This window comes from Brachycentrus maculatus, unplaced genomic scaffold, assembly GCF_059751285.1.
Source record: "Brachycentrus maculatus isolate JH-2025_06_01 unplaced genomic scaffold, ASM5975128v1 h1tg000203l, whole genome shotgun sequence".
Lineage (NCBI taxonomy): Eukaryota > Metazoa > Arthropoda > Insecta > Trichoptera > Brachycentridae > Brachycentrus > Brachycentrus maculatus.
In genome coordinates, this window is record NW_028280954.1 from 466,840 (window position 1) to 611,018 (window position 144,179).

At 32.7% G+C, this 144,179-nt stretch overlaps 1 protein-coding gene across 2 annotated transcripts; it reads left to right on the plus strand.

Moving 5' to 3' along the window:
* The first annotated feature begins 23,899 nt into the window (after positions 1 to 23,899).
* LOC148307240 (homeotic protein empty spiracles-like) lies at positions 23,900 to 85,820 on the plus strand. 2 transcript variants are annotated; one of them, XM_088263788.1, is made up of 3 exons: positions 23,900 to 24,951; positions 53,279 to 53,469; positions 80,493 to 85,820. In XM_088263788.1, the coding sequence occupies exons 1-3, from the start codon at positions 24,630 to 24,632 to the stop codon at positions 80,721 to 80,723; spliced, it is 744 nt and encodes a 247-aa protein (XP_088119914.1). In that variant the 5' UTR covers positions 23,900 to 24,629; the 3' UTR covers positions 80,724 to 85,820. The 2 variants fall into 2 exon arrangements, with proteins under 2 accessions (XP_088119914.1, XP_088119915.1); XM_088263789.1 differs by having other exon boundaries at positions 53,297 to 53,469.
* The last annotated feature ends 58,359 nt before the right edge of the window (positions 85,821 to 144,179 follow it).

Here is a 144,179-nt window from a genome sequence, read left to right on the forward strand (position 1 = left end):
CGCATCATGCACGCGTTTACATAGAGAGTAATAATCGTCTATTTAAATATGTTTAGCAGTGGTGAAGATATAAGGTTGGTTTGTTCATTAATGATTTTAAAATTAGGATTGTTTACATATTTATTAATTTCTAATTGCTCTAATATATTCATTTTTCTACCTTTGCTTTCAATATGTAATGGAATTGGTTTATTTGAGTCATGAATTTTATGGTTATTTTCATTTAAATGGTTGGCAAATTGAGAGTCTAGTTTTTTTATTTTTGTAAGATCTTACGTGCTCTGAATATCTAGTTAAATTAAGTTTATAAAATAAACTTAATTTTGCTCACTTTGCGATGACCAGCATCGCCATCAAATCAACTCAATACACAAAAATACCGTGGGTGGTAAATTTATCATCGAGAATTTAGAGATTTACGATTTGAGTGATTTTGTACGCGTTTAAGAATGTGTGCGAGTACATTACCGACCCACGCAAATTGATCCAATCGTTAACTGCATATTTTTGTGGCCATAATATAAACTGTCGACAAAACGGCCGGCTTTTAACTAATCTCCATAAACTTCCGATAGGTTTCACGTCTCACAATGCTCTCCGACGGCCATAAACACATCAACACATTGTATCATTCTGGGAATTATTATAGCACCTTTCCTTCTATCAACATCTTCTCTCAACTTATACCCGGTACTGTAGGTACCTTGCTATTTATACAAATTCAATCTATCCAATATGTGCATGTATATTCCCAAACTGTGTTTAAAAGGTCAACAGCATAATGTTGTATCTACAAAATTATTTATCTAGAATATTCTAAGATTAATCACTGTGGTCTCGGTTTGTCTCCACAAAACTGGCAGTACACAACGGAGTCCTGGTTCAAACCCTAATGTATTAAAGTGAAGCATACAGTTGATAAAGGCAGGATGAGTACACTGAATGCAGTTGAAATGCGATCTCTCACACGAATGTGCCGCAAAACGATTTATGATAGATGTTCGAATGGTGAAATAAGAAAGGAATGCAAAGCTGAGATAGGCATAGAATTAAGAAATGTGGGTTGAGATGTTTTGGTAAATAACACATTTCTTAAAAAAAATTGTGGCACATATTACACTTGTATAAAGTGATCACTTAAACCAGCCTATGACGGTAGTAAGCCCTGTAAATTCCCAGACTTGATGTTGAGATGACAATAAATAATATGAAATATATATTAGTGTGAAAAATCACTAATAATTATTTTGACCCTCTTGGGAATCGATATCGGGACCTGCCTAGCTCGCTGACCATCACTGCTAAGGCGGGCAGACATTATTTTAAAGGTGTATTTTAGAATTATTTTTAAAATGTCTTGAAAGTTTAAGCATCACATTTAATCACAAGTTTAATGGGAATCCATTATGCTTGTTTAAGGATGGAGTTGATGCTAACTATCTTGAAAGGGTTTTCGCTAAAATGAAATCAAATCTCCGTAATAATAATATAATGTTTTCCATAAACTTTTAAGTGTTACAGTTTTCTGGGCCCCGAGTACAAAGCGATGAGTTACATGACCATCAGCGCAGTTTACTAATGGCACGTGAATCAGTGCTCATAAATTGTACAAGGTGGGACGAAACTATGAACCTTTAATATATAAAAATATAAAAAATATTTTTTGTAATCTCTACATAGATAATAAAATGTGACATAGTAAAATGTGAGCTTTCTATTACCTTTTCCTTCCATTTGACCAGACTGAGCCGCAGCATTTCCAGGTAAAGCTAGTTGGTATATAATAATAGCAATTATATTATGTTCAAATAGAGCAAGCTATATAAATACTCCACAAATTTCTCAACTGATGGTGTCACAATCGGCCATGCTTTTAAATCTATTGAAAATGCTTCCCGCATGTGGAAGGTAGGTAGGTACCCAAGGCCACTGTATATATACAGGTTTCAGAAATGTATGCAAACTGGAAGCCCAATATTTTTTGACATCTCAACACAGATGAAGAAGAATGTGGAAGTGTTATTATTTACAGGGCTTAAGACCTGTCATAGCCTGGTTAAGTGATCACGTTACACACGTGTAACATTCACCAATTCTACCCATTATTGACAACCACACTACTCATTTTTTTTTAAACTCCTACATATACTTATAATCAATGTTATGACGATGTACGTGTGAGTTCACTAGAGCTAACTATGGTCAGACTATGACAGGTAGTAACCCCTGTATGTAATACTTAAAACGGTATTACGCGTCAAATTTAAATTAATCATCAACTAGTCACGTGATTCTCTCTCGGCCCCACGTTGGGCGCCAGTGTAACGGTACATTTTCAGTGAAACGATACATTTTCTAATTTTAAATTAGTTTGCTTTGACTGCTCAGAAGGTTGAACATTTGCTCTTTGACTCTCAGGGGGTAACAGCGTGGATCTTCAATTGAATATCTGAGGTACTTACTTGGGTATACTATCTCCCATCAAATGATTTTAAGTGTTGTCATTTGATGGGAGATAGTATACCCAAGTAAGTACCTCAGATATTCAATTGAAGATCCACGCTGTTACCCCCTGAGAGTCAAAGAGCAAATGTTCAACCTTCTGAGCAGTCAAAGCAAACTAATTTAAAATTAGAAAATGTATCGTTTCACTGAAAATGTACCGTTACATGTAGAAACACCAAAGTTCCATATTCTTCATGTTTATAATAAGATATTATACTAAAATAACTGGTCAAAAAATAAGCTGCATAATTTTTTAAAAAAAAAATCAGGCTTTTCTCAGTATGTTAAATAATAAAGTAATCCGGATTCAGTTCTTGCATACAAATAAAAGAGTCTCGGCTGAATAAAATCTTTCTAAATCCAATCATAGATGGCTGTTGCGAACTTAATCGTGGAACGTCATAAGATCGATCGTATATTCCAAAAATTTTGTTGTGTGGTTTTAATATCATTAGTTGTTATTGTATAATACTAGCGGGCAAGAGGACGGTCTCCAACAAGATGGACAGACCAAATAAAGGAATTAACCGGATCCTCGCTAAACGCTGCCATCAAGTTGGCCCAGGACCGGGAAGAATGGAGAGGACTTGTGCACCAAGTGCCTGACATTCCAGAAGACCACGACGCTCAGCATTGAGCAAGAAGATGAGGAAGAAATATCATTGGTAGAATGTTTTATCTTACACTTATATTATGTTAAGTTATGCTTATATTAAGTTGTGACTTAAACCAGCCTATGACAGGTTGTAGACCCAGTAAATACTTAATTATATATTCTTCTTCATCTATGTTGAGATGTCAAAAATATAAGTGGAGAAACCCAGATTTGTGAACAAGTATTTGGATACACCCAACATATTGTAAAAAAATAATGGTCAATGATACACGTGTATAAAGGGACCATTTAAGCCAGCCTACGACAGGTTGTAAGCCTTGTTAATACCCAGATTTCCATATTCTTCTTTATCTATGTTGAGATATCAAAATATACTAGTGTCCATGAGTTATGTAACACGGTGTACCTCTAATTCCAATTATGCATCAGCCACCTTTCTTAGAGCTAAAAGCTTTAAAGCACGATGGTGTTAATAATATCCGTAATGAAAGATTACTGGCGTTAGAATATTTAGTAAAAATATCACAGGTTATGATAATAAACAAATCGATACGATTTATGAGAATTAAACTGTGTTGCTGAATTGTTCTAGAAATAAAATATGTATGATATAAACACTTGAAATTTAGTTCGTTCGCTGGATTTCAATAAGGAGGGTGATACATCAAAATATATTTGATGTATCAATGAAATCAATAGGGATAGTGCATTTAAATTTACGGGAAAAAATACTCTTCATTTTTTTTTCCATTTATTCTGCATTCACAGTTCCTTTAATAAATGCTAATAGCCCTACTCCATAAACGGATAAGTTTACGAAAAAAAACTACATTTTTGTCAATTTTGAGATATTTGGTGTACGTTATACACTGACCGTTATCTAATAAATCTAATATCTAAATATAAATGAACAAAAATATTATATAAAAAAAATTACGCCTAGTTTTCAGGCGCATAAAACGCTATCTTCATCGAATTTTCAAAATGAACTGAACTCCAAAAACGCTAACTACTTAATTTTGACAAAGCATAAAGTTTTTAAATGATTTAATACATTATTTTATCGTGTTTTTTAATGTATAATACTAGTTTAGAATTTCAGATAAAACCATTGATTAATTTAAAAAAATACGTTGAAATCTTTCTAAGCTCTCTCCTGTAAAGTAACAAATTTGCAGATAGAGTACTTTACGTAGGGACCGTCGATTTATTGGCGTCAATTAATATGCACTATTCCTATATTTCTGAGTGCATTTTCCAAGATGACTCTGTACCGTGTCACTGAGCAAAAACATTACTTTTACTTTTCTAATACTGTAATTTATGATGTTTAAAAAAATATGTTAAAAAATATAGTCAAAAAACTATTCAAATAGTTTTTTGGTCAAAGAATATAAGAAAATTCATGGATTTCCAGCACTGGATTGGCCCAGAAATAGTCCTGACCTGAACCCTATCGAGAACTTGTGGCATGAAATGGCAATCAAAATAAATAAAATAAAGCCTTCGTCAAAGGAAAACATTGAAAACATCATCGGAAAAGTGTGGTTTGAAATTTCTCCCAAGACTACATCGTAGTCATATAGGAGAAAGTGACCAAGTGCATTTGAAAAAAAAACGTGATTATTTACCATTTGATATCTTACTAGCTTAATATTGCTCTGAAAAAATCCCAAAGGATTTTAAACATAGAAGTATAATATATTGACAGTTTAAAAATGACTAACGCATAGATGTTTATTTTCTTACCAAGCAAAAGTGACTTAAATGGCCCTCCTGAACATTTTACGTTTTGTTAGTTGGTCACTTCCTTCTGTACGACTACGACATATTAAATTTGGTGAAATCCATGCCAAAACGTATTGAAGCAGTAATAAAAAAAGGAGGAATGACAAAGAAAGTAGGTACTGATTTTATTAGTTACTGATAATTGTTAGTACTATGTATCTTTGTAATTTTATTTTAAATAAATATATGGTTTTTAAATTACATGAGCATTTTTCATTTTTGTGCGTAAAAAATGAAAATCTACAAATTCACTATAAAATTAAGAAAAAGAAGTATTGGTCACTAAATTAGCTCTTTTTTGGTAAATGATATTTAAGCAGTGTTGCTTAATAATGATTTGGACTGAAAAACTGTATATATATATATATATATATATATATATATATATATATATATATATATATATATATATATATATATATATATATATATATATATATACAGTTTTTCATATATATATATATATATGTGTGTGTGTGTGTGTGTGTATGTGTGTATATCGGGAATGTAGCCGTGACCTCTACCCTTTATGTGTATACATAAAGGGTAGAGTATAAACTGTATCTGCTTATGTATACTATAAATCAATACACAGAACAGCTCCAAAATATCTAAAAAGCAATGCATCAACTATAATAACTGACATAGGTAAAATGATCGAAAATCAGGCGGGCGTGTCTTTGCTATTTTGGAACCGATGGCATGAAATGCTGGAAGAGCATCATTAGTTCAAACTGTGAGAACGGGATGATCTTTAGAAAAACCAAAAAACCCATCTGTTAACATTATCTTTTGTTTTATCTAAAAACACTTTTTAAAACCCAAAAAATGAAGAAACCATTATCTAGTAATTTTCAACAGATGTGCAAACCAAGATAGATCTTGGAGTCTGCTGATTCATTTGCCTTTTGAGTAAAAAATACACTTTTAAGTGGACTATTTTTTTAAAAGCGAAAATGAGACGTTTTTTAGTCAGTGCGGTTTTTAAAATTCGTGTTGATTTCGACAGTGCAGTGGTGTGGAATATTTGTTTTCGAGAACAATCCTGTTTGCAGTGATAATCTAGTTTTTTTTTTAAATATGTGGTTGCATTACAGCATTTTTTTATTATTTATTTAATAATATAGTTGCATTTTATATACAATTCAATAAAATTTCTGTACATTTCTACTTAATACAATCTTTTAATTTTAGTTGCGCTGAGCCTCTCCAAAAAAGAGATTGACCTCTTGTGTTTGGAGAGGGACTTTTGCTTTCTTTTATTTTTATTTTTTGATAGTGTCATGTTATACATTAAAAAAATACTGAGGATTTTTTGTTATACATTAAAAAAATACTTTATGCGGTACGAGGGAATTATCTTGTTTAGTTTCTTTTGTATAGTCTGTATATGTTTGTAGTGTTCGGTAAGTTTTTTCTTTAGTGTTTATGTCTTTCATATTTTTTATTTCTAAAGGGAGGCTGTTGAAATTTTTTATTCCTAAGTATATGCAATTTTGTTTGTACGGTTTTGTGTTGCATTTAGTAGTAGTTGAAACTTATGACTTGAAATTTCAATTAACGAAAAAAATCTTACATTAACAAACTCAAAAGCAGTATTTTATAAGTGTTTCATTTTTAGATTGAAATCATTGTATTTTTTTTCACAAAGTTAATATCAAATTAATACGTATTTCATTTAAAATAAGAAAAAGGAAGTTGGTAAAGGAAAGATGAAAGTAGACTGAATGCAGTCAGAATGCGATCTCTCAGTGCGGCAAAATCATGTGTGATAGATCTACGCATGGTAAAATAAGGAAAGAAAGCAAGGCTGAGATAAGCATTATCGATAAAATTAAGAAAGGTGTGTTGAGGTGGTTTGGACGTGTGGAAAGAATAAGCGAGGAAGAACGGTAAAACAAATCTGTAAAGCGAGTGTAGCAGGAAATGGAAGGAGAAAAAGACGGAGAAAAACTTGATCTTGAACTTGGCATGATCAACTATGTCAAATACTTGAGTGTTATGTCAGGAGTCGGAATAATTGGCGAGTATGTATGAGGAGATGTATGAACTTGGAAGAGGCGAAGAATATTTATCTAAACAAGTGGTGAGGCGTTCCGTTCTCTCTGCCTACCCCTGCGGAGAAACAGCGTGATGGTTAGTTATAATTGTGCAAAATTTATATTATTTTTGTAATACACATATTAACATTTTTAAGTAGGTACATTTTTTAAATTCATCAATTTAAAAATTGATAAATTTCATTAATTGATTCGGCACTCAGTGGTTATATCTATCCATTTTTTATTTAAATTTTACTTGTTAAATACCACTTTTTGCATCGAAACATGTTTCAGTAGATTTTATGAAATAGTGGTATTTACCAAGTAAAATTTTAATTAAAAATAGATTTATTAAATTGCAGGCAGTCTACGCCACTGATTTCGACACATCTCTTAGTGAAAGTGTTGATTGGTTTAATGAGTGGCAAGGGCGTGTTGTGTCGATGGTGGTCGTTAGGTCTACGTAGGTCCCTCATTTCTACCATACATCACGAATTTATAAATATAGACGCATCGTCGCCATACTGACTAACTGTCTTAACCGACATTTTAATGCCATAGACATAGTAACTATTTTTTTCAGCCAATTTGTGCATTGTAAATATAAAAATGTAATAATGTTGTAGAAAATAATAATCTCTTTAAAGAATATTAGAAAAGGATGAATAAATAACTACACAAAGATGAATATATTAGAATAGGAATTATACACCAGCCTGAAGAGTTGTAATTATTCTTGCCTTATACAGTCAAACTCGGTTATTAAGAGCACGGTTATAGCGAGATCTCGGTTATAATGAGGAAACATACATTGAAATTTTGGTTTCTGATTTTCTCTATACATTTCACGGTTATAACGAGCTACATTTTGGCCAAAATCCGACCGGGCAATCAGCTAGACCGATGCCGCCTGGATCGGATTTCGTTTATGACAATAGTTGAGATACTAAGTACCTACCTAATTGCTGTTTAAAAAAAAAACATATTCTCGGATATATCCAAGAATATTTTTTTTGCTCGTCATAACCGTAACTCGTTATAACGAGTAACGGTTATAACGAGCAAATTCAGCCGGTCCCTTCATCCTCGTAATAATCGAGTTCGACTGTAGTTATTTTGTTTAAATTTTTATTATTATTATAATAATGTACGTCATCGCTGAGTAACATAGCTATATCATTCACTAGTACCTACTACTACTACTACTGCTACCATCACGCCGTTTCGTCGCAGGGGTAGGCAGAGAAGATCGAATGCCACACTCTCCTATCCTGACATACACTCCTCGCTTCCTTCACATATGGATGTTTGGACATCTAGTCGTACATGCCCTCCGATTACGCAGACCTATGACACTACCAGATTTCAGGTTCCGATTGATCTGATCGTGCCAAGTCTTTTTCGGCCGTACACGTTTTGTTCTCCCGCTCACATTCGCCACATATCATAATTTCCTTTAAATGGAAGAACTTTCAATGCCAACGGTCCTACAACAGCAAAGGCACGCTTGCTAAATTTAGTGCGCTGATTGCGAGCTGCAACATCACTCTATCCACGTCAATCGTATAACGTTTTGCTGCACATTCATTTGAGAGAACGCATTCTGACTGCATTCAGTCTACTTTCATCCCTCGTTAGAGTTGGTACTGGGCTCCATTATGGACTGGCAGTTTAGCTTTCAACGAGTGTTTTATTTGTTTTAACGGAATTCACTTTCTTCCTAGTATTCACTCAATTCCTTTCCTTATCATTATCAATCATTCCATCCCTAGAAATCATACTTCTCAAATATACGAGATCATCTAACCCATAGTTTTATAGCTTATTTTGTAAAATTTCGAAATGGAGATATAACAGCTGGCTAGTAGAGTGACGATACTAATAAGCTTCCATATATTCAGTACGGAGGCGCCTCGACGGCACATTTTATTATTTAGGGAAATAATTAGGACTTTTTAAAAACTCTTTTTGAAAATACGAACTTAAACTATTGCTTCAACCATCACTCTGTTTATCCGCAGGGGTAGGCAGAGAGGATGGAACGCCATGCTCATCTGCCCTGACAGTTAGTAGGTACTTATTGTATATCCGAAAAAAATTAAACACCAATACACAAACGTTTGCATGCGTTTCCGATGATCTCATTTTAGTTGCGCACAAGTCGTCGTTCAGGGTGGTTGCGTCGCTGCGCTAGCTGTGGCGGCTACTTAAGATGTATTTGTTCTTCTTTTTTAGGTACTTACAAGAGCGAACAATACAAAATTGATACATTTCATCATCAACTTTAGGAATATTTACATTTTTCCCGTTTTTAAATCACATTTTCATATGGAGTACAAAATACATATCAAGCTTTTAGTACCGTAAGGAAAGGATTAAAGTAGAAATGTCTAGAAAATGAATTAAATTGTATAAAAAAATACTCTGGTTACCATATTTAATAAATGAACAATAATGAAGAAAAAAATGAGTTTAAATAAATAAGACACAGAAAAAATACGTCGGTAGGTACCTAGGAATTATAGTATTAATCAAGAGTCACGGGTAGGTACTGTGTGTCTGCCCATCTCTATAGCTGTACGTAGGTATCTATGGTGGAAGCAATTTGGAATTTAAATAACGTGTTGGCACTCTGTGTCTACATACAATAACCCTTTCACCGGCGCAATTTGTAGTTTGGTCGGGAAAAAAACGTCTCACATTACCGAGGAATTACAAGATGATTGCGCGGCACCCAGAATATTAGTACAAAAAAATACACAACGCACGCGAGCGAGCGGGACAGCGCTCCACGGCCAGAGGAGAGGCGCTACAGTATTCAAACATCACGAGTCGAGCGTTAAAACTAATGACAGTAATTTGTCCATACTTCGATTGGCTGTTAATTTGCAGTTTACTTACAAATTTCGCCTGTAGGGGCGTCATTATCGGTAAATTATGGCGGGAAAGAAAAAATAAACAAAGATGGCGACCGGGCAGTTCGTGTCTTGTTTATTTAAATAACTACCCGACGTTGTGAGCTCGGCTGTGGCGGGATGCTGGATGCTGCCATCGACACTTGAGAGATGTGATTTCTAAATTGTGATGTGTTTATATGCAGATTTTTATCGATGTATCAACATAGATGAGGCATGTGGAGGTCTGGGCCTACAACTTGTCATAGGGTGGTTTAAATTATCACTTAACCTGTCCGGCCGTACATGTACGGCCGAACCAATTTTTTTTCAAAGGAGTATGGCCGTACATGTACGACCGAAACAAAACATGAATTATGACATGATTTATATCAAAACATGTTTAGAACAAAAAAATATTTACTCCTTAATACAGTTTTGTCATGATTGACAACCACACTACCCAAATTTCAAGATTTGTATTGATATCTTAACATAGATGAAGATAATTTCGTGAATTTTATTGATGTCTCAAAATAGGTGGAGGTTTTGGAGGTCTTACAGAGCGTTTACAGAGCTTGTAACCTGTCATAGGCTATTTTAAGAAATCACTAATACGCGTTTAATATTCACCATTCTACGCATGGTTGACAACAAAACTACTAAAATATCAAAGGTATTTATTTACCACATATCAATTTTTTATCGATATCTCCACAAAGATGGAGAGTAGGTCTGAGGATTTACAGGGTTTGCGACCTGTCGTTGACTAGTTTAAGTAAATTCGGCAGTCACTTTGGGCTAATATCTATCCATTTTTAATTTAAGTTTTACTTGGTAAATACCACTTTTTCTTAAAAATCTATTGTGACACGTGTTTCGATGCATTCTGCATCATTTTGTGTTTGAAAATGATGCGGAATGCATCGAAACATGTGTCACTATAGATTTTAAGAAATAGTGGTATTTACCGAGTAGAATTTTTACGCCAAAATATTGTTTAAGACGTCTGAAATATTGTTTTTTTAAAATATAAAATTGGCTGACAGATCATGCCTCAATTTTTATTCAGGGATGCCTAATAACACATTCTGTCTCACTTTCCTTGCATCCTTCTCTTTCTCTCTTCTCTCCCCCCCCCCAAATCTCAGTAACCCTCTTCCCTTAACGTGGCGATTCCACTATATCGTGGTAATTGAAGCCACGAAATTTAGACCATCGTGAGTCGGTATTTAGAGGCGTGTTTTCCTTGCACCACAAGTGTTTGTTTTCTGACCAAGAAATGAGGTACCTACTCGCTTACTTGAAAGGTGCACAGTGGAAAAAGCGCACTTTATTGAAATAAAGCGCACATTATGGAAATAAAGCGCACTTTATGGAAATAATGGGAACTTTATGGAAACAAATAGCACTTTATAGAAATAAAGTGCACTTTATATAAATAATGCGCACTTTATGGAAGTAATACGCACTTTATGGAAATAAAACGCACTTTATGGAAATAAAGCGCACGTTATAGAAATAAAGTGCACTTTATTTCTATCAAATAAGTGCCTACATAAGGATATCTTAAGGGATCGGTTTAAGACTGACTTGGATATTACATTTTTGGCATCTCAAAATCGATGAAGAAGAATATGGAAGTCTGGGCATTTACACGGCTTGCGACCTGTCATAGGCTGATTAGGTGATCACTTTACCAATTCTGTCCATGTTTGACAACCACAGTACCTACTAACATTTTTGGAACTCCTTGATATATTGATCAATCTAGTGACATAGTCGGTGGGTACATTTGAGTTCACAACAGCCATCTATGTTGGAAAATACATCTGTGTTGTGGAAAGCTTTTATTAAGCAGATCCTCTTTTTATTTTTACCTATGGTACATAATCCTGGATTATATTCACATACATGAGAACACAGGTAGAGGCTTCACGTCACTAGATTGATCAACATATGTAGGAGTTCTAAAATTTTGAGTAGTTTGGTTGTCAATCATGAGTAGAATTAGTAAATATTGCACGTGTGTAAAGTGATGCTTATAATTCGACCAGTTACATTATTCGTAACGTTTTGGGGGTGAACCAGGTTTTAGACACACCCAAAATGTTGACCATGTTTATTGTTCACTCTTGGGACCATCAACCCTGAGAGGAAGAGTATTGCATTGGACATGCTGGGATATTTGCGTGTGGTTTACATGTCCAGTAGAGTGATTTCGAGGATGGTAGTATCCAGAAGGAACTGAACGTACGGCTTGGAATGGCAGGAGCCATATTCAACAAAAAGCTGGGACTCACTGCTTTACTCGACAAAAACCAAGTGTCGTCTCTTTAACGCCTGCATCCTAACAGTGCTGCTGTACGCGTGTAAGTCATGGCACCTCACCAAAGCTCAAAGCAAGAAAGTAGTAAGTTTTGAAAATAGGTGCCTGAGGCCAATACTGGGTGTAAAGTGGTATGACTTCGTCAGGATTTAGGACTTGAGAAGATGAACCCAACAGCCCCTCATACTGGAGGTCCTGAAGAGGAGAAGGTGGACATGTCCTTAGAATGCCACCTGAGAGTATTAACCCCTCATGTCTCTTCTTCCAACCCCAAAGATTCCGGCGCCCCGGAAGGCCGCTGACGTCCATTCACCGACTATACTCAGCGGAACTTCGAGACGCTGGACTGACCTGGGAGTAAGCTAAAGAGTTGGCGCGTGGCAGAGTGACTTGGAGACGTCTCGTGTTGGCCATATGTTCCACCTAGGGAGCGAACGTGGGAAAAAGAAAAAAAGAAGAGTGATGATCGTGTGTTGGACAATCCGGTCGGATCGTTCAACCCGCGGACGGATCGGAGTGCGAACGTTCACGACTCCTGCCGGTTCATGAGGCGTTCTCCCACCGGCACCAGCCAGCTCTCTACACCCAGAGCCGGATTTAGAATCCGGCTCTAGGCTAAAATATAAATGCGGCCTTTTTAAAAAGATTTTTTTATTAAAAAATATATACTTACATAAATACAGGTATTCATAAATAGAATACATATTTTTTTAGAATTTTCATTTATTTAGTATTTTTTTTATCAAATAAAAACCTCAACAGATGACTACGAGGTGTGGGCAGAAGGCAGATCTCCTGGCTCCGGAATAAACGAGATTGGACGGGGTTCAGGATCATCGAGGTGCTGTAGGCAGAGAGAATAGAACGCCACACCACTCTGTCTTTGCAAACATTCTACGTTCATGCATCTCTCCATACATACCTGCTGATTATTTCGACTTCTAACCTGACCACTTTCAAGTATTTGACATACCTGATCTTGCCAAATTCTTCTCGGTCTTCCTCTGTTCCTTTTTCCAACTGCATTCGCCTCATAAGTTTATTTTATCGTTCTTTCCTCACCCATTCGTTTCACACGTCCAAACCATCTGAACACATCTTTCTTAATTTTATCGATAGTGCTTATCTCACCTTTGCATTTCTTCCTTATTTCACCATTCGAACATATTGCTCATACCTTTCAACAACATCATATTTCAAAAATCGTCAATTTTCCGTTGTGCATGTTTTCGGAATGCCCCGAAAATGTACTTTTATATCCCAGCAAAAGCGGCATATTTTTAACTTAATATTTACCCGCTACAAGGCAGAAAGTTTTGCATTTTGAAGAAAAGGTATTGTTTAATTATTTTTTTAAATAAACTAAATATTTTTCAAATGGAGAAAAAACCTTCAGGTTTTACCTAAAAAGATCAGTTGCACAGTAAAAAGTTCAATAAGTGGCTTGATATTTATTTTTAATACATTGTATTATACTCTTGAATTTTAAAAATCTCTTGAAAAATCAAGTTTTTGATATATGACGTTGTTGAAAGGAGTGAGTGATATGTCATACATCGTTTTGCCGCACTGAGAGATCCCATATGGACTGCATTCTGTCAACTACAAGCTTCACTTATATACATTAGGGTTAGAACCAGGATTCCGTTGCGTGTTGCCAGCTTAGCGTAGTACCTAACTGGCTGGATGTGAATCCGACACTGCTTGCACCCTATGATTACGCGTTGGATCGTACCCAGATAAAACACATTAGCTCTGCGATTAAACCATCTGATCGCTTATTATTTGCTGGCATCCCATCGCGCATCGCCGGCCTGTTGTGTGAGTGTTGACTCTTCCGGGTCGTGACGACCGGCAAATGATACGTTGGACCTTAATGTGTTAACGAAAATCGTGAATTGGAAACGGTGCTAACAATACACTACAGTAATTGATTCAATATTATGCTACGATTGTTTTTATGCCATAGCACCTACTACTGGCTGAAAGCAGAGTGAACGGAGTGTCGGGTTGTGGTCCCGTGGTTAGTGACGCGGACTCTTGAGTCAGAGTTTCTGGGTTCTGGGTGGGTTTCTAGGTTAGCCAGGCAAAACTGTATTCGATTTAAAAACCCAGTTTATACACTATTTTACGCCTTTGAGGCCTTACTCTCAATAATATAATTCATTAAGTGTCCGGCTGCGATAAAAGCCTGCCGTCAGTTCATCCTCAATATTTTTTTTGGAATATAAATTGGAAAAAAAAACTTTATCTATCAATAATTCTTTTCTTTACAAAACCATGTTTTGATTCCGTAGAAAAACTTATTTTTTAAATAAAAAAAGCTTTAAGAAAAGTAAAATATTACGTTAAACCAGCCTATGACGGTCGTGGGCCCCGTAAATGTCGGATTGTGGTCCCGTGGTTAGTGTCGCGGACTCTTATGTCAGAGTTTCTGGGTTCAAACCCAGTGAACCATAATTTGATGCCTATTTCTAATAATGAGCCGCTCAGGCTCACAGAAATAGTATGATATTGAAGTATTTTTGTAAATAATAGGAAAAAAATACAAATACTTAAGAAAATGCATTTTGCGAACGCATTTTTTTTCGACGGATGTGTTGTAAATTTTTCACAAATTTGTATTTTGTTATAACCTCGCGAATAGTAAGATATTGTAACCTCGCGAATAGTAGGAACACATTGATTTTCAATTTTTATGCTGCTAATTATCTTAATTATTATATTTATCTTGCAATACATACATATATAGGATTAAACGCTTAACCTATGTGAAAATACAATACAGACAACATAGGTACCTACCAACTTTGTCTTTGGTATATCAACTCTAATGGCGTTAGGAATATCCACATATCGCTCACTCCTTTCAAGAACGTCATAAATCAAAAAACTTGATTTTTCAGGAGAACGTTTTTAAAGTTTAAAACTATAATACAATGTATGAAAAATAAATATCAAGCCATTTATTCAAGTTTTTCTGTGCAACAGATCTTTTAAGGTAAAACCTGAACATTTTTTCTCCAATTGAAAAATATTTAGTATATTTTAAAAAAATAATTAAACAATACATTTTCTTCAAAATGCAAAAACAACACTTTCTGCCCTGTAGCGGGTAAATATTAAGTTAAAAATATGCCTCTTTTGCTGGGATATAGTACATTTTCTGGGCATTCCGAAAACACGCACAACTGAAAATTGCCGATTTTTGATTTATGACGTTCTTGAAAGGAGTGAGCGATATGTTTACTTTTTAAAATCCTTTTGAGGCCAATAGCCAATTATTGATTCTTAAACATTAAAAAAATGTATATTAAATTCCTTAAAAAATAAACATAAAATAAATTAACCCTTAATAAGTACACTTCGGCACTAAATCTTCATTGCAAGCTCACTTCCAATTATCCGCCCAGCATAATTGGAAACACATGATCACCCCATCACATTCTCTCTTTCACTCACCCTCTCCGATTTCTCCATACGCGCATCCACCTCACTCCAACATACGAACGAAGAAGACAGTGGTTAATTTTCACCCGTAAATCGTAAAAAGGGACAAATTAGAAGTGAGAGAAATGGTAAAAGCCATGCTGTAGATACAATATTTTTACTTGGTGTCTTATCCCTTCAAATAAAGGTAAGAAAGAGTGTTCCTCCCAAAGTATGACTTCCAAAATTTTTTAAATTTTAAATCCCAAAATTTACTAGTAAAAAATACAATATTACTAACTTCCCCGCAGGGGTAGGCCGAGAAAATAGAATGCCACACCGATCTGTCTTTGGAAACAATCTTTGCCTCTTCCACGTTCATGCATCTCCTCATACGTGCTAAGTCTTCCTTCGCTCATTTTTCCAACTACATTAGCCTCATAAGTTTGTTTTTGTCCCTCATTCGTTCCACATGTCCAAACCTTCTCAACACACCTTGCTGAATTTTATCGATTATCCTTATATCAGCCTTGAATTCTCTCCTTTTTCCGCCATTCGAACATCTATTATACCTCCATCGTTTTGCCGCACATTCGTCTGAGTGACTGCATGTGGACTGCATTCAGTCTACATCTTTCTTTGACAACTCTATGGAAGTTTGGCTGTAACAGACATCAATAGAAAGGCAATTGAGATGGTATGGGCACATAGGACGTAGAGAACTTGATCATATAGTGAACCAGGCAATCGCTATGGATCTTCCTCGAAAGACATCTAGAGGAAGACCAAAGAATTCATGGATGCTGCAGAAAGATAACAGGATTCGAAGGCATGGCCTTGGCGACGTTCTCCATGACAGAGGGACCTACATAATACAACCTGAGGACGAGGAGAGCTTATCCCAACGGTCTACAAAGCCGTTTGAAAGGTTGTTTTATCCGCGATAAAACACACTTTTTCTTCTTCTCCTTCCATCTTGTAGATCCTCAGATTTGTCTATTCCATTATCCGTCTCTTAAGACGTGAACTGGGAGCTGTCACGCCATCGCTTTGGAGGTCTTCCAGCTGGTTTTCATCCGTCTGGGTTCTCTTGAGGAGGGATTCGGGCCAGTCTATTCTTGGATTCTATTGACATGGGCATTCCAGAATCGTCTTCGCTGTCTTTTTCATGTGACTATACCCTTCATACTACATATTCCAAATTTCCGTGTTCTTTATTCGATATCTTACCTTGTTTCCGGTTATGCACCTATATTTCCTCATTTCTGGTGTTCTTATAAGACTTGTGTCACTTTTAATTTAAAAAATAAAGATATTTATTTATTAGCAACATCTCGCTCACACCTTTCAACAACGTATAAGTTTTCAGTTATGCATGTTTTCAGAATGCCCAGAAAATGTACTATATCCCAGCAAAAGCGACATATTTTTAAGTTAATATTTACCGGCTACAGGACAGAAAGTGTTGTTTTTGTATTTTGAAGAAAGGGTATTGTTTAATTATTTTATTAGATAAATATACTAAATATTTTTCAAATGGATAAAAAACATTCTGGTTTTACCTAAAAAGATCTGTTGCACAGTTAAAAGTTCAATAAGTGACTTGATATTTATTTTTAATACATAACGCTCACTCCTTTCAAGAACGTCATAAATCAAAATACTCGATTTTTCAGGAGAGCGTTTTTAATGTTAAATATTATAATACAATGTATGAAAAATAAATATGAAGCCACTTTTTGAACTTTTTACTGTGCAACAGATCTTTTTAGGTAAAAGCTGAAGGTTTTTTCTCCATTTGAAAAATATTTAGTATATTTGAAAAAACGATTGAACAATACCTTTTCTTCAAAATTCAAAAACAACACTTTCTGCCCTGTAGCGGGTAAATATAACGTTAAAAATATGCCGCTTTTGCTGGGATATAGTACATTTTCTGGGCATTCCGAAAACATGCACAACTGAAAATTGACGATTTTTGATTTATAACGTTCTTGAAAGGAGTGAGCGATAAGTATCATTATATTTTTAAACATTAAAAACGATCTCCTGAAAAATCATGTTTTTTAAATATGACGTTGTTGAAAAAAGTGAGCGATAAATCCCCATTAAATGTAGTTTGTGTGGGCCTCACATTGGCTCACACACCCTTGCCAATTAAGGTATAAAGTTTCCTCGCAGTATTTGCGCTGAGGAGCGACCACGATACCAAATTACCGGTAATTTATCGGCCGACTTACGGACACATTCATCGGCCGTGTGATGCGTCCTTCGATATAAAGGATTCTACCTAACATAAGGATGTATAGGGGATGCCTGCCAATGAACCTATCCACACAATATTGTATCAAGACACTATACTGTCTCTTGTTAGAAGCAATCTGGAATAAAACTCCCCAGTATGGTCCCCACATTCTCGAAATATTTTTTCTAACTCCGTATCTTCCTATAAACTGGCATTACGCAATAGATTTCTATAATGACAAATTTGTGTAATGTAAAACATACTTTTTTGTAACATTATGTATGTAGGTATATGAATGTGCTTGTCCGTATACAACTTTATATTTTTTGTAACTTGAATTTTACTTGTAAAATCCCTTCGGGCGTTTGTGTGAAAAAAATAAAAATTAATACAGCAATACGGCTGTCCAAACTCAAAACACAGTAAGAGACATCTTTTGTAGTACGTTTTTTTTGCATTTTTGGACTAAGTAGATTCTACTTAGTCCAAAAATGAAAAAAAAACGTACTACAAAAAAATGTCCCGTACTGTGTTTTAATTTTGGACAGCCGAATACCCGCTTAGCACGGAAAATCCGTGCCAGCAAAATAGCTCGCTGAATGAATCAGCGCTAAGCGGGGTCTATATTGCACACGTATAAATGACAATGGTAAAATAATTTTTGGTGTTTCCTCGCAGGGTTAATCCGAGAGGATAGAACGCCACACCAATCTGTCTTTCCAAACAATCTTCGCTTCTTCCTACATTCATGCATCTCCTCATACATACCCGCCGACTATTCCGACTTCTGACCAGACTACGTTCAAGTATTTGACATACTTGATCATGCCAAGTTTTCCTCGGTCTTCCTCTATTCCTATTTCCAACTACTTCGGCCTCATAAATTTGATCTACTGTTCTTTATTCACTCATTAAAAATGTCTGTATTTACTTAGTAAAATTCGGACTTTAAAAAAATACCTACTTACAACTAAAGGTATGATTTTTTTTTAACAGATGTCGTATCTTGGTTGAAAAATACAATAAATTTCAAAATATTTTGAGAGCTTTGTACTCTATCTTTACAGGTGATGTAAGATTTACATGAAAGCAAAAAAAGGAACTTATCATCAGTACGCAGCCGAAACAACTTCAAGAAAATAGAATTGACGTTTTGACAAAGTGTAAGACTTTGCTATTGCCTCGACCCAGTGCATACAGGGTGTATTACATTAATGAATGACTATAAAACTCTACAAGAGCTAAATTGGTGGGCGTTCCTGTATAAAGTACACATTCTCCATCTCCTTCCTTGTCGCTTAACGCGCGTATGTCCCATCTCCCTCTCGCGCAAGGAAACGATGCGTTACCCACCTCTTTCCTCTTGGCGATCGCGAGTTGGAAATATTGACAAGTACCTATCTGGTATCTGCGAATGCAAAGAAAGGTCGCTTCTCAAAAAGGTATCTATCTGCAAATGCAAAGAAAGGTCAAATCTCAAAAGGTATCTGCAAATACCTACAAAGAAAGGTTATTTCTCTAAAATGGTATCTGCAAATCCCACAAAGAAAGGTTATTTCTCTAAAAAGGTATCTGCAAATGTAAAGAAAGATCATTTCTCCAAAAAAGGTATCTACAAATGCAAAAAGAGGTCATTTCTCCAAAAGGTCTCCAAAAAATCCAATCTGCAAATGCAAAGAAAGGTTATCTCTAAACAAGGTATCTGCAAATGCAAACAGAGGTCATTTCTCCAAAAGGTATATATCTGCAAATGCAAAGAAAGGGTTTTCTTTAAAAAAGGTTTTTGCACAATCAATGAAAAGTGATTTATAAAAAAGGTATCTGAAAATGCAAAGAAAGGTAATTTCACAAAAAAAAGATAACTGCAAATGCAAAGAAAGATCATTTCTCAGAAGAGGTAACTGCAAATACCTACAAAGAAAGGTTATTTCTCTAAAAAGGTATCTGCAAATGAAAGAAGGGTCAAATATCATAAGGTAACTACAAATACCTACAAAGAAAGATATTTTTTCTATAAAGGTCTCTGCAAATGCAAAGAAAGGTCATTTCTCAAAAAAATCTGCGAATGAAAAAAATGGTCATTTTTCAAAAAGATTCAAGATAACAAGCATGAAAATTGTTTTTATTAATAAAATATAATAACATGTTTATACTTTTTCCAATATATATTTTATTTTATCAGTGATCGAGTTTCGTTACCAACATCATCAGACTGGAGGCTAGACTAAATTCTATTTTACTAGGCTGTATACACAATAATGCAGGCTTGTCATTTCAGGCGTTTGTGAAGTTAAAACATGTTGATTTTTTTTCTTAATCCTCTTTACAATTTAATGAGGATTTTTTTCCAGTTTCATTAAATAAACAAAAATATTTTGTCTTACACATAAAACGAGTCAAAAATATTTTGTTTTACACATAAAACGAGTCAAAAATATTTGAGTTTACACATAAAACGAGTCAACAATATTTTGTTTTACACATAAAACGAGTCAAAAATATTTTGATTTACACATAATACAAGTCAAAAATATTTTGTTTTACACATAACACGAGTTAAAAATATTTTGTTTTACACATAAAACAAGTCAAAAATATTTTGTTTTACACATAACACGAGTAAAAAATATTTTGTTTTACACATAAAACAAGTCAAAAACATTTTGTTTTACACATAAAATGAGTTCAAAATATTTGATTTTGCATATAAAATGAGTCAAAAATATATTGTTTTACACATAAAACGAGTTCCACATATTTAATTTTACACATAAAACGAGTCAAAAATATTTTGTTTTACACATAAAACTAGTCAATATTTTGTTTTACACATACGAGTTAAAAATATTTTGTTTTACACATAAAACTGGTCAAAAATATTTTGTTTTTACACACAATACGAGTTAAAAATATTTTAATTTTTACATTTACAAATAAAAGAAGTCAAATTGTTTTACGCACAGAACGAAGTAGCGCCCAGAATATTTATTTTACGGAAATGGCGCTACATAATTTATACTAAATTATTGTCATTATTTAAATTTATGCAGTTATTGATTCAATGATATCCTCATGTACCTATTATATTATTAAAGGTTATATGTGTAATATAACATATTATGTCATTTGGGAATTTATTTTCGCATAACGAATTTACTTAGGCATCTTTAAAAATTAAGATTATCTGTGTTATAGTGTGATTTTTTATTTTCTTAAATGCATATGTAAGGATTGTTTTAGCATATAATTGTTTGACTGTCATAAGTTATAATTTGTTGAATTATTCCTCTGTGGGAGTCCGTCTCGGAACTTAAAGCATACTAATTGACTAACCAACTAACCATCACGCCGCTTCTCCGCAGTGCAGAGAGAACGACACATCAATCTGACATTAGGTACAAACAATATTCGCCTTTTCCACATTCCACTCCTTATACATACCCGCTGATTATTATTCTGCTGCTAATACCAACCACATTCGTCTCAAAAATTTATTTTACTATTCTTTCCTCACTCATTCGTTCCACATGCCCAAACCATCTCAACACACCTTTCTTAATTTTATCGATAATGCTTATCTCATTCGCCTTGCATTCTTACCTTATACCAGCTGTGTCGGGTTGTGGTCCCGTGGTTATTGTCGCGGACTCTTAAGTCAGAGTTTCTCAGTTCGAAGCAACTCTAAAACAATTTGATACTCATTTCAAATAATGAGCCGCTCAGGCTCACAAAAATAGTATGAAATTGAAATATTTTTGTAAATAAAAAAAAAACAAATATTTCTCCTTTAAAATAAACTATTGGAATATATATCGTAAGAGAGATCGCATTTCGACTTCACTTCCATACTTTAGGGTTGGAACCAAGACTCCATTGTGCATTGCCAGTTTAGCTTTCGCTGGTAAGATTTTATTTGCTATAACTGAATTCAGTGCACCGTTCATTCTGTTCCCAGCATTCACCCTCCTTTCATTATCATTATCAATCTTTCCATCCATAGAAAACATACTTCCCAAATAAACGAGGTAAAGTAATATTTTTATATGAGGGATTTACTTTTTTATTTTAATTTATTTATACTTATAATCGTAGGTACCTATATTTAAATAAATTGTAGGAGAGAGTATCTACCTTTTTAATTTTATTTCAAAAAGGTATTAACCCTCTTCTACAATTTATTTAAAAATATAATTATGTCTCCTCATACATACCCGACGATTATTACGACTCCTGACCCGGCCGCATTCAAGCACTTGACATACCTGATTGCGTCAAGTTTTCATCGGTCTTCCTCTGCTTCTTTTTCCAACTACATTCGCCTCATAAATTTGTTTAACCGTTCTTGTTCTTTCCTCACTCATACGTTCCACATGTCCAAACAATCTTAACACACGTCTCTCAATTTTATCGATAATGCTTCTTAGCCTTGCGTTCTTACCTTATTTCATCATTAGAATATCTATCAAACATAGTTTTGCCCCACAAACCATCGCGGCCGTCCAAACTTAAAACACAGTAAGGGACGTTTTTAGTACGTTTTTTTGAATTTTTGGACTAAGTAGAATCTAGTTAGTCCAAAAATGCAAAAAAAAGAAACTATGAAAAAATGTCCCTTACTGTGTTTTGAGTTTGGACAGCCGAGGGATCGCATTTTGACTGCTTTTATCCTTCTTTTTGCCAACTCCATTCTTCGCTTCCATACATGGGGGTATATAAATATATAATATATATATATATATATATATATATATATATATATATATATATATATATATATATATATATATATATATATATATATATATATATATATATATATATATATATATATATATGTGTAATAAAATACCTTACATTTTATTAAGTACTTAAAAATAGTACCTACATAAAACAGTTCTATCACCAGATGTCGCATGCGTCACACTGAATAAAACAAAATCAGATAGAAAAAATATAATATTCTGAACTGTCAGAATCAGATAGATAGAAAAATATTATAAAGATAAATTAAGAATAAACTTTAATTACAAAGCAACACATTGTTTATTTTATTATTATGCACCCAATTTACATATTATTTACACCCAATTCACGAAGGAAAATATTAACACATTATATATATAAGTATATATATATATATATATATATATATATATATATATATATATATATATTTATATATATATATATATATATATATATATATATATATATATATATATATATATATATATATATATATATATATATATATATATATGTATATATATATATATATATATATATATATATATATATATATAAATATTTATATATATATATATATATATATATATATATATATATATATATATATATATATATATATATATATATATATATATATATATATATATATATATATATATATATATATATATATATATATATATATATATATATATATATATATATATATATATATATATATATATATATATATATATATATATATATATATATATATATATATATATATATATATATATATATATATATATATATATATATATATATATATATATATATATATATATATATATATATATATATATATATATATATATATATATATATATATATATATATATATATATATATATATATATATATATATATATATATATATATATATATATGTATATTTATATATTTACTTATAAATAAATATATATTTATAAATAATCATATATTCAAATAAATTGTCGGAGAGAGTACCTACCCAATTGAAATAAAAGCGTATTTTTTTTACTGGCAATTTCCCTCCATAACGCTCCGTGAGCGCGAACAAAAAACGAGAAAGAGCGTTGGCATTCTTATTTCAACATTTCGGTGCACTCGGCGGGGGCGTGGCCGGCGCCCCGCGGCCAATCAGCGCGCTCGCCGGCGTTGCCATAGCTACACGAGCGTGTTAATTGAACACCAATGGGCGTCTGGCCCCGCCCCCCGGAGGAGAGGGGCCCGAGCGAGCTGGCGCGGAGCGTTCAGTTGGCGTCCAGACTCCGCCTGGGCTATTGTCAATGCCAAAATCGCGCCGGCATGGTTTTTGACCGATATTTTGACAGCGCCGTTACAAATTCGATATAATAAGAGGAATAGTGACATTTTTACATGCAAATAAGATTTTTGTGTGAAGGTTTTTGAACGAGTAAAACGGAAAAAAATATTTAAAAAAACTATTAAATGTACGATTTTTAAACAATACATTATTTATTTATTTTGTTTCTTTGTAGTGTAACAAGTGTACGTAAAAAGTGAATTAAGTGCCATTACGACTGATGATTTTTTTGACATATCGCTATTTTTGTGCAATTTGACTTTAATTTAAAATCGTAAAAATTCTATTTTGCACAGAATTAAGTGCGAGTTCTGACTGTTCAATTGATTGAAAGTTGCGACGGTTCAACTGTTGAGGTGTGGAACATAGGCCCAGTTCAATTACATCGATAATTGGGGCTTTAAGATACTTAGTGTTACGACACTTCAACCGAGTTGAGGTGTGGAGGATAGGCCCAATTCAACTTGAGTGACAATTGAGGTTTAAAGATACCCAGTATTACGAAAATTCATCTGGATTTGAAGTGTGGAAGATAGGCCCATTTCAAACAAAGTGACAATTGAGCCTTAAAGATAGTTTGCGTCGCGACTGTTGTAGTGTGGAACATAGGCCCAGTTCAACCGGAGCGACAATTGAGGCTTAAAGATACTTCTGTACGGCGCGGCCTTCGGGCCGCAGAGCAGCATGATGCCGCTGGCGCCGACGCCCATCATGGCGGCCCCCAAGCCCAAGATCGGCTTCAGCATCGAGAGCATCGTGGGCGAGAGCGGCAACAACAACAACGGCGGCAGCCCGGAGCTGGCGCGGCGCGCGCCGCTGCGGCCCAGCGCCGTGCCGGCCGCGCCGTGCCTGCCGGAGCCGCGGCTGCTAGCGCAGCTCCAGGGCGCGGCGCTGGCGGCGCTGGTGCACCGCCCGCTGCCACCGCAGCCGCCCAGGGACTCCTACCCGCTGTACCCGTGGCTCCTCAGCCGCCACGGCCGGATCTTCCCGCACCGCTTCCCCGGAGGTGAGTCTGACCATCCTTTTAGTTCAGTTAAGTTCAGGGGAAAACTCCACGAGCTAGCTTTAACGGAGAATCCAGGCTGTATATGTGGGGCTCCATTTCAGACGGTGGATCATATCCTTCGGAGATGCCCCGTCCTAGACTCCACGTCTGGCGGCGCGACATTTCTCGACTCTCAGCAGTGGTATTAGCTGATGTTAATTCTAAATGATGATGTTTGATCAGCAGTAGGTACCTACTACATCCTAAGGGCATCGTAAGGTGCATTATCTTTGTGTAGGTTCTGAATTGTGTTGTTGTCTTTCAGTGTACTCGTTGTTCTTTATTCTGTCCATCGTTTGTTAGGATTGTGAAGACGTTGTATTTGTTAATCTAAACATGATGTTTGATCAAAAGTGCTGCATCGTAAGGTGCATTATCTTTGTGTAAGGTACTGCGTTGCGTTGTTGTTGTCTTTCTGTGTCGTGGTTAGGACGTGCTAGTAAGGAAGTAGGAAGTTAAATAAAGAAGCATTGTTCACTGTGTCATATTCAAAATTTTTATAATTTTGTCAGTAAGGTCAAAGCTCGGTATTTTATTGGTTGGATGGTTTGAGCAAATAAAAAATGATAAAATGAACACAAGCAATTATCTTGGATGATTTCAGCGAAATTATTTTTGTTTTTAATTCTAGTTCGAAGTCGAAAACATCCAAACCACATGGATTTTTTTCTACGATATTTTCATGTATGTTTGTAAATAATACCTTCGTGAAAAATGCTGAAAGCTCTTAACCCAAACGGATGTTTCTAACATTTTTTTTGTGGGTTAGAAAAATGTTCTCCAATAAACATTGTGTTGATATTTTGAGCTGGGTGTATTCAGCAAATTAAAAAAATACTATCGTTGAAGTAGCGTTCATCAAAAAGTCAAATTTCGGAAATTGTGTGTTGTATGGTGTCTGCATAACACGTGGAACCACCATAGGTATGATAAAAACTAATAGTTCAACGCATTGACCTGTATATTTTGGTTGAGTGATCATCATTCGGTATCCATCAGTAATTCAGTGTTTGCACAATCCTTGTTTGCAGATTGTGCGGTTGATAGTGTAAACCAGTAGCTCTTCACAAGTGCTACTAAAATTGAATGTTGGTTAATTTATTGCGCTATTTGAGTTGCAAATACAATGACTGGATGGCAGCACCCTTGCACAGTGAAGTTGTGTGCGCTCACCTTACAACAGCGGTCAATATATCTTTGATTATACGAGTATAATAATTGAAGTCCTGGTTCCAACTCTAATGTATGGAAGTGAAACATGGAGTTAGCAAACGAAGGATGAAAGTAGACTGAATGCAGTATGATGAATACTATTATTATTATTATTTAAAAAAAAAAACTAACTAACCATCACGCCGCTTCCCCGCAGGGGTAGGCAGAGAGAATAGAGTGCCACACCACTCTGTCCTTGCAAACATTCTTCGCCTCTTCCACTTTCATGCATCTCCTCATACATACCCGCCGATTGTTACGACTCCTAACCTGACCACTTTCAAGTATTTGGTATACCTGATCGTGCCATGTTTTTCTCAGTCTTCCTCTGCTTCTTTTCCCGCTAACATTCGCCTAGTAAATTTGTTTTACCGTTCTTTCCTCACTCATTCGTTCTACATGTCCAAATCATCTCAACACACCTTTCTTAATTTTATCGATAATGCTTATCACAGCTTCGCATTCCTTCCTTATTTCACTATTCGCACATCTATCATACATCGTTTTGTCGCACATTCTTCTGAGAGATCGCATTTCGACTGCATTCAGTGTACTTTCATCCTTCTTTTGCCAACTCAATGTTTCACTTCCATACATTAGAGTTGGAACCAGGACTCCGTTGTGCACTGCCAGTTTAGCTTCCGCTAATCCGCTTTGTATGTTTTTTGGATCAATAGTTTTGGTGTACCGCGAATTTTCCTTATGATCAAAAGTGCTCCCTGACTTCAAAAAGGTTCAGAACCACTGTTGTAAACATATCAAGAGTTGCATCAATGCCTCAAATAATTTTCAAGATATATTTATTCAATTACGAGGCGTGATTAGCATTTACAAGTTAATAAGCGATGCATTTCCCGTTAGAATAGAAGTGAAAATGCTATAAACTAAGGCAGGGCTCCATCTACCACTTTTTAGGAGATGATTTTTTAATCAGTTGTTCGTTTATTTACAGTAAAACCTCCATATAACGGACCCATATTAAAAGAAATTTGGATATAACGGACAAAAAATACGGTCTTGTTAATATACATGCTTAAATTCAAGTGTCACCGCATGTAAACAATTTTTAGCTGCAATGATGTTATCAGTGGTAAGATCACATCTCGACGATCATACAATGATTTTTCCACACATTCGTCTGAGGGAGCGCATTTCAACAGCGTTCATTCTGCTTTCATCCTTCCCCTGCCTTATATCAGTGTCGGTACCAGCACTCCGCTGTGAACCGCCAGTTTGGCCGCCATGGACATATTTTTATTTACAATCACTCTGATCAAAACACAATTTATTGTATTCTATCTATTCAATTCAATTCAATTCGAACCCTAATCCGCACCCCAATGGTGCATAGGGCACTACATTATACAAACGCAGTGTTATCTTGATCGTTAACACACGAAGGAAAGGTGATCAGCCCTCCGCTTTAGGTACCAGTCCAGGGTAATATTGAATAAATATTAGAGTAAAAAGTTCTTCTATATATAGTTTAATAAATTAATTTAAATGCTGATGAAGATATTAGCAGTAGATTTCTACTAACTCAAGTCTACTGCACTAACATGACCCCATTTGGTCCTACCAATGCAATGGATAGCATGTCGTAAATATTCAGTACTAGATTTCCATTTGGTTTTATACAAAAATATTATGTACGTACCTAAGTATGACGAAAGAAGATTGAATGCAGTCGAATTGTGTTCTCTCAGACGAATGTGCGCAAAACGTTGTATGATAGATATTCGAGTAGTGATATAAAATAAATCACGCAAGGCTGAGATAAGCATTATCGATGGAATCTTTCTAAAAGGTGTGTTGAGATGGTTTGGGCATTGGAATCGAATGAGTGAAGAAAGAACAAAAAACAAATTTATAGGGCGGATGTGGCTGGTGATAGAAACAGAGTAAGATCGGACAAAACTTGTCATTATCAAGAATTTTAAATTACTAATACACGGGCGTGGTCAGTTCAGAAGTTAGAATAACCGGTGGGTATGTATGAGGAGATGCACGAACGCGGAAGAGGCGAGATGTTTTGCAAAGACAGATTTGTGTGGCTTTCTATTCTCTTAGCCTACCCCTGCCGTAAAGCGGCGTGATGGTTAGCAACAGTTATTTAATAAGGGAAATGATATTAATAGTTTTGTAGGTAAAGATATTATAAAAGCAATTATAATACATATCGCTCACTCCTTTCAACAACGTCATATATCAAAAATCGTAAATTTTCTGTTGTGCATGTTTTCGGAATGCTCAGAAAATGTACTGTATCCCAGCAAAAGCGGCATATTTAAAACTTAATATTTACCTACCCGCTACAGGGCAGAAAGTGTTGTTTTTGCATTTTGAAGAAAATGCATTGTTTAATATTTTTTTTAAATGTACTAAGTATTTTTTAAATGGAGAAAAAACATTAAGGTTTTACGTAAAAAGATCTATTGCATAGTAAAAAGTTCAATAAGTGGCTTAATATTTATTTTTAATACATTTTATTATATTTTTAAACTTTAAAAACGATCTCCTGAAAAATCAAGTTTTTGATATACTTATGACGTTGTTCAAAGGAGTGAGCGTTATATAGATTTTTTGAGTCTACTAAATTGTATTTTATCGTTAAAAACACATAAAAATAATATCACCATTGTTTCGCCTTGTTTTGGCATTTTCAAACGAATGACTTTTTATCACGAATGTCAAATTTATAAAGTTTATAAAATGTGCCACAAAGTATCCGCGAAAAACAATCAAGAAAAGAAAATCATGCGTTTAAAAATGACACAACAAGACGAAACAGTTGTCACAAATATAATTGTATTGTGTTTTTAACAATAAAATACAATTTATTAGGCTCAACAAAATCAGTGTTTGATTTTAATATTTCATATGTAAATTAAAACGGAGTTCTACAAATTAAACGCCAGATCTATAAAAATATATACCACCCAAACAGTACGCTTTAGAAATAATTTAATAAGCTTAGCAAAAACCGTCGTAAATCAGGTATTTTAGAAACATTACAGTAATGGGCGGCGCCTGTGTCGACCCTAAATATAATAGTATTAGTTGAATGATAAATTCTCTTGAAGTTCAGATGTTAATACTGCTAATCCTTTTGTGACTAACAGCTCAAACAATGCGTCTTCAGTCGACGCTTCTACTCCCTAATTGAGTAGACACAGATAAAAACTACTTAAGATGATGTGTTCCAGCCGTAACCACCTTTCTGAGAAGGATTATAAGGAAAATATAGGTAGGCAAGTACCTAATCACGTGCGTTGATTTGTTGACTCGACAGAACTAGGCTTTAACATATTTGTATATTTACATTATCGACATCTCAACATAGACGAAGGAAGTCTGGACATTTACAGGGTTAAGTGATCGCTTTGCACACGTGTGACATTCACCAAAAGTGATCGCTTTGCACACGTGTGACATTCACCAAAAGTGATCGCTTTGCACACGTGTGACATTCACCAAAAGTGATCGCTTTGCACACGTGTGACATTCACCAAAAGTGATCGCTTTGCACACGTGTGACATTCACCAAAAGTGATCGCTTTGCACACGTGTGACATTCACCAAAAGTGATCACTTAACCGAGCCTATGACGGTTGTAAGCCTTGTAAAATCTGAGCATTCGCATTTCAGCGGGTTCTAGTTGCCTAGAGAAGGTGCTATACATTGTCCAGCATTCGGAGCCATTTTAATATATATAAATTAAAATGGAGTTCTACAAATTGAACGCCAAATGTATAAATAAATGGATATATTTTATATGTAAATAGGCAAATACCGTCCCGTGTTTCATATCAATGCAGTAAGTAGGCGATTCTCGAACAATCCAGCGTAACACGATATGGGATAAAGTGGATTGTTACCATGTTTCATTGTGATTTGTCATATATTCTCTCCCCGGCAGCTTACTTTCTGATGAAACTGATCCCAAAGCTGGTAATACGCCTTTTATCATTGTTATACTGAATAAATTATAAATTATGATATTTTTTAACAACTGAATGGGGCGTCTCCAGTTGCCACCCGTGTGTTGGTGGGACTGTATAGGGGATTGAGGACTAACAAAAGGTTAAATAACGATGCCACTCTAAAGAGGATTACACTCAGAGATTTCAAAATATTCCCGAATAAAATTTCTACACATTTTATTTAAGTTTTACTTGTTAAATACCACTATGTCTTAAAAATCTATTATGACAAGTGTTTCGAAGCATTTCGCGACATTTTCAATGTTTTCGCATCATCATCGGTGTTTTAATATGATCCGGAATGCACTGGAACACGTGTCACAATACATTTTAAGAAATAGCGGTATTCATCAAGTAAAACTTAAATGAAAAATGTATGGATATTACCGCAATGTGGCTTGCAAAGAATCAATTAATGAAATTGTTAGTGAGTTAGTTTGAATATTATAATGTGAAATTCATTATAATATTCAAACTAATTAACTAACTTAACATCACGCCGCTTTACCGCAAGGGTAGGCAGAGAGAATAGAACGCCACACCACTCTGATTTTGCAATTGCGCCTCTTACACATTCATGTATCTTCTCATACACACCCGACGATTATTCTCCAGACCTGGCCACTTTCAAGTATTTGACATACCTGATCGTGCCAAGTTTCTCTCTGTCTTCCTCAGCTTCTTTATCCAACTACATTCAACTCATAAATTTGTTTTACCTACATTTCTCTCCTCACTCATCCCTTCCACATATCCAAAACATTCCAAAAGTTTCACTTGGTAAATACCACTGGGTATTTCTTAAAATATATTGTGGCACCTGTTCTATGCATTCCGCATCGTTTCAAACACCGGTAAAGATGCGAAAACATTTTTAAAAAATGATGCGGAATGTAGCGAAACACGTGTCGCAATAGATTTTTTTTAGAAAAAGTGGTATTTACTTAAAATTAAAACGTGGTATTTACTTAAAAAAAGTGGTATTTACTTAAAGTGGTATTTACTTAAAGTAAAACTTAAAATTAAAAATAGAAAGATATTACCACAAAGCAATTGACGAATCAATTAATGAAATGTATTCCTTTAATTTTTGAAATTTTTATGCATTCCGGATCGTAATTTTAATAAAAGCCGATGGGTATTATACCACAAAGTGACTGTTGAATCAATTAATAATATTTTATGGTTTCTAGTGTTGAGAGCATGGTAGCGTGACATGGTTGTAACGCGTTATCGCGTTTTTTTATTAAGAATATTTTTTAGAAAAAAAAAAGTTAATTTTCTTGTATTCATTTGTACATTTTTTAACATATTCGAAAAGAATTCGCACAAATTAGCAGTGTACAACTTACACATGTTGCTACGACTAGAATTAGGTATTTAACTCCTATCAAATTATTACTCATGTCATTTTCACAACTTATTTTCTATTTTTATTTCCTTTCCATCATTATAACGTCTTAATTTCTTTCATTAATTGATTCAGCAGTCAATTTTGGTAATTATTATTTATCCATTTATAATTTTACTCGGTAAATACCACTAGTTCATAAAATCTTTTGTAAATCGGTGTTTGAAAATGGTGCATAAAGCTTCGAAACGTGTATCCCAATAAATTTTAAGAAAAAGTGGTAAAAATTAAAATCTTAAAACTTCATCTTGAGCTTCTTCACTCACATCATCCGTATCGCATAAAATATATGTATTCCACATCTAAACCCAATAATCTACGGTCATGATCACCTTGCTTGATCCTAGCTTCAATAATTCACAATCAAAGCAAAAAAAATAATCCCAATTATACATGAAAACACAAAAAATAAGATTAAAAATACAGACAGTATTTCTATATTATATCTTTAATTTTGTAAAATTTATAAATATTAAGTGTAAGTCTCTCTCCAAGCACAAGAGTTTAGTCTCTTTTAAGAAGAGGTAGGTACCTACCTACAGTGTAACTAGTGTAAGATATGAAGATTATTTTCAACACTCTCCTTTGCATTCATCGTTCACTTTGTGTAATACCACTTAAAAAAAACTACTTCATGTCTTCCGGTTTCAGAATAACAATTTCATCATCAGGTTAAATGAAGTCTTCATTTGACATGGTGATGGAATGGTTATTTTGAAACCTAAAGTCAAAAAGTTGTGTTTTTATGTGGTATTACACAAAGGGAACGATGAATGATAAGGAGAATGTAATATTACCATATCACAAAGTTAACAATGCTTTTAATATACACACAACTGTTTGAGAATCCTCGTTTTACCATTCGAGTTTATAAGTCATTTGACACTATATAACTAAAAATGGAGTATTTTTATCTTTCGACGACAACAAAAGACGAATTAAAATTGGCTCAAATCATTTAAAAAGGGGCGCTTCACAAATGTCACCCGGCCTAACAATTCTTCACCCTTCCACAAACTCACAGATAATTGGTCGATTGTTGCTTTAGGATACATAATACATGATGGGGTGACTAAATTGCCAGTAATTTCATGCCGTCTCGTTCACTCTCGCCTATCTTCAGATGAGAGAGAATGAAATGCAAGTATCTCTACCTAACGTCTAATGGAAGATGGGTGTTTAGAATTATTAATAGTTGAATTACTTTTAAAATACAGGATATTAAATAATGAAGTTAAATTAAGACAGTTTGTAGTATCTGCACTCATGATTGAAAAATAAGTTGCTTGGTATAGTACATTTATGTTTTGTATTTTAAAAGCATTGTCAACTTCGTGGTGTGTTAACTTTGTAATATAACACTTTTCTTATCATTCACCTTTCATGTTAACATTGTAATGTAACACCATTATTATCATTCATCCTTCATTTAACTTTGTAATATAACACTCTTCTTATCATTCACCTTTCATGTTAACATTGTAATGTAACACTATTATTATCATTCATCCTTCATTTTACTTTGTAATATAACACTCTCCTTATCATTCACCTTTCATGTTAACATTGTAATATAACACTATCATTATTATTCATCCTTCATGTTAACTTTGTAATATAACACTCTCCTTATCATCCCTGTTCATTATTGTTCTCGTTTTGTAATACCTAGCATAAAAAACGCTATTTCATAAATAAGGGTTTCGGAATAACCATTCCATCAGCAGGTCAATAGTTGTCAATGAGTATTTTGAATGTCTTGTGTATCTATGTGTAGTCTATAGCTGACCTGATATAGTTAACTTTTTGGTAGTAATGGCAGCGCTATCTATTGAACGTAAAATCAACACACGCGATACTACGTATTGTTTATGGGGGACTGCGTGCTTCATTTTCTGGGCATTCCGAAAACATGCACAACTGAAAATTAACGATTTTTTATATATGACGTTGTTGAAAGGAGTGAGCGACATCTTAGGATCCGTTTGAAAAACGAACCCTGCCTTTTCTCTGCCAAGAAATTCACGAAATAATTTATTTTTTGCAAAATTATACATTTACCATTAATGTTTAAATGATTCTAATGGCGTATTAATTCTTACCTTTCGTTTTATTAAGATAATTTCCACCTCGAATTAAAATCGAATTAAGGTAATAACTCAATAGTTAGGACCAAGTTTATAATTGTAAGTTTACCACGGAATAACTAACTGTCAGACAAGGTGTGTATGAGGAGATGCATGAGCGTGAAAGAGGCGAAGATAGTTTGCAAATACAGAGTGGTGTGGTATTCTATTCTCTCTGCCTACCCCTGCGGAGAAGCGGAGTTATGATCAGTTAGTTAGTTGAAATGGAATAAGAAAATTAAAATAACAATTAAGGCAGGATATTCGATAGTTCGCAAATGAATTTTATTTAAACACGGATAACATTTAACGAAATCGATATTTTTTGCTTAAATCATCGTTTTTGTATTCAAAAATATTTTTTTTTCCAAATAAATTTATTGGTTTTAATCTAATAAGATATTGAAATAAATATATGGTTTTGATAAAAAAGACTTTTTGAAAGGTAAGGAGTTAAAAAGAATAGAAAAATATTTTTTCAAAATATATTCTAAAAAAAAAAATGTGCGCGGACACGCGTGTGGCTCCTCGCTCATCCGGTCGCGTGTTGAATTTTATATTTGAGAGTATACCCTTCCAAGTCCGAGCATCCCAGGGCTTACGACCTGGCATTTGGCCGGATTAAGTGTTCACCTTATACACTTGTGTAACGTTTACCATTCTGCCCATTTTTGAGTATCCATATTGTATTATTTGAAATAAATGTATATACCTATATATATATATATATATATATATATATATATATATATATATATATATATATATATATGTAATAAAATAACTAGGTACCTACCTATACATTTTATTAAGTACTTACAAAAAGTACCTACATAAAACAGTTCTACCACCATATGCCGCATGCGTCGCTCAGAAGAAAACAAAAGACTTCCGATAATATAATTAACTGTCAGAATCAGATAGATAGATAGATAGATAGATAGATATAAAATTATTATAAAGATAAATTTAGAATAAACTTTAATTACAAAGCAACACATTGTTTATTTTATTATTATACACCCACTTTACATATTATTTACACTTAATTTTCAAAAGGAAAATATTACCACGTTATAAAACGACAATTTTGTTAATTGGAAATGAATTATGAAACATTAGATGTATTAAAACAATTACTACAATATGTTCGGAGTGAGAGAGAAAAATTAGAAGATGATCAAAGAAAACGATTAGAAGATAATCAAAGAAGACGTGGAAATCTAAGAACTAGTGATAAAATTAAAGATAAAAGTCCATGTAAGATTTGTGAAAATTTAAATAAGGGAACTCGATATCACTCTGAAGCAACGTGCTGGTTTAAAACAAAGGAGGATGATAAGATTAATAATAAAAATGAAGACAAACAAATAACACAGAAACAGTGCTTGAAAAATGAAAATAAAAATAAAGTAGAAAAAACTTCTACGAAAGATAAAATAAAATATACTCCAGGAAAGAAGAATTTAGAAGTAGATTGTCTAAGCAGGAATCCAGTATTAAACTCGAATGAAAATGCAGATGAACAATTAAAAGTTGTAAATTTGGTTAAATTAGAAAATATTTTAAAAGATCAGAATAAAAATGAAGATTTACAAATTACACAGAAACAGTGCTTGAAGAATGAAAATAAAAATAATGTGGAAAAAATTTCTACAAAATATAAAATAAAATATACTCCAGAAAAGAAGAATTTCGAAGCAGATTGTATGAGCAGGAATCCAGTATTAAAATCGAATGAAAATGCAGATGAACAATTAAAAGTTGTAAATTTGGTTAAATTAGAAGATATTTTAAAAGATCAGAATAAAAATGAAGACATACAAATAACACAGAAACAGTGCTTGAAAAATGAAAATAAAAATAAAGTAGAAAAAACTATACTCCAGGAAAGAAGAATTTAGAAGTAGATTGTCTAAGCAGGAATCCAGTATTAAATTTGAATGAAAATGCAGATGAACAATTAAAAGTTGTAAATTTGGTTAAATTAGAAGATACTTTAAGAGATCAGAATAAAAATGAAGGAATTCAAAAGAAAAAAACAAATGGATTGAAAAAAAACTGTGTCTACTTTAAAAGGGTCAAGAAGAAAAAAAAAATACAAAAAAAAGAAAGAAAAAAAAGAACGGAAAAAAGAAAAAAAAAAGAAAGAAAGAAAAAAAACAAGAACGAAAAAAAGAAGGAAAAAAAAAAGAAAGAAAGAAAAAAAAAACAAGAAAGAAAAAAAAAGGAAAAAAAAGAAAGAAAGAAAAAAAAAATAAAAAACTTTATCATATCACTAAACTTATACCAGTCCCTTCACTACAAGAAGATGATCCGGAGGACGAGTGAAAATTTTACTATGAATTTTCATCCCCAAGGGGGGAGATGTAATAAAATAACTAGGTACCTACCTATACATTTTATTAAGTACTTACAAAAAGTACCTACATAAAACAGTTCTACCACCATATGCCGCATGCGTCGCTCAGAAGAAAACAAAAGACTTCCGATAATATAATTAACTGTCAGAATCAGATAGATAGATAGATAGATAGATAGATATAAAATTATTATAAAGATAAATTTAGAATAAACTTTAATTACAAAGCAACACATTGTTTATTTTATTATTATACACCCACTTTACATATTATTTACACTTAATTTTCAAAAGGAAAATATTACCACGTTATATATATATATATATATATATATATATATATATATATATATATATATATATATATATATATATATATATATATATATATATATATATATATATATATATATATATATATATATATATATATATATATATATGTATATATATAAATATATATATATATATATATATATATATATATATATATATATATATATATATATATATATATATATATATATATATATATATATATATATATATATATATATATATATATATATATATATATATATATATATATATATATATATGTATATATATATATATTTATATATATATATATATATATATATATATATATATATATATATATATATATATATATATATATATATATATACATATATATATATATATATATATATATTTATATATATATATATATATATATATATATGTATATATATATATATATATATATACATATATATATATATATATATATATATATATATATATATATATTATATATATATATACATATATATATATATATATATATATATATATATATATATATATATATATATATATATATATATATATATATATATATATATATATATATATATATATATATATATATATATATATATATATACTTCCATTAAAATGTTAGTTGATATTTAGACCTCCATTTATTTTCCTATAAAATCTATAGACGTGATAAACATTATAAAAAAAAATATGAAAGGTGTGTTGTGATGGTTTGGGCGTGTGGATCGAATGGATGAATAAAGAACGGTTAAACAAATTTAGTATGCGAATGTGTTTGGTATTAAAAGTTGAGGAATATCGAGGAAAACTTGGCATAATTAAGAATTTCAAGTACTTGAAAGTGGTCACGTCAGGAGTTGGAATAATATATATGATATGATATGACATATGAGGAGATGTCGCTTACTCCTTTCAAGAACGTCGTAAATAAAAAATTGTCAATTTTCAGTTGTGCGTGTTTTCGGAATACCCAGAAAATGTACTTTATCCCAGCAAATGCGGCATATTTTTAACTTGATATTTACCCGCTACAGGGCAGAAAACGTTGTTTTTGCATTTTGAAGAAAAGGTATTGTTTAATTATTTTTTTTAAATATACTTAATATTTTTCAAATGGAGAAAAAACCTTCAGGTTTTACTTAAAAAAGTTGTGTTGCAAAATAAAAAAGTGCAATAAGTGGCTTGATATTTATTTTTAATACATTGTATTATATTCTTAAACTTTAAAAACGTTCTCCTGAAAAATCAAGTTTTTTGATTTATGACGTTCTTGAAAGGAGTAAGCGATGTGTGAATGTGGATAAGGCACAGATTGGTGCGGCGTTTTATTCTCCCTGCTTACGTGCGAAGTGACGCAAGTCGAGTAGGTTGGTGCGTTTTTATAATCGATATAATAACATGTATCCAGTTTATACAAAGTAAATATGACTCGTTTTGTAAATCTTGCTCTTACCTATAATAATCTCCCACTAATCGTGGCAATTTACCACGAACGCAATGCGAGCTACAAGATGGCGCCAATCCGCACGGTATGTCGCGTGCACATTACAGTCCATTCATTACGTAATTACACCACGATGTTTGTACTGAGGCCGAGTTCCTACCTAGGTACTACTCTACCACACTCGACATCAGCAAAGTTTGTCAACTGTCACTATAGGGACGTCACCATAACACCTTCTTCTTCCTTAAGTGTCATGTCGGGTTCCCCCGACGTATCACTTGTGAGAATATGTACCTACCTATTTTGGGCAGTCCGAAACAACACCTTCTTCCGACACCTCTTGGACCCTCGATCTTACCCTTGGTGACCAGTTGCCGTAGCTTGTACTTTTCCCCTCTGAGCACATGTCCCAAATAGGGCACATTAATATTCGAGCGGATGTCAGGACAGAAGAGTGTGGCGTTCCATCCTCTCTGCAACCTCTTTAGAGAAACGGCTGATGGCAGTATTAGTATCAGTATTTTTAGTATTTATAAAATTATATAATACAATAATATTCTAGAAAAATTGGTGACGGATTTACAAACATGTATATTTATTTAGATTGGCAGTGACAGGGATATTGAAAGCTTTTAAATGTAAATTCACAGTAAAATCGGGATACAATTTTATATTGTTTCACATTTTCAATAAATTTCGCAACATAGTTTTTTAAAAAATGCTTTGCAAGAGCAGATCTGTCAGGAAGCCTAGATGCTTCTGTATCAGATCTGGGGATGCGGTGGGACAGCTTTAAAAAAAAACAGTAATATTTGAAAGAAAATTGTTTAAGACATGGAATGAAATATGACATGGCCGAATAATGCAGTCTATTTAAGATCTACCCACTTCCATTATCCATTTATGAATAGCTATTTTATGTTTAGTTTTTATATTTAATGACTTTATAGATAATGGAAGAAAGTTGCACAACTTTATTCCATAATAATCAAAGGTCTTTTGAACAACAGAGGTATGTGTTAGGGTTTTTTTGTGTGTTTCTTTGTTTTGTATCTTTTAATTCTATGTACGTTACCATAAAATGTGTTTATTGTGATTTGTGTGCTTAGCTGTGACGTGCTTTCTTATGTTATGTAAGATTAATTCTCAAACGCATATGCATACAGATGTAAAGATTGTATTAGCATATAGTTGTTTGACTTTTATGAGATGTAATTTGTGGAATATTTCCTCTCGGAACATTTATTTATTATTATCCCAATCAATATAACATTTTATCAATCTCACTGCGCTTCTTCATGCGATATTATATGAAACATCTCATTAAATTGGCTGTTGACTGAACGTTGATTGATTGTTGAATCGCTCGATCAGAGCTGCCATTATGGCCGGGGCAATTTGTTATTAAATGGAGTCAGTAATCTAAGGAAGTAAGTGTCCTAGTAAGTCTTTATTGTTCTTAATAACCCTAGCGGACTTCATAACCGGGACTGCCTGGAGGTAAAGAGTTTATGTGAAAGAACGGTGGAGAAAAACTCAAAGTACCTACCTATTAAAAAAAAACATGTGTAAAATAAAATAATAACTACGAGTAGATTTATAGTTTTTTTCTGATATATGGATTTTATTGAATCAACCGGTTTTATCGTTACCAATACATCAGACTAGATGAAGGCTAGACAAAATGTTATATATACAACAAGGCAGGGTATGAAACACATTCAAAACGTTGTATTTTCAAATATATCGCCCACTCCTTTCAAGAACGTCATAAATCAAAAAATTTGATTTTTCAGGAAAACGTTTTTAAAGTTCAATAATATAATCCAATGTATTAAAAATAAATATCAAGCCACTTATTGAACTTTTTATTGTACAACAGATCTTTTTTGGTAAAACCTGAAGGTTTTTTCTCTATTTGAAAAATATTTAGTAAATAAAAAAAATATAATTAAGCAATATCTTTTCTTCAAAATGCAAAAACAATACTTTCTGCCCTGTAGCGGGTTAATATTAAGTTTAAAATATGTCACTGTTGCTGGAATATATCACATTTTCTGGGCATTCCGAAAACATGCACAACTGAAAATTTACGATTTTTTATTTATGACGTTCTTGAAAGGAGTGAGCGATATGACGATTTATTAACAAATTCATAATTTTTGTAAAATACGTGAAAAACGCCCTCTTTAGGGGTTTTAAAAGAAAAAATATTTGATAAAAAACAACTTTAGAGAACTATTTCTCTTGGACCATTGGATTGTGGCCACCGTATATTATTATTTATCATGTAGAGCGAACAAGAATGTTAGGTAGTCGTATAAGCAGACGAGATCGTATCTCGGAGATGAGTCGCAACAATTAAAATAACAAAACTAAAATGGGCGCAATAAACTTAACACGTATCAATCAAATACTATTTTTTATATGTTCATGAAGACATAATTAATTGAATTGCCATTAAATTTAAATATAAAATAAAACACCTGATGAGACCACTTTTTGAGTTTTTGACTGGTGAAAATACAAACATAAATAAAACAAAAATTTAACCATTTGTATTTTCGTCTGTTCATGAGAACATCCGTAGTTCTCCAAACTAGTGTTGCTTCCATTAATAAACTCAAAAGTGCGATTAGCCAATGAATGTAGTCTTTTTTAGGTTTTTGATAGAGATTTGACGTTTATATGATGCAGTACACTATGCACCATCGGGGTGCGGACGAGGGTTTGAAGAACTTGAAGAAATCGAAAGAAACAGTCTACTTCCGTCTTTCTTTTGCCAACTTTATGCTTCGCTTCCATACGTTAGAGTTGAGACCAGGACTCCGTTGTGTACTGCCAGGATAACATGCGCCCAAAATAAATTTCTTTGATTAAGCGTGAGCAAATCCAATTTGATTTGACACATTTATTACGTGTGTGAATATATGTTGTATTATACGTTTTAATTAACTCAACGCGTATATTTTAGTAAAATAAAGATATAAGGAAGCGTTTACTCGTGTATTATACGTGTGTATAATTTTTATATATATATTTTTTGTTTAAGCCTAACAAGAAGCAATAAATCTAGTAATCATCAGCGAACCTCTATAACGTATGGACTTGTAAAGCCTCAATTAGTTTAGACTTTCTTGCTCTGTATAATATTACAGTTCACTTCATAGGGTGATCAGAAATTAATAATATTTAGTTTAATTTTTTAAAATATAATCAAAAAAACATCTAACCAACACGCCGCTCACTGCAGGGGTAGGCAGAATGAACAGAACGTCACACCGATCTGCCTTTGCAAACAATCTAGCCTCTTTTACAATCATGGGTATCGTTTGATGCACCTCGATTATTTCGACTTCTGTCATAACCACATTCAAGTATTTGAAATACGTTATCATCATTAAGTTTTCCACGGTCTTCGGTTATTTTAAATTATAAATTTGAATCACCCAGTTTTCGGTTACCAATTAATAAGAAATGATTTTTTTTCAAATCACACGTTAATTCTCGCTAGTACGCCTGAACCCCCTTTCAACGCATCGGCCTACCTGCCGCCAAATGTATGTTTTTACATTCGCATAACAGCCGCAGTTTAAGCCACGCCCACATCCGTGGTAGTTCATATTATAAAGATACTTTAGTGTGATATCTACAAATCAGTAAAGAAAGCTTTTTGTACAGCATTATTTCTTATAATTTTCATACAAATTTACTGACGACACTTAACCAAAGATGTCTTTGTGAGGATAGAATTATCCTTTTGATTGTAATATCAACTAAAATCAGTTAGAAATCAAAACTTTGCATCCCAGGTTTAACGTTTTATTGATTTATTTTTTCAAGTTTTCTTGTTAATTTATCACATTTCTGATCTAGACACACGATAAAATACGTGCATAATAGTTATATGTACCATATTTATTGGTAAAACCGTAAAAGTTAGAATTTTATGAGATTTATAGAGTTAGATTTATTTTTTATAACTCGGTTGAATTTGAACTTTTTTCACGCTTCAAACACGCCAGCGTTATGATTGGTCGGACTTATTTGTGGTAACAAAAACCAATCTGCAGTGCGTGGTACCTTTTTCTGCATTTAAAGATTATTTCGATAGATTTATATTATCCACTGACACTTCGTGATGGAATTGCATTTTTAATATATTATTAGATTAAAACCAATATTTTTAGCTTTTCCACTTTATTTTTATTTGACCAGCGACCGGGTTTCGTCGTTACCGACATCATCAGACTGGTCTGATGATGAGTCTGATGATGATGAAACCCGGTCGCTGGTCAAATAAAAATAAAGTGGAAAAGCTAAAAATATTGGTTTTAATCTAATAATAGATTATTTCGATGTTTGTTCTCGTTTTTACAGGTGCAAAATATTAGCGCCTCATTGTTTGATAAACCATATCACCTCCCCTCCGGACGGGGCAACTTTGTTACTTGCGGGGATACATTCAATTAGTGTCTTTGTATACATGTTTTGAAAAAAAAACTGATATGCGGATGGGTTAATTTCTTAAGGGAGGCTGTTGAAATTTTGGGGTTATTTCACAATCACCCTGTAGTCCGTTGTATCGTTGTTAAAGCCTCCTTATAAATATCACTGAGCTTCGTGCTGTGTGTGTTTTAAAACTATTAAAACGTCACAGCCGTAACTAGGGTAGATAATTAACTTAGTTGCTTAGCCTTTCCGCAGCGACTGCAGGCGAGCTAGACGAGCGGCTGCTGAGCCGACACACTCGTCTGCCTGCCAAGCCAAAGGCTGCCATGATTCATAGTCACTTGTCGTGATAAAGCTCAGTTTCGCATGCCATTCATATGATAACTTTTCGAAACGAGAGCACACTTTGGCTGAGAATCGATGAAATGTATCGATGGTTATAACACATAGATATATCTCGTTCACTCCTTTCAAGAACGTCATAAATCAGAAATCGTCAATTTTCAGTTGCGCACGTTTTCGGAATGCCCAGAATAGCAAAAGAGGCATATTTTAAACTTAATATTTACCCGCTACAGGGCAGAAAGTGTTGTTTTTGCATTTTGAAGAAAAAGTATTGTTTAAGTATTTTTTTAAATTTACTAAATATTTTTCAAATGGAGAAAAAACCTTCAGGTTTTACCTAAAAAGATCTGTTGCACAGTAAAAAGTTCAATAAGTAATATTCAATGGCAAATACATTGTATTATATTTTTACACTTTAAAAACGTTCTCCTGAAAAATCAAGATTTTTTATTTATGACGTTCTTGAAAGGAGTGAGCGATATGTGTAGTTCAAATTGGAAAAATAGTGCTTGAATCACTAGAATTTCACTAGAGACATCTATGATGAGATGAAAAAAAATGAAAGAAATAGATGTCTCTAACATATAGATAATCTTAAGGGTGTATTCGCAAATATACAATTCAGTATGCGACCGACTGCACGAGGACCCGCACGTTTTTGAATAAATATTGGAATTTGATTTTTTTAAAGAATTTTGATAAATTTTTTTATTCAACTCCTTATCTTTTAATAACTCTTTTCTTTTCAATACCAAAAATGTGTTTGTATTTTAAATATTTGATCATACCAGGATTTCTTCGGTCTTCCTCTGCTTCTATTACAATTGTTGTAATATGTACATATGTATGTATATTTTTATATACAAATTAAAAAAAAAATACAATAAGGTGAAAAGGCTTACTTTTACAGAATCGCAACAAAAAATAAATCGTGTATCGATAATACCAAGTTTCATGATAAGTTTTCTTCGATCTTCCTCTGCTACTAGTTCCAACTACATTCGCCTAGTAAAATTGTTCTACCGTTCATTCTTCACACATTCGTTCCACACGCAAAAAACATCTAAACACATCTTTCATAATTAAAAAATAAATCTGTTTCTAAAATTTTGTCTGTGATGGTGTTTGACTTTGGGTAGTTTAATATCTACCTACCTTTTATAATTTACAATTATCTACCTGCTAATAAATTTTATATTTCAACTAGACCATTTAGGTTCTTCTGTTTGTCTCGACAAAGGGACGAATTAGGTATTAATTTTATCAAATATTTTAAAAAAAAAATTAGTATTTATTACATTTTTGTTAATATGTAATGTAACTACATTTTATACAATAAAATAACAACTATATAGTTTTTTCCACGTATGTACTTATATTTTATTTGACCAGTGACCGGGTTTCGTCTTTACCGACATCGTAAGACTGGTTGGAGGCTAGACATAATCTTATGTTATATACACAACAAGGCAGAGGTTAAAAACCATGATTTTACAAAAATTTATTATCATTGAACTTAATTTAAATTCATTAGGTTTTTCAGAATTTTTTATGTAAAGTCATGGTTTTCAACTCCTGACTTGTTGTGTATAAACATTTTATCTCTCACCAGGCTGATGATGTCGGTAACGACGAAACCCTGTTGCTGTTGAACTAAAATATGCATTGTGGAAAAAACTAATAACTTAGTTATTTTATAATATAAATACATTTTTTAAAAATATTTTGAGTGTGTTCGAATACTTGTTTACAAATATGGGGTTTTCCACTTAGTTTAGATAAATTATTATACGTTTTTACCATCTGTCACACGTGTAGGTACTTTACACAAGATCACTTGAATGTTACACGCGTGTAAAGTGATCACTGAACCAGTCTACGACAGGTCGTAAGACCCGTATTTACAGGCCCAGACTCCCACTTCAACGAAGTAATAATTTGCCTTTAAGTATGAAATAATAAATATGAAATAAAAAAATGGGTTGCTCCAAAATATTTTTTTTTATTTGATTAGTTTTTAGTTATATCTCATATTATCATAGTTTTGGAATTAAATAACTATTTAACCAAAACTCACATGTAATCAAAGAAACGACAGTCAAAGTTTATTCTATAACATATTATTATTTTATTATTTAATTTAATCTTCCATACTATTTTCTTCAACAAACTCCATAATAGTGTCAAATTATAATATCAGAGTGAGTAAAAATAAAAACACAAATATTTTGTATACATATAGGGCATTGCATCATATAAACTCAGTGTTATCTTGATCGTTAACACACGAAGGAAAGGTGATTAGCCTTCCAATGATTGAAATAATCACTTAAGTATATTTATTAGAACCCCCTCTGGGAATCGAACTCGGGACCTCCAGAACGGTAGCCGAGCGTGCTGACCATTACACTGGCGGACAATTTATAAATAAATATATATATATATATATATATGTATATATATATATATATATATATATATATATATATATATATATATATATATATATATATATAAATATATATATATATATATATATATATATATATATATATATATATATATATATATATATATATACATATATATATAAATATATATATATATATATATATATATATATATATATATATATATATATATATATATATATATATATATATATATATATATATATATATATATATATATATATATATATATATATATATATATATATATATATATATATATATATATATATATATATATATATATATATATATATATAAATTCATATCTATTTAGGACCTGTTTAACGAATAGTTTTTTGTACAATCTCCAGATAGAATAGTAGAGTATTTATCAAATTAAAATAGACACGCCACGGGGCCCAATTATGGATATTTTATGGCCTTTTTATGGGATTATTTAAAGCATGTTTCCTAAACAATATCTTCGGGTTAGCGAGCCAACCTGTATACTGGGATCGTACTGCCATCTAGCCACAGATTATACTTTATGTTATTACACTACATGTATGCCATAATCGTGTTTTACAATAGGTCAATATTTATTTTGGTGCTAGCATATCATCGATTTGAATGACGCTTCATTGAGGCATTACAAATAACGAGATGAAATTACCACGTTTCGAGTGTGTCCAAATACTTGTTCACAAATCTGGATGATCTCCAATTAGGAGTTATATTTTAAATATATATATATTTTTTAAACACCAACATAAATGAAAGAATATGGATGTCTGGGCATTTACAGGGCTGACGACCGTCATAGGCTGTTTAAGTGATCACTTTACACACAATTTTTTTTTAATATATTTTCTAGCGTTTCTCAAGTATGTAAATATAATCCAGGTTTCGAACTTCACCTATGTACAAATGAAAGGGTTTCGGATAAATAAAAAGATTGCTTCATCCCATCATAGATTTCTCTCGTGAAGTCTATTGAATTCAAGGTATATAGAATTTTTAAGAAATTGAGTAGCGTGGTTGTCAATCATGAGTGGAATTGGTTAATATTACACGTGTGTTAAGTGATCACATAAACCAGTCTATGACGGTCGTAAGCCCTGTAAATGCCAATACTTCCATATACTTCTTCGTCTTTGTTGAGATATCAAAAAATAATGTAATGAGATGAAAAACTAAAATTAAAAAAACTATATAAGTACTTAAATTATATTTATTTGCCTAACTCCATAATATTATATTCTAAAAAAAAAGAAAAAAAAAAGTGCGGCTTCTCGCGCATCCGATCGCGTACTGACTTAGTATATTTGAGAGTACACCCTTAATCGTTTTGTAGAAACATTACCTTGTTAGTTAAAAAATCATCCGCTTTATCACGTTGAATGTTAAATAGATTTTTAACCTATCTACATATTTTTAACCCTTTGGCTACCAGGTCTTTTGTGACTTGTGACTATGCTAGAAATACCGCGATTTTTAGATCAATAAATAAAAATTTAAATGTATTCGATAATTTATAAAGACTCTGTGCCATTGTTGAATCAAAACTGTTTATAGATTATATCATAGGCGCCAAGAAAATATCTGTCTGAATTTAGTTAACTACATAAATGTATACAACCTTATGAAAAATCAATTAACATGTAGGTACATGCTGCTCGCTTAGTTTCCACCTCTTTTTTACGTCGTCTTTGTAGACTATTAGGGTTAGCGCTTATCGTCCTCAGGTTGTAGGTCCCTTCTATCATATACAAAGTCACCTGAGTCAGTCATGCCTTCGAATCATGTTACCTTTCTGCAGCATCCATGATTTTTTTGGTCTTCCTCTAGATGTCTTTCGAAGAAGGTCCACGGCGATCGCCTGGTTCATAATATGTTCAGGTTCTGTACGTCCTATGAGCCCATACCATCATAATTGCCTTTACTCTACGTTACTATTGATGTCAGGCTTCCACAAATGCGTGAACTGTTTATTTTGTCTCTAAAGAACACTCCAGCTGACCACTAAGCATTCGCATTTCAGCAGTTTCTAGTTGCCTAGAGTAGGTGTTATACATCATCCAGCATTCGGAGCCATAAAGGAGTGCAGGTCTGACAATCGTTTGGTAGACTTATACCTTACGCTTGGCTGGCATTTTTGGTTTGCATCAAAGTACCTACCAAAAGCCGATGTATCGAGTTTTGGTATCCAAAGGGTTAAAGTACAAAAAAACACATCATTACGTCACTAGGTATTCTCTTATTAAAATAATTGTGTTACTACCTCATCTCGAAATAGCCCAAAGGTGTGTATCGATCAAATTATTGATAATTTAAAGGTAATAATATTTAAATGAAGTTGAATAGTAATTTGTCCGGTATTATGAGCCCGATAGCCGTATGGCGGCGGTAGAATTAGTGTAATAACTATTAAGCACCCAAGAATAATCATTTCAACAATACTTATAAATATTCAATCAATATTTCTTCAAGGTGTAATAAACCATAATCAAAAACAAACAATGTCTCGAACAAAACAGCTGCCGGCCAAGGAATGTCAATCTGCAAGGAAATTGTGGCTTCCCAATTTTGCCAAAGATGAATTAAGCCAAGTGTGTGAAGACCCTGAGGAGCATATCTGGCAAGAGTCTACTAAATAGAATAAGGAACACCGGGATAAGAGAAATTTTCGAGATCCAAGATGTCGTTAGGTGGGGAAGACAACGCAGGAGACAATGGTAAGCGACAAACACGAATTTGGCCAAGTGTCAGAAATGAAGACAGAAAAAAATTAAGACTCTAAGGATCATGTCTGGCAAAGTCCACAAGATAGAATAAGGAACACTAAGGTAAGAGAAATATGCGAGATCTAAGTGTCGTTAGGTGGGGAAGGCAATGCAGGAGACAATGGTAAGCGACAAACACGAATTGGGCTAAGTGTCAGAAATGGAGACTCCAAGGAGCATGTCTGGAAGAGTCTACGAGACAGAATAAGGAACACCAGGATAAGGGAAATATGCGAAACGGAATAAGGGAATAGGGAAATATGTCGTTAGGCGGGAAAGGTAACGAAGGAGACAATGGTATGCGCATGTAAGGAGAATGGAACCATCCAGACTCTCCCACATTGCATTGCACGTCTTACTCCAAGGTAGACGACTCCAGGGCAGACCAGCAAAGAGATGGATGGACAGTTGGGAATCGACATCGCAGAAGGATAATCCCTCTTAAAAATAGGCCACAAGGCCTACACCAAGCAGAAAAGGAAAAAAAAGAAGAAGAGTTGTGGCGTTTGAGAATAATGTAAAGAATTCCCTAAAAGCAAACGAAGATGTGTTAAAACGAATAAAAGAAAAAAATCTACTTAGAAACAGTAGAAAACGGACAAGTTAAGATAAATAAACTATTTCTAACTACAACATTTTGAGTGTGTCCAAATACTTGTTCACAAAATCTGGATTATCTCCAATTACAGGAGTTATTTTCATATTATTTTTTGACATCTCATCAAAGATGAAGAAGAATATGGAAGTCTGGGCATTTACGGGGCTTACGACCGTCATAGGCTGGTTTGAGTGATCACTTTACACACGTGTAACATTCACCAATTCTACCCATTATTGACAACCACACTACTCAAATTCTTGGAAGTTCTATATATATATGAACCAATTTAGAAACCTTGTTCATGAATCACTAAAACTTCACTAGAGACATCTATTGGTGAGATGTAAAGAAGCTTTTTATTAAGCAGAAACTCTTATATTAGTATCTTTCTTTATAATCCGGGATTCGGATCTCACATACTAATATAAGAGTTTCTGCTTAATAAAAAGCTTCTTTACATCTCACCAATAGATGTCTCTAGTGAAGTTTTAGTGATTCATGAACAAGGTTTCTAAATTGGTTCATATATATATAGAACTTCCAAGAATTTGAGTAGTGTGGTTGTCAATAATGGGTAGAATTGGTGAATGTTACACGTGTGTAAAGTGATCACTCAAACCAGCCTATGACGGTCGTAAGCCCCGTAAATGCCCAGACTTCCATATTCTTCTTCATCTTTGATGAGATGTCAAAAAATAATATTTCTAACTAACTAACTAACCACTACACTGCTTCTCCGCAGGGGTAGGCCAGAGAATAGAACGCCAGACTACTCTGTCTTTGGAAACATTCTTCGCCTCTTCCACATACATGCATCTCGTCACATATACCCGCCGATCGTTACATCGTTTTGAAAAATATTACTAGATAATTACGTTTTATTATTTAATTTTGTAATTATTTAATTGTTATTAGTAGGAATAATAGTCAGAAAAGGTCACAGGTTTTAGGTCAATGTGCCTTTCTCGATGTTTTCAATAAAAAGGTGTTTATTTTTTACGATCAGTAATTAATGGATACTACCAATAATTCAATGCTGTACAATTAAAACAGTATTTAAAATAAACTTAAAATAAAGTTATAAAAAAATACATAAAACTTAAAATATACATATAAATGATATGAAGAACGTTATTTTACATATCATTTTTACTTTTTGTATTTTAACATTTTAAGTACCTAGACATGTGTTATTTACTATTAATTAAAAATATTACAATATTATGTAACACGTACATTTTATTATGTTATTAAAATTAATAGGCGCACATAGCTAAGCACATGCCTACAGATTTCAAGGTCTTGTTATTTTTTAAGTGAAACTTCTTAGGCTATTTAGGCTTAGGCTTCTTAGGTTATAATCAATAATTGGACGAAAATTCAGAGTGGAATTTCAAGGACGCATCACGTTTATTTTACTTTCCACATTTCGTTACACGAGAGATAAGATAACGTAGAGAGAAGGAGAAAGAGAGCTAGACACGCCGACACCACGGGAGTGGAGAAAAAGAAAAAGGCGTATGACCAACGATATAATAATAATAATAATAAAACCCTTATCCGCACCCCAATGGTGCATAGGGCACTGCGTCATATAAACGCAGTGTTATCTTGATCGTTTACACATGAAGGAAAGGTGATCAGCCCTCCGCTTCAGGTACCAGTCCAGGATAATATTGAATAAATATGACAGTGAAAAAATCACTATAACGATATAAAGCGATACAATATGATAATAAGATTGTAGGTGTACACGTCTGACGCTATATATGAACAGCTGAAGTCTCATGCGTTCTGTAATTACAAAAGATGCATTTTTTCTCGTTATCTCGAAAAATTGAATCACGCACATATCACTCACTCCTTTCAACAAGGTCAAATATCAAAAAACGTCAATTTTCAATTGTTCTTATTTTCGGAATGACCAGAAAATGTACTATATCCCAGTAAAAGCGGCATATTTTTAGCCTAAAATTTACCCGCCACAGGGCAGAAAGTGTTATTTTTGTATTTTGAAGAAGAGGTATTGCTTAATTATTTTTTAATAATACTAAATATTTTTGAAATGGAGAAAAAACATTCAGGTTTTACCTAAAAAGAACATTTGCACAGTAAAAAGTTCAATAAGTGGCTTGATATTTATTTTTAATACATTTGATTATATTCTTAAACTTTAAAAACGATCTCCTGAAAAATCAAGTTTTTTTTATATATGACGTTGTTAAAAGGGGTGAGCGATATGTACATCTCATATTAAAAAAAAGAGAAGTAATAGTTTATATTTTTTAATTTTTCTCTCTTTTTTGTGTGTATATTAGGTTAAAATTAAAAAAAATTGTATGTAAAAAGAACTCCACCGGCAAGATACACAAGGCGGCTTGGTGGATCTCTGCCGAAAAATATTTTTAATATTTCTTTAATTAAATGTTTACAATTTAAGTAAAAAAAAGAAAGTTAAAACAAACGAAGGCATCGTTTAGGAAGTTACACGCGATGAGTTCGCCAACTTAATATGGACGCTAGGGTTATTTATTCTGTTTTAATGAAGATTGATCTCTGAGAAACACTCCACCATTGAATTGAGGGTAATTAAAATGGGATTCGTGATTCGGAAACGTCTGCCGAGCAGTTGAAGTACACATGTAATTTAGAAGTCGTTATCCATCTTCAAGTATTTACTTTTAAACTCCGAATCAACGTTTGCTAATAACCTAAGCGCGTCATGCGATGTATTCATTACCAAGTAAGCAGCGAGTGTAATTTTAGTTTTACTTGGTCAATACCACTTTTTCAAACCCTTGTCCGCACCCCAATGGTGCACAGGGCACTGCATCATATAAACGCGGTGTTATCTTGATCGCTAACATGTGAAGAAAAAGGTGATTAGCCCTCCGCTTCAGGTACCAGTCCAGGGTGATATTGAATAAATATTTGAGTGAAAATAAATCACTTATATTTATTTGACTCCCCTGGGAATCGATCGCGGGACCTCCAGTGCGGTAGCCGAGCGCGCTGACCATTAAGAACACTATTTCATTAAATCTTTTGTGATACGTGATTCGATTCATTCTGGATCATTTTTTCTTTTTCATTTAACCAGACTAAGCCGAAGCAATACGTGGCCAGTTACAGCTTGTTGTGAATACAACCAAAATTTCATTAATTTATTCGGCAGTCACTTTGTGATAATATCTTAGTATTTTTCAACTAATTAATTTGTATATAATTACTTAATAATTAATTACCGAGTTTTACTCGGTAAATACCACTATTTCTTAAAATCTATTGTGACACGTGTTTCGACGCATTCTGGATCATTTAAAAAAATGAAAATTGTGTTCCGATTTATCGTGTATTAAGCCTTAGTGATACGATTTTTACACAAAGTGAAGGATGAATGATAAGGAGAGTGTTATATTACCATACCACAAAGCTAACGATGCTTTCAAATACAAAATATACTAAATTCTTGTTTTATATGTTGGCTGCCTTTATTTTGGTAATTGTGCGAATACACGGGGTTGGAATTTATCCCGAATTCGTACGGCCTGTTCAAGGTATGCACAAAACAAAGGAATTAAGTTGTTACGAAGGTAAGGGGCCCTAAGAAAGTTCTTTCAGATCCCGAAAAATGCGGACAATTCGCCCCATTAAAGTTTGTCCCAAAACACACTCATTTGAAATAACAAAGTCTTTCTTTAAATCAAGAATGTACCCAAATACCTGTTAAACCATTTTAGTGATGAGATTTTCTCATATTTGTATGCTGAAATTGCTAAAGGCTTTTTTGTAAAATTGGTCTTTTTCAGGTGTGTTCAACAATGTTTTTCTGAAATATTGATTTTAATATTTATTTCTAGTGTTGGGGGAGAAAATGTCAAAATATTTTATTGTAATCATACTTATATATTCACAACATTTTGGGTGCGTTCAAACCTTTGTTCACAAATCTGGGTTTCTCCGCTTTGGGGTTCATTTTTACATTTTTGACATCTCAACATAGATGAAGAAGAATATAATGTGATCAGTTGAACCAGTCTAAGAGTTCTATATTCTTTATCATCTACGTTGAGAGGTCCAAAATGTATTCTTACATATTCAAATTTTAAAAAAAAGTGCAACTCCTCTTCCTGACCTGAAAACTTTCAAAAATTTAAAATACTTGATCGCTCCTATTTCCCTAGGTCTTCCTCAGCTTCAATTTCCAACTACATTTGCTTCGTGAACTGTTCTTTTTTCACTCATACCAAACCGTAAACTCATGTCAGCATTCGAACATCTACCATACATGGTTTTGCTGCACTGAGAGATTGATCGCATTTCGACTAAGTTCAGTCTGTTTTCATCATTATTTTGCCAACTTCATCATCCAGTTCCATACATTAGGATAAGAAGCATTCTGTTGAGTACTGCCAGTGATATATTATATCTTCTTTCTGGCTTTATCCCAACTTATCGTCTTCGTAGACTGTTGGAGTCAGCTCTCTTCGTCCTCAGGTTGTAGGTCCTTCTATCATATACAACGTCACCTAGGTCATGCCTTCGAATCATGTTACCTTTCTGCAGCATCCACTAATTCATTTGGTCTTCCTCTAGATGTCTTTCGAGAAAGATTCATAGCAATCGCTTGGTTCACAATGTGTCCAGTGACCACGGAAAACTTGGCATGGTCAAGTATACTTGACCATGCCAATACAAAGCGCAAGTGTTTTTTATAGTATCTTTTCCACTTCATCTTAACTAAGCGGGTGTTTCTCACCTGAAGTAATAGGTAACTTCCTGTTTCCAGGACCCGACATCCCCGGCTTCCTGCTGCAGCCCTTCCGGAAGCCCAAGAGGATAAGGACCGCCTTCTCACCCTCGCAGCTGCTCAAGCTGGAGCACGCCTTCGAGAAGAACCACTACGTCGTCGGGGCGGAGAGAAAACAGCTGGCCCAGTCCCTCAGTCTGACGGAAACGCAGGTAAATAAAGAAACAACTACAAACTTTGCTTTACGCGTGGCTCTGGCTTCTTTTTAACCCATATGGGTTTTGTCTTATGGGATTAGAGTCTTGACTCCAGTCTCGCCGTCTAGGATCGCCTTATGGATATCCCGAAGGTCACCACCAAACCCTTATGATGCATGGTCAGCAGTCCTGTACCATGCATCTTATGGTCTATATCACTCACCTCCACACTTACAATCAGGGTTGTTCCTTTTCCCCCATATCTAGAGCAAGTAGTTGCAGCAACCCTGCTTCGTTCTTACTCTGTTCTGCTGTACCCACGCCCTTCGAGGCAGATCAAAACCTGCTACTCGAACTGTTGGGTCCACAATTACTTGTTTGTTTGTAACATGTTCAGTGACCCGTCTTTATTTCCACATTCCCCATGTGTTGGTTTGGTGTGCCTCCGCTGTTCAAATTAGTTTACGGGATTAGATCCTCTTTGGAAGTGGGTGAAAAATATTTCCAAACGCCGGCAGATGGGGTAAGAAACATTTAACCTTAATTGATTTGTACAAAGAAATGTATTTCTTTACTAAGCGACGTCAGTATGCAGAGACACTTTATACCTGAAAGTGTCGATTCTTTATTTTTTTCAAAGCAACACAAGTAAATTGAGTCTGATATTATAAAATAATTTTTAATTTTTTTAAATTTGTAACAGTTACTTGTTTATTTATTGAACGGCTAATGCCTTTAACATAATACATATATACAATATCTAATATAAAAATACACTAATGAATACACTAATAGAGAAACAAAAAGTCTTAAACATACATAAAATAAAAAAAAATAACAAATAGTAAGTACTGGTAAATACACGTCTCCTTCACACACTATCAGCGAGCAGAGAAAGAGAGTGAAACACAACGTTTAAATATATCCGTTATAACTTGGAGAAGAAATGCTGAGAAAGTACAAACTTCAAGGTGGGTAACAATATATTAAATAAATCTATGATTTTAAAAGCATTGGCTAACATGTGAAGCCACGGAATCGAAGAGAACATGGCATAGTTTGCATTATGTAAAAATACTGCGAATATAGATTTTTGCCTAGTACCTCTTCGACGCACGCTAAGCTTTATTTGATTTGATTTGTTAATGAATTGAATATAAATGTGTGACTAAGTAGGTATATGAATACGAGGATTACGAAGAGGTATTGTTACTTGATTTGTAACACTCATCCATGGATCTTCAAAAAAAGTGATATTTGCTTTAGATATGTTATTCTAGCTTCGAATAATTCTAAAAACAAAGAGAGAGAGTACATACAAACAAGTCACTCCATTTTCATTTTCCCAAAGGGATGATATCCACGATAAAAGTCTGTAAAGCAAGAAATAATTGTGATATCGGATAATTTAATTTAACAGGGCAAGACTTGTCACTTAGTTGGGGCGATAATCGTCGCTGGTTTCGTAAAACGCTTAATTTTAGGGGAGTGGCCGTGTTAACATCCTCTAGTTCATGTTCCCCTGGGATGGAACGGCTGGGGGAGCCATTATAATAAAGTGCAATAATAATAAAATGGGTTTGTGTTAGTTATAAAGAGCAGTTGCGATAAATACACACAGTTTGATGTTTAATTTAAATTAAGTTGGTAAATAATACAGTTTTTAAAACATAGATCAATTAATTAAATTTAAACTATTGTATTTGAAAATTCAAAAGATTTTGTTGTGTTTCTGTTGTTTAAAAATACATGTTTTCTACGATTTATCATAGGACATATGCCGATTCAAATGTCAATTTCACCACGTTTTCACCAATTCGTCCATTAATTTCACAATCAAGTATTTGAAGTTGGCTGATATAAGTATATAATTTTTAAAAATTGTATTGGTTTAGGGGTAGGTAGAGAGAATAGAACGCATTTCATGCATCTCCTCATACACACCCGCCGATTATTACGACTCCTGACCCGGCCGCTTTCAAGTATTTGACATGACCTGATCGTACCTGGAGTTTTCCTCCGTTTTCCTCTGCTTCTTTTTTCAACTACATTACCGTTCTGTCCTCACTCATACGTTCCACAGGTCCAAACCATCTCAACACACCTTAAGTTTAGCGATAATGTAATTTATATTATTTATAACAAATTTATGTGGCGAATGTAATTGGAAAAAGGAGCAGAGGAAGGCCGAGAAAAACTTGGCACAATCAGGTATGCCAAATATTGAAATATTGAAAGTCAGGTTAGGAGTCGTTATAATCGTCGGGTATGTATGAGGAAATGCATGAACATGGAAGAGGCGAAGAATGTTTGCAAAGATAGAGTGGTGTGGCGTTTTATTCTCTCTGCCTACCCCTGCGGGGAAGCTGCGTGATGTTTAGTTAGTTAGTTAGTTTTTTAATTTATATTTGAAGCAATAACTTTGTGATTTTCCATTCCATAATTAAAATATAACTTTGTTTGAAAATCACTTTAATTATTTTATTATAAGTTAATTATAATGTCTACCGGTTTCGAAGGTAACTTATTTTAACTTATTTTTCAAGACTGATTAATACTAAAACACTATCTACGATAAATGCTTATTATTAGCCTTCTATTCTTTCCTTACTGTTGGTTTTCTTATGAATAAATGCATAAATATGAGTCTGCACTGATTTCACATAATTCATACATCTATATCTAGTTAGTGGTGCGGGTCTATCGCAAGGGTGTTTTCTCTCCACGGGGTAGTTTACACCATGACGATCAATAATCGTCGATCATCCCCTAAAGCCCCAGAGCACCAAGCCATTTAGGGTTGAGAGATTTGTTCACCAAGTGTAACGGAAAATGCAGTCAGAGGGTGAGAGTGAGGAAAAAATATTAATAGCACTATTGTGTATGAAATAGAAAACAGTTTTAAGCTTTTATTATTATTTTAATGTTTTATATTTGAAAATAATGAATTCAATCGAACAAGTATCTGTTGTGACGCGTGATTCGGTTTTCATATTCAAACACCGTATATACAATACGGTGATTTATTATTAGATTAAAACCAATATTTTTAGCTTTTCCACTTTTTTATTTGACCAGCGACCGGGTTTCGTCGTTACCGACATCATCAGACTGGTGATGTCGTTAACGACGAAACCCGGTCGCTGGTCAAATAAAAAAGTGGAAAAGCTAAAAATATTGGTTTTAATCTAATAATAAATTAAAAATGCAATTCCATCACGAAGTGTCAGTGGATAATATAAATCTATTACAATACGGTGTTTGAAAATGATGCGGAATGCATCGAAACACGCGTCACAATAGATTTTAAGAAAAAGTGGTATTTACCAAGTAATACTTGAATTAATATGGATAGATATTACCACAAAGTGACTGCCGAATATACGTTTTGTCCAATTTTCACAACACTAGGTAAATTACGTACATTATTTTTTGTTTTTGTAAATTATGGGTACTAAATATGTAACTTAATATTTCAAATTGCATGTAATTATTTTCCATGTGAAATTACACCTTAAAAACGGCGGTAAAATATCACTAAAACCGTTGCGAGGGAAAATAATTTGCTGATAAAACTTTTCGCCTAATAAATAAACAATAACGAGTCGAGGGCAGTCATTAAGGAAAGGATTACATCATGTTTATGGGCGAATTTTGAATTTTAAAACAACTTTATTACATTTTTATAGTACGGCCGAATCTGCAATGACCTTTACTATGATTTGGTCCGATAAGACCCGCTCACGTGATTAGGACCTCCACGCACGATACGTTTCGTTCGAGCGACCGATATTTTAATTATTTTATTAAACTTCATGTACAGAAATGATAAAGTACATTGGCGGGCTTATTGCTTAAAAGGCATATCTTTCAACAAACCAAAAACACACTAGTGATATTGGTCAAAACGTTTTATAACATATATAGCTGTTTGAAATCAGAGGGTAGATAGTACTTGAACTTTTAAAAAAAATTACAAATTGATGATATTAAGGAAGGCAAAGGAAAACGGGAGTTTAGGGAAGGAGGTAGAGAGAAAAACTTAGAGAGGAGGTTTGATGGACAGTTAGGATACTAATGATAGATAGTAATGTCTCAGACGTTTCTTAAAAGTTTTTAGCGAAGGTGCATTTTTTATAGCTTTTAGTAGTGTTTAGTTAATGACATGATCTTTTATTTTTTTAAACTCTTTACCTTTCAATAACTCTTTTCTTTTCAAAACCATATATTTATTACGAAGAAAAACTTTTTTTATTGTAAAAACGGTGTTTAAATGAAAAACATCGATAACGTAAAATGTAACCTGTATTTTCAGAAAATTAAGTTGCGACATAACGAATACTTGGCCTTAATGGTATTCTAATCTATCTTTAGTGCAAATATATGCATTTATTAAATTGAAATCTCCAATGATTTCATTCATTGCAGCGAAATAATAATTAAATTGTTAATTAAAACTGTTCGTGAAATGCGCCCTTAATTTGAGATATTTCATGAAAATTACAATAAAAATTATACATAAGCAGGTAGTTGTATGCCAACTAATGTCTAACGTAAACAAGCTGGCAATTGCCATAAAGATTACAGCGAGAGTGTAATACCCTATTACCGTCCCATTTTAAAGAAGTTAAGCCTATTCTATTACGCTTAAATCATTAAGATTTAAAGGCTCGATAAATTATTTTGACACTTCTTTAAAAAAAATTCTACATGTTTTTTCAGCCTCCGTAGTATAGTGATAAGCGCGTTGCTAACGTGCTTAGAACATGTGTATATATGTATATACACATGTTCTAAAACCAATGTCATGTGTATATATATGTATATGCACATGACGATTATTCCGACTTTAAATCCGAGAACTTTCAAGTATTTTAAATACATCTTTAAAAAAATTAAGTAATTTAAATTGCAAAGTTGAACTGCGTGAATAAGTACAGCGATAACACTCTCCTTATCAATCATTGTTAACCGTTTACTTTGTGTAATACTCGTACCTCTTAAAAACTTTTTAAAATGTGGTACTACACAAAGTGAACGATTAATGATAAAGGGAGTGTTATATTACCATACCTCAAAGTTTACAATACTTTTAATATGCAAAATACAGCGAGAGATATCTATGTGAAATATATATATATATATATATATACACACAGAATACAGACTATATCTACAAAGGAAACATTGCTACAATAGCATAAGTGGATAAATGATCGTTAATAGAAACAGAGGACGGTAATAGGGTACCTAGCCCTGCGTTACAAGTAAATTATATACAGGAACCTATTTGAATATTAAAATAATAATTTGCTCGGTAATCACAATGTGTTTAAGTGTAATTTAGTTCCTCAGCTAAAAATAAGCATAAATTAGTGCTAGTTTCCTTGCCAGTTATATTGCCTTGGGTAATTTCATGTATTGTGGATGGAAGGGGTGAGCGTAATTAATTTATAAGTTATGATTAATTTTTATACGACGTGGAGAGGGTTAGGTGTATGTATGGTTATATGTTAGATTGTATATAAATATATACATTTTATTACTGTATTATGAGGTACTTTTATGTAATTTGGGTCACTAAAAAAGTTGATATATGGAATAGAGAAAATATGTACCTATGTATGTTTACGTATTTATCATCAAAAAATTATGAATGTATGTATATATATATATATATATATATATATATATATATATATATATATATATATATATATATATATATATATATATATATATATATATATATATATATATATATATATATATATATATATATATATATATATATAATAATAATAATAATAATAATAAAACCCTTATCCGCACCCCAATGGTGCATAGGGCACTGCGTCATATAAACGCAGTGTCATCTTGATGGTTTACACATGAAGGAAAGGTGATCAGCCCTCCGCTTCAGGTACCAGTCCAGGGTAATATTGAATAAATATGACAGTGAAAAAATCACTTATATTTATTTTACCCCCCTTGGGAATCGAACCCGGGACCTCCAGAACGGTAGCCGAGCATGCTGACCATTACACTACGGAGGCGGATATATATATATATATATATATATATATATAAGAAAGAAATGAAAACAATTGTCGTTTTCGAAACTAGTTGTAAATAAAAATAAAACTCAATTATGTGGATTATTCAAGTGTTTAATTTTTTAATAAAATCCTCAATAGATATTTTCTTTTCAAAACCATATACATTTATTTCTAAGAAAAACTTATTTAAAAAAAAAAAAAAAAAACTTAAAACTTTATTCTAAATAAAAACGGTGTTTCATGAAAAAATCAATTATGTCGAATGTTTCCTGGTTTAAAGAAAATTAAGTGACGATTTATCGAATATTGGCCCCATAATATCATAAAAACGATATCGGATATTTTTTTTATAATTTCCTTTGAATTTTAAACAAGTCGTTGAAATTTATTGAAGACTATTTGGAGGGTATTAAAAATATTCGCCTAAAATAATAATAAAATAATTAAGTCATCATTACTTTGTATGTATAGGTGCCTCATTATAATTTGACTACATAATCATAGCTATTCCGGAAGTGTGTGAAACGGCATATGCCGTAGAAATTTGTAGGTACGCATTTGCTCAGCGGGTGTCTGTAGTTAAATATACTGCTGTACTTAGAGCAAAAGGGGTATCTAAACCCGTGTAATTTAATACATCGCTCACTGCTTTCCACAACGTCATATATCAAATCGTCAATTTTTTTTGGAATGCCCAGAAAATGTACTATATCCCAGCAAAAGCGGCATACTTTTCCTTAATATTTACCCGCTACAGGACAGAAAGTGTTGTTTTTGCATTTTGAAGAAAAGGTATTGTTTTATAATTTTTTTAAATAAACTAAATATTTTTTAAATGAAGAAAAAACATTCAGGTTCTACCTAAAAAGATCTGTTGCACGGTTATTTTTTAAACATTTAATTATATTTTTGAATTTTAAAAACGAACTCCTGAAAAATCTAGTTTTTTAAATTTATTATTTAACTAACTAACTAACCATCGCGCCGCTTCCCCACAGGGATAGGTAGAGAGAATCGAACGCTACACCATTGTCTTTGCAAACATTCTTCGCCTCTTCCACATTCATGCATCTCCTCATACATACCCGACGATTATTACGACTCCTGACCCGGCCGCTTTCAAGTATTTGACATACCTGATTGATGTTATTTTGCTAGTTTTGATTGATGCTAGTTGTTATTTCATTCTATAAAATGCAGTTCCACCAAGAAATTTCAGTGCAAAACGTGAATATTACTATAATTTCATATTGAATCGGAAAACTGGCAAGAAATCGCGTGCTGGCGCCATCTATGGGCGAGGCCCGAAACATCTGACGCGCAAACATGGCCGCCGATCTTTCAGCGCTACGCAAACACACTGTCATTACTCGTTATTAAAAATAACTGCCTCCTGTAAAAACGAAACGAATTATTTCGATGTAATGGCAGGAATCCATCAAGGTCCATTTAGCTCGGTAATAACGGATTATTTACGGCGTTATTAACTACCAAAAGTGGTTTTATTGTTTGTTTATTCGTAATTTCGTAGTCATTTCGCGAGACGTTAATTCGTTTCATTGAAATTTTGGAACCTGTCGGTTCAAAAAAACCTCCCACATCACGAACGCTCGACTCTTGGTAAATTTTAAAATACATAATGGTTCAAAAAGTTTGCAACATTGTGCGATTGAACGCCCCCAATTTCAATATTATTGTACCTACTACTCTCTTTGTATTTTAAAATCAAGTTTTACTTTTTTATTTATTGTTTCGGCATTCACTTTGTGGAAATACCTGATGAAATTGTAAAAAAAAAACGCTTTTTTACCACATGTGATTATTTTATTTACAACATTTTGAGTGTGTCCAAATAATTGTCTGGTCAAATTATAAGCTTAAATAATAAAAATGAAAATGGTATTTTCTGGCGTTTCTCATGTGTGTGATTATAATCCAGGATTCGGACCTCACATAGTAATATAAGAGTTTCTGCTTAGTAAAAAGCTTCTTTATATCTCACCAATAGATGTCTCTAGTGAAGTTGTAGTGATTCAAGAACAAGGTTTCTAAATTAATTTATATCTATATATATATAGCTCCTAAGAATTTGAGTAGTGTGGTTGTCAATAATAGTTAAAATTGGTGAATGTTACACGTGTGTAAAGTGATCACTTAAACCAGCCTATGACGGTCGTCAGCCCCGTAAATGCCCAGACTTCCATATTCTTCTTCATCTTTGATGAGATGTTGAAAAAAATATATACCTACACATATGATTTGTACCTACCTACTTTTAAGTAACGGTGAAAACATTGAAGCTGTTTTTATTCTTGGTTCCTCTACCTCTACCTCCTTAACTCCTTTCCTAATCCTACTCCCTTCCCTGTTTTCATTGATTATTTGATACTGCAAAGTGTTGTACTCTATATTTTTTGTCTTCAATTATACAACAGCTGCATAAGGTAGGGTTTTGTATGCTGTATTTTGTATGTGTGGTTTTTGGAAGATATTGTTTCTCAGCTAAAAACCCACAAATGTGCGTACATTACTTAAAGTTTAATAAATAACACTAAAACTGAAGCACAAGCAAAATTTAAATTACTTTTAATCTCCGTCTAAATCTATATTAACGATATCCTTAATTATAAAACTCTTATTCAAAATAAATTCAATTGGTTTTTTTCCATTTCCTCTTCATATTTTTATAGAATTCCTCGGATATTAATTAACCAACGTCCGGATAACACATCACCTCCGATTCATTCATGACATTGCCTTTTTTACATTGGCATTCGACTTTAAATAATTCAACATATTCAGTCCCTAATAATTTTACCAAAGAAATTTTTAATTTCAACTTTTATTACTCATTTATTCGGCTAATATGTTACTCCATTATCTTTTTTTTTTTTGGAATCTGAGCCCACCATCCACCCCCAGCAGTTATAGAGTCCTGAGGGACTCTCTGTCGGCTGCACATAGAGGAAAATCTTCAAAATATTTCTGATGAAATAAATATTGCTCTATTCAATTAATGAGGGGGGAGGAGGATGTACGGACAGAGGCCGACACTTCGTCCCCACCCCTCGAGATCCCCTCATTACCTTTTTTAATTTTAATAAAATAAAAACAATAAGAACACAACAAAAAAAATAAAATAACAATGTTTCCAAAAATAAAACAAAAAACAAAATACAATTTAAGACGAACACAAACAATGACTTAAAGACTAAAGTAATAGAGAACTAGTAACTAATATTTAAAAACAAAAAAAAACACCGTTATATACATTAAGAGAAGCAAAAAAAACCATTAATAAAGAAGGACTTCCTGGGTTAACAAAGGCAGAGGATCCAAATACCACCCCCGTAAGGGGAGGACAAAACACTACTCCATTATCTATAAATTTTAATGTTGTGTTAATAAATACAACTGATTATTATACTTATTATCACGCAGCATCTTTTCAGGCAGAGAGAATAGAACGCCACACCAATTAATTGCAAATAATCTTCGCCTCTTCCACGTTCATGTGTCTCCTCATACAATCTCGCCGATTATGTAGACTGGTACCTGAATACGCCCAAGTGTTTGAAATACTTGATCGTGTCAAGTTTTCCTTGGTCTTCCTCTGATTCTATTACCTACCAACCACATTCGACTTATATTATTTGTTTTACTGTACTTTCTTCTCTTTTTTTATTAATGTATAAATTGTCACCATAATGCATTTTTAAGTAGTCTTAAGTATTATTTTTCTAATTGTCATCCCCTATATGAATGTCTAAAATTTATTTTTCCATTTGCTTTTTTACTAAGGTATAAAATACTTGTTTCTCAATTGTTAAATTATCACATTTTTATTCAGATCTGTAATACCACGTTTTTTCCAATTATCATCATTTTTATTTAGGCGAAAACTACTAATTTTCCAAAAGTCAATTTTTTTTATTGATTTCATTATTTGATTCGGCAGTTACAATTTGGTATTTTTCAATATTATTTTTCCAACTGTCATCTTTTTTACCAAGGATTATTTTTCCATTGTCAGTATTGTGATAAAATTAAAATGATAATATAATTAAATTAACACTCGGTTTCAATGGGTTAGCCTGTAAAGTTATTTAACACGTCGCTCGAGCTAAAAACATCGGTTGAATCATTTTAACACATGTGTCGTTTTGATATAACGTGCTTTAATTGAAAAAGCTCGAATAATAATGAATTAAGTGTCAAAATTCTAAGAGAATGGTGTGGGAACGAAGTTAGTATATTTATTTTTTACACGTATCGCGTGGAATAAAATTGAAGCTAATTTTTTAATATAACTTTATATATCCAGTCAAAATTCGATCACTCAGGCGAATGTGCGGTAAAATATTGTATGATAGGTGTTCGAATGATGATATTTGGAGTGAATGCAAGGCTGAGATTAGTATTATTTATTAAATTAAGAAAGGGGTGTTGAGATGGTTTGGGCATGTGAATCGAATGAGTGAAGTAAATGTATGAAGTCAATGTGTTTGGTATTAGAAGTAGAAGAAAACAGGGGAAAACTTGGCATATTCGAGTATTTCAAATACTTGAAAGCGGTCAGGTCAGGAGTCGAAATAATCGGCGGGTAGGTATGTGTGAAGAAATGCATGAATGTAAAAGGGGCGAAGATTGTTGAAAAGACATACTTTATTGGTGTAGCGTTCTATTCTTCATATATTTTTAGAAAATGAATTAAAAAATACTTTCACATTTTTTTTAAACCTTCTTTTCTTTCAACGACTTATTTTTTCAAAACCTTCGAAAAAAACGTATTTTTTAAAATATAAATACAATGTTTAAGGAAAAAATTCAATAACGTTTAATGTTTCTTCGGTTTGAAGAAAATTATGTTGCGATTTATCGTAGATTTGGTCTTAAAATACATTATACTTAGATAAATATTAGAATTATAATAAACAATTATTAAATTATTACAATATCATTATGGAGAAATAACCGTATATTAATTTTAATTAAGTTAATATGAATTCCGCCTACAAGAAGAGATCTGCTAACTCTTGACATACTTTAATATATTACATTTGTGTAATGACGTGATGTAATGTGCCTTGTAATTAGCCTGACATTTGATGTTAATTGAATAAGTGAAAACCTACAATATATAGCCTACGCTATTTTAATGATTTGACTCGAAAACATAATGACCTATGTCGAAAATGACACATTTGGAAAAATATCCACAAACAAAACATTTTGAGCGTGTTCAAATCCTTGTTCACAAATCTGAGTTTTCTCCATTCGGAGTTATTTTTACATGTTGTTATCTCAACATAGATGTAGAAGAATGTGGAGGCTGGGTATTTATAGAGTTTATGCCCTGTTTTTGGATGTGTATTTATAATTAACCTTGCTTACAAAGTCTATAGATCAATTAGTGGATTTTTGTTTCATCTAATTAAAACCACGTTTTAAGTCATAGGTTGGTTAGTGATCACTTTATCGACGTGCAACATTCACCATTCTTCCCATGATTGACCAAACTACTTATGTTTAAATACTCTAGATTAAATATTAAAAAAAAAAAACTTTCCTACTAACCTAACTAATTTTATTTATTGTTTCGGCATTAACTTTGTGGTAAGACATGTTATAATAATTAAAGAAAACACTTTGTTTTTTACCACTTGAGTCAACATGTAGTCTTTAATAAAAACTCAAGTGGTAAAAAACAAAGTGTTTTCTTTAATTATTATAACCTAACTAATTAACCATCACGCCGCTTCACCGCAGGGGTAGACAGAGAGAATAGAACGCCACGCTTGTCTATGCAAACAGTCTCCTCCAATCAAATCTTCTACACTCACCCAAATCTTCATACATACTTCTCAAATTATATATATGTATATATATATATATATATATATATATATATATATATATATATATATATATATATATATATATAACGTGGTAATATTTTCCTTTTGAAAATTAAGTGTAAATAATATGTAAAGTGGGTGTATAATAATAAAATAAACAATGTGTTGCTTTGTAATTAAAGTTTATTCTTAATTTATCTTTATAATAATTTTTATATCTATCTATCTATCTATCGGATTCTGACAGTTCATAATATTATCGGAAGTCTTTTGTTTTATTCTGAGCGACGCATGCGGCATCTGGTGGTAGAACTGTTTTATGTAGGTACTTTTTGTAAGTACTTAATAAAATGTATAGGTAGGTACCTAGTTATTTTATTACATCTCCCCCCTTGGGGAAGAAAATTCATAGTAAAATTTTCACTCGTCCTCCGGATCATCTCCTTGTAGTGAAGGGACTGGTATAAGTTTAGTGATGTGATAAAAGTTTTTTTTTTTTTTTTTTTCTTTCTTTCTTTTTTCCTTCTTTTTTTTTCTTGTTTTTTTTTTCCTTTCTATCTTTTTTTTTCTTTTTTCCGTTCTTTTTTTTCTTTCTTTTTTTTGTATTTTTTTTTTCTTGACCCTTTTAAAGTAGACACAGTTTTTTTCAATCCATTTGTTTTTTTCTTTTGAATTCCTTCATTTTTATTCAGATCTCTTAAAGTATCTTCTAATATAACCAAATGTACAACTTTTAATTGTTCATCTGCATTTTCATTCGATTCTAAAACTGGATTCCTGCTTAGACAATCTACTTCTAAATTCTTCTTTCCTGGAGTATATTTTGTGTTATCTTTCGTAGAAGTTTTTTCTACTTTATTTTTATTTTCAATTTTCAAGCACTGTTTCTGTGTTATTTGTATATCTTCATTTTTATTCTGATCTTTTAAAATATCTTCTAATTTAACCAAATTTACAACTTTTAATTGTTCATCTGCATTTTCATTCGATTTTAATACTGGATTCCTGCTTAGACAATCTACTTCTAAATTCTTCTTTCCTGGAGTATATTTTGTTTTATCTTTCGTAGAAGTTTTTTCTACTTTATTTTTATTTTCATTTTTCAAGCACTGTTTCTGTGTTATTTGTATGTCTTCATTTTTATTCTGATCTTTTAAAATATCTTCTAATTTAACCAAATTTACAACTTTTAATTGTTCATTTGCATTTTCCTTCGATTCTAATACTGGATTCCTGCTCATACAATCTGCTTCGAAATTCTTCTTTTCAGGAGTATATTTTATTTTACATTTTGTAGAAATTTTTTCCACATTATTTTTATTTTCATTCTTCAAGCATTGTTTCTGTGTAATTTGTAAATCTTCATTTTTATTATTAATCTTATCATCCTCTTTTGTTTTAAACCAGCACGTTGCTTCAGAGTGATATCGAGTTCCCTTATTTAAATTTTCACAAATCTTACATGGACTTTTATCTTTAATTTTATCACTAGTTTTTCTATTTCCACGTCTTCTTTGTTTATCTTCTAATCGTTTTCTTTGATCATCTTCTAATTTTTCTCTCTCACTCCGAACATATTGTAGTAATTGTTTTAATACATCTAATGTTTCATAATCCATTTCCAATTAACAAAATTGTCGTTTTATAACGTGGTAATATTTTCCTTTTGAAAATTAAGTGTAAATAATATGTAAAGTGGGTGTATAATAATAAAATAAACAATGTGTTGCTTTGTAATTAAAGTTTATTCTTAATTTATCTTTGTAATAATTTTTATATCTATCTATCTATCTATCGGATTCTGACAGTTCATAATATTATCGGAAGTCTTTTGTTTTATTCTGAGCGACGCATGCGGCATCTGGTGGTAGAACTGTTTTATGTAGGTACTTTTTGTAAGTACTTAATAAAATGTATAGGTAGGTACCTAGTTATTTTATTACATATATATATATACATATACATATACATATACACATACACACGGGAGCCATCTTTGAGAAAACTTTCATTTAAGAGAGACCGTTTTTAGACCCCGGATTATTTTACATACTGTCAGACGCCTGAAAACATATTTTTCAATTTGTATGCAATCTATAGTCATTATTTATTAGCTACAGTCAAATGTCCATTCGGCAAAGTGTCCGTCTACAGAAAAGCTTTGAGTTATGCCTTCTGGGTATGGTTTCTCTAAACGCAAGAAACGATTTTGGACTTGGACCATTGCAATTACGAACCGCTGAAATGGAAAACCGATAAAGGTGATTTATGACGACTCGACGCATTGATAGATCTCCACTTACAACAATACTGAAATATTGCATTGTGTAATTGCGGTTGTGTAGGAATTATGTCCAATTTCCATTCATTTCAATTAATGTTCCATACAAACACATCAATAATTCATATACAATGTTATTCGCGTGCCAACGCATCAATCAGGGATTACCTGAAATGTTTTTTTTTAATTACCTTACGTCCAAGTGACTCTGAAATCTAGCTACGGCTTATGCAACACCGTTTATCATATCCCTACTCAGGCTTCAACTTTATAAGTTTCATAGCCTATGCCTACTTATGAGTGGTTTTAGTCTTTATGATTAAAGTTACTATAATTTCATGTCATTCATGAGTGAAAATTCTAGGCAAAGTCGATCCAATATAATATACCTACCGAAGTAACTTATCCATATATTCCATAGGGGCTGAGCGTCATAGGCTTGTATCCTTTTGCCCTTTTAAAATATATGGTTTTGATGAGAAAAGAGTTATTGAAAGGTCATTTCGAACCCCCTTATCCGCACCCCATGGTGCATAGGGCACTGCAGCATATAAACCCAGTGTTATCTTGATCGTTAACACACGATGGAAAGGTGATCAGCCCTCCGCTTCAAGTACCAGTCCAGGGTAATATTGAATAAATATTACAGTGAAAAAAAATCACTTTTATTTATTGGACCCCCTCTTGGAATCGAACCCGAGACCTCCGTAACGGTAGCCGAGCGCGCTGACCATTACTCAACGGAGATGAACCAACATTACCTATTGAAAGGTAAGGAGTCAAAAATGATAAAAATATATTTTTGCAATATACGAGTATATTTTCAACAAAAACATAAATTACAATATAGGATATTCTAAAAAAATGTTCGCGGAACACACGTGTAGCTTCTCGCGCAGCCAGTTGTGTACTGAATTGTATATTTGAATGTACACCCTTAGGGCGTTTGTCCACTTCACGGGATTTCACCGTCCGGCAGTCCGGTTTGGAAAATGAAAGCGACTACGACAGTTTAGCGTGATCGAATTTACGCGCAACGTGTTCACGCACCGATCAAGAGCATCGATCAGAAGAAATATGGACAAAAGCACAAGCCAATCCAAGCCAATCATCATTTTAAAACGCTAACTGACGTGCCGGACAGTAAAATTCCGTGTGATTCCGGGTAGTGGCTAAGCGCCCATAAGTAAATACCCGTATTTAGCAATTGTTGGTAATAGAGAGTATATATATTTTTTAACGTTCAACGTCCATGTGTGAATATATGTACAGATGTGAGCATTACTTACTGCTGATTCTATAGAGTAATAAAGACGAAATCCCAACGATAAAATCATAATTCCATGCAATTAATCCTATGGGGTAATCGGTGATGGTATTTGGCATGATATCCCCAAGGGTGGCACCCCACGATCACACTGAAGGGTGACTCGTGTCATGGTTTCCAAAACGATTTTAAATACCATCCCATTACACTTTTAACTATGGACCACGGGACTTGTTTCAATGTACCTTAATACGGAACTATCGTAAAATGTACGACGGTAAAAAAACTCACATATTACCAAGAAGACTTACTTAAAACATTTGAAAAATTAATGCAACATGTTTTTTGAGAACTTTATATAAAATTCGAACATCAAATATATGTAGGTAAGAAATTAAGGACATGAATTATTATATCTTATTTTGAGTGTGTCCAAATACTTGTTCATAAATTTCAGTTTTCTAAACTTAGGAGTTAATTCTTCATCTCAACAAAGATGAAGAAGAATATGAAAGTCTGGGTATTTACAGGGGTCGTGATAAACTGGTTAATTGATCACTTTACACACGTGTAACATTAACTAATCTACCCATGCAAATATAATAAATTTCATGACACCTTATGTGTGAGTTCACTGGAGCCATATATGGTCGGATCGAGAATGCTTTTAACAGAAACCCATTTAAAAAAAAATGAAACCCTTATCCGCACCCCAATGGTGCATAGGGCACTGCGTCATATAAACGCAGTGTTATCTTGATCGTTAACACATGACGGAAAGGTGATCAGTCCTCCCCTTCAGTTATCAGTCCAGGGTAAGATTGAATAAATATTTGAGTGAAAAAATCACTTTTATTTATTTGACGCCCCCTTGGGAATCGAACCTGGGACCTCCAGAATGGTAGCCGAGTGTGCTGAACATTACACTACGGAGGCGGACAAATGTTATTTTTGTTCTTTTTCTAGATACACTCAAATTGTTGTAAATGAAATAATTAATTAAGCTTCATTTATTCAATGTAAATACTACAATAATTCTTTGATTCAACCATTAAATTTACTTACTATTAAGTTAAATTATATCTTTAGTTTCTCTTTTTGTTAAAACAACGAACCGCCACTGCTTATTAGGGGATATTTGAAATTATTTTATTAAGTGTATAATCTACCCTGTAGTATATATACATCACCCTTCAAAATTCATACTATTATTCTAGCATCCCCATTGTTGGAATATTGAGTGCAGAACTCAATTTATTATTGGCTGTCATCTATACTCACCCTTACACAGAATAGGGGTCGAAAAACCCCCTAACTTTTAAAGAGCATCCATCAACGCAGCGATCGGCATCGTAGGCTAGAATTAGTATTTTTAAATCGTTATTGGTTATTCTTTAAAGCCTTGAATGCAATGAAATGCCAAAAATTAAAATGAAATGAAATTAATATGTGAAGAATGATGAATATTAAAATTATTGCTAAAATTTTAACATACATATTTTCTTCTTACCCTTATCCGCACCCGATGGTGTATAGGGCACTGCATCGTATAAACGTAGTGTTATTTATATTGATCGTTAACACACGAAGGAAAGGTGATCAGCCCTCCGTCCAGGGTATTATTGAATGAATATTAGTGTAAAATCATCAATTATTTATTTGACACACCAACTGGGAATCAAACCCGGGACCTACAGTACAGTAGCCGAGCGTACTGACCATTACACTACCGAGAAGGACAAAAATCGTTTTTTTATAGTTTCATAATTTTATTTGTTATTTCAAAAATGTACAGTCCTGAAAATACAGAGACTTCAGTTTTTTTCATCTAAAAGTAGAATTCAAACACACACAAAATGTTGTAGAAAAAATAGTTGTTGGGTAATATATCCAAGATTAACACGATTATTGGATTGAATTCTACTTTTATTTACAAAATATGTGATGCGTTTCGTCTTATTAAGACATTATCAAACACTCGATGTTTTAATTTGTCTTAATAAGACGAAACGCGTCCATGTTATCATATAAATATGAATAAAAGTAGAATTCAATCCAATAACCGTATTTAATTCTGGATACATTATCCATGAATTCAAAATGGAATTCTACCAACTGTCTGCATTTACAATAAACAAGATAAAACAGTTGTTTTAAATTCTATTTTTGAAAAGGTTTGCTACCCCTCTTCCTTAGCAAAGCAAATAGCCATTTTCGCGGGAAAACATACCAAGTGGAAACGCTCCCTACCCACTTACTTAGGAAAATACAGCCGTCCCCCTCGCACTAATGGAGATAATAGTCCCCATGGCCTCGCGTGCGAGCGAGAGGGCGGCTGGGAGTAGACTTCGTTTAGTGGGGCTTTTCGCGCCACTTAAACAGAATAAATTTGCTGGTCCAATTTATTATATTTGTTGCTCTTTGCAGGGGAGACGAACCATTGCTCGACGTAATAAAAATAGAATATATATATATATATATATATATATATATATATATATATATATATATATATATATATATATATATATATATAATATATATATATATATATATATATATATATATATATATATATATATATATATATATATATATATATATATATATATTTATATATATATATATATATATATATATATATATATATATATATATATATATATATATATATATATATATATATATATATATATATATAATTTTTTTATTTTTATAAAGTAAGGTTATTACTACCTACCTATATAACCACTCACCGTTATTTTATCAATTATTATAACAATATTTCGACTGTGTCCAAATACTTGTTCTCTAATATGGATTATCTCCATTTGGAGTAACTTTTTACGTTCTTTTATTTCATATCAACATAGATGAAGAAGAATATGGAAGTCTGGGCATTTTTTGTCAAAAATGAATGGTATAATTATTAGGTATTTATTATATGACATAATATGATTGATTTAAATATGGGAAACTTAAATTGCATTATTTATTTGATATTAACTAAAATTAGTGTATAAATGAATGATAAAAACACTTAGTATGCTTTTTGGCATTTATGTATTTTTTTTGTTTTTATGATAAATATGTAAGTCGTATGTATAATGCGATCTTTTTTTTTTCGATTTAAATTTATTTAAATTTTTCAATATTTTTGAGTGAGTCCAAAATCTTATTCTCAAATCTGGATTATCTCCTCTGATCGTTGTTTTTGTTTTACATCTTAAAAAAAAAATAAAGAATATGAAATTCTGGGCATGTACAGGGCTTACGACCGTCATAGGCTGGTTCAGTGATCACTTTACACACGTGCAATATTCACCATTCAACCCATGATTGACAACCACACTACTCAAATTTTCTAGCCCTAGATATTTTGATCAATCTCATGACACAGTACATATGAGTTCACAACAGCGATCTATATTAGATTGAGAAAGCTTTTATTTAGCAGAGACCTTTTTTATTTGTATACGAAATCCAAACCCCGGATTTTTTTCACATACTGCATTTATATATATATATATATATATATTAATACCCTGACTTCCATATTCTTCTTTGTCTATACTGATATCGCTCACTCCTTTCAACAACGTCATGCATCAAAAAAAATATTTTTCAGGAGATCGTTTTTTAAGTTTAAGAATATATTGATATGTATTAAAAATAAATATCAAGCCACTTATTGAATTTACAGTGCAACAGATCTTTTTAGTCAAAACCTGAATGTTTTTTCTCCATTTGAAAAATATTTAGTTTATTTAAAAAAATAATTAAACAATACCTTTTCTTTAAAATGTAAGAACAACACTTTCTTCCCTGTAGCGGGTAAATATTAAGTTAAAAATATGCTGCTTTTGCTGGGATATAGTACATTTTCTGGGCATTCCGAAAACACGCACAACTGAAAAATGACGATTTTTGATTTATGAAAGGAGTAAGCGAGTAATTATTATCCATTTTTCATGAAGATTTATTATGTTTTAACTAAATTAATAAAACAAAATCATGTTTATTTAACGGAGAAGTAATTATTACCTTTGATCGTACATTATATCGACGTGAATTATCATTAATCAAGTAAAATAATTATTTTAATCGTTTCCACTTGTATAGAAGCCATATAATTATATATGTATTACTAGAAAACATTGAAAATAATAATTTATACATTAGGTATAAGTTAGCTAATGATTTGAAATGTCATTTAAAAATTTATTAGTATGTTATTTCGTTTGGATAAATAAGATAATTATAGGAACAAAGGAAATTTAATATAGTTAGTAAAATATTTGAATTATTTATTTAAATGGCTAACTAAGAATCGGGCCGCTTCCCCGCAGGTGTAGGCAGAGAGAGAATACAACGCCACACCACTCTATTTTTGTAAACATTCTTTGCCTCTTCCACTTTGATGTATCTCCTCATATGTACCTGCCGATTATTTCGACTCCTAACCTGACCGCTTTCAAGTATTTGGCATACCTGATCGTGCCAAGTTATTTTCGGTCTTCCTCTGCTCCTTTTTCCAACTACATTCGCCTCACAATTTTGTTTTACCGTTCTTTCCTCACTCATTCGTTCCATCTCAACACACATTTCCTAATTGTGTCGATAATGCTTATCTCAGCTTTGTATTCCGTCCTTATTTCACTGTTCGAACATCTATCATGCACCGTTTTGTCGCACATTCTTCTGAAACATCCCATTTTGACTGCATTCAGTGTACTGTGATCCTTATTTTGCCAACTCAACGCTTCACCTCCATACATTAGGGTTGAAACCATGACTCCGTTGTGTACTGCCAGTTTATACTTGAAAAGCAAGAAACAACATTTAAATTTTAATTATTGTTTTGGCATTCACTTTGTGGTTAGACATGATAAAATTGTAAAAGAAAATTAATTGTTTTTTACCAAGTTGAGTTTATTTCATTAAAACCACTAGTTTCGGAAGCTATGCTTCTATCTTCAGGTATAAATATACACTGATGATGGAAGCATAACTTCCGAAACTAGTCATTATAAAAAAATAATCTCAAGTGGTATAAAAAGTGTTTTTCTCTTACAATTTTAAACTTGATATATACACAAAAGAAATTAACATGGATACAAAATTGAGTGATTTATATATTGTGTTATCTTGTCCATCTTTTTTTGTAGAAATGCAGGAAAAACAGCGGTTGGTGTGTTGGTTTAAAATTAACATATAGACCAACTAACTACCGGACAATAAAACAACCCTAACCATCCATCATAGGCTTGTTACCCAATTAACATACTTGATGACGTCATAATAGTTAACAATCGCTCTATTCATACTACCTAATTAAAAATTGGATCTCTTAACAAACAACTCAATTAAAAAAACATTCTCAAATTTGTAAAAAAAAAAATATCCCCAATACACGCGTTTTAAGTGTGTCCATATACTAGTCCGCCTCCCTAGCGTAATGGTCAGCACGCTCGTCTACCGTTCCGGAGGTCCCGGGTTCGATTCCCGAGGGGGGTAAAATAAATATTAGTAATTTTTTCACTGTAATATTTATTCAAAATTACCCTGGACTGGTACCTGAAGCGGAGGGCTGATCACCTTTCCTTCATGTATAAACGATCAAGATAACACTGCATTTATATGACAAAGTGCCCTTTGCACTATTTGGGTGCGGATAAGGGTTATATATATATATATATATATATATATATATATATATATATATATATATATATATATATATATATATATATATATATATATATATACATATATGTATTCCACATAGAAGTTATATTACAACGTAAATATTATATTACTATATTAGTATAAGAAAACATAAGTGACTAACTAACCATCACACCGCTTATCAGCAGGGGTAGGCAGATATAATAGACCGTCACACCACTCTCTCTTTGCAAACATTCTTCGCCTCTTACACATTCATCACTTTTGTCAAAAAATAGTATGTATGAGGAGATCCTCGTGCATACCACTTTTTGACAAAATTATTTGACATGGGACCTGATCATGACAAGTTTTCCTCGGTCTTCGTCTGCTCCTTTCCAACTATATTCGCTTCATAAATTTGTTTTACCGTTATTTGCACACTCATTCATTCCACATGTCCAAACCATCCCAACAAACTTTTCTTAATTTTATCTATAATGCATGTAATTTGAACATCTACCATACATCGTTTATAGAATAGAACGCCTCTTTAATCTGTGTATGCAAATAATCTTCGCCTCTTCCACATTCATGCATCTCTCCATATATTAGTGAGACGAATGTGCTTGGCAATAGATGCAGAGGAAGACAGAGGATAGATAACCTTTTATGATCAAATATTTTAAATACTTGGAAATGGTCACGTCAGGAGTCTGAATAAATATTGGGTATATTTGAGGAGATGCATGAACGTGGAAGAGTCGAAGATTTTTGTAAAGACAGAGTGGTGTGTGGCGTTTTGTTCTCACTGCTTACCCCTACTGGGATAATGATTAGTTAGTTAGTTTTCTAAAATGTTACAATTCTTTAAAAGCGGGTAATATAATGCACATGTAAATTATTCACACCTCTTATTAAGAAATATGACGTCTATTATATCCTTGAATATATTAAAGGAATTCATTAAAAAATATAATGCTTCATTTTTAATTCATTGTCTTTAAGTCTAAATTATAATATTCGATGTTGACTTAAGATATTAATTTACCTACATTAATAAAATTAAATTTTTTCATGAATTATGACATTATCTCTTAAAAAAATGTTGAAATGTAAAAAAATAATTTAAACAAATATACAACATTTTGAGTGTGTCCAAATATATTTTCTGGCGTTTCTCATGTGTGTGATTATAATCCAGGATTCGGATCTCACATACTAATATAAGAGTTTCTGCTTAATAAAAAAGCTTCTTTACATCTCACCAATAGATGTCTCTAGTGAAGTTCTAGTGATTCAAGAACAAAGTTTCTAAATTGGTTCATATATATAGAACTTCCAAGAATTTGAGTAGTGTGGTTGTCAATAATGGGTAGAATTGGTGAATGTTACACGTGTGTAAAGTGATCACTTAAACCAGCCTATGACGGTCGTAAGCCCCGTAAATGCCCAAACTTCCATATTCTTCTTCATCTTTGATGAGATGTCAAAAAATAATATTAAACAAATGTTACTAATTAACTAACCAACTAACTAACCATCCCGCCACTTCTCCACGGGGGTAGGTAGTGAGAATAGACCGCCACACCAATCTGTCTTAGCAAAAAATCATCACCTCTTCTTAATTCGTGAATCTTCTTACACATACGGCCTGACAACGGCTAAAATTTAATATGTAAGTTTTCCTCGGTCGTTCTCTGCTTCTATTACCAACTACATTTGCCTCATAAATTTATTTCACAGTTTTATCACTCAAACGTTCCCCATGCTCAAACCATCTCAACGCAATTTTCTTAAGTTATTTTTCATATTATAATATGAAAAATAACTCCTGTAATTGTAGATAATCCAGATTTGTGAACTAGTATTTGGACACACTCAAAATGTTGTAAAGATTCAGGATTCGGACCTAACATACTAATATAAGAGTTTCTGCTTAATAAAAAGCTTCTTTACATCTCATCAATAGATGTCTCTAGTGAAGTTCTAGTGATTCAAGAACAAGGTTTCTAAATTGGTTCATATATATATATAGAACTTCCAAGAATTTGAGTAGTGTGGTTGTCAATAATGGGTAGAATCAGTGAATGTTACACGTGTGTAAAGTGATCACTTAAAGCAGCCCATGACAGTCGTCAGCCCCGTAAATGTCCAGACTTCCATATTTTTCTTCATCTTTGATGAGATGTCAAAAAATAAAATTATTCAGAGAGTGTTTGATTTGTGAAAATATTTTAAATTTAAATAAAATGTTTTTCAGCCCTGGTAGATGTAGGATGTCGATGTTATTGTTGCGGATACACACCATTGGATCAAATCCCAACACGGGGAGGAGGAATAATACATAATAGGGTTGGTTTCGGGAGGGGATAATCTCGCAGGGGTGGAAATCCGAAACCGGTTACACCACCCTTCTGTGAACCGGCGCACATTAAATTATTGTCACCCTATTGGGGACACAGCTAGACATCCTCGTGTGTAATTTATAGCCCGACTTATTCCCGAATTACCCGCTCAAATGAGCGTCGAATTTACTGTCGCATCTGTAGGTATAATGATCGATCATTCGTGTGATTATTGTAATTTAGTTTTATTGTGATGCTAATTCGAGGTGGATTCGTTGGTAGGTAGGGTGTAAATGGGTGGACTATATGTGTTATGTGCCTATTGAAAGGAAGTTGAATTGTGAGTTGGTCATATCACTCCTTTCAACAACGTCAAATATCAAAAATCGACAATTTTCAGTTGTGCATATTTTCGGAATTTCCAGAAAATGTACTATATCCTAGCAAAAGCGGCATATTTTTTACATAATATTTACCCGCTACAGGGCAGAAAGTTGTTTTATTTTTTTTTAAATATACTACCTAATTATTTTTCACGTGGAGAAAAAAACCCCAGGTTTTACATAAAAAGATCTGATGCACAGTAAAAAGTTCAATAAGTGGCTTGATATTTATTTTGAATACATTTCATTATATTCTTAAACTTTACAAACGATCTCTTAAAAATCAAGTTTTTTTTATATATGACGTGTTGAAAGGAGTGAGCGATATATGTACCTACTGAAAGAAATTTAATAATAAGCGGAGTTTATATAAACTTACTGAATGTAAGTTACATGATGAGTGGACTCCTACAGAAAGCCAGTAAAATAATGACGAAATCAAATATTTACTTACTGAAAGAAAATTAAATAATGAGTGGACTTTGTATGAACGTACTGAAAACAAATATAATAATAATAATAATAAAACCCTTACCGCACACCAATGGTGCACATGGCACTGTTTCATATTAACGCAGTGTTATCTCGATCGATTACACATGAAGGAAAGGTGATCAGCTCTCCGCTTCAGGTACCAGTCCAGTGTAATATTGAATAAATATTAGAGTGAAAAAATCACTTAATATTAAACCCCCCCTGGGAATCGAACCCGGGACCTCCAAAACGGTAGGCGAGCATGCTGACCATTACACTACGGAGGCGGACAAAAAAGAAATATAAGGAAGTTAAATATGTAGTGATTATTTCTACCTCCTGAAAGCATGTTGAATGATGAGTGGACTATGTGTGTATCTACTGAAAGAAAATTTAATAATGAGTGGACTTTGTGTGTACCTACTAAAAACAAATTAAATGATAAGTAAACATATACCTATACAAAGGAAGTTAAATATGTAGTGATTATTTGTACCTACTGAAAGCAAGTTGAATGATGAGTGGACTATGTGTGTATCTACTGAAAGAAAATTCAATAATGAGTGGACTTTGTGTGTAATTTCAATATTTCTGTAATTCAATGTACCTACGTTACCATAAAGGTAAGTATGTACCTATAATACGGTGCAATTTTGTTGACGTTGAAATATTGCAGATTTCGTACCATAAGCATATATATTGTAACACTTTTTTTGTTCGCGCGTTATACGAGTATGTTTTGAGAATATGTTAATATTGATATGGCGAGTTAGTCACACGTTCGGATTTATATTCAGTTATTGCGATCCAATGGACATTTTGCTGCACAATAAAAACATAACATTGCGCATTTCACATGCCATTTGGCTCCTGATAAATTGCACCCGCCGCGATGCCAAACTAGTCCTTATCCCGCGGCCCCACGGGTTATATTCGCTCGCCCGATCCTCTTTTTGCCGCGGTTTTGTTTTATTCTGGCGGGAAAACTGGATTCAAAATGGCGACCGGGGAATGCATCTCAGCGGTCCTCAAACAGTTATTTGAAAATTTAAAAAAAAGTAACCATTTTCTATATGAAAAATCTTATGACCTTACAAACACTATTACTAATACCATATATCTGCCTCTGTGGTAAAATGGTTGGCGTGTTTAGCTACCGTGCTAAAGGTCCCGGGTTCTATTCCCAGGAGAGGGAGTGAAAATAATTCATAGTGATTTTACACTTTAATACCCTGACTGATCCCTGAAGCGCAGGAGTGATCACCTTGTATTCATGCAAATAACGATTAAGATAACACTGCGTCAATACGATGTAGTGCCCTATGCACACTGGGTGCGCATAACGATTAAAAGAATAAGAAGACTACTACCATACGCCGTTTCTCCTCAGCGGTAGGCAGAGAGGATGGAACGCCACGCTCTTCTGTTCTTACCCTTACACTCCTCGCTTTCTTCACATCCATGCATCTATCAAACTTGCCTTCCGATTACGCAGACTTTTAACACCTCCAGATTTTATGTTTTGATTGATCTGATCGCGCCAAGTCTTTTTCGGCCGTCCTCGTTCTATTTCCCCTCTCAAATTTGCCCCATATACTTTCTTAGCCATTCTTGTGTTATCCATTCGTTTTTTTCAAGGTTTTATATTAGGAATGTATATACATATTACGGAAATATTTAATTGAATTTTCTATACTTTTAATTTGTAATAATCATGTTTAATAATTAAAATATATCTAATTATGTGTAATAACGTTTACCATTCTACCCATCACTGAACATATTGCTTTTTTTAAAACAATATGAATGTTTAACTTGTATTTTTTTTCCCTATTTCAAAAGAAAACAGTTTTAGAACCACAGAATTTATGTTTAACAAAGTGTTAGTAATATCAACGCAGTTACAGCAGTACGCATATGAATTTCAAATTGGAGCCATAAAAATATTGTAATAATACAGAAATAATACTAAACAATTTAAAACGAGGCCATTCAGCTATTTTAAGGAAAATTAATTCATTATCAATTAATTTCAGTGAATTTCAACGGGGAAAAGTAGTTCAAAAAAAGAAATCGCTTTAAAATTGGCAAGACCAAATAAACTTTTACCAATTTATTAAGTATTGTTAATATTTTACTTTTTAGTGGGTACTCGCAAACACACAATTCAGTAAGCGGTCGGCTTAGTGAGAAGCCAAACGTGTCTCCACGCATAATTAAAAAAAAATTGAATCAATATTTATTAAATAAACTGACAACCTTATAGTTTTTTCCACAAAAATTTTATTTTACCATCAAAGGATAAAACAAAAGATGTTCATTTCCCCATCAAATGATAATTAATTTCTGAAACCAACTAACTAACCATTAGCTGCTTCCCCGCAGGGGTAGGCAGAGAGAATAGAATGCCACACTGATCGGTCTTTGCAAACAATCTTCGCATCTTTCACATTTATGCGTGAGGACACACATACCTACCTGACTGCACCCTGTATTTGTAATAGGCACTGGCCATCATATGGCAATATCGTGCCAAGTTTTTTTCGGTCTTGCTCTAGTTCTATTCCCAACTTTAAGACCCCGTTGATAAAATGCTCCATTAGTAGTTTATCGGGACTTTTTGTATATTTTTATTTTATTTTATATGTAAATAAAAAAGAAGAAAAAAATCTAAAAAGATTTGTTTTCCACTTGTCCACAGGTCAAAGTTTGGTTCCAAAACAGACGAACGAAGCACAAACGGATGCAGCAAGAGGAGGAGGCCAAGTCGTCGCAGTCAGGGCAGTCCAAGGGCGGCTCGGGAGCCAAATCCAGCACCGACGACGACCAGGGCCAGAGGTACGACAGCCAGGGGTACGACGAGGAAGAAGAGGAACTCATCGACATGGAGATGGACGACGAGTGTCTCACGGAAAGTGAAAACGAAGGGTGAACTAAAGTTGTGAATATCAAACTGTGGGTCCTGCTATAAAAAAAACATCAAAAACGTTCCTCTTTTGACTATGGTATGACCTCGATATCAACCTAAATTTACGCATGATTTAATGAACATACTTAAAATTATGTTTAAAAAAAAATTAAAACTGATTTATTTCATTATAATTCATCATTCATTTTGTGTAATAGCATCTACTTCTACCGGTTTTGAAATAACCATTCCATCATCAGTTCAACTGTTGACGTGTGTTTTGAAGTAGTCTTACACAGAGTGAAAGATGACTGATAGGTGAGTTTTCTTCATTTTTTTCGCAGACACCTTGTGGCACATTTTAAAAACTTTGTAAAATAAGGAAAGTGTTATATTACCACACCACAAAGTTATCAATGCTATTAATATACAAAATATAAAACTACTAGCATTGACATCAAAATATATGAAGAATAATATGGATGTATTAGTATTTACAGATTTTGGACCTCTCATGGGCTGTTATATAATTGAACACTCTATTCAAATGTAATATTAACCATTTTACCCATGATTGACAACCAAACTACTCAAATTTGTGGAACTTCTAGATGTAAAAGTAGAATGGTGAATGTTACATACATACGTATGTAAAGTGATCATTTCACCAGCCTGTGACAGGTTATAAGCCCTTTAAATACCCAGACTTCCGTAGTTTTCTACATCTATGTTGAGATGTTAAAATGTAGAAATAACTCCAAATGGAGAGAACCCAGATTTCGCTCACTCCTTTCAATAACGTCATAAATCAAAAATCGTCAATTTTCAGTTGTGCATGTTTTCGAAATGCCCAGATGTGTACTATATCACAGCAAAAGCGACATATTTTTAACTTAATATTTACCCACTACAGGGCAGAAAGTGTTGTTTTCGCATTTTGAAGAAAAGGTATTGATTAATTATTTTTTAAATATACTTGATATTTTTCAAATGGAGAAAAAACCTTCAGGTATTACCTAAAAAGATCTGTTGCACACTAAAAAGTTCAATAAGTGGCTTGATATTGATTTTTAAAACATTGTATTATATTTTTAAACTTTAAAAACGTTCTCCTGAAAAATCATGTTTTTTTTTATTTATGACGTTCTTGAAAGGAGTGAGCGATTTGTCAATTAGACACGCTCAAAATGTTGTAAGTTCAAATTTAGTTTATAAAATAGTTTTGTGATTTGATTATAATAACGCTAAGTCAACGAGGTTACAAATGATGTTTTTTTACGTGGCAAGATTGGGAACCAGTGATTTTATGTATGGAAAAACAATTATGGATTTTAAACATAATATAAGTGATTTTTATGATTAATTCACATTCGTTTTGGAATGTCGATTAATTATATAAGTAAATAATTTATTTAAAATGTATTATAAAATTACGATTAAATTAAAAATGAGTCTTGTAAGTGTGTACCCAAAAGAAATGTTTTCTTTTCCTGTATATATTTAGACATCCTCAAATGTACCCATCAGTAAAAAAAGAATTAATCCACACGCTTATGATGTCGGTAACGACGAAACCCGGTCACTGGTCAAATGAAATTAAAGTGAAAAAAGCATACAATTGTTGGTTATTATATAACAAATTTTAATGCCAATATTCTGGTACAACAAGGATAATTTGTTTATATAGTAAAACCTCGATATAACAGACTAATTGGGGAAAAGGGGTGTCCGTTAAAGTCCCTTATATAAAAATGTTTTAAAAAAAACTCTGTATTTGGATAAACTAATAATATGCAAGCACAAACAAAATTCTATTTTATTTTCTTCGGAAGTGACGTTGTTGTTTGATGTCGACGCGCTTGCTTTCGGTAATCCTGCTTTGAACATAAATCAATTTTATGTGCACTTTTGAAGTTTTGAGACATAATTTGTGAAAATCATGACCGCTAAAAAATGTTAACATGTGGCGATACTTGAATTTAAACATGTATAATATAAACTTATTCTTCTTCAAACCCTTATCCGCAGCCTAATGGTGCATAGGGCACTGCATCATATAAACGCAATGTTATCTTAATCCTCAACACACGAATGATGGAGCATAGTGCCCTGTATCAAATTGGTGCAATGTTAAATTGATTGCATGAAGGAAAACCAGCCCTCCGCTTTAGGTACCAGTCCAGGGTAATATTGAATAAATATTACAGTGAAAAAATCACTTGTATTTATTTGACCACCCCCCCCCTGGGAATCGAATCCGGGACCTCCAGAACGGTAGCCGAGCGTGCTGACCGTTACACTACGGAGGTGGATAAAAATAATATTAACATGACTTTTTTTTCATATTTAACCGGATTTTTTGTCCGTTATATCCGAAGCCCGTTAAATAGAGGTCCGTTATATCGAAGTTTTACTGTAATTGATTATTACCTGGTTTTTTTAAGTACATAAATATTGATTTATAATTTGTTTGTAAATTTGACTAGTGTATGCTCCGCGTAAAACATGTAACTTTAAATTGAAATTGTGATAAATTATGTCATTTTTGACACCATCTATAAATCACCATATATATGCAACATATATATATATATAGTTAATAACATCTCAATACGAAAATTCTAATTTCCTGTTTAAAAAAAAAAGATTAAACTTTTTCTATACAGTTGCAATTCTGTATGTCTCAATAATAAAACAATAAATTAAATTTTTTTATCAATCAAATAAAATTAAAAAACGATTTATTACATTTGTGTTTAAATGCGAAACAAGCTGTGAGGAAATTGGTTACGAATTAGACACATCTGTTAACAGGAAATTTTGAATATAAATAAAAATATCAGTATTCATTTGCTCAAAATCTTAATTTTCGTAAAATTTTTCACCGACTTCTTAGAAATTTTAAACATGAGGCAGGTAAAAGTAAGCTTTTTTGAAAAAAAAAACATTTTTTTTTTGCTGTAATGGCAGCGCCATCTGTTGAACATGATAGCAACTCACGCAATACTAAATAATGCCCATGGCTGTCACTTTGCCTTTTTTGATGTTTTTATACCATTATCGTTTCGTGGATTATTTTATATGCTTTTATTGCTGTTATTTCTTTTCCATTTAACCATAATGAGCCATAGATGTGCGTGGCTATTTACAGCTAGTAAGAAATTAATAACAAAAAATCCTTTTTTTATTGCATTGTTTAAAAGGTTTTCTATATTTTCATTGTGAAATTAAACATGTAATAAATTTTATATCCTTTTCATTTAGCCAGACTGAGCCACAGAAAAACTTGTGTACAGCTTGTCTTGTTCAATAACAATTTAATATAAATTCTATCTGATTTTGTGACAGTTTAATTTTATATTTTGTATTTTTCGAATTGAATCGTTAAATTTCAAAGCTATTTCAATTATTAATAAAATTACATCTTTACAGGACAAATGAGTATGGCGTTTTATCCTCTCTGCTTACCCCTTCAGGGAAACAACGTGTTAGTAAAAGCAATAGTCCTAGTATACCTACATTTCAGTTTACTTAATCTTTTTATATTTATGAAAATGGGATGTTATTTTTTTATATATATTTCTATTTGGTTTTATTTGAAGACTCATTAACTATAGAAAATAAAACAGTGCCAAATAATATTAAGAAATTTCTGTAAATATTAAACAATACTATTAATTTGTAATATATTAATTTTAAAAATATGTGTACTTACTAGATTTATAAAATATGTATAGTGAGATTTATATACTCCCAGTGATTTTAATTTTATAAACTGATCTGAAAATACATTTTTCCCCATTTCAAATTACGCTTTTGTACAAATTTCTTCTTCGAACCCTTATCCGCACCCAATGGTGCATAGGGCACTGCATCATATAAAAGCAGTGTTATCTTGATCGTTAATACAAGAAGGATAGGTGATCAGCCCTCCGCTTCAGGTACTAGTCCAGGGTAGTGTTGAATAAATATCAGAGCAAAAAAATCACTTATATTTATTTGACCATCCCATTGGGAATCGAAACCGGGACCTCCAGTACGGTAGCTGAGCGTGCTGACCATTTCACCGCGGAAGCTGACTATTATCCAAAATTTAATAGTTTCAAACCGAAATATACTCTATTTATTTATTGACTTTTAGTTTTTTATGTTATACACATATTAATGTTTTAAAATTTTAAAATTTTTCTTCTTGAACATTTTTTTTCTGTGATATGAAAATATCAAAATCAATTGTCATTAAATAACACTGGCCAACAATATACAATTTTTATTTTGTAACTGGCATGAAAATACCTGATCTTTATGCACTTTGCATAGCTGAATTAAAAAACGAATTAGATCTTTTAGTTGGGTATTTTTAATTCTGATATTGACTAAAAGTTATCTTATTATTTACGTAAAAATATGTGTAAACATATTATGCTATCGTATTCAAAAGTAATAAGTTAATATATTTCCACTGTTAATCCATAATTATCAATACCTTTTTTGAATCCCTTAGACCTTAGACTAAAGCATGTCTAGATACCAACCACTATAACGGTTTCAACGTATGGGGTCCAAACAAACAATAATGACTGTAACATCAAAATTTGACGTGATACAAGCTTGTCACCTTAGACTTTGAATAAGAAAATCAGTCATCAAAATTTCAGTTACAAAATCATTATTGGCCAGTGTAATTTTCAAAACACTTTATATTCATCATCAGAATTCATGTATTTGTAAATGTCATACATCATTTTTATTTTTTTTTTAAATGTATTTAATTTAGATAATTAAATGTGTAAATAAATATACGTATTGTAAAACATAATTTATAAAGTGAGTTGTAAATAGATCGGACATGAATTTGAATCATCCTGTACCTAATTATGTGAATTACTTGTATATTAAAATTTTCGATGAAGCGTCGATAGTCAATATTGTTGTATCAATTTGTATAACTGCAAAATTAATGGATTTAATTTATGTGTACTTATTTATAAATTTTCAATTCAATAAATTCAGGTATTGCCAAATGTAAAAATCTGTAAATCAATTTGTATTTTGAAATCGTAGTTCTGGACGATGATAAAAAGAACTGTTAATTACAAATAAAACAAGTCTTTTGAAAAATATTACAGTTTTTTATTATTATTAATTCATTATCCCTTTAAAACCATATTCCTCTATTCCAAAAATTATATAAAAGTACATATATTTTTTATTATTTTTTATTTTGGTTTACAACAGCAACATATGTAAAATAAAACAATTAAAAAATATACATTAAACAAGCCAATTATGGATGACCACAAAAACATTTGTAAGTACAAAATGTTTAGTGTAGATCTAGAAAATGAATGAATGTGTGTGTGTGTGTGTGTGTGTGTGTGTGTGTGTGTGTGATTCTAGCAGGGACATACACACAATGCAGAGAAGCATAGTTTTTAAAGATCCTGAGAGGACAATATGCTCACCATTCGACTTTTCAACACACATTTTCCGCATTCGAAAATGTCAACTTGGCTAAAACATGAGTTGTACTCACTAGCCATTGGAAACATAGGCAAACTCCGTGCATAATTAGTTGGAAGGACAGGTACTCTGAATAAAGATTGCGATGTGTGACGGGTACGGTGGCCGGATACATAATACGTTATTTCGGAAGTCAAAACCGGACTATCGATCGATCTTCTTTTTGTGGCTTGTTGTTAAGAGGGATTTAGCCTCCTGTGACGTCGATTCCCAGCTGTCAATCGATCTCTTTGGTGGTCTGCCCGGGAGTCGTCTCTACGTTGGGGTTGGCCGTGCATTGCAATGTGGGGGAGTCAAGATGGATCCATTCTCCTCACATGCGCATACCACTGTCTCCTTCGTTGCCTTCCCCACCTAACAATATCTTCGCATATTTTTCTTATACTCCAAAAATTATGAAGGTATAAAAGATATTAAGGCAAAAGCTTGAAATAGTTTTTTTTTTAAATTTGGAAGATTTTTATTAAAGATTTTTTTTTGCATTTCGACATCTCAACATAGATGAACGATACATGCGTGTATAAAGTTATCACTTAACCAGCCTATGAGAGGTCATTAGACCTGTAAATACCCAGACTTCTATATTCTTCTACTACCCAACTACGCCACGGCGCCTGTCTACATTTGACCTGATGATGGAATGATTATTCTGAAACCAATAGTCACGAAGTAGTGTTTTTAAAAAAAAAATGGTATTACACAATGTAAACGATGAATGAGAGTGTTTCATATTCTTCTTCATCTATGTTGAGATGTCAAAATGGAAATATATTATTTTTATTATTATTTTAAAAGAGAAATATTTGTGTTTTTAAAAAAAAAATATTATCCACACAAATATTGTGATTTTATACTATTTCAGTGAGCCTCAGCGGCGCGTTATTAGAAATTGGTATCAAATTGTGGTTGAGTGGATTCGAACCGAGAAACTCTGACATAAGAGTCCGCGACACTAACCACGGGACCACAGCCCGACACAGTTCTATAATTATCTATAATTACATTCCAATCTTATAAAGATTTTTTACGACATGCTTCTTTAACAATCAATAATTTGGTCACCTCGTGTGTGTGTGTGTGTTATTAAAACGGGAAGCCAGAAAAGGATATTTAAAGAATTCTTACTTACAGATCGTTTATTTATATAAGTTCTTACACTTTAATTACTATTGATATTAACTATTATAATTTCATCTAATTAATTAATGAAACTTTGAATTAAAATGTGAAGCTAGTTACACGTCCTTTAGAACCAAACGATGCAGGCGAATCTCGGCCTCCTCTCTTCGGTTGGTCGCTTTTGTTGAATTCGTTCGGGAATCTCCGTGGCGAATTTGTATTTTCAGTGTTGCCAACTTGGCAGTGTAGCTACACGCCTACAATAATAATGAAGTGTTACAAATTTAATGGCAATCGATTAGTGAAAAGTTCGGAATAATTTAATGGGTTTTGTTATTTTATTAAACATTGTTAGCAGTATCCACACGGACGAACGTGACTTTATTAACAAGGTAACGACTGTTTAACGCTAGAACACATAATTAATTACTGCGGAATGGCGTATAGTTACTCATATCGGCTATTTAATTATGGTCCGCGCGATGGGATTCATGGTTCTTTATTAATGGAAAATGTAACCCAAAAAACCAGTTCAATTATAAGCATTATTACATTAAACGGGTCGATTATGTTTTTTATTACTTTCCGCGGCCAATCACGACTTCGCCCTATCATGTGGATTGGGAAATTTAATTTTACGAAAAAATGGGCAAACGCCTCTTAAAAGGCAATACTGAGAACAAGTGTGTTTAAAAAAAATAGATGATATTTGCATTTGTTATTTACTTTGCAAGTTATGTAAAAAGTTTACAGATCATGAAGTTAATTATTATTATTGTCCGTTCCCCAATGGTGCGTAGGGCACTGCATCATATAAAAGCAGTGTTATCTTGATCTTTAACACATGAAGGAAAAGTGATCAGCCCTCCGTATTAAACCCTCAATGTTGAATACTATTCGAGTGAAAAAATCAATTATATTTATTTGAATTCTCCCCTGGAAATCAAACCCGGGACCTCCTGAACGGAGGCCGAGCGTGCTGACCATTACACTATGGAGGCGGACTAATAAACAATAGGTAAACTACTTAAATTCATTTTGTAAGAAAATAATAAAATCATGGTTTTCAACCCTTGCCTTGTTGAGCATATAAAATTTTGTCTTGCCTCCCACCACATGATGATGTCGATAACGACGAAACCCAGTTACTAGTTAAATAATAAAATAAAAGCGGAAAAAACTAAAAAGACAGTTATTTTTTACATGGCAGTTGCATTTATTAATTACCGTGCTTGTTATGTATGTACAAGGTTTATAGATTTATTACGTGCATTTTTTTTCTTCTTCACAACATTTTGAGAATTTGAGTAGTGTGGTTGTCAATCATGGACAGAATTGGTGAATGTTACACGTGTATAAAGTGATCACTCAAACCAGCATATGACGGTCGTCAGCCCCGTAAATGCACAGACTCCCATATTCTTCTTCATCTTTGATGAGATGCCAAAAAATAATTTGCTTCTTCTAGCTAATTTTTTTTTATTTGAATATGTGTTGGGAACGGGAAGGATAATCTAGTGTGGGCCAATCAGAAACTTGTCAACATTTGCTCATTGCTGGGAGGAAACCATGTAAAACTCCTCAGGAGAAGCCGGACTGCTGACTGACCTTCCACAGACAGACCTTCCATTCCACTAGAAGAGGGTTCTGCATTTTGTGTTATAGCTTGGTTTATGGTTCCAATATCCTTCACTAGTTTTATCATGTATTATACTACGTCTCGTGAGAGTTCCTTATGAACTATCACGGATCCGAATGTCGGATAGGTCTTCACCCAGGCTCCTACAATGCGCCTCCAGCTGTTGTCTTTGGAAGCTGAAATGGGGGGGACAAGTGTTTATCTAAGTACATAAATGAAAAATAATATAAAAGTCTAGGTATATACATAGATTATGACCTGACTAGGCTGGTTCAGACCATTCTACCCAAAACTGACAGCCACACTGTAAAATTTTGAAACTCGAAATCAGCGTGATTACGCTGATTAGAGGGTGATATAACTAGACGTATAGATGTGAAGAAAGTTGGATGTATGTAAGGACAGACGAGTGTGGCGTTCCATTCTCTCTGGCCACCCCTGCAGATAAACGGCGTGATGGTAGAGAGAAAGATGTAACAGAATACAAGATGTATTACTAGACGTAACAGAATACAAGATGTATTACTGACCGAGAAAAACATGGCACGATCAGGTATGCCAAATACTTGAAAGTAGTCAGGTTAGGAGTCGTAACAATTGGCGGGTATGTATGAGGAGATGCATGAACGTGGAAGAGGTGAAGAATGTTTGCAAAGACATAGTGGTAGGGCATTCTATTCTCTCTGCCTAGCACTGCATGAAACGACGTGATGGTATTAATAGCAGTAGTAAGAAAAATAATGATTTAAACAACTAGCAGACGTTCCTACCTCGGGTCGGTCGCAGGTACACGCTGCCTCGTAAATAACTGAACAGAACCCCAAACCAAAGAGTTGAAAAGGAGTTTGCTTAACCCGAGATTAGGGGGATCTGATAATTACATGTAATAACCATATTGGGGGCTCTTTCGCTGCCGAGAGGGCTCAAGAACCTCCGAATCCTTGGCTCGTAAGGTTTTCTGGTCTCGAGGCGTTTATAGACAGGCTTTAGCTCAAAAAACCTGTCCGAAAATGTAATTAATAACACAGCGCGATGGTTTGGCGCTGGACGATCCGCTGGTGCACGGTGCTTCGTAAGGCGTTTTATTTGTTGTTAGGGGATAATTTAAGAGGCAAGTGCGAGAAGGATGAGTTGGCGTCGAGATGGTAGAAAAAAGTATGTTTAACTTACTTAAATATTACATAAAGAATATTGGAAATTAGCAAAATTGGCATCAAGACGGTAAAAAAAGTTATATTTCAGTTACTTAAATATTGCATTTTGTCCGCCTCTGTAGTGGTCGGTCAGCACGCTCGGCTACCGTTCTGGAGGTCCCGGGTTCGATTCCCAGGGGGATCAAATAAATAAAAGTGATTTTTTCACTGTAATATTTATTCAATATTATCCTGGACTGGTAGCTGAAGCGGAGGGCTGATCACCTTTCCTTCGTGTGTAAACGATCAAGATAACACTGTGTTCATATGAAGCAGTGCCCTATGCACCATTGGGGTGCGGATAAGGGTTTTATTATTAAATATTGCATAAATAATGCAAACCAACAAAATTGACTTCAAGACTGTAGAAAAAGTATATTTTACTTACAACAAAATTGTCATTAAAATATAGTATAGTATATTGTATACTTCGTATATACACCACGACTTTATTGTATAAACAATGAAAAAGGTCAAAATTGGCATAAAAGCTTTACTTGAATATTATTTAAACGCACATCGGCAAAATGTGCATTAAAGTGATAGAAATATATCTTTTACTCGCTTAAATTTTGTATAAAGAATTCAATGCGGCAAAATTGGCATAGATGCGATATAAAAAATATGTTTTACTTACAAATCAAAACATATTAAATACTTTCCCAATTATACAAGAAAACATAAAAAGAAATACAAAGAAAAAAGACTGTATTATATCCTATAGTACCTGCAATAAATTAATATTGAGTGTAAGTCCTTCTCCGAGCACAAAAGCTTTGTCTCTTTTTTGGATAGGCACAGTGTTACTAGTATAAAATATTTTACCAGTAGATATATGTAGCTAATGAATTAAATTGTAATATTTTTGTAACTATAGTTAAACAAATAATAATTTAAAATCAAAACCCATCACAACTTTCTTCAAATAAATTTGGAAAAAGCTGTATGTTGTTTTTTTGTTATACAAATTTATTGCTAATCAACAGTATTACGACGTCTAAAAGTTTCACATAAATGCCTTATTATTTTCCAGTATAATTAAAGGCGCGTTTACATCGGATCAGTTACTGACTCGATGTAAACCCGCCTTTAGTTACTCGTAGTCATCTTCTCTTCTGTGTGTATCATGTGAGGTCCTCCTGATGTCGACTATCACTTGAGAGTAATTGTCCTTATCTCGGGCAGCTCTGAACAGCGCCTCGACGGTCCTGATCCCCGTCCAATCTCGTATATTCCGGAGCCAGGAGATCTGTCTTCTGCCCACACCTCATAGTCATCAGTCGTGGTTTTTATTTCGCGGTGACCATACCCTATTGAAATCAGCGAGGAAAAATGAATTCTCGAGTTTGATACGAGTAAATTATTTGTTGAATTTTTTTCCCATCTTAAGAGAATTCACGGATATGTTAAAAAAGAGACATCTTTATCTAATCATCATCCTCATGGATTTCATTCTTCGAAAGTCATTATCTCCCCCACCCGGAAACTCTGCGACCTAGAGTATGCAGATGATGCTGTTATAATTGATGACTCCGTCGAGGATCTTCAATTAATCGTCGACAGGGTAAATAGGTACTCTACGCACATGAGGCTTGAGCTATACTGACGTGAAATCAATTTTTACGATAGTGAGACAGCATTGACTTATGTTTGAAGCCAGTTACTGACCCAATGTAAACCTGGCCTAACAGAAAAACTCCGCACGCACAGCCGATAATTTTACGTTTCGAGGGTAATAACGATGCTTCCTTTTTAAATGACCACCGATAGTACCTACGCCACTGGTTTAATTCTATACTTAAGTAACGAGGTGCCCGGGGCGTCTCGCGAGATTTTTGGGAAAATGACCAGTGGCGTCTGGGTTCAATAACCAAAAGGGTATGCACACATCGAGGGTAGCTTATTATCATTAATTGTGAAGAAATTTGGAAGCCTTGTTCGTTTAAACAGCTGTAAAAAGTTGACGTCGCCCACCTTTTTCAAGCTGATATACCTTGGGAATATTGATGGAAGGGTAGGGAGATGAAAGAAAATTCTGCACAAAAAATATACTTAAATTAATTTAATTAAAAATAAAATAATTATACGAAAGCGACTTTAACTTAAACTAATCTTGAATTGCTATCTTAAATTAGCTTAAAATTAATTAACCCTATCTTAAATTAAACTTATTCTAACCTTTGGTGGAAAAGATGCGCCATGATGCTGGTGTGGCCGTGATCCTTTGTGAAAAAGCTGCGCCGTTGGATGCTGGGATGAGGTTCTTCTTATGACGGGCCGCCGTGCGATGATTCTTGCTTCTTATCTTCTTCTTCTCCTAGTAGAGCTTCAGCTCTTAATTTGAGGCTTATGACCCGGCGTGGGTCTGCTTTTGATACTCCGGATGAGTAAATCCCTTTTTTCTATCTTCTCTCTCCCTGCGTAGAGCTCCCGCTCTTCTCCTCACTTAAGTCTTAAAACCTGGTGTAGGTATGCTTCTTCGTCTGATTTCTCCCGACTGCTCGATCCCCCTGATCTCTCCCGACTGCTGCTTACAACTCCTCGATCCCACTGATTTCCCGGATGCGGATTCCGACCAACTCCTCCTTCCAACTAATTATTCCGACCAGTCCGACTGGTCGGTCTTTCCTTTTACGACTGATTCCTCCCAACTGATCCTTCCAACTGTTGGCTTCTAAGAGATCTATTCCGACCAACTGCCGGCTTCCAAGAGCTCGATCCCACTGATTTCTTCCCGTTATATTCAGTTTCTCTTCTTGAAGATCACGCCCTCGAAACCATTTTTCATTGGCTGACGGTGCGCTTGTATCCACCCCCAAAATTTTCAACGTCTAGACATCAATTAGCAATAATTTTATTTGCGCTATATCGTAAACAAATGATTTTACTATAATCATAAAAACCGCCGGCAAATAATCCCTTTACAGGCCAGCGGGTTGGCGACAGTTTTTTTTATGATTCAAACCTTTTAAATACATTTTAGTTTTACGACAGGTAAATTATAAAAGGTCGGAGCCACAAAAAAATATTTGAGCGCACAGATTTTTTTTTTTTTTTCTAAGACTAATTAAATTAAACGATTGATAATTGATTATTTTTGCCAGGCTAGAGGAGAAACGTGGTTTCACCACGTCAATCCACCCCGCCTTGTAATGGCAAAAAAATCAATCTTCAATTAAATTATTAATATTTGTCTATTTCCTAACTTATTTACTACTTCTGTTCGTACATGGTTATACTAGTGGGTAAATATAATATTTAAACTAATTATCCCTAGATTCGGGTGGTTCAGTAACTCCCGGCGCTACGCGTAAGTCGTATACAGATTTATTTCCTCTGTCTACCAAAAATGTTCCTTGCGTTCCGATTTGCATTTGGACTTTAAATCCTATTCCTAATAAATGTATCCGGAGATCTTTCTTTATCTCATTTTCCCAAGCATCTATTTCTCTCTCTTCGTTCTCCCCTTGCTCACGCAACGTGCCGTTTCTAGTTAGAGGCATATTTTTGTTTGTTTACGGTCACGTTAATCGATCAATAAAAAAAAATCGAATTACCTAACACCACACCTGTATTGTATTAAAACAAGAGAGAGCAAAAAAATATATGTAAATGTGCATTTAAAATTAATTTGACAAAAAAAACATATGCATAAAATGTGTAAATATTTACTTTCTTTATCTTCTACAATCTCCTACCCCTTTCTCAAGGTAATCAGCTTAAAATGGGACTGTCAATAAAAAAAAAAATATGTATTCCTATACATATAAATTTTTTTGTAAGTTTTCTCAGGGTCGCGAACCTCGAAATTTACAATATTTCGATGGCCGACACGTTTTGGGCGCCAATTGACGTCGCCCACCTTTTTCAAGCTGATATACCTTGGGAATATTGATGGAAGGGTAGGGAGATGAAAGAAAATTCTGCACAAAAAATATACTTAAATTAATTTAATTAAAAATAAAATAATTATACGAAAGCGACTTTAACTTAAACTAATCTTGAATTGCTATCTTAAATTAGCTTAAAATTAATTAACCCTATCTTAAATTAAACTTATTCTAACCTTTGGTGGAAAAGATGCGCCATGATGCTGGTGTGGCCGTGATCCTTTGTGAAAAAGCTGCGCCGTTGGATGCTGGGATGAGGTTCTTCTTATGACGGGCCGCCGTGCGATGATTCTTGCTTCTTATCTTCTTCTTCTCCTAGTAGAGCTTCAGCTCTTAATTTGAGGCTTATGACCCGGCGTGGGTCTGCTTTTGATACTCCGGATGAGTAAATCCCTTTTTTCTATCTTCTCTCTCCCTGCGTAGAGCTCCCGCTCTTCTCCTCACTTAAGTCTTAAAACCTGGTGTAGGTATGCTTCTTCGTCTGATTTCTCCCGACTGCTCGATCCCCCTGATCTCTCCCGACTGCTGCTTACAACTCCTCGATCCCACTGATTTCCCGGATGCGGATTCCGACCAACTCCTCCTTCCAACTAATTATTCCGACCAGTCCGACTGGTCGGTCTTTCCTTTTACGACTGATTCCTCCCAACTGATCCTTCCAACTGTTGGCTTCTAAGAGATCTATTCCGACCAACTGCCGGCTTCCAATCGATCCCACTGATTTCTTCCCGTTATATTCAGTTTCTCTTCTTGAAGATCACGCCCTCGAAACCATTTTTCATTGGCTGACGGTGCGCTTGTATCCACCCCCAAAATTTTCAACGTCTAGACATCAATTAGCAATAATTTTATTTGCGCTATATCGTAAACAAATGATTTTACTATAATCATAAAAACCGCCGGCAAATAATCCCTTTACAGGCCAGCGGGTTGGCGACAGTTTTTTTTATGATTCAAACCTTTTAAATACATTTTAGTTTTACGACAGGTAAATTATAAAAGGTCGGAGCCACAAAAAAATATTTGAGCGCACAGATTTTTTTTTTTTTTTCTAAGACTAATTAAATTAAACGATTGATAATTGATTATTTTTGCCAGGCTAGAGGAGAAACGTGGTTTCACCACGTCAAAGTGATTAGTAAGAATCTAGGAAAATACAGTAATGCCTCGCAAAACGAATGTTCTGTTCGTCCATTACACGACTGGACACAGACTTGGACTTACTGGACACAGAGAGATCATCATCGTGGTGGACATTAAGTTAGAACTTAATATTTTTAGTGTGTCCAAATACCTGTTCAGAAATCTGGATTATCTCCCATTATAGGAGCTATTTTTCATAATATTTTTTGACAACTCATCAAAGATGCAAAAGAATATGGAAGTCTGGGCATTTACGGGGCTGATGACCGTCACAGGCCGTCACCACCACCATACTACTACCACACTAGGACGTCATAGACCATCGTAGTATGGTTCTCCAAAATATATTTATTTAAGTATATACAACTTTTGAGTGTGTCCAAATACAATTGGACCATATGTATAGAACTAATAAGAATATACGAATAAAAGATTTTCTGCTCAATAAAAAAGCTTTCTCCATCTCACCATTGTGATGATGATGAAACTAGCGAAAATTCTAGTGATTCAAGTATCAGATTGGATCATATATATAGACCTTCCAAGAATTTGAGTTTTGTGGATGTCAATCATGGGTAGAATTGGTGAATGTCACACGTGAGTAAAGTGATCACTTAAACCAGCCTTAGTATGCCCCGTAAATGCCCAGACTTCCATATTCTTTTTCCTCTTTGATGAAATGTCAAAAAATAAGTTGGTATTGGAGGTAGAAGAGGAGGTTGTGCTAAGAAGGGCTCAGACGTCGGACAAAGTTTGTCAATGTAGCAAACCGTGTTGACAAACTAAAGTGGGAATGGGCGGGTCATGTTGGGAGACAAGGAACGGACAGATGGGCATCCAGAGTTCTGCAGTGGAGACCATGGGACACGAAGAGGAGAAAAGGCCAGCCTCAAAAAATATAGGTCGATGACATTGTCCCCGTCGCGGGTAATAATTGGGTCAAAAAAGGCCAAAACTGTAGTAGTATGGACGTCTTTAGAAGAGGCCTATATCCAGCAGTGAAGAGATGGCCGGTAAAAAAGAAGAAGAGCTGACAGCTTCAAGAACTTCTAGTCCAGCAACATGATGAAGCTCAAAGGGAAGCTTCAACTAACAAAGAAGAGGACCAATCAAATAAACCAATCTTCTCTCTTTTGCTCTCTTTTGCACGAGGGATCGTGGCGTCGGAATGTATACCTCTCTTTCTCCTCATCTCTGCGTTATATCTTCATTCTCTCTCATGTCACATAATGTGCCCGATAAACGTGACGCGTCCTTGAAATCTCACTCTTTCTTATTCATTCTTGTCCAATTATAACTATTATCGATTATCGATTACCGCCAGCGAATATTTCCCTTCAAAATCACATTAGTCGAACCATTCCTTCACTTGAAATCTATGTGGGTTTAATTCACTTCCCTCGAATCATAATTGAATTAACTAAAGGTTCATGTACCGATGCATGTATAAGTATGTATTTCAATTCTTCCTTAGGCGTTGCGAGGTTCGCTGTCGATTGGGATTGGCAAACAAAATGTCGGGTTCGAGTCCTATCTGTGATCGCGAAACTGTAAATAAATAATATAAATCAAGATGTGTATCATTTAATTGCCGAGGCGAGGGCTTTCACGGCTTCAAAGTTGAACAACCACTGCATTTCCAGGGGTACTAAACCTTTCAATCTACAAAATAAATTTTAATTAATTATTATCAACTAGCTACACACATATATATATATATATATATATATATTTATATATATATATATATATATATATATATATATATATATATATATATATATATATTTATATATATATATATATATATATATATATATATATATATATATATATACATATATATATATATATATATATATATATAAATATATATATATATATATATATATATATATATATATATATATATATATATATATATATATTATATATATATATATATTATATATATATATATATATATATATAAATATATATATATATATATATATATATATATATATATATATATATATATATATATATATATATATATATATATATATATATATATATATATATATATATATATATATATATAAATAAAAACATATTTATAAAACAGTTACTTAATATATATATATATATATATATATATATATATATATATATATATATATATATATAAGTATTATTATACACTTCCTTAATATTTAAAAAAAAAAAAATATAACAAAAGCATGTGTTAAAATTGATAATCGTGTTTTTAGGCATTTCCCAGAATGTAAAATAATCCGGTTAGGATCTTGACACATCTAAATAAAAGGGTCTCTGCTTAATAAAAGCTTTCACAAATCAACCATAGATAGCTCCAGAGGTCTCACACACAAAGCGTCATGAAATTTATGATATATGTAGGAGTTTTGGTAGTGTGATCCCAAAAATTAGAGTCGTGTGGTTGTCAGTCTTGGGGAGAATGGTGAATGTTTCAAGTGTGTAAAGTGGTCACTTAACTAGCCTATAACAGGTCATAAGCCCTGATTTCCAAATTTTTCTTCATCTATGTTGAGATGTAAAAAAAGAATTGTAGGATTTGGTTCAAAGTCCCTCAGTTGAGTACCCCAGTTATGATGTACGTATTGAAAGATACTTTGGTCCGTTAGTGAAGCAAATATTTCTTTAGCCAAACTAAAATGTCTGTTTAAGAAATCAATGGGCGCTTCTCGTATCAATTTATTTGTTTAATTGCCGCACCGAGAAATTGTATCACGAGTGTATTATTATGGACGTATTTTATCGCATTCGTATCTATCTACACGTCTGTAATAATACCTCATATCACGTACGATTTTTTTAATCACAAATTAATTATTTAATCGTTCAATTATTTATCATTTTGCTCATTCCTTTCAACGTCATATATCAAAAACCTTGGTTTTTTAGAAGATCGTTTTTAAAGTTTAAAAATATAATACAATGTATTAAAAATAAATATCAAGCCACTTATTGAACTTTTTACTGTGCAACAGATCTTTTTAGGTAATACCTGAAGGCTTTTTCTCCATTTGAATAATATTTAGTATATTTAAAAAAAAAAAACAATACCTTTTCTTCAAAATGCAAAAACAACACTCTCTGCCCTGTAGAGGGTAAATATTAAGTTAAAAATATGACAGAAGGAATATGTAAATTACAGAAGGAATAAAATGTGCTGAAACTCACCTAGGGAACTTGTTGGTTGCCATATATTTGAATTTATAAATATGTTTATACAGGGCTTTATTTGACCAGCCTGTGATAGATAGGTCATAATCTCTGTAAATACATTTCCATATTCTTCTTCTCATCTATGTTGATTTGTCGAAAATGTAAAAATAATGTCTGAATGTCTGCACATCCTAAAAGAATTACTATTTTTTAGTATATAAGGACATTTTGTAAATAATTTTAGTCAGTGTTTGATAATGTCCTAAGAAGACGAAAGACGAAGACTAAATGGAGAATTCAATCCAAAAAACCGTGTTTAAAATTTTGGATATATTACCCAACAATTCAATATGGATTTCTACAAACTGTATGCAGTTACAATAAATAAATTAGATAACCTGCCTCTAGCTGATTTGTTTGTAGGTGGCTGAGATGATTACCGTTTAGTTTCAACAATGGTCACCCATACAATGGAGGGTTTAGTAATTTCATCACTGTTTTGTTACATTAGCTCTCCACTTATTAGTACCTCTGTCAAACAATGCTCGGCTACTCTCCTTTATTCTTCTTTGCCCTTTCTTCTTGCTCATGCCCATCTTCACTGATCTTTTTTCATCTTATACTAAGATGCTTTATCTCTACAAATCATGTTAAATGTTGCAGGATTATCCGCTATGGATTACTAGGAAATGGGATTAAAATTATGGACACTTGAAAATTTTGCAATAAAGGCATTTTAAGACCGTAGAAGAACAGATTTTTAAAAATGTAAAAAGGAGTATAATAATGAAATTTTACAAGGTTCTTCTAACTAACTAATTGACTTCTTCCTTCTCCGCCAAGGGTTCAATGTTCTCTGCCTGTATGTAGATAATGTAGACTACAACTACAAATGTAGACTACAACAACTAATGTAGACTACAGCATTAAATGAAGACTACAATCACAAATGTAGGCGATAACTACAAATGTAGACTACAACATTAAATGTAGACTACAACAACAAATGTAGACTACAATTTTAAATGTAGACTACAATAACAAATATAGACTACAACTACAAATGTAGACTACAACAACTTATGTAGACTACAGCATTAAATGAAGACTACAATCACAAATGTAGACAATAACTACAAATGTAGACTACAACATTAAATGTAGACTACAACAACATATGTAGACTATAACTACAAATGTAGACTACAACATTAAATATACACTACAATTTTAAATGTAGACTACAATAACAAATGTAGACTACAACTACAAATGTAGATTACAACATTAAATGTAGACTACAATAACAAATGAAGACTACAACTACAAATGTACTAAACAACTAATGTAGACTTCAATAACAAATGTAGACTACAACATTAAATGAAGACTACAATAACAAATATAGACTACAGCTACAAATGTAGACTACAATAATAAATTTTTACTACAATTACAAATGTAGACTACAACAACTTATATAGACTACATCTACAAATGAAGACTACAATAACGAATGTAGACTACAACTACGAATGTAGAAAACAACAACTTATGTAGACTACAACATTAATGTAGACTACAATCACAAAGGTAGACTACAACCACAAATGTAGAATACAACAACAAATGTAGATTACAATAACAAATGTAGACTACAACTACAAATGTAGACTACAACAACAAATGTAAACCACAACAACAAATGTAGACTACAACTTTAAATGTAGACTACAACAACAAATGTAGATTACACAATAACCAATGTAGATTACTAATGTAGGCATAAATAAATGTAGACTACAACAACCAATGTAGATTGCAAATGTAGACAACAATAATTAATGTAGATTACAGCAAAAAAATGTAGAATACATTTGACGTGATGATGGAATGATTATTCCGAAACCGGGAGTCTCGAAGTAGCGTTTTTAAGTGGTAAATTGATAATTACATAAAGTGAACGATAAACGATAAGAAGAGTGTTGTATTACCATACCATCAAGTTAATAATGCCTTTAATATACAAAAGATTATAATATGTAACTAAATTTTAATTTCTGTGGGGAGGTTATTGATATAGTATTGTGATTTTAAAAAAACGCCATTCATACTTTGGGAGCACCGTATGACGATAATAATAAACATATTAATCAAGCTGTCAATTAATATTAGGGCTCTCGCTGCTTCGACTAGTTTATCGGGAGTGTCCATCTGTTGAACAGGCATTTTATGTATGTCAACATTTTTACATAAAATAACTGGTCAAATTATAAGCTTAAATAATATAAATGAAAATGATATTTTCTGGCGTTTCTCATGTATGTGATTATAATCCAGGATTCTGATCTCACATACTAATAAAAGAGTTTCTGCTTAGTAAAAAGCTTCTTTTCATCTCACCAATAGATGTCTCTAGTGTAGTTCTAGTGATTCAAGAACAAAGTTTCAAAAGTGGTTCATATATATAGAACTTCCAAAAAAATTAATAGTGAGGTTGTCAATAATGGGTAGAATTGATGAATGTAAAGTTATCACTTTAACCAGCCTATGACGGTTGTCAGCCCCGGAAATGCCCAGACTTCCATATTCTTCTTCATCTTTGATGAGATGTAAAAAAATAAAATAAAAATATCTTACCTACTAATTCCTTGTTGCCAACATTTGGGTGGATAAATTCCTTGATTTTGTTATTTTTTTGACATTTCAACAAAGATGAAGAAGAATATGCAGGTTTGGGTATTTACGGGGCTTACGACCGTCATAGGCTGGTTAAAGTGATAAGTGATGAACATTGACCAATACTACCAATGATTGACAAACACACTACTCAAATTCTTGGAACTTCTATATATATTATGTTTTGTTCGAATTATATTGCTTGAATTGACTAGAATTTCACTGGAGACATCTCGGCTGTCCAAACTTAAAACACAGTAAGGGACATTTCTTTAGTAGCACTTTTTTTTGCATTTTTGGATTAAGTAGAATCTACCAAGTCCAAAAATGCAAAAAAAACTACCACAAAAAAATGTCCCTTACTGTGTTTCGAGTTTGGACAGCCGATCTATGGTGGCATGAAATCCAGATTTGTGAACAAGTATTTGGACACATTAAAAATGTTGTCTATAATATATAGTACATAAAGATATAAAGTATTGCTATTTGTATTGTCCGCCTCCGTAGTGTAATGGTCAGCACGCTCGGCTACCGTTCTGGAGGTCCCGGGTTCGATTCCCAAGGGGGGTAAAATAAATATTAGTGATTTTTTCACTGTCATATTTATTCAATATTACCCTGGACTGGTACCTGAAGCGGAGGGCTGATCACCTTTCCTTCATGTGTAAGCGATCAAGATAACACTGCGTTTATATGACGCAGTGCCCTATGCACCATTGGGGTGTGGATAAGGGTTTAAAAAAAAAAAAAAATAAATTTGTATTTAAAAATCTTGAGTGTAATAATCATTGATTTTTTCAAATGTAAATCTTGGTGGTAAGGGTTCCATTCCGCGAAGGCGTAAACGCAGTGACGCATTAAATCCTCGTTAGGCTAGCTCAGGATAAAATAAACCCTCAGCTGTGTTGGTGACAGGTGTATAATTGGTTTTCAGATTAGCTTCACGATAATATCATCTCGTTCCGAGGATCCGAACTGCGGTCTCTCTTTGGTCCTTTATCCTTCTGACTATTTGTTTATTGTTTAACAAATAGTGGTTAAGTCGCAAGGATTACCGGTAATCGTTATCCTTCCTGAACAAGGATACAGTATGTCTTTAGATACGATGAGACTGATACAATTAAAAATATATTAATGCCCACTTTTTGTGAATTATTTATTATTGAACACCCTCGAAAGTTAGTTTAGATACTGGTTTTAACCTAACGAAGGGGTTATTATCAATTATTTATTAAAGATATTTTAAAAGAGATTAAGAAAGCATCAAATTTGGTAAAAAGAGGTCTGGATATTGATAAACGTAAGTGGAACCTCTCATAGCGAGTATAATTCGTTCCAGAATCTTACTCGTTAAGCGAAACGTTTTTAAAATACGATAATGCGTTCCATGCTGAAAGAATATACATTTTTTAAATAACGTTAATTCAAATATTTAAAAAAAATTGTTAAGGAGTGCAACAACTTGGAATAAAATTTAGATTTGAAAATAAAAATATGAATTTACGACAAATAAATATAATCTATTTAGCTAGAAAACAGTATAAAGACATTTGTTTTTGCCGGCGTTTCAAAAACTTGCGAAAATGTGTAGCACATTATTAACATAGAATAAATTTGTAGAACGAATTATTCGGTGATGCTTATGAGATGATGCTTTTAAATGCACGATGCAACAGTTTCCCATGCTTTCAGCATTTTTCTTATTGTGCTAGAAGATTGTTGCTCTGCTACTTCCTTCTTTATTAACAAGCTTCTTCTTCAACTTCAAACCCCTTATCCGCACCCCGATGGTGCATAGGGCACTGCATTATATAAAGGCAGTGTTATCTTGATCGTTAACACACGAAGGAAAGGTGATCAGCCCTTCGCTTAAGGTACCAGTCCAGGGTAATATAGAATAAATATTAGAGTAAAAAAATAACTTATATTTATTTGACCCCCCCCCCTGGGAATCGAACCCGGCACCTCCAGAATGGTAGCCGAGCGTGCTGACCATTACACTACAGACAGCAGACAGGCAGACACGGCTACGGCAGACAGCTCTATTAACAAGCTCACCTCCATAATTTCTTGCTGTAAAACACGTTGCAACTCCATAAACTCTTCGGTGGTCAGCTCTTGACTTTGTTCTTTCAAAAGCTCTTCAAAATCGCTGTTATTTACCTTGAGTGACAAGGTGAATAACAACGATGTTGTGACATCTCATAAGTGAAAGTCGTGAAAAAGGGACTTGCCCTCTCTCTGTAACTCGTTATGCGAAAAATCGCTCGTTAAGGGAGCACCTTTTATACGTTTTTTATTCGTTATGCGAATTACTCGTTATGAGAGGTTCCACCGTAGTTGCAATGTTATCGTTGTATGAAAAATCTGATAACTCTGGCCAACAATTTACAACTTTTATTTTGTAACTGGCATGAAAATACCTGATCTTTATGCACTTTGCATAGCTGAATTCAAAAACGAAAGCAAAAAAATGTAGCACGTCAGATTTTTTAGTTATGGATATTTTTAATTCTGATGTTGACTAAAGTTTATCTTATTATTTATGTTTAAATATATAAACATATAATATTATCGTATTCAATATCAATAAGTTAATATATTTCCACTGTTACTCCATAATTATAATCACTTTTTTTTAATCCCTTAGACCTTGGACATGTCATAAAGCATGTCTAGATAGCAACCACTATTACGGTTTCGACGTATGGGGTCCATACAAACAATAATATGACTGTAACATCAAAACTTAAAACCGCCTCCGTAGTGTAATGGTCAGCACGCTCGGCTACCGTTCTGGAGGCCCCGGGTTCGATTCCCAGGGGGTTTAATAAATATAAGTGATTTTTACACTGCAATATTTATTCAATATTACACTGGACTGGTACCTGAAGCGGAGGGGTGATCACCTTTCCTTCATGTGTAAACGATCAAGATAACACTGCGTTTATATGAAGCAGTGCCCTATGCACCATTGGGGTGCGGATAAGGGTTTTATTAACATCAAAACTTGACGTGATACAAGCTTGTCACCATTTAGACATTGAATAAGAACGATTAACATAGTCCAAATCAGTCATCAAAATTTCAGTTACAAAATCATTATGGCCAGTGTAATCAATGCCGTTTTAAAACAGGATACTTATTTGGTAATATCGTTATAAAATTCGTGTATTCATTATACAGGGTGTAGCACAGTCGTCCATATGCTATCGTGATAATATGTTTATAATAAAAAACAAAGAAAAAAAGTAGAGGCTAGCTCTCATGATATGGTATAATGACGGGAGGGCATATAATTTAGTGGCCGACAAGTATGTGAACCCGAGCCTCGGGTGAGTGCATCTACTTCACTAAACGATTAGGCCACAAATGACGCGGCGCTAAGGATCCTAAACGGTCCTGGAATAATAAGAGAGTGACCATTTTTTCAGTTTTAAAAAAGTTTTAAAAAAAATTATGGTCACCGTCGATTACATTCAATAACTCATATCGTTCATGAAAAATGCATTATTTCGGTAAACTAAATGTTTGCAAATTAGTTGTGGTTGTCCTGACGAAGAAACGGTTGAGTCTAAAAGTCGGTAGGTACAGAATGTGAAGTTCAACATACATATACAATTTATTAAACTATATTTAAAATGTGCTAAAAACATGCATGCAAAAAAATTGCATTTAACCATCTTAGGGATTATTATAAAATGATTACATATGATTGAAACCTAAACAGAGACGAAGATGTTTTTTTTACATGTAAACATATATATACGTATCTTTAAAATTATCGTACTTATCAGACCAGTTATATTATTACAAATATTTTTGTTCAAATCATAATTAATTCCAGTCCATATTCTCGTCTTATCTTCGTCTCTTTATAGAAATAAACAAAAACACAAAAAGTTGTAACCCTGTATTTGGGTATCCAATAGATTATAAGTTATTTCAAATCGAGTGTTTCAAATACTCGGACGTGGTCAGGTCAGGAGTCGGAATAATCGACGGGTATGTATGAGCTGATGCACGAATGTGGAAGAGGCGGATAATGTTTGGAAATAAAGATAGATTGGTGTGGCGTTACATCCTCTCTACCTGTCCCTGCTGACAAGCGGCGTGATGGTTAGTACGTATATTTAGTTGATGTGCTGGTGTTAGTGAGCTGTATAAGTATCGATTCCGTTCTGTTAGAGTAATGTGTGCACCCTACGAAAGTGGGAGGGGTCGTAGTAATTTAAATTCTTTAGTGGAAGTGGATCCATTTAATTTTCGGGTTTAACAGTAATGACTTATAAATAGCCCGTATGTTTGGTAACGCCCCTTCTGTTAAGGACCCCTCAGGGCCGCATCGGGCAAAGCTGTGACACCGATTTTAAAAATAAAAGAAATAACATTAAAGAAAAGTTTTTGTTTGAAAATACGGTGTTTGAAAATGATGCGAAATGCATCGAAACACGTCGGCTGTCCAAACTCAAAACACAGTAAGGGACATTTTTTTGTAGTACGTTTTTTTTTGCATTTTTGGACTAAGTAAATTCTACTTAGTCCAAAAATGCAAAAATAACGTACTACAAAAAAATGTCCCTTACTGTGTTTTGAGTTTGGAGAGCCGACGTGTCACAGTAGATTTTAAGAAATAATGGTATTTACTTAGTAAAACATTAATTAAAAATGGATAGATTTTATCACAAAGTGACTGCCGAATCGAATCAATTAATGAAAAGTTTTAAAAAAAATTTTTAAGGTACTTTGTGGCACATTTTACAAAGCATTATATTTTTTTATTGAATTACCTAACGTCCAAGTGACTCTGAAATCTAGCTACGGCTTATGCAGCACTGTTTATCATGGCTCTACTAAAGCTTCAATTTTATAAGTTTTAAACCCTATCTACTCGTGAGTGGATTCGCACTTTATGTTTAAAGTTGCTATAATATAATGTAATTTATGAGTGTATCTTCCGTAGTGTAATGGGCAGCACGCTCGGTTACCGTACCATACCGTGGAGGCTGCTGGGGGTCAAATAAATAAAAGATTTTTTTTTCAACATTAATTTATTGAATATTATTAGTTAAGAATATCCGTATTTTTCCGATTTGAAATCGCTAATTTTTTATTGTGAAGTGACTATCCAACACCGGACGCGTGTTTTTATTTCAGCACCGACTTAAGGGAAAGGATAAGACATTTTCAAACTCTCAAAAGTGTTTGATAATGTCTTAATAAGACAAAGCGCGTCACTGCAATGTAAATTTTAAGGTAATATATACCAAATTGAACACGGTTATTGAATTGAATTCTCCTTTATTTACATACATGTCGCTCACTCCTTTCAAGAACGTCATAAATCAAAAATCGTCAATTTTGAGTTGTGCATGTTTTCGTAATGCCCAGAAAATGTACTATATCCCAGCAAAAGAGGCATATTTTTAATTTAATATTTACCCGCTACAGGGTAGAAAGTGTTATTTTTTCATTTTGAAGAAAAGGTATTGTTTAATTATTTTATTTAATATACTAAATATTTTTCAAATGGAGAAAAAATATTCAGGTTTTACTTAAAAAGATCTGTTGCACAGTAAAAAGTTAAGTAAGTGGCTTGATATTTATTTTTAATACATTGTATTTTATGTTTGAACTTTAAAAACGTTCTCCTGAAAAATCAAGTTTTTTGATTTATGACGTTCTTGAAAGGAGTGAGCGATATGTATGTAAATAAAGGAGAATTCAATCCAATAACCGTGTTTAATTTGGGATAAATTTCCTTAAAATTTACATTGCAGTTACAATAAAGAACATCGTTTCATTTTATTTTGTATATTTTTCGTCATCACGAGTTCGGTTCTGCGTTCTCTCTGATATCGTGGCAGACATATTCCTGTCAAAATAATACAGTCGGACGTTATTTAATTTCAAAACGGTTGTTAATTATCATTGTACATTAATCTCACGAGATAATTGCTACCATCTTCTGTACAAAAGGTGTACGTTATAGGCAATTCTTAACTTCATAAAAATTGGGAATTACGTATTCAAAACAATAATAATTAATATTTCTTAGACGTCTGACCATGGATGAAGAAGAAAATGAAAGTCTGGGCATTTACGGGGCTTACGACCGTCATAGGCTGGCCAATTCCACCCATGATTGACAACCACACTACTCAAATTCTTGGAATTTATAGATATATTGATCAAACTCGAAACACAGTGTTTGTCTTCACTTCACTAGAGACATGTATATTTTATAGCCTTTTTTCAAGTATGTGAATATAACCCAAGATTCGGACCTCACATAGAAATAAACATTTTTCTGCGTAATAAAAAGCTTTCCTCATCCCACCATAGAAGCTATGTTTATTCATAGCGTTTTTAATTGTGTTCAAATAACAAACAAATCTAGTACGTTTTTTCCACTTATTTTAACATTTTTTTGACAAAAATAACTTAAATAATAAAAATGAAAATGATATTTTCTGGCGTTTCTCATGTGTGTGATTATAATCCAGGATTCGGACCTCACATACTAATAAAAGAGTTTCTGCTCGATAAAAAGCTTCTTTTCATCTCACCAATAGATGTCTCTAGTGAAGTTCTAGTGATTCATGAATAATGTTTCAAAATTGGTTCATATATATATAGAACATCCAAGAATTTGAGAAGTGTGGTTGTCAATACTGGTAGAATTGGTGAATGTTAGAGTGTGTAAAGTGATTTTAACCAGCCGATGACGGTCGACAGCCCCGTAAATGCCCAGACTTCCATATTCTTCTTCATCTTTGATGAGATGTAAATTTTTTTTTTTTTGACATCTCAACATATGAAGATGTGGAAGAATATGGAAGTCTGGGTATTTACAGAGCTTATGACCCGTCATAGGCTGGTTAAGTGATCATATTACATACATATAACATTCATCGTTATTGGCAATGTTACAACGCAATTCATATTTGTGGAATTCTTCTCCAACCATGTTGAGATGTTTAAAAAAATATTATTTTTGATCAAACGATTTTATCATCAAAGATGAAGAAGAATATGGAAGTCTGGGCATTTACGGGGCTGACGACCGTCATTTCATATTATTTTTCATCTTTGATGATATTTCAAAAATAATATGAAAATAACTCCTATAGTTGGAGATATTCAGATTTTGTGAACAAGTATTTGGACACACTAAAAATGTTGTTTAAAAAAATCTTAAAACAAATGGAGAATACCCAAAAGTATTTAGACACACTCAAAAAAACTTATCCTAAAACGAATTTAACCCTCTCGAAACAGATTAGAATTGGACCGTAAAATGGTTTGAAAACCCATAAAATAAAATGGGTTCATTATGATATATTAGGTTTTCAGTAGGAGGTAGTGTGGAACATGTTGATAAACTACACCTATCGCTTTGGTTAACTAAACGCTGGACCTGTGAGGCGTTGCCGGAGATCTCTACAAACAGTTTAACTGACGGTCGATCTAACCCTTAATGAGCCATCGGCATTTAGGGATAAAAACAAAAAGGGGCATTAATCATACCTGGGCGAAGGTTAAATTTATTAAATGAGTTCCTGTAAGAACACCTTTTAAAATGTTTAATCTAATATTGTTTTTATGCGTGTAAATAAATTCAGCCTGTAGTAAAATGCACTCCAAACTCGAATCGTATATTACACATTAAAAATATAAGCATTATTTTCCTTGAATAATATATTTATAATTAAGAATGTGAATATATTTATAACATTTTAGGTGTGTTTGTTCCTTGTTCCTTCGTTTACCAATCTGGGTTTCTCCACTTTTCAGCATTTTTTACACTTTTAACATCTCAACATAGATGAAGAAGAATATGTATTTCTGAGTATTCACAAGATAGTCCAGTTCATCTAAAAATTTGAGTAAAGTGGTTGTCAATCATGGGTAAAATAGTGAATTTTACACGTGTATAAAGTGATCACTTAAACCAACAACTTCTTCATCTATGTTGAGATGCTCAAAATAAATTAATTTATTACAGATACATACATACCTACATATGTATATTACGTAAATACATCTAATAAATACTTTTAAAATCGTGGGTAGAATGGTGAATTTCATAAAGAATATTAAGTGATCACTCAACATGCAAATACTATGCCTCAATCTCTCTATTTACCCAGATATCTATTTTCTCTCCTCAAATGGACTTGTTTATCTATATTATTTACTGATTCGGCATTAACTTTGCGAATAGCACGATGATTTAAATATTTTTAAAATAAATGACTGCTATAAGACCTCTTTTGATTTTATTGATATAAACACTACTAGTTTCGAGAACTACAGATGTTTCATCAACAGGTGAAAATGGTTTCACGCATATGGGTTTGAATTGCATGTTGTAAATTGCAAGCTTTGTTATGTCTGTAAGGACCTACTTTATTACAATATATAACTTATTTTATAGGTTTTGAACGTCATGCTTGTTTCGGGGATTTTTACGATAGTTTCTATATTTTGTATGTTCTATGCTTAAGTATAACATAGGACATTGTATAATAAACATTACGGAGGTGGGGAATGTCAGATCATTTCTAGAACAGGTCAGTAAAAACAAACCCTCGAATTATCAACATATCTACTTATAATAAAGTGTCTCAATTTGTGAAAAGGTTGAAATTATTCGTGAAACATGTAGAACATGGCGCGAAAAATATCAAATGAATAAGTAGCGAAAGTGTGTAAAAAGTTTTCATCATTCTCAGTGTCAATATTGTATTTTTTCTGCATTTCAAAAGAACATCACGGACTCGAAAACAAAATAAAATACACGTCTAAAATAGAAATTGCAATCGTAAAAATTTTGATGAAACTGTTATAATGTTATTTCTCGAAATAATATATGTTACAATGGTTTTGTACTCAAGCAGCACAGGATTTTCCAATTTTTATAGGAAAACTGGATTGACAGAAAAAGTATGACATGTGTGTAATGGGTGAATTGTATGAATTTTGTTTCAATTGCGATATATTATGTTATGTGACCATTCCAGATAACATACTTCATATGAAAGGTATGTTTAAAAAAATTCTCTCGGATATAACGAGGAATGGTTTTAACGAGCAAATTCAGTCGGTCCCTTCATCCTCGTTATAATTGAGTTCGACCGTATATGTGTGAGTCCACTCTTTAGTTTACTTATGTAAACACAACTAGCTTCTAGAACTAGAGATGATCAATATGTGAAAATATCAACTTAATGATTTTATTTTTATTTTCACCTGTCAATAGAACTTTTGTAATTTTCCAAACTCACCGTGTTGGCATTAATAAACTCAAAAGTAATCTAATATAATATTAATTTTTAGTATATTGAATTCAAATCTTGATGTGGGTATTTAGAAATAATATCTTATTTAGTGTAAGACCGGATCTTCGTTATACTCATGTGTATATGAACATTATTATTACGCATTGTTTTGTGTTCTCGTTACATGATACATCCTAGGACGTGCGTAAAATTAATTCCTTCAATTGTGCCACAAATTGTGTCTACTTAGGACAAACTATCGTCGCCAGGACACGCCTTCACACATCGTCGTGTTGGGGAAACAAGGTTCTATCTAACACATTTAGGTATTTTCACATTTAACTCTAACTCTATTCAGATTTAAATTTCGGTTCGATCTGTATAAAAATTACAACAAAAAACCAATTCAATCGTCAGAAATTCAAAGGGAAACAAAGTTCTATCTGTTATTATGAAATATCATTCAGAGAAACAAGGTTCTATCTCGACTAATTTCATACTAAATAGTATTCAAGATGGCGGAATAGCTGAGTTTTGTAAACCGCCAAATTCGAGTTTTGTGTGATACAACTAGTGAATTTATTAATATTATTTTTCCAACTTTGCTAAAAAATGTTGCATTAAATTTGCTTTCCGGTTTGATTTAATCATATTATTAAAATAATAAACATGTATTTAAATAGAATATTAGAGAAAACATTATCTAAATTTTCAACTTCTCATATCTCAAAACTATAAGGAATCCACATAGAACCTTGTTTCTCCAACACGACGACATGCTTCACAAATCACTAGTCTCTCATCCTAGTTATCCTTCGGAGATAGTGTGGGAGGGCAGATCTGGGGGTAATTTTAATGTGCGTGATAAAACTTACGAATTTTTATCGATTTAAACGACGGAAAGGCGCCATCTTGATGTCCGTTTTCACACGGTAATATGGTATTTCAGTCAAACAAGTAATATATGCCAAAATAATATATATTCTAAAATAGTATGTATATAATATATGCTAAAATAATGACCCGAGTTTAAGAATATTTAATACTTTCATCAATATACCCTATATATTGTATGATGATTCCCAACTACATTTTCTTCGAATCCAGATAACGTCAAAGTAATTGAAAGTTGGCTTAAAACATTGTTTTAGTATTTTTTTTTGACATCTCTTCAGAGATGAAGAAGAATATGGAAGTCTGGGCATTTACGGGGCTCACGGACGTCATAGGCTGGTTTAAGCGATCACTTTACACACGTGTAACATTCACCAATTCTACCCATTATTGACAACCACACTACTCAAATTCTTGGAAGTTCTATATATGTGAACCAATTTTGAAACATTGTTCTTGAATCACTAGAACTTCACTAGAGACATCTATTGGTGAGATGAAAAGAAGTTTTTTATTGAACAGAAACTCTTTTATTAGTATGTGAGGTCTGAATCCTGGATTATAATCACACACATGAGAAACGTCAGAAAATGTCATTTTCATTTTTATTATTTAAGCATATAATTTGACCAGATAATTTAATCACAAAATTTTGAATGTGTCCAAATACTTGTTCACAAAATCTGGATTATCTCCAATTACAGCAGTTATTTTCATATTAAAATTTTCTTCATTTTTATGTCTTTTAAAAAATCTTCGAATTAAATATATGGTTTCGAAAAGAAAATAATTATTAAAAGGTAAGGGGTTAAAAAAGTGATTAAGCCAGCCTAATGCCAGGTCGTAATCCCTGGGATGCTCAGACTATCATCTTCTTTCATATAAAAAGACTATAGATGTTTAATATAATATGTTGAGACACCTATTATATAAACAGATCATCCGTACAACATCGCTAGTGTATGAAAATAGTTTAATTTTCAAAATTGTCACGTCCATTTCGCGAGCAGGATGTATCAGTTGTTGCTGATTGCGAAAAATCTCAAGGTAGGTATTTATTTTATCTTGCAACCATTGTTTTATGACAGCTAATTCAAAACGTGAAGATTTTTTTGGTCATCCATTATCCATGTAAACAAGACATTAGCAATTGGAACACATGTGTTGTTACTGATCATTTCAATGTAGGTACAAGGTGTGTGCGAAAAACGTTCTTTGACATATCGCTCACTCCTTTCAACGACGTCATATATCAAAAAACTTGATTTTTCAGGAGATCGTTTTTAAAGTTAAAAATATAATCAGATGTATTAAACATAAATATCAATCCACTTACTGAACTTTTTACTGTGCAATAGATCTTTTTAGGTAAAACCTGATTGTTTTTACTCCATTTGAAAAATATTTATTATATTTAAAAAATATATTTATATAACACTACCTTTTCTTCAAAATGCAAAAACAACACTTTCTGCCCTGCAACGGGTAAATATTTAGTTAAAATGTGCCACTTTTGCTGGGATATAGTACATTTTCTGGGCATTCCGAAAACAAAACACAACTGGAAATTGACGATTTTTTATATATGACGTTGTTGAAAGGAGTGAGCGATATATTTAAGTTAAAATATATTGAATCCCATCCCGTTTTTGGTTTAGGAAAATTTCGATGAACAAGGAAGATACATCCACCATTTTGTCGAATGAGGATGGGACATTGCTGTACGAGAGAGCACCTTGCAAAGGTTGGCGTCTTTGACTCCCCCATTTGCGAATGTCGAAGAAGAGGACCCTAACCATATATTCTTTGTTTGCCCAATAAATAACCAAATGCTAACATTTTTTAAAACTGTAGCCTCGCACATTCCCCTCCCTACAAATATCCAACTCATCCTAGCGAGCAGGAACCCAATTATCTACAATCTTTTATATACTTTTTTTTTCTCAATTAACGGAATCAATTAATAGTTTAATAATAAGTTTAACGTAATTTGTAATTTACTAATATTATTTAATTAACCTTACATTGGCAAAAGCAATAGGATCTATGTGCAACGCCATTCTATATATTTAAAAAAAATGAGCAGTTATTTTATTCCCAACATTTTAAGTGGATTGAAATTCTTGTTCACAAATATGTATTTCGTGTTGTGAACATACTCAAAATACATATGTAGGCGTGTAGCTACAAGCTAATGCTACTGCCAAGTTGGCAACACTGAAATATACGAATTCGCCACGGAGATTCCCGAACGAATTCAACAAAAGCGGCCAGCCGAAGCGAGGAGACCGAGATTCGCCTGCATCGCTTGGTTCTAGAGGACGTGTAACTAACTTCCCATTTTAATTCAAAGTTTCATTAATCAATTAGATGAAATTATAATAGTTAATATCAATAGTAATTAAAGTGTAGTATGTCAATAAACGATCTGTAAGTAAGAATTCTTTAAACATCCTTTTCTGGCTTCCCGTCAATAACACACACACGAGGTGACTCAAATTGGTTGACCCCACCGTAACACCTTTATATATACCTATTGATGAATCTGGAAATTGGTGACAGCAAAGAAGGCAAGGAAATGATTATATTATATATCTGAAAACCGTACTTCATTATGGGCAGACCTAAAATACTTCAAGAACTTGTAAACGCAAAATGTACCATAGTTAATTGATGGAAATAAATTCAGAAATTAATATTGATTATTATTTTAGTAACAACATATGTTATTTTAAGGTGACGAGAGCCGCGGGGGTATTTTTATACATAAAGAAATAACCCGAAAAACAACTCGAGCTATTTTTATCACTCGCCTGCCAATATGAAATTTTACATTCAGGGTATTTGAATAGTCAAAATTTATGTTACACATGTTTTTTTTTACTTAACATTTTTTAGGAAAGCGATTTAATGATGAATGTTGGTAAATCCAATGTCATGTTTTTGAGAGAGATGAATGAGACCTCTCATGAAAGAGACTGAGAACAGATTCGGATGTAAAAATGTACCTTAATGAGAAAATTTGGGAACAGACCGTCCTATATTTGGGAAAAAATAATCTAGGGATGGTAAGATTTATAATGATATACGAGTAGAAAGGAGAGTGAATGCTGGGAGCAGAGTAAATGGTGCACTGAAATCAGTTATGGCTAATAAAAACCTATCAGCGAAAGCTAAACTGGCAGTATACAACTGAGTCTTTATAGATTTATTTGATATTTTTATTTGTATAACTCTAATTTTTGTAATAAAAGCATGGAATTGGCTAAGGAAATATGAAAGTAGATTGAATGCAGTCGAAATGCGTTCTCTCAGATGAATGTGCCGCAAAGCGATGTATGGGAAGTTAGAATGATGATTTGAGGAAATAACCTAAGGTTGTCGATAAGCATTATCGATAAAATTAAGAGAGATATGTTGAGGTTTGGATATGTAGAACAAATGAGTGATGAAAGAACGGGAAAAAATTATTTAAGATGAATGTAATAAGATAGAAGCAGAAGAAGACCGAGCTTACTTAGCATAATTAATTATAAGTATCAAATACATACTTGAATATAGTTGTTAGGTCAAGAGTCGGAGTAATTGGCGGTCATGTATTAGGAGATGCATTAATATGAAAGAGGCGAAGATTTTTTGCAATTTGGGCAGTGTTGTGGGGTTCTATTCTCTCTGCCTACCTGTGCGGCGAAGCGGCGAGATGGTTAGCTAGTGAGTTTATTCATTTATTTATTTTGTGTGTATGATTTGACTACGAAATTGACGATAGTACATGACAGGTTTACAAGTCACCATTTGTCCAGTAAATTAATGTAAATTACATCGGCCTGTTCGCATTTTAAGTGTGTATTTATCAAATTCTCCCCCACGTATCAATTTTGTTTTATATGTGTTTGTTTTTACTCATATAAACCTAAAAATATACGTGTCGCCTACTTTCAAAACCCGCCAGATCCAATTTTTGTAAGATTTTAAAATAAATACTCTATCGGAAGGCCAATTGAGGGTTTTATTGTTTAAAATATTTACATACTTTAAAACCCTGCTAAAAAACACTTAAAAACAGCGTTGTATTTCAAATTCTGCTATATTCATGGAACTTGCCTTCTGACCCATATCGGCCAATCAGAGAACGGGGACATCTCAAAAATTAAGATGACGTCATTATCGGTTTTTGTCTCGTATTTTTTTTAATACTGAAAAAAAAACTAAAAAATGTGAGAATTCCCTATTTCATAATATTTTATCTAAATATCGATAAATCTTTGAAACATAAATGTTACCCGGAGAATTTTTAATTTTTTGTAAAATCGGATCTGGCGGATTTTGAAAGTAGGGGACACATTTGTGAAATATTTAAGTAAAAAATCAAAACACTTGTGTAAGACCAAATTTTTGAATTTAATAATGTATTATTTTTTGACATCTCTTCAAAGATGAAGAATACGGAAGTCTGGGCATTTACAGGGCTGACGACCGTCATAGGCTGGTTTAAGTGATCACTTTACACACGTGTAACATTCACCAATTCTACCCACTACACCACTCAAATTCTTGGAAGTTTTATAAATATATATATGAACCAATTTAGAAACCTTGTTCTTGAATCACCAGAACTTCACTAGAGACATCTATTAGTGAGATGAAAAGAAGCTATTTATTCAATATTACCCTGGACTTGTACCTGAAGCGGAGGGCTGATTACTTTTCCTTCATGTGTTAACGATCAAGATTATATGCGTTTATATGATGCAGTACCCTATGCACCACTGGGGTGCGAAAAAGGGTTTGAAGAAGAAGAAATGTTAGATGCATAAGTACAAATTGTTTTCGCATATACATTAGTTCTTTTGACGTAGGTAAGCCCTGTAAATACCCAGACTTCCATTTTCTTCTTCATCTATGTTGAGACGTAAAAATGTATTAAATTTTCGTGCATAGTGATTATTCTGCAGTGACCCTAATACCTAACACCACATTTTTGAAGGTAGACTTAAATTTATGTTAATGCTTGATTATGTTATCTATTTTAGGAGGTCGCATGTTACATTAAATTTTTCTAGGCAATAGAAGATACATGTTACATAAATTTGTAACACGTCACACGTGTCACGACGTGTTACAGCCGTGTACCATATCCAAGATCTGTATCCTATCGTGTCGATGGGTAAGCGAAACAAATCGATCAACCCCATTATCAGAAACACCCTATAAATAAAACACCCTTGTTAAATTATCACCTGCAAGATGCGATGAAAATCATCCCAAGCAAGGGATGAAACAGTAAAAAATATAACATTTGGATGTAAATAAACCAATGATCATTCAAATTTGAAATTATAAAGAAATAAAACAAAAAAATATATACTTTGTCAATATAAATTTTAAACAACAATATTTTTTTTTGTGTTTAAAATAGTTTATGTACCTATTAAATTTTAAATCAAGCGCAGATTTTTTGAGTGAACTAATCTGTCTTTCATGAACCGTCAGTCCATTGAATCTTTATATTCGTTTAAAAATGCCATAACTAGGCGAAATAATGGTCGCAATATTGATTTTTACGGATTTTTAAAAAATAAAATATAACTTAGAAGACTCAAAAAATCTGTGTTTGATTTTAAAATTAATAAATAAATTAAAATGGAGTTCTACAAATTAAACACGAAATCAATGAATAAATTATTTAAAATAGGGACATAAAAAAAATGTTTTTCGCAGATACTTTGTGGCACATTTTATAAACTTTATAAAATAAACCTAGAACTTTGTTTTTTATTTTTTTATTATTGTTTGTATTTTCTCCAACGGGTTTTGACAAGAACCTTGTCATCATCAGGGATAAACACGTACTAAATCTAAAACTTTGAAACCATAGATTTTCGAATAGGAAATAAACCAATTAAGAAAAATGTGTGAGATGGTTTAGGTATAGAAATCAAATGACTGAAGAAAATATTAAAACAAAGTTACAACGTGAATGTGGTTGGTAATTAATAGAAGAACAGTAAGACCGAGGAAAACTTGGCATGCTCAAGTATTTCAAATACTTGGGCGTGGCAAGGTCATGAGGAGATGCATGAATGTGTAAAAGGCGAAGAATGTTTGTGTAGACAAAGTGTTAAGGCGTTCTATTCTCTTTGCCTACCCCTGCGGTGAAAAGGCGTGATGATTAGTCAATTGGTTAGTTTTATAAGGATTTATGAGGATTTTTTAAGTTCATGAAGACATTAGGAGAATGTTAGAAAAAAAAACATTAATTGATTCAGCAGTCACTTTGTGGTAGTCTGAAACCATTTTTATTTTAAGTTTTACTTGGTAAATACCAGTGGTGGGATTCAGACGGTTCGCACCGGTTCGCTAGAACCGGAGCCTATTTTTTTTAGAGTTCGCCGAACCGGTACTTAACACTCTGTTGTCACATAATATTCCGATTAAGATCATGTATCGGAGCACGCTCGGCTTACTTGGTCAGCCATGTTGTAAAAATATTTGAATCTCACGAAGAGAAAAAAAAAAAATTCGATTAAAAATGTTATAGCATCTAGTAAAAATAATATCGTGAGAGATAAACGCTTTAGCATTTGGAGCATTTTTTTTGTTATGTGAATGCTCTGTTTTTGTGCAGAATAAAAAAAAAAAATAAATGTAAAAACTATTTTTAATAGGGGGGCGGGTAGAGGTAGTACCTAAAGGGCGAACCGGTTCTTGAAAATTTTAAATCCCATTACTTTTAAATACGAATATTTCTTTGAATCTATTGGTAAATGGTGCCGAATGGATCGAAACACGTGTCCCAATAGATTTTAAGATATAGTGGTATTTACCAAGTAAAACTTAAATAAAAAACGGCCAAAAAAACCTCTATGCCGAACTATAGTTTTTAAAAACATGTTGGAAATCGCTGATGTATTTATTAAGCTACGATTTTCTATAATAGGAAGGCTGTTTGGGTTCCGGGAATTCACCCCCTCATAGCAATTTGAATCGCGTTAGGGATGAATTTATAGAGGTGGAAGTTTCAACATGCCTTTAAAACAGGCCACATAAAAACCTTCTAATTTCATTATGTAAAATTAATAACAGGTTGCCTAATTTTGCGTTTACAGGTTAAAAAAATACCGAAATAAATATAAAATTAAAAAAAATAAAGAGAAATAATTTGTATGTTTTATTTTTATTTTTAAATTTGTTTAATATATACTAAAAAATTCAATTTAGCGTATTAGCAACATTAATGAAATAAGACTGAATGTAGTCGAAATGCGATCCCTTAGACGAATGTGCGGCAAAACGAAGTGGGAAAGATGTTCAAGTGATAAAATAAGGAAATAATGCAAGGCTGTGTGTTAAGATGGTTTGGACTTGTGAAACAAATGAGTAAGGAAAGGTCAGTAAAACTAATTTATGAGGCGAATGTAGTTAGAAAAAGCGGAAGAGGAAGACCGAGAAAAATTTGTCATGATCCATACCTACTGGAAAGCGGCCGAGTCAAATGTCAAAATAATCGACGGGTATTTTTTTGAATTACCTAACGTCCAAGTGACTCTGAAATCTATCTACGGCTTATGCAACACCGCTTATCATGACCCTACTCGGGCTTCAACTTTTTAAGTTTCATAGCCTATGCCTACTCGTGAGTGGATTTACTGTGTATGTTTAAAGTAACTATAATTTCATGTAATTCATGAGTGAAAATTCTAGGCAAAAACACTCGCTATAATCAACGAATATGCATGAGGCGATGCATAAATGTGGAAGAGGTGAAGTATATTTGCAAAGACAAAGTGGAATGGCGTTCTTTTCATTCTGCCTATCCCTACGGAGAAGCGGCGTGATAGTTAGTTAGTTAACTTAAATTAAAAATTGATATTTACTACCACAAAGTGACTGCCGAATCAATTAATGAAATTCCATATTCTCCATCCATGTTGACATTCGTTTAAAATATGACTTGTAGCGTTTCAAAAATGCAGAGTCAGAATATAAATACTGAATAAATAAATAATAAAAAAGTGATCACTTTCGGCCAATTTATTTTGAGTTATGTCGAAGGCATACATAACGCAGTACCTACCTTGGCTGGAGATGACGTGTATGACACTCGAACAAATAAATAAATAAACCAAAAAACACGTTTCGGATTTATGAGGCACCAGCTCGTAATTTCTGATTTCATCGTATTTAATAAATATTAATCCTTATAAGCGGTAATAAAGCCAATTAAAATAATATTATGCCTTAAAATATTGATTTATTATTTTAAAATGACAAATTATACATTAAAAAAAACATAAATACGTTTATACAACTAAAATATGAAGGTATTTAATTTAAATTGATTATAAATGCTTCTAAAACATGCTAATTTTTATTATATTTATTAAATTGTCTGTCATTTTTGTTCCAAGATATTCGTATATAAATACATGTCGCTCACTCCTTTCAATAACGTCATATATAAAAAATCGTCAATTTTCAGTTGTGCATGTTTTCGGAATGTCCATAAAATGTTCTATATCCCAGCAAAAGCGGCATATTTTTAACTTAATATTTACCCGCTACAGGGCAGAAAGTGTTGTTTTTGCATTTTGAAGAAAATGTATTGTTTAATTATTTAAAAAAATATTCTATACGTTTTTTTCAAATGGAGAATAAACATTCAGGTTTTACCTCAAAAGTTTTGTTGCACAGTAAAAAGTTCAATAAGTGGCTTGATATTTATTTTTAACACATTTTATTGTATTTTTAAACTTTAAAAACGATCTCCTGAAAAATCAAGTTTTTTGATATATGACGTTGTTGAAAGGAGTGAGCGATGTATGTATTTTTTTTAAGAATTGTATTTATTTGGTAAAAAATATATAAGTACATAATGACTAACATGACATTAACTAACTTACCTGAAGGGTGCGGCAGAGAGAATAGAACGCCACACCAACCTGTCTTGCAAACAATCTTCGTTTCTTCCACATTCGACATGCCCGCCAATTTTTCTGACTCCTGACCTCACTATTTTCTAGTATTTGAAGTACTTGATCATGCCAAGTTTTCCTCGGTCTTCCTCTGCTTCTATTACCAACCACATTATGCTTTATCAAATAGTAAAATATGTTTATGAATAATGAAAAGAAGACATCGGTAAAAACGACGAGTCGGGCTACGGTCCCGTGGTTAATGTTGCGGACTCTCGAGTCAGATTTTCTGGGATCGAACCCACCCAACCATGATTTGATACCTTGTTTTAATAATGAGCCGCTTAGGCTCACAGAAATAAGTTTAATAAGTAAACACAAATATTTCTCTTTTTAATTAAAAAAATAAATCTTTTGTTACTAAAAATAAAAATAAAAACATATTCGTATCTCAGGGGTGTACACTTGTCAGAACAAATTGATTGCCGGTAAACGAATTGCTTGAGATTACCATAAGTGCGAGAGGGATGGCCATCTGCGAGCTTTCCGATTACCGCAGCGCGTTAGAGAGAGACGGACCGATGTGTGCACGTTTAGCGTAAGTGGTAATATAACGAGGTGGAAAAAAGCTCTATCAAGCTTCGACGTACAGTCAGTAGAATGGGTAATAATAATGACTATATTATTTATTTTCAAATTATTTTTTGACATCTCAACAAAGATGAATAAGAATATGGAATACTTGGCATTACTCAATTTCGTGGAACTTCTATATTTATTGTTCAAATTCGAAACGTGCTTGAATTCACTAGAATTTCACTAGAGACATCTATGGTGAGATGAAATAAGCATTAAGCACTAAGCAGAAACTATTTAATTAGTATGTGGGGTCCGAATCCTGAATTATATTCACATGTTTAAACAACGTAAAAAATATCTTTTTCATTTTATTTTTATTTTTAGCCTATAATTTGACCAAGTTAATTATTTATAACTATTTGAGTGTGTCCAAATACTTGTTCACAAATTTGGATTATTTCCAATTATAGGAGCTATTTTTCATATTATTTTTAGACATCTCATCGAAGATGAAGAAGAATATGGAGGTCTGGGCATTTACGGGCCTGTCGACCGCCATAGGCTGGTTTAAGTCATCACTTTACACACGTGTAACATTCACCAATTGTACTTGTATTGACTTTTTTATATTTATTTATTAATATTTACGAACATGTGACCATTTATATATATATATATATATATATATATATATATATATATATATATATATATATATATATATATATATATATATATATATATATATATATATATATATTTATATAAAAATAACTCCCAATTTGAGATAATCCAGATTTGTGAGCAAGTATTTAGACACACTCAAAATGATGTAAATGATTTATTTTTCATCAAAATCTACTGGTTAAAAGCGATGTGGATAGTTATAGTATAAAACTAAGCACTTTTTTATGTCTATCCTTGTTAGAATCAAATGGAATTACTCATAAAGTATATTTGGCAAATGTGAACGAGAGAACAGAACGAGGACGGCCAAAAAAGACTTAGAACTTCAGTTTAGAAACCTTGTTCCTGAATCACTAGAACTTCACTAGATACATCTATTGGTGAGATGAAAAGAAGCTATTTATTCAATATTACCATCCAGGACTGGTACCCGAAGCGGAGGGCTGATCACCTCTACTTCATGTGTTAATGATCAATATAACACTGCGTTTATATGATGCAGTGCCCTATGCACCATCGGGTTCGGATGAGGGTTTGAAGAATTAAATGAAATATTATACAAAAAAGGATGATTGTGAATAAATTTAATTAAAGTAACGAATTTTTATAGGCAAATTTATATAATATATCTTCAAACCCTTATCCGCACCTCAATGGTGCATAGGGTACTGCATCAGATAAACGCAGTGTTTCTTGATCGTTAACACGTTAAGGAAAGGTGATCAGTCCTCCGCTTCAGATACCAGTCCAAGGTACCTAATATTGAATAAATGTGAAAAAATCACGTATATTTATTTGACCCCCCCCCCCTGGGAATCGAACCCGGGACCTCTAGAACGGTAGCCTAGCGTGCTGACCATAACACTACGGAGGCGGACAAAATATTATATATATGTGAACGATATATAGGTAACGAAACAACAAGTGTTTTTCCCTAGAATTTTCACTCATGAATTAGTGAACTTATAGTAACTTTTAACATAAAGAGTAAACTCACTCCATGTACCTAGGTATAGGATATAAAACGTATAATAGTGGAGTGGGTAAAACGTATATAAGGGCATGATGAGCTGTGTTGCATAAGCCGTAGCTAGATTTCAAAGTCAGGAAGTTTGGTAATTATAGTCTGTTTAGAGACCTCCAAACATTCCAGACCCCGTCATAATGCAATACATAGTAGTTGTGAACAAAATGTACCTACACATTTTTTTTATTAATAAATAACATCCTTCAACAAGTCAGCACGGATATAATAAATAAATATTTATTAAAATACCTAACATTAATCGATTTTGATTAAATTTACATACCATTTTCGAGTTTATTAATGCATAGCCAACACAAGAGAAAGAAAAACACTTTTATTGAATACAAAACGATTCAAATAGGCCATTAAAGTCAGGCATTTGAGTTTTATTAAGTTTTATCCGGTTTTATGTGTTTATTATTTTCCCCAAAACTTGATAACGCGTATTTTTAAGCATTCTACTGAAATAGTGCAAGACTTAACGTTTTATGACTAAATTTTATACTAAATACGCCAAAAAAATGCGAATTGTTGAATAATTTTTAATGTTTATACAAGATTTCGTGGAGCTACTGAAAAGTTCTACTAAATATACTTATTTAATTACTTTTTTCTCAAATAAAGTAATAAGTGAGTAGAGTTGAGCATACACTGTATAAAGCGATCACTTAAACCCGCCATTGACAGGTCGGAAGAATGAGAATAAAAAAATACTTTGTTCAAAAACTTACTACTAAAACCACCGATACTAATTCACCGATCATAGAATAACTCGAAGAGTTTGAGATTTTGAACAAACTGACTTTGATGTTTTTATTTATTTAGATAATAGTTAAAATTTAATATAATTCCGTGAATAATTTAAGTAATGAGATTTTTGAACAAACTATCATACTTTAATTTTTATTTGTTTTTTCGTTTTTTAATTTTTTTTATATATTTCTCTATAGGGATAATTGAATATTACAATAATGTGCCGTCGTAGAGTTTTCCAGTGCCGAGGGCACATTTTACAATACATATTTGTAAATATAGTCCGCCTCCGTAGTGAAATGGTCAGCATGCTTGGCTACCGCACTAGAGGTTCCGGGTTTAATTCCAAGGGGGGGGAGGTCAAATAAATATGATTTTTTCACTCTAATATTTATTCAATATCACCCTATACTATTCAATACTACCTGAAGCGGAAGATTGATCCCGTTGCCTTCATGAAAGTAACGATCAAAATGACACTGCGTCAATATGCAACAGTGCCCTATGCACCATTGGATGCGGATAATGTTAAGAAGTAGAAAAATGATATTTACAGGGTTTATGACCTGTCGCAGGCTGGTTTAGTGATCACTTTATACACGTGTAACATTTACCATTCTAAGCGTGACTGACACTATACCACTCAAATCACATGTACTGTGTCATGGGAATGATCAATATATCTAGGAGTTCCGAAAATTTAAATAGAGTGGTTGTCAATCATGCGTAGTATGGTAAATTATGCGCGTGTGTAACACTGCGTAAATGATGCAGTGTCCTATGCACAAGTTGGTGCGAATAAGGGTTAGAAGAAGAGTTTAAAATGAATAATAGATTTAAAAAATACAATAACTTGTCGAACGACCCTCCCAGAATTTAAATACTAAACATAATACCCGAGACTTGGAATACAAATATTTAATTAAGACATCATTTGTATGAAAAATGGCGTCCATTTGTCAAACGTCTTCCACTCTCAAGGCAACGTTAATTTCTAATTAATTTTTATCTCCGAACACAATCTCTCCGACGCTGTATTTGGAGGAGCAAATTACCGACTGGAAAAAATCATAGCCGACGAAATGCTCGATAATTCTTAACGGCAATTTTACATAGGCGTAAAAATACATCTCTAATTTTTCTACCCACACACTTTTCAATGGCATATTTTGATTGCTATATTTGTATACTAAATCAGGGTTGGTGAACATTTTGAGAGGGATATAAGGGTTAGAAAAAAGAGAAAAAAATTACACTGGGTTTAAATTACATCTTTAATTTTCCTACCTACACACTTTTTCAAAGGCATATTTTGATTGCTATATTTGTATACTAAATCAGGGTTGGTGAACATTTTGAGAGGGAGATAAGGGTTAGAAAAAAGAGAAATAATCACACTGGGTTTAAAATACATCTTTAATTTTCCTACCTACGCACTTTTTCAAAGGCATATTTTGATTGCTATATTTGTATACCAAATCAGGGTTGGTGAACATTTTAAGAGGAAATTCTAGTGACAATTAGCGTGTGATGTAAACAATATGTATTTCTTATAAATTGATTACCGAAAACTGGGTGCTTTTAATTTAGAATTGTTATTAAAAATATACGTTAATGTTTATTTATGAATATTATGTATATTTTAAAATATACGCACTTGAGGTAGTATTTTAAAAATTGGCGCTATATGATTTTTTTTACCTTCGACATTTTTTTTATGTTGACATTTGTTTGAAATTGCCATAACTAGGCAAAAAATTGTCACAAAATTGATTTTTGTGTCTTAATTTTTTAACAATAAAATACAAATTAGTAGACTCAAAGAATTTTTTTTAAAGACCCTTATCCGCACCCCAATGGTGCATAGGGCACTGCGTCATATAAACGCAGTGTTATCTTAATTTTTTATACATGAAGGAAAGGTGATCAGCCCTCCGCTTCAAGTACCAGTCCAGGGTAATATTGAATAAATATTACAGTGAAAAAATCACTCATTTTTACTCTTACCCCCCCTGGGAATCGAACCCGGGTCTTCCAGTACGGTAGCCGAGCGTGCTGACCACTACACTACGGAGGCGGACAAAGTATTAGTGTTTGATTTAACATTTAATACAAAAATTAAAATGGAGTTCGACAAATTAACGTCATGAAATGTCAATTTATAAATACCTCTTAAAATAGCGGACACCCACCCACTTTTGTGGACAAGGATTTGAACACGCTCAAAATTTTGTGCATAAAATAACTGTTAAATTATAAGCCTAATTAAAATCGTGTTTTTGGCGTCTCCTATAATGTAAAATGATTCGGGAAGAATCTTGTATACATTTAAAATTAGGACTACATAACTGACTAACCAGAGTAAGCAGAGAGAACAGAACGCTACCCTTATCTGTTTTATGGTATTATTTATATATATGTATAAATATATATATTATATATATATATATATATATATATATATATATATATATATTATATATATATATATATATATATATATATATTTATATATATATATATATATATATATATATATATATATATATATATATATATATATATATATATATATATATATATATATATATATATATTTATATATATATATATATATATATATATATATATATATATATATATATATATATATATATATATATATTATATATATATATATATATATATATATATATATATATATATATATATATATATATATATATATATATATATATATATATATATATATAATATATATTTATATATATATATATACACATATACCTGAACATATATATGAATCACACGCCCCTGAATCATATATTGAACAAAATCAATACACTATTTTTAAAAAAATATTTAAAAATATGTATTTATGTCTTTAAGGCATTGAGTTTTATGTTACAGCATTTTAATGACATCTCGACTAATTTTAATTCTTCCACTGATGCCTCTCCAATTAATAAAATTTTAATAAGATAAATGAAAATTATGTATGCGAAAACGATAATATCATTTTAGAATCGTATTTCAATTATGTTTAAAAACATAAAATTAAATATCCTTGCGGTGTATTGTATATCCATGTTTCACGAGGAATTCAGGAATTTAAATAACATCTTCATAAATTTACATAAAATATTTCAATTTCCCGGGAATCGAACCCGGGTCTTCCAGTACGGTAGCCGAGCGTGCTGACCACTACACTACGGAGGCGGACAAAGTATTAGTGTTTGATTTAACATTTAATACAAAAATTAAAATGGAGTTCGACAAATTAACGTCATGAAATGTCAATTTATAAATACCTCTTAAAATAGCGGACACCCACCCACTTTTGTGGACAAGGATTTGAACACGCTCAAAATTTTGTGCATAAAATAACTGTTAAATTATAAGCCTAATTAAAATCGTGTTTTTGGCGTCTCCTATAATGTAAAATGATTCGGGAAGAATCTTGTATACATTTAAAATTAGGACTACATAACTGACTAACCAGAGTAAGCAGAGAGAACAGAACGCTACCCTTATCTGTTTTATGGTATTATTTATATATATGTATAAATATATATATTTATATATATTATTATATATATATATATATATATATATATATATATATATATATATATATATATATATATATATATATATATATATATATATATATATATATATATATATATATATTATATATATATATATATATATATATATATATATATATATATATATATATATATTTATATATATATATATATATATATATATATATATATATATATATATATATATATATATATATATATTTATATATATATATATATATATATATATATATATATATATATATATATATATATATATATATATATATATATATATATATATATATATATATATATATTTATATATATATATATATATATATATATATATATATATATATATATATATATATATATATATATATATATATATATATATATATATATATATATATATATATTATATATATATATATATACACATATACCTGAACATATGAATCACACGCCCCTGAATCATATATTGAACAAAATCAATACACTATTTTTAAAAAAAATATTTAAAAATATGTATTTATGTCTTTAAGGCATTGAGTTTTATGTTACAGCATTTTAATGACATCTCGACTAATTTTAATTCTTCCACTGATGCCTCTCCAATTAATAAAATTTTAATAAGATAAATGAAAATTATGTATGCGAAAACGATAATATCATTTTAGAATCGTATTTCAATTATGTTTAAAAACATAAAATTAAATATCCTTGCGGTGTATTGTATATCCATGTTTCACGAGGAATTCAGGAATTTAAATAACATCTTCATAAATTTACATAAAATATTTCAATTTCCCTCTGACCATACTACGAATTCCGAACCAAGTCTTTAACATTTCAATTAAAAATCCAAATTATGTCTTGTAAAAATAGCTCTTAATAAAAGGACGCGTTAAGGTTGTAATTGCATCTAGATTCGAATGGACATACGTCCTTTGTCGTGATTTGTAACGTGTCAATATGGAGAGATTCAATACAGTTTATCTTTAATCAAATTGATAGGATTACATTTGAAATTCAATGATACGCATCACAGAAATTTAGGCTTTATAGTGTCTTATAATAGAGGTTTAATTTGTTTGAGGAAGTGATGAATTTATTGTTCGGACGAGGGTATTTCTTGAAACGCTTGCTCGCAGTGTGATTAAAGAAAATTTATTGAATAATAATAATAAATAAGGTAATATAATAGATTTTAAATACAGATTGTGTCAATAACGAGATTATTCGTTTTATTTTATTTTTTGCTTTGGTTTCTATGTTATTTTGAAATATAATGATATTTTTGACATCTCAACGTAGATGAAGAAGAAAATGGTAATCTAGGTATTTACAAGGCTTATGACCTGTCATAGGCTTGTGAAAAGAACACTTTACATACTTTTAACATTCTCCATTACACCCATGATTGAAACCACACCACAATGACATTTTTGACATCTTGAGAAGGATAAATACAATTATGGTAGTCTAGGTATTTACAGAGCATATGATCTGTCATATGCTGGTTAAGTGATCACTTTACCAACGTGCAATATTCACCATTCCACCCATGATTGACAATTACATCATAATGACATTTTTTATTCCACTCTACCATAATTTGGAAGTTACTTATTTTTAATATTTTCCGCCTCCGTAGTGTAATGGCCAGCACCGTACTGGAGGTCCCGGGTTCGATTCCCAGGGGGGGTGAAATACAAAAAAGTTATATTTTACTCTAATATTTATTCAATATTACCCTGGACTGGTATCTAAGCAGAGGGCTGATCACCATTTTTGATATTTTTCCATTTTCTGTTCCTAGAAAAAAAAATCTACACAGTAGGTTTTTTGGTGTGTGTGCTCCACTTTACGTATACGAGCGCGGCTTCATACTGTTTTTTGGGTGATTCCATTAGTTGTTATTTGGAGTGCTACGCAATGCACAATAACATTTAAGATTTAATTTTTGGTAACGGATTGTAATTAATTATGAGTATTTTAATGTTTTAGAATTTAATAAACCCTGATGATGACAAGGTTGTTGTCGAAACCGGTAGGTTAAAGTGTACTTAATAATAAAAAAAGTGGTTAAAACAAAGTTGTTTCATTTTATAAAGTTCATAAAATGTGCCAGAAAGTATCTGCGAAAAACATTGAAGAAATGATCACCTTTCCTTCATAATATGTTAACGATCAAGATAACACTGCGTTTCAGTGCCTTATGCACCATCGGGTGCGGATGAGAGTTTGATGATAAAAAATGAGAAAAATACATGATTTGGTCGGTCCATCCTCGTGTCTTGCACTGTACGTACCATAATAAAAAGGGTAATGTCAGCCATTGTGTATATTAAATTGTTCAACGGTAAATAATAAATATTGTACACTTGATCGTTTATACATTGTGACAGAGGATCGTGCTGGCTTCTCGAGCCTGTGACGTCTTTATAATAATTTGCTGGCAGTGCGATCCCAACACGATTACTGCCACAGCGTAAAAATATACTCTTACTGTTACTTGTAAATATATACATATATATATATATATATATATATATATATATATATATATATATACATATATATATATATATATATATATATATATATATATATATATATAGATATATATATATATATATATATATATATATATATATATATATATATATATATATATATATATATATATATATATACACCAGCAAAAGTGGTATATTTTTAACTTAATATTTACCAGCCACATGGCAGAAATTGTTGTTTTTGCATTTTGAAGAAAAGGTTTTGTTTAATAATTTTTTTAAATATACTAAATATTTTTCAAATGATGAAAAAACATTCAGATTTAACCTAAAAATATCTGTTATAAAAATATCCTATAATAGTAAAAAGTTCAATAAGTGGCTTGATATTTAGTTTTAATGCGTTTTTTTTTTAATTAATGTTTTACTTAGTAAATACCACTATTTCTTAAAATCTACTGTGACACGTGTTTCGATGCATTCCGCATCATTTTCAAACACGGTATGATGCGGAATGCATCGAAACACGTGTCACAGTAGATTTTAAGAAATAGTGGTATTTACTAAGTAAAACATTAATTAAAAGTGGATAGATTTTACCACAAAGTGACTGCCGAATCAATTAATGAAATTAATACATTTTATTATAATCTTAAACTTTAAAAACCATATCCTGAAAAATCAAGTTTTTTTTATGTATGACGTTGTTGAAAGGAGTGAGCGATATATATATAATTAAAATGTTATTTTGTTTGAAAATCACTATAAATATTTTAACTTAATTAAAATGTTTCTGCCTAAACTACCGGTTTCGAAGCTAACCGCTTCTTTATCAATACTGATTAATACTAAAACACTATCTACTAACAATATTCTAAATGTTTTGACGGTTAGGCAAAGGAGCTTGGGTAGATTTCAAGTGGCTTTATTTTTTTGTATTGATTAGCAGTCACACTCAAAAGGGATGAGGAATGTTGAGTGATTGGAAACATATTTAATAACGTACTTTTCGAAAAATCGTTTACTTGAGTATTTATTGTTTGTAAATTATTATGAATAGCCTTTTTAATTTCTAATATTTCTAAGTAATCGAATTGAAGTCCACTGTTGCATGTGTGTAATATATTTAGACCTTAATTTTTATCAAATGAGTGTATATTTTCTATTAGATCATTGGCAATTTACACCGTTTACAAGTTACAACCGTCCTCGAGGTTCCGGATTCAATTCCCAATGGGTGGGGGGGGGGGGGGGGGGTAAAAATAAATATGAGTGATTTTACACCCAAATATTTATTTCATATAACGTTGGTCTGGTCCCTGAAGCGCAGGAGTGATCCTCTTGTCTTCACGTAAGTAACGGTCAAGATAACACTATATAAATTAGATGCAGTGCTCTGTGCACCATTGGTAGCGGATAAGTGTTAAAAGAAAAAAGATTTATTCAATAATAATAATAAAAATCAGGATAATAAAATCAGGCTATGATAACACCATGCCATAGGTGCATTCACACGAGATCTGATACAGTCGGGACAGGGGTGCAGCAGGGAACGGGGCAATTTAAAAACAAATAAAGGTGCCGGATCAGGCTCACAATGCCTCCGCGGGGGGCGCAGATCATTTATTTACTTATTTATATTGTACGAGTATACACCGTATTATATTCTTCTTCTGCGTGTCTTTCCATTGTGAATGCATCCACTGAACTTCCCACTATCCTCTGAATAATCGTCTCATATTATGTTATGACTTTTGTACATATCTATTGTAATATTCTCATTTTATTCGTTTTGAATTTACGTGAGCGATTTAAATTATAATGAACATAAAGTAAAAATTTACTTAAAAATAAATTAAATTATAATTAAATAGTTGTTTATGTATATTTAATTCATAAATCAATTTTTTAGTCAATTTACAGTTGGGCAGGTTTTCGGAATGCCCAGAAAATGTACCTACTATATCTCAGCAAAAGCGGCATATTTTTAACTTAATATTTACCCGCTACAGGGCAGAAAGTGTTGTTTTTGCATTTTGAAGAAAAGCTATTGTTTAATTCTTTTTCTAAATAAATTTCTTACTTTTGAAATGGAGAAAAAACCTTCAGGTTTTACCTAAAAAAATCTGTTGCACAGTAAAAAGTTCAATAAGTGGCTTGATATTTATTTTTAATACATTGTATTATATTTTTAAACTTTAAAAACGTTCTCCTAAAAAACCAAGGTTTTTATTAATGACGTTCTTGAAAGGAGTGTGCGATATATCAAACAAATATTAGCGTAAAATTGGTATTAAAACATGTTATTCATTTCTTTTTTTTTAAAGAAAGGAGAAATATTTGTGTTTTTATTCTTTCACAAATATTTCAATTTCATACTATTTCTGTGAGCTTAAGCGGCTCTTTATTAGAAATAGGTATCAAATTGTGGTACAGTGGTTTAAGTGATCACTTTACACACGTGTAACATTCACCAATTCTATCCATTATTGACAACCACACTACTCAAATTCTTGGAAGTTCTATATATGTGAACCAATTTCGAAACATTGTTCTTGAATCACTACAACTTCACTAGAGACATCTATAGATTTTTTGAGTCTAAGTTGTAGTTTAATAAAAATACATAAAAATCGATTATGTGGCAATTGTTTCGCGTAGTTGTAGCATTTTAATTCGTTTGAAAATTACATAACTAGGCGTAACAATTGTCTCAGAATTGATTTTCAAACAATAAAATACGTTTATTGAATGATTTTCGCAGATACTTTGTGGCATATTTAATGAACTTTATAAAATCAAACAACTTATTTATTTTTTTACTAAAATGTTAATAAAATTAGTATATAACCACTCACCGAACCTAATACTAATTTCATTAACATTTTTGTAAAAAAATAAATAAGTAAAAATGACTAACCACGAAGTAAATGCTTTAAATATTAATAATATTGAGAATAAAATCAAACAACTTTGTTTTAACCACTTTTTTAATATAATTTTTTATTTTATTAAGTGATTCCATTAGTTGTTATTTGGAGTTCCTACGCAATGCAGAATAACATCTAGGATTTAGTTTTTGGTAAGGGAATGTAATTAATTAAGAGTATTTTAATGTTTTTAATGTTTTAGAATTTAATAAACCCTGATGATGACAAGGTTCTTGTCGAAACCGGTAGGTTAAAGTGTACTAATAAAAAAAAATTGTCCGCCTCCGTAGTGTAATGGTCAGCACGCTCGGCTACCGTTCTGGAGGTCCCGGAGGTTCGATTCCCAGGGGGGTCAAATAAATATCAAGTGATTTTTTCACTCTAATATTTACTTTTTTTTTTCACTCAATATTACCCTAGACTGGTTAATATTGAAGGACTGGTTAATAGTTTGTAATATGTATGATAATTATTATTAGTCCACCCCCGTAGTTTAATGGTCAGCACGCTTGGCTATCGTTCTGGAGGTCCCGGGTTCGATTCCCAGGGGGGTCAAATAAATTTCAAGTGATTTTTTCACTCTAATATTTATTCAATATTACCCTGGACTGGTACCTGAAGTGGATGGCTGATCACCTTTCCTTCATGTGTTTACGATCAAGATAAAACTGCTTTTATATGATGCAGTACACTATGCACCACTAAGGTGCGGATAAGGGTTTGATTAATAAAATACAGCTTAGCAGACTCAAAAAATCAATGTTTTTTTTTAAACATTTAATACATAAATATATTTATTTTTCCTCTGTATTGCCTGTTGATTCAACGATGGTTGTGTTTCTTTCCGCGTCACTGAAATACAGTTTCAAAATGAAATTTTAGGTCATAATTCAATACGGAAATTCCGGACTAGACGTGTGTGATCTCAATGCATGTCTAAACATCTGTTGGCAAATATATAATTACATATTCTAGTTAGCATGTAAAGTACTGCAAATAAAAGCGATCTGTTCCGGCTAATGGCCGTGCCGAAGACAGCGGACGAAATTATACACTCGACATTGATTTAATACATGATTCTGTTGAAACTGAAATTATTGCTCGCTCTTATAAGGCCCAACATACGATAAATCGCGACTTAATTTTCTTGAAATCCAGGTAACGTATGGCATAATTATTTTTTTCCCTAAAACACCGTTTTTGTATTGAAAAAACAAGTTTTTTTCGGAAATTAATAAAAAGTTTTGAAAAGAACAGAGTTATTGAAAGGTAAAGAATCAAAAAAATCTGCTAAACAAAAACCAAATATAAAATCAGGCGTAAACTGCCGTCCGACTCGAAGCGCAGCCGGACGCTTAATGAATTCTATTATTGCGAGCGAGGCCTTAAAGAAAATGGTAATGTAGTTTCATTTCTGAAAAATATTAATCTTTTTGATAAATAAAAATGTACATGCGTAAAAATCTAAAGCGCTCAGGTAAGGAGTCAAAATAATCGGCGGGTGTGTATGGGGATCTCATGCATCTGCATGAATGTGGAAGAGGCGAATAATGTTTGCAAAGACATAGTGGTGTGGCGTTCTATTTCCTATGCATACCCCTGAGTGGAAGCGGCGTGATGTTAAAAATGTAAATATCAGTTTGTTCAATATCGCAATTTTTTGCATCACCTGATGATGAAGACATTTGTAGTTTTCGAAACTATTCGTGCGTAATGAAATAAAACTCAAACTAAAATTAATTTTGAAAATACAACAAACGATTTTTCTACTCCAAAATGCAACACCAAGCAATTTCAGCAAAATTTCAAATATTTGGCAATCAAACATTTCAATAAACTCCCTAAAGAAATAAAAAAAAATAGATGATATAAAAATACTTACGAAAAAAAAATTAAAGCTCATTACATTTAAATATTGAAAAAAAAATTTGTATCTTTTATTAAATAACATTAAACCACGAGTGTGAGTCCCTCTCCAAGCACAAGAGCACAGTCTCTTTTATGGAGAGGCACAGCGAATCGAAATACAAAAGTTTTTCATATGTATAAATGATTCAAATGTATTATGTTATAAATAAAAATGTAAACATATTTAAAAAATAAACAAAATTTTTAAAAATGTCCTCGAATCTATAAAAACATTAAAACCCACATCGTTTTGAGTGTGTCCAAATACTTGTTCACAAATATGGACCATCTCCAATTATAGGAGTTATTTTTCATATTGTTTTTTGACATCTCACCAAAGATGCAGAAGAATATGGAAGTCTGGGCATTTACGGGGCTGATGACCGTCACCACCACCACACTACAAACACACTACGACGTCATGGACCATCGTAGACTTATAAAATCAATAGATTTCTCTAGTGAAGTTCTAGTGATTGTTTCAAAATTGGTTCATATATATGTATATACTTCCTAGAATATGAGCAGTATTGTTGTCAATAATGGGTAGAATTGGTGAATGTTACACGTGTGTAAAGCGATCACTTAAACCAGCCTATGACGGTCGTCAGCCCCGTAAATGCCAAGAATCCCATATTCTTCTGCATCTTTGATGAGATGTCAAAAAATTACAATAAAATCTAAATCTATTGGAACATTGCACCATTTAAAGCATTAAATACAATCTCACTAAAAAGAAACATAAAAGTTTATATAATAATGTATAATAATAATAATAAAACCCTTATCCGCACCCCAATGGTGCATAGGGCACTGCGTCATATAAACGTAGTGTTATCTTGATCGTTTACACATGAATTAAAGGTGATCAGCCCTCCGCTTCAGGTACCAGTCCAGGATAATATTGAAAAAATATGACAGTGAAAAAATCACTGATATTTATTTTACCCCCCTTGGGAATCGAACCCGGGACCTCCAGAACGGTAGCCGAGCGTGCTGACCATTACACTACGGAGGTGGACAATAATGTATAATGCCTATTAATGGTTGGACATTAAATTTTCCTTTGTTAAATGTCAATTTGAATGTCTTCATTTTATTAAACCCGATGTAACTTGATACGCATATCTCCGCGAGTGTTTTAAATCGCATTCTTATATTGGCTTTTGTATAATATTTATTGTAGTTATTATCCTCTCAGTAATTTAGAGAAAATAAATTGATAACCGTTTCGATTTATCTTTATTAAATACTGATTAAATGCGGAATTCATAAAATTAAATAAAACAACTCAATAAATGAAATATTTAGTGTCATAATATTATTAATATTATTGTCTCTAGTATGTTCAGTATGTTATCTCCGATCCTGACATATGGCACGGAAACAAGAGCCGACACCGCGAGACCAAAAAGCCTTCTTAGGACATCCGAAATGAAGACTCTACGACTCATTGCAGGCCTAACACTTCGCGACAGAGTAAGAAACTCAGATATAAGAAAAATCTGCGATGTTGAAGATGTTGTGCGATGGGGAAGAGAAAGAAGACGTTTCTCGAGAGATCATGTGAGAAGAGCGAGTTGTGATCGAGTGGTGAGGGTGGCAGCGGACAGCAGCATAGGCGGGATCAGACCCCCAGGAAGACCACCTAAACGATGGAAGGATAGCTGGTCTTCCACCTTTGGAGAATGACAGGACCTAGTCCTAAAAGAAGAAGAAGAAGAAGAAGAAGTCTCCAGTATGTAAAAAAATCTTTATTCTACGATTTTTATAATTTATTATTTAGTCATTTGTATGTTTTTACATATTATATGTTATGTCCGCAGTGTAATGGTCAGCACGCTAGGCTACCGTTCTTGAGGTCCCGGGTTCGATTCCCAGGGGGGGTCAAATAAATATAAGCGATTTTTTCACTGTAATATTTATTCAATATTACCATGGACTGGTACCTGAAGCGGAGGGCTGATCACCTTTCCTTCATGTGTAAACGATCAAGATAACACTGCTTTTATATAACACAGTTCCCTATGCACCATTGGGGTGCGGATAAGAGTTTTATTATTATTATTATTATTGTTTTTTAAATCTCTTTAAAATTTTTAACTTAATTATAATGTCTACCGGTTTCGAAGCTAACCGTTTCTTTATCAAGTATTAATCAGTCTTGATAAAGAAGCGGTTAGCTTCGAAACCGGTAGACAATATAATTAAGTTATAATAATATATTTATAGTGATTTTAAAACGAAGTTACATTTTAATTATATACTAAATTTTAGAGTTGTGTCCTTGGGACGTTGAATGTTGAAGAGGGGGTAAGAGCTGTTTTTTATTTTAATTAATTAATTTTGATTTTGATTTTTAATCAGTTCAGGAATATAGATTTTTTTCACTATAGGCTGATTTAAATTTTTAAAGAATAAGTATGGATTTGATGCACTCTACGCATAAAATGACTTTAAAGATTGTCTTTTATTAAAATACATATCAATCACGCCGCTTCACCGGAAAGGTAGGCAGAGAGAATAAAAGGAGAAAAAATGATTAAAACCCCTGAGCTGACTTTCAAGTATTTGAAGTTTTTGAAGTTCTTCTTCGGTCTCCCTCTGCAACTATTTCCAACTGCGGTTGCTTCATGATTTTGTTTTTTCTTAACTTATGTGAATCACATGCCCAAACCATCTGACCACCTTTCCTATTTTTATCGATATTTTTATCACTTTTCGAACGTCTATCATTCGTCGCTTATCCGCACACTCATTTGAGAGATTGCGTTTCGACTCTCCTTTCTATATCAATCTTATTTATTTATCAGTCTAAATTTTATCGATTATGCTTATTGCCTTGCATTCATTCTTACAATCACCATCTCAACATCTATCATACATCGTTTTGCCGCAAACTCGTCTGAGAACTCGTCTAAATACATTTCTCCACGCGAGTTCATTAACTGGCATTATTCGATTATCATGACCGGTTATTCGTAGTGATGTACCTTTAAGTAGTTGTGACTGTGATTTCGTGGCGTTATCCAGCTTGCTGAATCAATTAAGAAGATAAATACTCTGAGAAACTTAATTAAACATCGAATTACTTCGTCGATTAATTTCAGAAACCTTTTGGTTCTACTCCGTGGTGCCAACACTATTTTATTGAGACATTTAAACATTTCAATGGGCCTATTCTCAATCACAAAATAATACCGTATTTGAATTTTTTTATTATTTTTAAATATCAATCTTTTTTAACCTTTATCCGCACCCAATGGTGGCTCTGAATAAAATAAACGTAGTGTTATCTTTATCGTTAACACATGAAGGGAAGGTGATCAGCCCTCCTCTTCAGGTACCAGTGCAGGGTAATATTGAATAAATATTATTCGTGCCCTTATCCTCACCCCAAAGATGCATAAGGCGCTGCATCATATAAACGCAGTGTTATCTTTATCGTTAACACATGAAGGAAAGGTGATCAGCCCTCCGCTTCAGGTACCAGTGTAGGGTAATATTGAATAAATATTAGAGTGAAAAAATCACTTGTTTATTTGACCTCCCCTGGGAATCGAATCCGGGACTTCCAGAACGGTTACACTACAGTACACCATTACACTACGGAGGCGGACAATAACGTAGAAATACTAAAAATAATAAATACGAAAAGCCATAAACTGCAACATTTTGAAACAATGGAAATTCGTAAAAATATAAATAACAATAAACCCATAATTAACAATATGACAATGACTAAAGCCTCCCCCCTATTGTCTATATTCCCACTGATAAGAAATATAAATAAAAAATTAAAATTAAAATTAAATAATTAAATAAAAATAAGAAACAGCTCCTACCCCTCTTCAACCTTCAACTTCCCAAAAACACAACTCTAAAATAAACTTCACATACGATGTTTGAAAATGATGCGGAATGCATCGAAATACGTGTCACAATAGTTAAACATTAATTAAAAAAAAATAAAAAATAAAAAATTAGACGCCTTACAATACAAATTTGACGCCTTACAATACAAATTGGATGCCTTACGAAAGATATTTGGAAATTTAATAAACCAAATTGGATGTCCTACGAAACAAATAAGTTTTACAAACGAAATTGGACGTTTTAATATATTTTATATAAAATTGCAATTCATGGTTGTAAGTAGTACTAAAAATCTTGTCTCCAAACATGAGTCTTATTTGGAGGTGCAAACAAGAGTTTTATTTTCATATTTCAATAATTATCTTATTCAACATTTCATTATTTGTAATAATAGCGATTTGTCTATTTTTTATGTTTTTGGCATATGTTGCCGTGTTTAGTGATCACGTGAAGGGATCACGTTTTTAGTATTATGAGGGTATGCCAGAATAATTTAAAGAATGTTTTTACTCACAGTTAGTTGTTTAATTTCTATAAGTGCGTACACTGAAATCACGATAATTACAAAAATACTTAATATTATAAATTTAGGAATTAAAGAAGCAAAAATGAAAATCTAAATAAAAACGTCAGCTGCTGTCAACGGTGTAGGTAGCACTCGCCGCCTTTGCCATCGGCTCGCTAGAATTTGTCTTGTTTCGTATCCGTCGGTGCTGCCAACTCGCTAAATAATCAATGCTTCAAAACATTTTTTTTAATTAAAGGTCCTAATAAATTTATTTATTGATTTGGCGTTTAATTTGTAGAACTCCATTTTAATTAATGTATTAATTTAAAATCAAACACAGATTTTGAGTCAACTAAGTTGTATTTGCCTAAAAAGGCGAAACAATTGTCACAATTTAATTTTTTCATATGTTTTTGTTAATAAAATACAACTTAGTAGACTCGAAAAATCTGTGTTTGATTTCAAATTAATACATTAAATAAAAGTCATAATAAATTATATATTTTGAGAATAGCAGCGCACATGGTCCCAGCCGAAGTTTAATAACGTGAATGGGCGAACCGAGAATCGACCATCAGGATATATTTATTAGGAGGTATCTCCAGCATCTATCGGACACCAATCGGTCGTGTAGCGTGTAGTATTAAACAACGGAAAGAAAACGGATGTATCGGGTTACGTTCCAGGAATGTGGGATATGTCCTCTCGTTCTCTCGCTCTCGCAGTGAGACATTCAAATCTTGCTTTGGTGGACAAAAAGTACCAGATTTTGATATCTTTATTATTGGTTTCAAAATTAATGTTGGGTACATTCAAATTCTTCTTCTTCATCTTCCTGGCTACATCCCAGCTCATTGTCTTTGTAGACTGCTGAGGTCAGCTCTCGTCCTCAGGTTATTAATGAATAATAATCTTGGATGATTTATATAGCGCCATTTTCGTAAAAAAAACTACCTCGAGGGCGCTTATACAGGTATGGATTATGATATGAAAATGATAATGAGAGAAAATTAAAAAAATACATTAATGAAAAACGTCGTCAATTGGCTGAGTCCGAAGACAGGAAAGTAGAGCCGCCATATTGTTGCGCTTTCTTCTCGGTCTTCTTGGGCTGGAGCATGACCAAGATGTTGGACAGGACGCCTCACTGTGTAATGGTACTGCCGGAGAGCAGCTTGTTAAGGTCCCGTCATTGTGGATATTCAACTGCAGATGGTGGAGGTAATGCTGGTCTTCTTGTTGTCACTGGAGGCATTGATGGGCATTTCCAACACCTTGGCAGCTCGGTACTCCATGAGGACGGCAAGGTACGCGGGCGCACAAGCCCCAACTTTCTCAACGTAGTAGATGCGAGCTAGCGTGTTTTGGGGTTTTAAAATTACCCCTTTACTCCATAAAGTTTATAATGTTATGTGTTTTTAGGTTATATGTTCTTCTGTCCTGGACAACGTCACCTAGGCCATGCCTTCGAATCATGTTATCTTTCTCCTCTAGATAACTTTCGAGGAAGATCCATTTCTATTGCCTGGTTAACTACATGTTCGGATTCTCAGCGTCCATTCAAATTCATTGAATTTAAATCCATTTTGTCAGAAAAATTACATAAAAATCATGGTTTCCAACCCTTGCCTTGTTATGTTTGTGTACATAATTTTTTTAGAATAATTTTGTCTTGCTTCCATACCAGTGTGATGATATCGGTAACGACGAAACTCGATCACTGGTCAAATAAAATAAATGTGTAAAAAACAATATAGATACTGAGTTTTTAATTACATAATAAAAACAATAATAAGCTTCTTCTAACCCTTATCATCAATGGTGCATAGGGCACTGCATCGTATTGACGCAGTGTTATCTTGATCATTAACACATGAAGGAAAGGTGATCAGCCCTCCGCTTCAGGTACCAGTCCAGGGTAATATTGAATACATATAAAATCACTTATATTTATTTGACACCCCCTAGGAATCGAACCTGGACCTTCAGTGCGGTAGACGAGCGTGCTGACAATTACACGAAGGAGGTGAACAATAAAAATAATTATATATTAATAATATTAATACATCAAATATATAATAAATTTGGATAATTTAATGAAATTAAGTTCCATCAAGAAATATCAGTACAAAACTTGAATTTAATTGAATCCACGAATTTCTATAATTGATTCGGCAGTCACTTTGTGGTGATATCTAACCATTATAAATTAAAATTTTATTTGGTTAATACCGCTGTATAATAAAATCTATTGTGACACGTGTTTTGATGCAGTCCGCATCATTTTCCGTATCACCATCCAGCGTTTGAAAATGATGAAAAAGACGAGGAAAAAAAAGAAAACAATAATAATTAATGAAAATTATGGAAAATACAAAATAAATTATTCAAAATACATTAATTTAAAATCGCATTAAAATGTAGTCAATAAAAATTTAACTAAGTAACTAACTAACTATCACGATACTCACCACAGGAGTAGGCAGAGAGAATTGAACGCCACACCACTCTGTCTTTGCAAACATTCTTTGCCTCTTCTACATTCATGCATCTCCGCATACATACCCGACGATTATTACGACTCCTGACCCGGCCGCTTTCAAGTATTTAACATACCTGATTGTGGTAAGTTTTCCTTTACCTACCTTAAATGTAAGTATGTAAAAGTCTGTGTAATCGGAGGACATGTATGACTAGATGTATGGATGTGAAGGAGGCGAGTAGTGTATGTCAGGACAGAAGAGTGTGGCGTTCCATCCTTTCTTCCCACCCCTTCGGGGAAACGACGTGATGGCAGTAATAGTAGTAGTGGCAGTAAATTTATTTTTTATAAATTTATACTTTAAAGAGAAAGATTTGTGTTTTTATTATTTACAAAAATATTTCTATTTCTGTAAGTCTAAGTAGATCATTATTGAAAATATGTCGCTCACTCCTTTCAAGAACGTCATAAATCAAAAAGCTTGATTTTTCAGGAGAACGTTTTTAAAGTTTGAAAATAAAACACAATGTATTAAAAAGAAATATCAAGCCACTTATTAAACCTTTTACTGTACAACAGATCTTTTTAGGTAAAACCTGAAGGTTTTTTCTCCATTTGAAAAATATTTAGTATTTTTTAAAAATAATTAAAAAATATTATTTCTTCAAAATGCAAAAAAAAATCATTTTCTGCCCTATAGCGGGTAAATATTAAGTTTAAAATATGCCTGTTTTGCTGGGATACAATACATTATCTGGGCATTCCGAAAACATGCACAACCGAAAATTGGCAATTTTTGATTTATGACGTTCTTGAAAGGAGTGAGCCATGTATGAAATTGTTGTAGAGTGGGTTCGAACCAAGAAACTCTGTCTCAAAAGTCCGCGATACTAATCACAGGACACAATTTGATCGAAAAAAATGTGCTTCAATATTTCTGTATAGATAAATCAAACGCAACAAAGGAAAATGAAAAAAATAAACAAAATTTGGACAAATATCCTTTTAAATGAATATAAATATGCACCTTCCAGTCGGCCATGGCGATGGGATTCATTTAGGTCCGTTTTCCCTTTGTGCCACGATTTACGAGCGCTCCTCCGGGACTCTTCCGAGAAACGCTATTTTGTTTAGTATTTTTTAGTCGCTAAACACCCGCCATCGCCCGATAATGATGCGTCCCAACAAGCCACATAAATTAGGCGCTAAAATATATATATTCCCGTGTCGCCCCAAACACCTTTATGAAAATATGGTCACCCGCGGTGAGCTGTTCCTCGCACCCCCCTTCCTCCCCACAGGGAACAACTGGTCCCTTAATAACTAAATTATGGACACGAATTGACGCCTTCGGATTTTTAATGAATTATTCCCATGTCTGTCCACACGCAATGGTGCACAGGGCACTTTATTTATTTAAAGATGGGAGTTATTATTTACGTTGATCATTATGTAGAATTTACTAATCGAATTTTACGAAATGCGTGGCGAAATCCCTCAGACGATTGTGTGGCAAAACTATGTTTGATAGATGTACGAATGATGAAATAAGGAAAGAATGCAAGGCTGAGATAAGCATTATCGATTAAATTAAGAACGATGTATTGAGATGGTTTGGATTTTAAGAAAAAGTGGTATTTACTAAGTAATCAATTTAAAAAAAATCCTTTAACCTAACTTAACCTTACCCAACCTAACAAGATTATTTTAGGTACTTCAATTTTATGCTGTTTATAATTTGATCAGTTATTTATTCCCAGCATTTTGAGTGTGTCCAAACTCTCGTTCACAAATTTTAGAAGTTATTTTTACACGTAAAAATAACTCCTGAGATTTGTCAACAAGTGTTTTGATACACCAAAATGTTGGAAATATTTAAATAATAAATATAATTTAGTGAAAACGGTTTTATATGAAACATCATCTTTCATCCTTTGTGTGAAACGATATCCATCAATATTTGTTGTTTGAAATGGTAAAATGAATTCATCAGACACCTCGGACGCTGGAGTTAACCCCTTGCGCTCCGTGACGCACAGAAGGGTGGGTTCCACCATCCACTACCTGCTGGGAGGAACGTAATGTCTTTATTTACAGATCGGCCGATAGCGCGGCGGCAGGGGGTTGACAGGACCGAAATCGGGACAATATTGGTGAAGCGTTAATAAAATTATTCATTTACCATGTACCCTTCCACCTGTAGCTGTAACTCAGTCTACTTTGAAGGAAATAAAAGGAAGTAAAAATACAAATTTTTAAAAACTTTCTAACTACATAAGTACTACATGTCGCTCACTCCTTTCAACAACGTCATGTTTAAAAAAACTTGATTTTTCAGGGGATCGTTTTTAAAGTTTAAAAATATAATAAAATATATTAAAAATAAATATCAAGCCACTTATGTTAACTTTTTACTGTGCAACAGATCTTTTTAGGTAATATTTTTTCTCCATTTGAAAAGTATGAACTATATTAAAAAAAAAACAATACCTTTTCTTAAAAATGCAAAAACAACACTTTCTGACCTGTAGCAAGTAAATATTAAGTTAAAAATATGGCGCGTTTGCTGGGATATAGTACATTTTCTGGGCATTCCGAAAACATGCACAACTGAAAATTGTCAATTTTTTATTTATTTATAATTTTTGTTGAAAGGAGTGAGCTATATTTTTGGAATATCGCTTACTCCTATAGCAAAATTTACAAGAATCGTTTTGATTATTTTTTAAAAAATAAAACACTTGTAATAAACCACTAAATAAGTTTTATTTTTATTATGATATTATCGTCTACGGGTCAAAATTAAAAGAAAAATAATTAAAAACAAACTTAATTAATTGTAGATGAAAACATTTGTATGTTTTCGAAACTAGTCGTGTATAAAAAAAAAACAAAACTAATTAAGTGGTTTATTACAAATGTCTAATTTAAAAATAAATCAACATGTCATTCCACAAAGTTAATGCCGAATCAATGAATAATATTCAAAGAATTTACACACCTACAATATTGTGAACCAAATTTGAGTTTCATTTTACAAAGTTTATAAAATGTGCCACAAAGTATCATCAAAAAAACTTCGAGAAATTAAAATAATTGTTTAAAAATTGTCAAAAAGTTCAGTCCTGTTCCGACACCTCAGAAAAG

What these genes read in the sequence shown, in the direction of transcription:
- LOC148307240 (XM_088263788.1), top strand. Translation starts at nt 24,630, where the DNA reads ATGATGCCGCTGGCGCCGACGCCCATCATGGCGGCCCCCAAGCCCAAG. An exon ending in CCCGCACCGCTTCCCCGGAG is followed by an intron (nt 24,952 to 53,278) that starts GTGAGTCTGACC and finishes CTGAAGTAATAG; the next exon opens with GTAACTTCCTGTTTCCAGGA. An exon ending in TCAGTCTGACGGAAACGCAG is followed by an intron (nt 53,470 to 80,492) that starts GTAAATAAAGAA and finishes ACTTGTCCACAG; the next exon opens with GTCAAAGTTTGGTTCCAAAA.